The sequence below is a fragment of the Talpa europaea genome (assembly GCF_964194135.1).
Source record: "Talpa europaea genome assembly, chromosome: 11".
In the NCBI taxonomy this organism is placed as follows: domain Eukaryota; kingdom Metazoa; phylum Chordata; class Mammalia; order Eulipotyphla; family Talpidae; genus Talpa; species Talpa europaea.
Genome location: NC_140078.1, coordinates 78,966,881 through 79,111,059, shown reverse-complemented (window position 1 = coordinate 79,111,059; position 144,179 = coordinate 78,966,881). Strand labels below are relative to the sequence as shown.

Below are 144,179 nucleotides of genomic sequence, written 5' to 3'. Positions count from 1 at the left end.
ATGAACAGGTGATCTGGCCATTTCCTGATTCTCAGCTGCCCCCCAGGTCTTTCCAGGCTGCCTTACCTTGACCTCTGGGAAGAAGTAGTGTGCTCACAACTTCCTCGCTGCCTCCACAATCCCAAGTTACATTTACCTTCCATTTTACGTGAAGAAGACTAAGAAGACACAGAACATAGTACAAGATCCAAGTATGTAGTTATATGGCAGAGGTGGTCAAAGTGTACAAACTTCCAACTATAAGAATAGTAAGTTCTGGGAACAATACTTTCCTGCATATAGGAAAGATGCTAAGAGAACAGATATTAAAATTTCTCACCATTACTGGTCCAAGCACTATGGAGAGTTGTGTGGAGATTTTTTGACCTACTAAAAACAGAGCTTCCATATGATCCAGCAATTCCACTCCTAGGTATTTACCCAAATGACGCAGAAATATTCATTCCAAAGGGCATCTGCACCCCTGTGTTTAGAGCAGCACTATTTACAATAGCTATGCTATGGAAACAACCCAAATGCCCAAAAATAGATGACTGGATCAAGAAGATGTGGTTCATATACACCATGGAATATTACTCAGCAATCAAAAAAGATAAACACATGCAGTTTGCAGCAACATGGATGGAGCTAGAAGGGACCATGCTCAGCGAAATAAGTCAGAAAGAAAAAGAAAAATACTGGATGGTCTCACTCATAGTGTTAGGGGGAAAAGGATGTCCCAAAGCTAATTCCATATAGGCTTTGTGGACTCCACCCCCACCCTAGGTCAAAGTCAAAGACACTGGGAACTCCAAATCCCATCATCACCAAAGGAAGGTGGCTGGGACCTGAGGGTGGGGTTAAGCAGCCAGGTGGATATAAAAGGCAGACACGTGGGCTTTGGGGGCCCCCATTTTGGCTCTCCGCCAGCTCGCAGCGTCCGGCCAGCTCTGAGAGTGACTTTGGGTTTCCAGGTCGTCGGATCAGGTAGGACGCATTAAAGACTTATTTCCCTATTTTTTCCCTGAGTTGTACATTTTCCTTATTTCCTTTTCTCTTGTAAATAAACCTTTTATTAACCTTTTGTGTGTGTGTAGTAGAGTTTTCATAAGTCCCTTTAAAGCGCGCGGGTGAGGACCCACAGCCAGGAACCCGTTTTAATATCGGGGTTGCTCTATAACAATAGCAGGAATTTAGAAAACCTAAATAAGGGACTAGGAAAAAGACTAATTAATACAAAGTAAAAATCAAAATCAACAAGCAACTATAAACCAGAGACACACTAGGAGGGGGAGGAGGGAAGGGAAGAGGAAGGACTAGGGTCAAAATAAGGAGGGGGGGTGCAATTGTATGGGGAATATAACCAAAATGAAAATGCATACATTGTGCAAAAATGAAAAATGATGTAAGAATTATATAAAATAAAATATTAATTAAAAAAGTGAGAACTTTATGAAGAAAAGTGATGAATGTCTTAAATACTCCTATGTGGTAATCATTTCACAATATACATTTATCAAATCATCACATTGTATACCTATACTTAATACAATGTTAAATACCAACTATATCTCAATAAATACAAACTAAATAAATTTTTTTTAAGAATGAGACTTTTTAGTAAAATTGATAGTAAGTATATATCTCCTTAGTGTCAGGAGTAAAAGAAACTAGAAATTAATTTTACAGTATTTGCAGTATTTTCATAGGGAATGTCCCTATGCATAGTAGGCACCTAGAAGGAGAGAGTTACACTCCACCTCCTTGAGGGGTTGAGGGGCAAGTGTCTACATAAATTACTTTGGCATTCTTCTGAAGGGGAGATTATCTAGTCACTCTATTTATTATTTATTCATTTATGATTCTTTACTCATAGGTATTTATGTTGTATTTTGGATATGATGCAATGTTACTTTATTTTGTTGCTTAAATTATTTGAACTTTGGTCATTGGGAGTTCTCCCAGATGGCATCACAGTAGATCTTTCTTTTCTTTTTCTTTCTTTGAGTATTTGTTTAGTTTTTTTATTTTTTTGTGGGTTTTTTGTTTTTTGCTTTTTTTTGAATAATACTATCACAAGGATAGCATTAGCATTACCTGGCCTGAGGCCTCAGGCATACAATAACTCTCTTATCAGGCAGAATATCCCAAGGCTCAAAACACTTATTCCCAGGAGCCAGCCAAGGGTCAGTCCTGAAAACAGGACTTTTTTAGGAATATACTGAATATTGTGCCCCAGGACTGCTTACCTTTCTTTACCCTTTCCTGGGTAAATAAATAAAATACAAGAAATGGGAAAGAATTCAAAAGCTTCAAAACCTAAAAATTAGAAAAACTAAGTGGTAAATGTAAGAAAAAATTAGCATATATCTCCATAATTAAATCAATGCCTAGATTCATTGAATTGAAATAATAACACAGGGAAACAAAAAAAGAGGAGGGAAATCAGGTGTAGGGAAGCAAACAGACACCTCCAAGATGAGAGACTGACTTTGGGCAACAGAGATTTAGGGGCCTCCCTGGTGGCGCAGCGGTTGAGCGCTGGGTTGTGAAGCTGCTCACAGCCTCTGCAGCACCAGTTTGATCCCCACTGCCGGGTAAGGGTCCCACATGGCACGCAGACCTCTCCTGCCACCCGCTGCTCCCCTCAGCAGTATATCGTCAATCTGCCTGTACTGTTTCCCGCTCTGGCTCTGGTGAATTCTCTCACCCTCCCGTGCTGCTGACCATACCCATTGCTTGTATAAACAAACAAACAAACAAACAAATAAATAAATAAATAAATAAAATCTTATAAAAAAAAAAAGAGAGAGAGAGAGGTTTAGGGAGACTCTTGCCTCCAGCTGCCCTAATTTCATATAGCATCTATCACAATGGCCTCTACCTGCTCAGACAAGCCAGCCACTTCAGAGGCCTCACCCTACAATCAACAATCCAGGCCCTGCAGGCCTTTCATAGGATCAGGTGTCCACCTTTTGCGAGGAAGTTTGCTGTTCTGTAATGCTTGTAAATTATGTGCACACGCACATAGCACCCTGGATTGCAAGTGTATTGCTTGCTGCTTCACTAACCACCTTAGTTACATCTCAGCATCTTCTCATGGTGCATCAGCTATTCTGGGATTCTGACCTCTCTCCAACCTTACACATCTGCATATTACAGGAACAGAAATTGTCCACTGAGGGCAACAAAAAATCCTAATGAACATCATGTCGCTGCAAACAGCAAGTGTCTAAAAGCTTCCATGTTAACCTTTAAGAACAGGGACAAAGAAGACAAAGAAAAGAAGCACCACGGGCTTCAGAGAGCATGTTCTTCTCCACGGCAAAGAGAAAAAGGCATCTGCTGAAAACAAGCTGCCACCACTTATGAAAAGCTATAGGGCTCCGAGTCCAATTAGGGAGGGGGGAAAATCAATAGTGATTCACTTCCTTGTTAGAGGAATTGATTTTCCCGATAAAGTTCACAATATTCGGAGAGTTTGTCTTAATCATTTTCTGGCAAAATGGCTCAGCTCCAACTCTCCCAAATTGTATAGTTAAATTGAGATCAGTGGTTTAGTCATGCATGGAGTTACAAATTAGTCTCATCAAAGAGAGCCACACATCCCTCAGCCAGAAGGTGAACAAAAATACCAGGCAGTCATCCCACCAAACACACCAATGTTGGTGTTCTCTCTTTAAAAATATCTAAGTAAGCACCATGATCTTCCCGTTGTCACTCAGGCCTTCATATCAAAGCAGATATCTGGCTTCAGTTTTCTTTCATTGATAAATAAAATTGTGCTCTTGAGTTTGGAAGGCTTAAATCTACATTCCAGCTCTCAGATTTACTGGTTGCAATACCTTGAGAAAATCAGCTCACTTCCCTGAATTGTTTCTCATCTTTGAAATGAGACAGAATTTGCCAGTGTGCATTTGATATAAACATATATGTATATATGGCTATAAAATAATTATGCATCATTCAGCAATTCCACACTATTAAACAATCACATGTAGCAGACACTAAGTGCACCAACTCTCTGAAGTCCCACAACCACCCTGTGAACAAACTACTATTATATTTTATAGACAAGGACACAGGAACTTTGGGTTTTAGGTACTGCCCATCCTTTTTTTTTTTATAGAGGCAAGTTTATTTCTTTATTTATTTGTTTTGTTTGTTTGTTCTGTTTACACATGCACTGGGTACAGTTAGAAGTGCGGGAGGGTGAGAGAATTCACCAGAGCCAGAGCGGGGAGCAGAGCAGGCAGAAGGACCGAAGTACACTGCTGAGGGGAGCAGCGGGCAGCAGGAGAGGTCTGTGCGCCATGTGGGACCCTCCTCCAGTGGCCGGGGAGCAGCCGGGGATCGAACCGGCGCCGCAGAGGCCGCGGGCAGCTTCGTAACCCAGCGCTCAACCGCTGCGCCACCGGGGAGGCCCGCACTGCCCATCCTTAATTCTTATCTAGGACTATGTAAAATACAGCTCTTGACCATTATATTCCTCGAAGGGGTTATAAAACCAAATGAATTTGAGAAATATTGCATCTTACATTCTCCTTTTGGCAATTTAGAGTTCTAAGGCAAAGAGACAAGCTCATCCCAACATTTCTCATAGTTTGGTTATAGAACGTATAGCAACATCCCAAAGTACAGGGACCAAAGGGCCTCCCTAGTGGTGCAAGGGGTTAAGCACAGCTCTCTGAAACAATCCGCAGGCTCTGCAGCACGAGTTCAATACTCGGCAAGCCAGAGAGCTAACCACGTGGCACAGCAGACCTCTCCTGTCTCGCCCACTGCTCCCCTCAGCAGTGTATTTCAGTCAGTCTGCCTGTTCTGTTCCCTTCTATCTCTGGCGAATCCTCTCACCCACCCACCCCACTCCTCTGGCCTGTACCCCAGTTCTTTTATACATAAATAAATAAATCTTTAAAAAAACAGTACAGGGAAAAGAATAGAGGATCAACAGTCAAAAAAATATTTAGCCCATTCCTAAAGATAACTTATGAAATGTGTCACTTCCGAGTCACTTGACCCTCATAAACTTTCATTATTAAATTGGTGAAATATCTACCTTAGTAAAGCCATGCATGAATTAAATAAATTATATAGGGGAGGTTTTTTTGGTAAATAACGAGATATTGCACAAACACTTATTGTTATTATCATTAATTCAGTTTTTTTTAACATGAAATACAAGAAATGCTTTCCCATAGGTAACACATGTCATTCAGCCATTCCTAAAACATTTTTTTTTTGGTGGGACCCTCGCTGGTGGCCAGGGATCAAACTGGCGCTGCAGAGGCCGCGGGCAGCCTCGCAACCCAGCGCTCAACCACTGCACCACTAGGGGAGGCCCTCATAAAACATTTTTTTAAGATTTATTTATTTATGCATACAAGAACTGGGGTATAGGCCAGAGGTGAGGGGGGTGAAGGGATTCACCAGAGACAGAGTGGGGAATGGAACAGGCAAATTGACAGAAATACACTGCTGAGGGAAGCAGCGGGCAAGTCAGGAAAAGTCTGCTGCACCATGTGGGTAGCTCCCTGGTCGGGGATCGAACTTGTGCTACAGTGGCTGTGGATTGCTCCATAGGTTCCATTTTAACCCCTTGTGCCACCAGGGAGGCCCCCATAAAACATTTTTTATAAGATTCACTCCTTTTACTTTTTCTACTATCTTGTCCACTCCAATAAACTATCCAAACAGCAAAATAACTGATTCCCATTAAAGTTATTTTTTTCTTACACTTGTTCAACATGAATCTCTACTCAGCCTTGACATTTCAAATGATTGCCCCTGAAAAATTAATTTTATAACATCCACAAGTGTAATCAAGACCGTTTTAAGTCAAACATGTGCAGAATTCTGTGATTGTTCCAGCAAATTGATATACACATGTGCCTGCATATAACAAACTGTGTTCTAGAAGACCAGCATATCTCGTTTTTCATTCCTGTCACTCACTATTTTTCTCCTACTGTTGCTACCACATTTTATATCTCCTATACATGCTATTTCATGACTGTGTGATCCTTGGAGTTTGAAAATTCAGTCCGAGAAAGATTTCTCTTTAGATTCAAGTATAATGTCCAATACATTCTCATCTCGCCTCCGTGTGTGTGCGTGTGTGCATGTGTGTGTGTAAACTCCGGTCTATGGGCCAAATCAAATCCTGCCCTCCTCCTGTTTCTATACAACTTGGGAGCTACATGCTTTAACAGTTCAAGGAGACTATTACATACTGAATATGTAATTCATATTCCAGTGCCCTTAAGTTCCATTGGAACACAGCCACATTCTTTGTATACATTTTGTCTGCAATATGGCTGTTTTGTGCTGCAAAAGCAGAGTTGAGAAACTGGGGGAAGAGACCATAAGGTTCGTTAAGCCTAAAATATTTACTATTTGGTCCTTTACAAAAAAATTTTTTTGCCTATCGCTGCCTTATGTGTATGCGTATCAGACAATGTGTTTCTGCTAGGAAGACAGAGTTTCTCCACTGAATAGACATCTGGGAACAGAATTTAGAGAGTAAACTTTGTTAATTTTTAACTTTTCTAAATTTATAATAGAAGGATGTATATGGTATAGTACAAATCTCAGGGCTTTGAGTCTGGTTATGAACTCAAATCTAGTTTTCTCAGCTGTCTGTGCTTCGATTTAGCCCTTTGAACATTCTCATTCTTGGATTCATTATCTATAGAATCAGACTCCCACAAATTTAGTGCAGCTCTTACCACAAAGCAGTCTTCTGATAATAATATGCTCCTTTCCTCTCTCAGCGTCCCACCAAGGACCATGGGGAATGAATTCCAAATGGACTCCAGCCATTCATTTTACAGTCTAGGCCACAAAACAATCAAAAGTAAGGAACGGGCCAGCCCCCAGCCTGATTCCTGCAGCTTATTCACAGCCCTTTCAGGTCTAGCTGAGAAAGAATTCATTTCAGGGCCTCCCTGGTGGTGCAAAGGGTTAAGTCTCAGCACTATGAAGTTATCGGTAGCCACTGCAACATGAGTTCGATCCCTGGCCAGGGAGCTGAACCACATGGCGCAGCAGATTTCTCCTGCCACACCTGCTGCTCCCCTCAGCAGTGTATTTCAGTCAGTCAGCCTGTTCTGTTCCCCACTCTGTCTCTGGGGAGTCCTCTCACCCCCCCCACACACACCCCTCTGTCCTACACCCCAGTTCTTGTATGCATAAATAAATCTTTAAAAAAATAAAGAATACATTTCAGACAGATCATTTGGTTTAGCCTTCCCTTCCTGTAAAAATGACATAGCTTCATGGTCTTGTCACTGTAAGGATGCGTAGATGCTAGACCTCCAGCAGCATTTCCAATAGCCACAGGAAGAACCCTGAGAACTAGCAGCAGCGGCATCTATCCAAGGGGAGTGGGGGGTGCGGAGGCAGGAGGGCCCTTCTGGAGAGCTGGCCTGCAGCAAGCAAGTCAGATGATGAGATGAGCAGTCAGCCTCTGCCCGACCGCCTCAGTGCTGAGAACGCCGAGAACATAAGCAGGCAGGCTTTGCCTGGTCACTGTGCTAGAGTATTCTTTACATTTTCATTTTTGCACAATGTATGCATTTTCATCTTGGTTATAGTCCCCGTACAATTCCCACCACACTTGTTTTGATCCTAATCCCTTCTCCACCTCCCCACCCCACCGCTCCACCGCCGTGTAGTGTGTCTCTGGTTTATAGTGCTTGTTGATTTTGATTTTTTCTTTATTATAATTAGTCTTTTTCCTGGTCCCTTATTTAGGTCTTCTAAATTCCTGCTATGAGTGAGACCATCTGGTATTTTTCTTTTTCTTTCTGTCTTATTTCGCTGAGTATGATCCCTTCCAGCTCCATCCATGTTGCTATATATACACAATGGAATATTACTCAGCAATCAAAAAAGAGAAACTCATGCAATTTGTGCTAGAGTATTCTTATGAGTTAGCCAGGCACATTATGTAGGGCTGTGTTCTTGCAGGGTTAGAACATTTAAGTGGGGTGGATGCTCCCCCAGATCCTCTGTGCCAGGCTGACATACCCATCCCCAAACTTGGGTGAGTAGTGGTTGTCTCTAGGGCCATGGATATGCAGGCTCAGGAGAATTAACCTTGACCAAAACCTTGCAATTCTAGGTCCTGCTCTCTGAACCCAAGAACCACTCAGCACCAATGAACAAATGTTACAGGTTCAAAAGACTGTCTCCACCCCTAGGCAGGACAACCCTGCACATTCCTTATGCTCCAGGGTCTCCTCCTGCAATGGTGTGATATCCATAGGAAGGGGAGTTTCCAGGTTTCCTGCTCCACCCTAAGGATGGGTGGAGCTGAGCAGCCAGAAGCAAGAAAGAAAGTGGGGAAAGAAAAGAAAGAGACCAAGAAGATTTGGAGGAGGTACCTGGAGCACAGAGACGTATGAAGAAGAAACAGCACTTGTTTGATTTGTAGCAGGACTTGGGGGACATGGAAGGAGACACATGAACGAGACAAAGATGTGGGTGAGAGACCCGTGGGAGGCTGACAATGGCAGCCCTTATCTCAACTTATATTTTGATTTTGCTCCTTTCCTTCCAGACTTGACTGGCCCCTTCTGCCCCTTTCCTCTGGGTCCCCACCAGAAGGTGCCTTAGACTTGTGGCAGGCTTTGGTGCCTCAGGGCCCCTGCTTTGGGCCAACCCTGTTTGGCTGGGCATTTACCCACAAGGGGATGGGTAACTTTGGATTGTTTAATTGGAAACTATTTTAACTATATTCTTTCTCTTCTGCCAGTTGCACACTAATTGCACTAAAGTTCTTTTCTACTGAAGGTCTTACACACTCGAGCATGTTTTGTCTTGATGCTGCAAATGACAGAACCCATCTAGAGCAGGCAGGTTGGGGGTCTCGGAAGTTCCTCACCCTGGCCTGTAACAATCCCATCACCCCCATGAATCAAGGCTAGATTCTTCCTGACACCACAACACTGCTCAGTCCCTTCTTTCTTGTCTGGCTGCTTTCATCTCTCCCTTCCAGGTGTTTTGTTTTGTCTTTTTCCTGAAAAGCAGCCTCTTATATAAATCACAAATCTGTCTTGGTCTCTTCTTCTTAGAAGGTCTACACAAGACACCTCAAGTCACCCAAAGAGCACAGAACTCACCAGGTCTGCAGGGGTCATGTTCTTCCCGCATCAGATTAAACATGGCCGCCAATTGCCCTAAAGGAGGCAGCAGATTGTGCTTAACCTATGACTGACCTGTGATGTGGTTTGACCTGAAGTGTAGCACTAATCTGTGCAAGTCCCTGAGGAGCTGAGAGGACGGACTAGAGGCAGTCTCCTAACCTCTCCCTTCAGGGGGAAGGCTGACGTGCAATAGCGTGGGGACCACCGAGATGACTGTGAGGTAGGCGCCACATCTTACCTCCATGTGTCAGTGCCACATGGGTTCAGTCGCCAGCCTTGTCAGGCTCAGAGTCCAGAAAGGCAGCAGTCACCAGGTCCACAAAGGTAATTCAGAAGCCTGGAGTTTCCACTCTCTGCCAGATTAAGTGGGCTTTGCTTCAATGGTTTAAGGCTGATCAAGCAGTCAGGGAATGAGGAAGTTTAAAAAGGATAAAAGGGAAGCTGAGGAGATAATCTGTCATAGTAGTAGGCATTATGCCTTCAAAGGCAAGTAGGAGATATTTCCATTAAACATAAGAGAACTATATATAGCAGTGGAATCTGGAACCCATGACAGAGGGTTTCATGGGAGAAGGAAACAAGTAAATTAAAGGCGTCCTCTGACTCACCGAGAGTAGAAACTGAGACGGGAGCTTAAGAGAAAAGTTGTAGATTTTGGTGTGGTATTGGGTATTATGTTGATTACCCTTTAAATTTTGTAAAAGTAATTCCATGTAACAAATTTAACTCAAAGGGGCATGTACTTTCTGGGGAGTTGAAGATAATCTGTATCTCAGTTGCAGTGCTAGCTACATAAAGTTAACATTTGTCAAAAGTCATCAACCTGTACATTTGAATGTATGTGAATTTTACTGCATACAAATTATAGCTCCATAAAGTTGAATTGTTTTGACACCAAAAACCTATGTCCAGACATTACCAAATTCCCCCTTTGGGACAATATCACCTCTGGTTGAGAACCACTGCTGCCATTGTCCTCACCAACCAGTCTAATTCAATGAAGATAATGTAGTTTCTTGTCCAAATTTTCTACCTGTAACACTATTGGCATTTTAGGCAAAGAAACATCTTTGTGAAAGAAACAAATGTAGTGCTCCTGATGACAAGTTCAAGTGGCATTTGGGTCAGAGTAAGCAGAGCAATCTGATATGAGGTGGTTGTTTTCTCTTTCCTTGTTACATAATAGGGTCCATCCAGCATGGAAGAGGTAGGGAGAATAGAACAAAAAGTCAAATGAGGATAAATTTATGTAACCTCATCTTGCCTCACTCTTACTTACTTGAGGCAAGTTACAGAAATACAAACAATAGGATAAAAATAAACAAATAAGGGCAATGGAAAATAAAATATAGTCATACATCATCTGTAATCAACTCAACGCCATAAAGTCATTTGCTCTTGCTAGAAGTAGGTGGAATGCAGATTTGGTGTTAAACTTCTTAGTGTTGATGAAAAAGAAAGAATGATCAACTACAAGACATACTGTGTTCATTATGTTTAAGGAAAGAAAATGAAGTACCCACAAGAAGATGATAGTGAAAGCCGAGAATAATCTCTTCCACAGTTCTCAGAACAGAAATAAAGCATGATGTATTAGACACTACTCCAAACAAGATAACTGTAATTTCCATACCCATCCTGATCATAATCAATTAATATGGATATCATATTTAATCCAATAAGTATAGGACAAAACTGTTTTCAACTCATGAGTAAATCCAACAATGCATTGAGTCATAAAAGCAATAATAATAATTCCCTACATTTCCATCTCAGAAGCATTTCAAAGAAATCTGTACTTGAATGGCTTAAACAATAGGAAATTTATTACCTCACAACTGGAGTCCAGAGGATCTAGACCGCTGATATGGTAAGAACACAGAAATGCAATATCCTGAAGAACCACTGATCTTTGTCTCTGTCTGACCATCCAGAGTGACAACTTCATCCCCAGACTGAGAACTGCTCCAAAATGATTAATTAGGCCCAAGTATCAAGTTAAATATGACACAGTGAGGAGGGAAATGGACTGTTTCTTCTTTTTTGAAACAATGCTATAGGTGTATTTCACATACTTAATTGATTTCCTAGTTGTTCTATTTGTTATAAAAATGAAATACTGAAATATTTGCTCTTACTGAGTTGTCCATTTTGGGTTCCTGTATTTTAATGCTCTACTGTTCAACCCCAATTCTAATATGTTTAGAGTTGTTATATCTTTGATGGATTGACCGTTTTGTCTTTCTAAAATGTCCCTCTTTTTCTCTTAGTAACATCCTTCATCTCAAAATCTATTGTGGCTGGCCTCCCTGATGGTGCAAGGGGTTAGGATGCAACCTGTGAAGCTAGCCCCAGTCACTGCAGCACTAGTTTGATCCATGGCCGGCCCAGGGAGCAACCCACGTGCCACAGCAGACCTCACCTGACTTGCCCGCTGCTCCCCTCAAAAGTGTATTTCAGTAGATCTGCCTGTTCTGTTCCCTACTCTGTCTCTGGTGAATCCTCTCACTCCCGATGCCTCTGGCCTGTACCCCAGTTCTTATATGCATAAATAAATAAAATCTTTTTTAAAAATCTATTGTGGCTGATATATTAATACAGCCACTCCAACTTTCTTTGTGATTGTTTGATGTGTTTTTTGCCTTTTACTTTCAATCTATCTGTATCTTTGAATTTAAAACAAACTACACATAGTTGGTTATCCAAACAAATCCCTGCCATTTGATTGAGATGTTTAATCCACTCACATTTAATATTACTACTGTTGGATATACCTGGATTTAGCACTTCCATCTTGCTTTTGTTTTTTAGATGTCTCATGCATTTTTTTTTCTGTATTCCTCCCTTACTGATTTCGTTTGCAGTAAATATATATATATTTTAATGTAGTGTTATATATTATTAACGACTAGCTATTTTTGAGATATTTTCTGTGTTACTCTAGAGCATACCCCATATATATAGAGATAGATATATATTAAGATAGTACAAATCTGAAGCTGAAGTTAGACATATATCTTAATTTAGAATCTGCTTCAGATTTATACTATTATAATTCTAATTATATAGAGAAGTATATATAATTAGATATAGAAATATACTCCCATATGGTGCTATTGCTTTCCCTCCTTCTTATGATAATTTATAACCTAATATATATATATATAGTTATAATTATTACTCTTTATAGCTTTATGATTTTGAAAGAGGCTGAGATAAGAAAAACAAGGTCTATATTTGCAGCTTTTGTTATATTAATTTTATTACTTATCCGTTTTAGTTCCTTTCATTTGTTTCTGTAGATTTGAGTTGCGATCTACAGTCACTACTTTGTCCAATACAGCTTTGTCCCAACCCACCTCATTTGCACTATTATTGGTAAATATTTGACATTATATACATATTGTTTTATATAATTAAGCCTTAAATATATTAATAGAATACAAGAGAAAATATATATTAATACTACCTTTTATAACTACATAGTTACCTTGATCAGTGATCTTTTTTTTTCATGTAGACTTGATTTACATATGAGGTCACTTGCTTTTAAGTTAGAATTTCCTAAGATATTTCTTGAAGTTGAGACTTTCTTGAAGATGAGTCTGCTAGAAACAAATTCTCTCACTTTTGCATTTTTCTGGGACTGTTTATATTTCACCTTCATTTTTAAAATATAGCTGTGTTAGATATAAGATACTTGATTGACTGATATTTTTCCTTCCAGCACTTTGAATATGTTATTTCACTTCCTTCTGGATTCCATTATTTCTGCAGCTAATGTCTGGTGCTGTTCTTACTGGGGGTCCCCTTGCTAATGACAAGTCATTATTCTCTTGTTTTCCAAGTTTTGCCTTAACTTTGGCTTTCAGCATTTTTTGCTATGGTGTATCTATTTGTAGTTTTCTTTGCACATTTATTCTACTTAATGTTTGTGAGGCTTCCTGGACTCTTCTGACTCTAAATTTAGGGTAAATCTAGCTGCTGTAATAAATAGACTTCAACACACACACACAATGGATCAAATTCAATAAAAGTGTTTTTCTCAGTCATGTAATAGTGGAAGGGAGGATATTTCAAGGACATAGATTCACATGGTCTCCAATTACTTCAACACATTGCTTCCAAGATCACCATGGTCACCTTCATACGAGTCAACAGGACCAGACTAAGATCATGAAAGAGTACTTACGGGAGTCTTCTCAGCCAAACCCCAAATTGACACACATCACATCTTATCCCATCCCATCCTCTAGATGTCACTCAGATGGATATGACAACCCCCAAGGGAGACTAGGAAATGTATTCCAGCTGTATGGCATACCCAGGAAGAAGATGAGGATTTGGATTTGGGCTCAAAAAGTAGCAGAGTCTGTCACAAGCTTCTCTTCTCCTCCCCTTCTGTTATCTATTTTCATGGCATCTAATATGTTCCTGTCACAAAACTAAGTGCACTGTTATATGTAAAATTTGAGGACAAGAACTGGCTCTGCCTATGCCCCACTATATCCCTTGCAAGTCTGGCACATAGTACGTTCTTGGTGAATATTGTATTGAATTATACGAAATTGCTATGGTGTTTGTCATAAAATGTCTAATATCAGCAACTTTGAAGAACAGCTTTGAAGTCATACCTTTGACAAATGTGTTGTTCATCAGAGCATCAGCCAAATGTTAGCAGAAAGCTATTTCCTCTTTCTACTCATCTTAAATCTTGTTAGTAATTTAACCCCTTGCTGAGAAACATTTGTAGAACAAATGTTTGGCAGACTAACTGCAAAGTAATACAGTCAGTGGAAATTTTGGGGATGGAGACATTCACATGCAGACCTCCACTTAGAATTAGGAGAAAACTTGGTCATGCACATTAATGAATGGCAGAATTTTGTCCCCATCCCACTGAGCAAACATTTATTCAGCATCTACTGTGTACCAGGAACTGGGTCTAGACCCAAGCACATAAAGATGATTGCTTGTTTTGAGGAGCTTATAGATTTGCAAGGGACTCTGTTTATTTTGGAAATATCCCTTCAGGGATTTTCAGAAAAATGGGCAGGACAAGTGAAAGAAAAAGCATCTGGGAGCTAACTATGATAGTCCAGGCAAGAGATTCTATATTGTTTCCCTTCACATAGGAGAGGTAGAAATGGGAAGGGTACAGGGACTGGAGAGGCACAACTATTCAAAGAGGAAAGTGGTTGTCTGTCACCTGCTCACAAGGAAAGCATGTAGAAAGGGGCAGCTGGTATGTAGATACAATTCAGTGGGTTGGTTTGCTGGTTTTAGATGGTGCTTCAGCTAAGAAGGCCCCCACTCCCTTCTAATCCCTTAACATAGAAAAATCTGCCATTGGAATTAAAAAAAAAAAAATAGAATCACAAGTACATCAGAGACAAACTTTCCAGTTCTTCCAGGCATACTTAATCCTGAGCCCCTACCTTAATCCTTAGGAGTGTGTTGCTGGAGAAATGAAGAAAAGTCCCCTTCAGCCTGTATGCATTCCATCATCTGTCAAACCAAAGCAGTCTTTTTGCTGGGTCTTTGTTTCTCTCAGGCTGTGAGCTAAAAATAGACTTTCCAAAGAAAGCTCCCTTTAGGTGGTCCTACCAAGGCGATTTACATTATCAGCTCCAAGCTTCAAGACTAATTTGGGACACTCCTGCATTTGATGTGCTGCATCTTTTTTTTTTTCAGGAGTGGTTGCTTTTTCACAACAGACTCCAAGCAAGTGCTCACTACAGCAATCTCAAATCTCGAGTCGGTAATCAGGATAGGAGGAGGAGGTGGGCATGATTTTGGTGTCAGGCATACTCCAATAGGAGTTGCTCCAACTCTCTGCACAAAGCAATCAAATTCTTATGCCCATTTTTGTCCCCTGTATAAAGGTTAAAAATATCTGCCCATATAATTAAGCTACTCTAAACTTTCTACTAACCCAGTAACTTTGTGTGGTGAAGAGTTGGCTGGAGAGTATTCTTCAATTGTCACTATTGAGGCTAAAAGAGCACCAAGACCCTCTAGGCAGCCCTCAAACTGAGTGGCATGTAATATTCAGGTTATTCCTAACAGTGCAAAGAGCCTGGCCCTGAATCGTGACCAGTTAAGTAAGCAAGTAAGTGGTGGTTTTCTGTATACTAGTTAGCAATGAAAAACCAACTTTTTTTTTTTTTGTATCAATTCGGAAAACAATGTAATAGTGATTTACTAAATCTCAAATTCTAAATTTTAGAATGGAATTCACAGTGTCTGGATTCCAGAATTTGGGGTGAGTTTATAGATAAAGAATACATAGTAACTAGCACATGTTTGAAGCATAAAATAATTGCTTATTAGTGATATTAAAGAGGTCTCACCTAACAATGAATAATTTCAATATATTATGTTCTCGTTCTATAACAGTTATACCATGTGTATTTCCTTCAAATTAATTGGCTTTAGAAGTCTGAACAATTTAGTAGCATAGTCCGTCTTGATCACATGACTCTTGCAAACAAAAGATAAATTCTAAAATTACCTCCAAGGATCATAAAGTAAGGATGACAAGGTCAAATACTTGATAGTATTTTGGTGTCAGTTTTAGAAGTTATGTCTACTTTCTGAATTTGTGCTATTTTGCATATGTTTCTCTAGACATTAGTCATTGTGCCTATAATTTTAGCAATTCTAATATTTCATTTGTGTGTTCAGTGAATGAATAACACAATTCAGGCACCCACACAGAAAAAGTCTGAAGAACTTCAATAGCACTTTAATGTTGTCATATTAACAGGAAAACAGGCACATGGGATGCTGACATGGGAATGTCTTTGCAATAATACTTTGGATTATTTTAAAATTTCAACTAGATAATTAACAAAGTAGGTAGTTGTGGGTGGGTGAACGCAACTGAGAAACAGGAATAGAATTACAGTGCAGAAAAGATGCAAGCAGAATAGTAAAGAACATCTTATTGAAGTGTCTCCAATTTGACCAAAAAAGGGAATCAAGAACTGAGGCAGTGAATAGATTTGCCATATTACTTTTGCCATATTATTTCAATTATCTTTGGATGTATGTTAATGGCTATCACTGCTTAAAATACCTATCTAGAAACTTCATTTAATTGTATTTTTTTATTGAGGTAATGTTGGTTTATATCACTGCATATAACCTGGGGTTATGGGTCACTCCTCTTCAGATGTATGTTACCAATGATCCCCACCACCAGAGCACCCATAATCCTCGGCCACAGTCCATTGGGCCCTTACCCCTTTAGCTCCCCTCCAGGCAGGCTCAATTCCACATTCAGATTATAAGGGTTTGTTTTGGTTTAGTTTTGTCAGTTCCTTTGTCTTGTTTCTTTATAGTCTACAGATGAGTGAGATCATCCAATAGTTGTCCTTCCCCTTCTGCCAGCTTAGAAACTTTTAAAGGAGGGTGATAAGTGTTCTAGCTAGAGAGGTTTTACCCATACCAGAGGAAAAGACAGAATATAAAAGAACGCCTGACTTGGCAACACTTAGACTTAATGCGTCCAGGAAAAAAGAAAAATGTACTTACAGAAATAACACCAATTGAGAGAACATTCATCTTTAAAATGAAGAGAAGATTCTTCTAAGATTTCCTGCTGACATGCTTGATTTTTCTGCTCTTGAATTAATTACAGGGGTCATGCTTGCATGGAAGATTCAGGACAATAAATGCCTACAGGTTACACCAAGTTCTTCCGCTGAGATAAAAACCCGTGCCCAAGACATGTGGCCAAAGCAAATTATAAAAGCATGCAAGCAAATAAGTGAAATAGAATAGCACAAAATAATACCCCTGTGCCCAATGGAGTGTACACCCCAAAGAAACTAGAACCACCTCGTTGTGGTATTCTGGAAGGGGTTAATAAATCAGAAAGAAGGCTCAAGCAATAGCTGGAAGATCTGGATTTTTATACTCATTTAATCTTTTCATAGAAACCCCTAACCTATAGAAACATGTTTTTTTTTTCATTTCTTGTATTTTAATTTATTCTTCCAATTAAGATAGTTCTAATTTAAAAATAATAAGATACAGGAAGTTAAGAATTGAAATTTACATTGGGACAATATAAGTGTTCCGTATAGAATTAATAATGGTAGTAGTTGTATTTCATTTTATTGAGAGCTGCCCATGGGCTACACACTTCCCATGGGTGCTGAGTGCTCCACATACTTAGAGCTGGCTAATCTTTCCAATGATACTTGAGCCACAGGATACACATGAGGAAGCTGGAGCTCATAGACCTGCTCACCAAGGACCCCAGCTGGCAAGTATAGAATTCCAAAGTACTTTGTATATAACAGTTCAGGATGAATATGGTCCATTTAATCTGGGGCTTATAAATGGGTTAGCACTCTAGCAACTTTTGTGTGGTATTGGGAACATTAAAGAAAATGTTAACTCTCTTGACTGAGTATTTCTCACTAAGGACTTATCAACGCTGCCCTACTGTCAATTGCACCTATTCCCCATTGTTCTGTGCTTGCCTGTATTGCTCTGTTGCCTGTTCACACATAGAGTGTGCCAAGATGACTCAAACAGCAGACTACAGATGAAGAGAAGGTTCTGGGAAGACAAGGAGGAAGTCACCAATTGGGGGGTTGAAAAGAACTGAAATGGCCATGGGAACATCCTGGAGACCACGTTTATTACTGAAAAGAAGACAAACATAAACTAATGCTTCCAAACTTAGCCATGGGGTCCTCCAGGCAGTATTTCACAAAGACACTGCTAAATTTTCAGGAAAGAAGGAGGGGACTTCTGAGAATGGTTCTCTTGGGGGTGCTGAAATTGCCCTTTTTAGACTACACTGACATGCTGAGGGACCTCAGCTGCACCCCATCCTTGATGTTACTAAACTGGTTGTGAACTCAGTTCTAAAGCCCTATCTAGCTCTGTGCATGTAATTTTCATTTTTTATAAAATATTGTTGTTGCTGATATTATAGGAGAAACCTAAAATAACAAAGAACTGGAGTACTTGTCTGAAACCTGGAGATCAAAAAGGCAAAATGTTTCTTGTCTCTGTTCTCAAGGGATTTGGGCATATTTAACTGAAGATGTTAGCAGGCAGCATTGCTATCTAGGCAATGACCTTGTCAGTTATAAGACTGAAGTAGATGATTTCAAGCTGGCAAATTATCATGACTTTCTTCACAAGGCATTTTAAGCATAAACCCTCCAGCTGAGACTGGACCAAGCATTCTTATCAGAGGTATGAATAATAACTAAGACATAATCCTTGTCTAGTCTGAGAGTGAACACAATTTTATGATAAATGCTTCATTAGAATGTGATAAAAACACTGGTAGAATAAATGCACCAAGCAAGGGTATACAGAGAGTGATGCTTGATGGGAGTTAGGTGCTGATGAAATAAAGAGAAGAAAAAGTTCCGTTCCAAAGATGTTGTATGGTTGAAAACTAGGAAGGGGTCTGTTTTAGCACTGTAGGATCAGGATTTGAACATCAATATTCAAAGCCTGACTTCGTTGCTTATTAACTGACGGATGGACTTCAAAAAGTAGCCCAATTCCTTCTATTTCCCTTATTGATGTGACTTTACAGCTTCTCCAGTCAAGAGATAGAGTCTGTTTCTTTAGACTCTATCTGACTTTGCCATTGACTTGTTTTGTGACACAAGCAGAAGCTCCCTTAGCACTTGGGCACTGGCGACTGCCCTCTCTGGGTTCTTGGAGCAGTGAGGACAACTTGCACATGGGCTATGCTTGCCTGTTGCAGGTGACCTGGCAGGTGCCCCCAGGTGTGTGAGTGAACCCAGAGATTACAGAGGAACTGCCCAGGAAAGCCACCCCTGTTGCTTACTCACAGGCTTAGAAGCTGAAGAAATGATTCCTGTACTAAGCATTAATAAGTAAAGGAAAATCGTTTGTCATAAAATAAAAGCTACTTGGTACCTTAGTGACTTTGCATAATTTACTTCACCTCTTTAAACCTGGGAATCATAGTAGTAATTGACTTCTAGATTGTTGAGAAGTTTATGCAAGATAATGCAGATAAAGTTCCTACAGTGCCTAACACAATATAAGTAGCAACTAAAAAAATAGTATGATTATAAAAATAAAAAAAAAGAAATCAAAAAAGATATATATGAAGAAAATTTTTTTTAAAAAAATCTGTAAGAAAAAGAAAATACATGGAGATTTATGGCATAAATAGTCAAAATGCCCCTAAGTTAAACAAGAAAAAGTAAGTCATATAAAAAGTGGTTTAAAGTAGGAACCAACTGGGCCTCCCTGGTGGTGCAGGCCATTGAGCACAGTGCTGTGAAGCTGTCCGCAGCCTGTGCAGCGCGGGTTTGATCCCTGCCAGCCAGCGAGATATCCACATGGCACGGCAGACTGCTCCTGTCTCACTTGCTGCTCCCCTCAGCAGTGTATTTCAGTCAGTCTGCCTGTTCTGTTCCCCACTCTGTCTCTGGTGAATCCTCTCACCCCACCCCCGCACCTCTGGCCTGTACCCCAGTTCTTGTTTGCATGAATAAATATATATTTAAAAAAATTTAAAAAAAGAAAATAATATAATTATATATGCATACCCAGAATTTAAATTTCCCAGATCAGGAGTAGCCCGATAGGATGTTGTACGTTCTGTAACTACTCAAATCATAACATTTCCTGGGGCAGGTTTTAAAAGTAAACAATGGGGATTTTTTTGTTGTTGTTGGATTTTTTGATTTGTTTGGGTGTTTCATTATCAGTTAATGGATTTTAAGATTCTATTTGGTGAAGTGTGATGTTTTTGTGGATTTTCCCCAAAATTCAACTTAAAACTATTTTTAACCATTGTGTCTGCATAGCAAAATCTGAACCAACGAATATTCTGCTTTCTGTGACTTCCATGGCACAAAGCATTTTCTGGCTCCGCTCTCATGAGGGAGTGTGGGGAAAATAATACTTAACTACATCCCAGGAAGAATCTGTGGGTTTGCTAATGGCCTCCTGAAAAATTAAGTCCTAAGTGGCTTGATTCTTTCCACTTCTCTATCTTAAACATCAAGTCTAATAGAATTAATTTTCTAAATATTAAAATTCTGTACTAATGGAATACAATTAGGAAAAACATGTGAAGTCTTTTTCAACAGTGACGATTTAATTTCTTTTAAGTAACTTCGAGTTATATCTAATAGCCATGAGTATTTATATTCCATCAGAACTCATACATTGACATAAATTTAAGCTAGATGCAATTACTGTCTAATACTGACATTTTGAACTTTTTCCTTTTTAGTTCATATTTTACAAGTATCTTTGAACTGAGTCTCACCTGACCCTTTGTGCTCCCTCATCTGTAGTAATTTTGAAATGTAAAATCTTGTTCAAGGTACATGTTTGTTTGCCACAATAGCGCTATCAAAAGATACTTCAGTGACACTTTACAAATGGCTATTTCCTTGTAAGCAACAGTGTTGTTACATCTCCAGCCTCAGTTCCATATAAATCTAAAACATAAATGCCTGCTTGCTTGTCAGAACTTGTATAAAGACCCAAACTCCAACTTCCCAGCCACAAAGACAATTAATGAGAAATGAGAGTCTTTTTATGTTCAAAGCAGCAGTTCCTCCAATTTGTTTGAATTAATTTATACTACAGGCTCTAATAACATGTGTTTGTAAATGAAAGATAAGGTGCTTCTGTCAAAAGAATATGTCTGAATTTCTCACTGGTATTTTGAATCTTAGCAGAGTGCTCCATTTGGAAGGAGTGTGGCATACAAGACCATGCTCAGAAGTCTTCGCTCACAGTGCTGCACTGGACAAATGGTGGCACCTCTGTGAGCCACAGAGTTCTCATTTGCAAAGTGGAAATAATATTACATCCCTGACTTATGTAAAGTAATACATGGAAAAGTACTTAAAGCAGTGGCAAACACACAATCAACACTCAGTACATGCTTGATATTGTTGGGTAGGGCAAATGACGCTTGCTGAATGCTCACTGTGATGGAAATAGGAGGACTCAGGTCATTACCACTGTAGTAGGAGCCTCAGGCAGGCTGGCAGGGCCTCCCTGGTAGCACAGGCAGTTGAACGCAGCTCTGTGAAGCTGCCCGCAGCCTCTGCAGTGCAGGTTCGATCCCCGCCAGCCTCGGAGCAACCCACGTGGGGAGCAGGCCTCTCCTGTTGCACCAGCTGCTCCCCTCAGCAGTGTATTTTGTCTGTCTGCTTGTTCTGTTCCCTGCTCTGCCTCTGGTGAATCCTCTCATCCTCCCGTGCATCTGGCCTGTACTCTGGTTCTTGCATAAAAAAAAAAATCTTAAAAAAAAAAAAAAAGACAAGCTGGCAGCTCTGAGGGATCTCATGTCAGGTTGTTTAGTACCAAATGCTGAGTTTATATAATCTGGGTTTGTGGGCTATGGAATCAAGGGGAAGAAAGTCCCAGAAAGGAAAGAGAAAGTGAGATGCAGCCTGGATTGGAGTACAATTGCCAGGGACAAGTGATTCATTCAAGGCCCTGAATACATCTGCAAGGGCAATGTGCAGTCATCAATCTAGAGCCAAGTACAGAACTAGTTCCTTTGCCTGGGCTCCTCCCCCCACATCTGATTACCAATGGAAACAAATAAGCATGACTGATGATCGAGGCAACAATGAAGATGTATAGACCAGAGCAGATAGTACCCACCAAGAGCCTGTGACTCTGCATATCCAGATAAGAATTGTGGTGGGGCATACTTTACCTGATCCGTTACTTCTCAGACCATGTTATAGGGAATGTTGGGTTTCTATTTACCTAACTTTCTAAATAATCTTTATTTTAGAATTTTTAGGATTCTCATAGTCTGTGTAATTTTATAATTATGTCACCACAATACTATGAACTGTGAGGGTAGGCATAGAGTCTAATTTCATCATCCTGTATCCCCGCATTTCCAGTCCAGTGTGAAAGTAATAGTGAGCGCTCTAAAAATATCTGTTGCTTTCAGGGATCTTATGATTAGGTCTGTTTTTCAGTAGGTCTGGGCCTCTGGGCTGTGACCTTCCCAAGGATTTCTCTGCTTTTCCCCTCTCAGGTGAGACAACACTGGAGGGATTGGGGATTTTTCTGTTATCTTCCCTGTGAAAATCTGGTGAATTTCCTAAGTTAGCCCAGGAAAATGCAGGACACCCTTGGGCGCAAGATCCCAGGAGTTCCTCGTTCTCTGACTGATCTACCCTTGGTATTTCTGTGAATGTTTCTAGCAGGTTCTGGTTCCAGGGCTTTGGCTCCAAATAAGCTGGTCTCAGCTGTGCTTCTCTGTATTCACCTTCCTTTCCAGATTCTGGGGTGGTGACCTCAATTTTCAGGTGGGTCTAAGAAAGTTGTTGTTTAGTCTTTTTCTTGAACTAAGGGCAGACGTGGTGACTTCCTAGCTCTTTGCATGTTGGAGCTGAATCCAGAAATCACATCTCTCTTTGCCTTTCTCATATTTATTTTCCATGCTTCAGTATCAGGAAGCATCCGTCACCGGCAGCGTATCCATAAAAAGATAGAGGGAAAAAATCAATACTCTAATTCTTAGCCTCTCCTCACTCCCTTTCCTACGTACTACAGTTTTGATTTCTCTGTGCTCACTCCCTAGAAATGCTGTTGCAGATACGGCTGAATTATTCATCTGAGAGGCTATTATATGATTTAATTTTCCAGAAGGCTGGGAAAATTACCATGTGAGTGTGGATTTCCTCACTGCCTCCCTAGAGATAAATGTTATTTCTTTTATGTCTATGGAACTAATGGGTGAAAGTGCATACATTATTTGCTTTGATTTTTATTTTTCTGACCAAAAGAAAATTAGGCAGAGTTGGATATTGAAGAAATCCAAGAAAACTTGATATTGAGCAGAGTTTAATACTGTAACTTTAGCATTTTCTTTAATGAATTTCTCTAGTCTTATGTTTTTATTCTTTTTAATGATTATTTACTATACACTTTTTATATACAGCTGTAAGAAATAACACACAGAGGACCTCCCTGGTGGCACAGCGGTTGAGCGCTGGGTTGCGAAGCTGCCCGCAGCCTCTGGAGCGCTGGTTCGATTCCCAGCTGGTTCGATTCCCGGCTGCTCCCCGGCCACCAGAGGAGGGTCCCACATGGCGCGCAGACCTCTCCTGCCTCCCGCTGCTCCCCTCAGCAGTGTACTTCGTCATTCTGCCTGCTCTGCTCTCCCCTCTGACTCTGGTGAATTCTCTCACCCTCCCGTGCTTCTGACTGTACCCAGTGCTTGTATAAATAAATAAATAAATCTTTAAAAAAAAAAAAAAAGAAATCACACACAGAGATCCTCCCAATGGAACAACTTGCAGAAATATATAATACATATCACAAGCAATATCAGTGATACTGACATTGAAACAATCAAAATACAGGACATTTCTATCACTACAAGCATCACTTGTGTTGGCCATTTATACCCATTCTGACTTCTCTCCAACTACCCCCGCTTAACTGACAATCACGAATCAATTCCCCATAGGTGTATGTGTGTGTGTATATATATTTTATATGTATTTATATGTGTTTATATATATTTATATTCATATATATATATATTCTAGAGGAGACGAATTAGGTGGAACTCACACTACCTAGAAAAGGCAATTGTAAAAACCTAAGGCAGTGGACATAAATAGAATTTCTGAAGATATATATATTTATATATATATAGTTCATTGTATTGTGGTGAGATATATATATATATCTCCAGAAATTCTATTTATGTCCACTGCCTTAGGTTTTCATAACTGTCTTTTCTAGTGCAGTGTGAGTTCCCCCTAACTGGTCTCCTCTAGAACTGCTGCTACTCCACATGACTAGCAAAAATTTTGCTCTAGAACACAAGTTTGGTCCCAAGGCTCTTACTTTATAAACTGTGTTATTTTACAAGCTTCTTACTCTGACCTACACAGCCTGGCCTCTGTGTACTTTCCAAATTAATTTCACTCATGAGTCCCTTTATGTCCATTAGTCTCACACTTAAAATGCCTTGTTTCTCCCTTCCCTCGCCTTGAATTACTCCTGTTTATGCATCAGGATCCAGGTTAAATGACACCTCTTAGCCCCACCTTGGTCTGCTCTTCAGTGGCATATGACACTAGACATTATTTTAACACTGATAATTATATTATACTTGTTTGTTTATATGTTGCATTATTCATTGACTCAATCCACTAAACAAGCCAATGATAACACAGGGCAGATTTTATTCAAAACCTGGACATTTACCTCATTTCCTACCTTAGCAGTTCTCACTGCATTCTAACGACTCAGTAACCCCCCACAACACAGTAGGTTGAGCTTCCTCAAGGTCCCGGGCCATTTGCTTGGTAGACTCGCACTTGGCAGCTTGTACATCAGGAGGGAAGCAGGCCTGAGATGCCATTGACAACCACCTCAGAGGGTCTGTCTGAGTAACAACCCTTGGGAATTGCTCTCCCACTGTCCCCTCTGTCAGAGAAGTTATCATTATTAACCGAGAACCCTGACAGCTCTGATTAGCTCTGTCAGAATAAAGACAGAAAAACATAGGTATGCTTCTTAAGTCCAGGCTTTATGGGTAAGTTCACCTCAACTATAGAGAAAAGAAAGTGGCATTTCAGGCTTGAGGCCTGAGTCATCTTTTCCAGGCCAGTTGTCAAGTACCTGATGGATGGTGCATGGCTGCCAAATGTGTTATTGGAGGAACACAGAGGGTCACAGAAGCAGGAGGACAGGCGGCAGTAAGACCCCTCTCCCCAGAAAACACTGTAAACAGGATTGTTAAGATTCATCCACCACTGACTCTACAAGCTTTTGGAAAGTATTTCAAAGTAAGTGCAAAAAATGGATGGATAAGAAGCAGGAATTATTATCTCTTTATCCCCCCCCCCCCCCCGGAGATCTTGTTCTTCATTTTGGAAAACAGTCCGATGGCTTATTTCTAGGGATGTCATTTCAGACACATAACAATGAACAGAGCAAAGTTGAATATTCACAGTTCTTTAGAGGTTGAGAGTGAGCATATTACACACACGTCTGAACTTTAGGTCCCTGAAGGGGCTGGGTTTCATCCTCAGAGGGAACCAGAAATGAAGATTCTCTGTCTCTCAGAACTCTGCTGGCCCTTTCTTACTCTGTGACCCATTTAATCCTCCAGAAATCCTTTTAATGCTTTTTCTCCTCCCCTCTTAGAAACTAATACAGTTCCTCCCAGGCTGATTAAAATCTAACTTTTCCCATGGGTTGTTTGTGAAAGTATTTAAAATTATTGATCAAACAGTTTCTCCAGCTCCAGCCTTTCCTTTCTTTCTTTTTTTAAAATCATTTTCCATGTGACCAGTAAATGTTACAAAGAAAAGAAACAGTGGCTTTCTAAGAATCCAACCTGAACAGCCTCTGAACCAGCACACTTCCATGGCTGCACTGGCCGTGATTCCTTCCAGAAAAAATTGTAGCCACCTTTCGAATTCACTGGAAGCTTCCCTAACATCCTTTCCACTTGACAGAGCTCACCCTTCCCCCACATATGCTCTCAAGTCATGTCGTGAGGGCTCATAGGCCACACACACTGTTTTATTATTTGTCTACGTGTTGTAAGGAGCTTGAGCTTTAGAGTCTGAAGATGCAGTTGGAATCCATTGTCCACAGTTACCATTTCCCATCAGAGAAGTCACAGTCTCTCTGACTTCTGATTATCTCATCTACAAAATGGGACTAATAGTATCTTCCTTGCCAGATTGACATTTAGTAATAAAAGAGATAATAAGCTTTGAATTGCCTTCTAACAATTCCTCGCAAAAAGCATAAACAATCTCTCATAAATAAATTATGGTGCATCTGTACAATGTAATACACAAAGAATAGTATATACTTATATTTACTGACAGAACTATCTCTGACATATTTTTAAAGAGAAATGGTGTTTCAAAAATACTGAATGTTCTAATATTTTTATGTAAATATATGTAAATGTAAATTTAAAATATAGCTACATAGGCATGTGCTACTAGAAGGAACCTTACCAAAATGCTCAGTTATTATCAAAGCGCAGAGGGATTTTGAAAGATTTTTAATTTCTTCAGTATTCTTTTTGAACGCTGTTTCAATAATGATATGCTATTGTTTGGGGGGGAAGTATTTAGAAATACTATGAATTATATCATAATAAATTTGGAAAAGAAATTTGTGCAACAAGTAGTTTGGTCATATATTTATTCCAAAGTTAAATCAAACCATGAGCCTTGGGAATGGTGAGCAAATAAATGGACATTGGCTCACAGTGCCCCATAACTGACTTTTCGTAAGTACCTAACCTATACAAGGTTTAATATTCCCCTCTACAAAATAGTTTTTTATTAGAATTGTAAGTTTCTCTCTAGCACTGACATTGATCTTTCATTCATTTCGCAGATGTTCAGTTAGCTCCCATTACGTGAGCACAAGCAGCAGAGATATTTGAAGACAGGGAGAGAGGAGGCCCGTGACCTCAGGAAGCTGACATTCTCAAGGACACCGAGTAAGAAATGAAAGAAACAGGATCTTTTCTGATGCTAGGTGCTGAGGTTCCAAATGCAAGGAGAACTAGCCATCGGCAATCTTAGTGGGTGATTCTCAGAGGCAAGGAACAGTGACAAACACGAGAGCTGGGGGAGGGCATTTTTGAGGAGTATAAAGACTAGTTTGGGCTGGATCATGTGTCATTCTACATTACCCTAGCCTCATAAAAGAGGATATCTGAAGGTAAATGCTAATCACTCGTCAAAGAACCAAAAACCTACAAGAAATTTTAAATATTTGCTGCTTCTGGATTCTCTAGATAAAAGCTACTAACAACTTCAGAACCTTAGAAGAGATCCACTTCTAATATTGTATTTGCATTTGATCGCACTGAACAAAAAAATAAACAAAAACAATTCAAACCAAATATATTCTATCAAAAGCACAATGCTAATGATAACAGCATTAGATCCATTTTGCCCAGGCATTTGGTCCTCTAATTTTTATAGAAACTCTATGAAGTAGGAATTATTATCACATTTTTTGACTTGAGGAAATCAAGGCCAAGTGAGATCAAATCAATTGTCTCAGACCTCATATTTTAGTGGGAGGGCTGGGATATTTGGAGTTTTGGTTTATGGCTGTTCAACTAAATGGAGAATAAATATTCAAGTCTCCCCATCCCTTGGCCCAACATCACTGAGATTATCGCCAGCTATGACAGCCCATGAGGTCTTAAGACTCAGATCTTAACCAGCAAGCAGTTATTTGAGGTCCTTGCTGCCTTTCCTAGACTCCAGGGGCCTATCACGCCAACACAGCTAGTGCTGTTCAAATACAATCTCCTATTGTCGTTGCTGTTATTCTTATTAACATTCTCATTACTGGCACTCAGAAAAACAAGTTAAGAATACTTAAGCCAGATCTCAGGCTCCCTGACAATATGAATCTTGAAAGTATTGACTTTGATGCTAAAAAGAAACCAATCATGAGTTTGCTGTGAGGGCTGCAGCCTGACCTTTGCAGTTGCTCAAAGTAGAGGCTGATGTTGTTAGCTGCAAGACTTTGTGTCAAGCATTTGGTGTTTTGGACTTGAATGCAGGTTCCCCAGGCAAGGTAATGAGCGGGTGACAACAGTTGCTGGAATTCCCACTGCGCCTTTACAGATCCACTGGCAACAGCTGTGCCCCCTACTTTGTCTTGAATCTTGGGCTGTCTCCTTCAAAGTGTAGATCTGATCATCATTCACTTTCAAGGGGAAAAAAATGGAGCGTGCAAATCTTCATTCTTTGAGGACTCTCCCAGTGTCTTCTCTCATGCCTCTGACTCTCAATGTACATTTATTCTTTGAGGGCTGCTGCCTCCTCACCAGGTACAGGCTCTGCCATTGTCTAGAGAGCAGCAGAGCGGAGTGGCCAAAATTTGGTCCAGGAGGGTATAGCTGAGTTTGAGTTCTGGCTCCCATATTCTCTGTGAAACTTAGGATAATTTTCTTTATCTTGTTCAGATAGCAATTTACAGCAATTAAATGAAATAACACATAGGAAATATCCATGACTTAGCCAAAGTAGAAGCCCAATACACGTTAGTTCTTATTATCATCAACAATCCAATTGCTAGACTCTAGGCCCTTCTGTATCTTATTACCCAGATGACAGACATAACAGACATTGAGACCCAGCCCTCTATTGAGACCCTCTCACATTTCTCCTTGTCAGTTCTCTATCCCCTGGACATACTGATTCCTTTTCCTCCTCCTTTCCTTTCCCTTATTGTACTACCCTTCATAATATGGCTGCTTTATTTAAGCAGTATCTTTTTACCAAATGGCTGTAGAAGTCCAAGTCAACAAATTAAAAGCCCAGTCTCCTTATTGAAACTTGTAACAGAGCAATGGGAGGATAGCGAAAGCAGCTCAGCAGTGGTACTGCAAAAGGCCATTGCATAAGATTAGGAGGAGGGCTTGCCCTCTTGACAAATTAATGAATGAGTAAATGAGCCAGCACTTCAAGTGTGTGGAGGTAAATTTCTGCATACCTCACCTATCCTCTGACTTGATATTTAACCAGCAGCCAGGGTGCAATAGACCATGAAGGGAATCTGCCAAAATCACAGAACCCTTCTACTGACTCGAGACAGGATAATTATCGGCAACCTAATTTCTGCGGGCTTCACCAGTCTACAGCAGGTCTCAACAACCATCATAGTTAAGATGGCACTGCAGCTCCTAACTCAGGATCTCTGGTCTGTGAGGCTTCGAATCTGTGAATCAAGTACCAAAGAGTTTATCTCACAAGGGACATGAAAAAGTACACTTCAGCTCAGAGATAGCAACACTTAATCAGATGTCCTCTAAGAATCACCATATATCATCCATTGACCTCCAGTATACTTTCCTCTGGGCATCACTATCAATATATCAATTTTCCTTCAGTACTAGGTCAGGGCTGGCTTGCATGATAATATGGGAGGACTCTTACCACTCCAGAACTTGAATCAGGCAAATCCCTAAGCAGCAGTGCCTAAAATCCAAGTCCTACACAAATACAGTGCGATCAATTTCTGCCAGCTGCTCTTACCCCACAAGTTCAGGCAAAGGGCACTCTGTCTAGCTCCATCCAGTTCCCAGAGATGAACTGTGCATCTAATTTCCTTTTTGCAGACCCCTTACCTTCCCTCAAACCAATGATCTCCACATTCAGAGAGTCATGTCTCTCATATTTAAGATCCTCTCTTAAACCAATAAGTACAAAGTCCTCAATATCAAAAGATTGGTTGATTTTAAATCTATTTAAAATCTATTTAAATCTATTTTCTAGAAGCATCCAGGGTCTTTCTATCCAGTAGATGGAGAGCACTTGGAGTAACTAATGCCAAGTTCATCTGAAAGATCAGGGAGCAATAATGTAACCTTCTTTTACCGTCTTGTTAACAAACAGTGTGCCAGGGGCTGAGAAAACAAGACGAACACAATATGGTACCAGCCTTCATGGAGCTCATTGTCCATGGTCACTTAAAGAAGGATGCAGTGATAAGAGACACTGGCTTGGGACTCTAAATCACACTAGAGCAACCAAGGAAGAAAATTTCAAGAAGGACATATCGAGAGAAATAAATGTTAAGAGTGCATTTTTGAAGAACAAAAGAAATTATCTAGCCAATAAAAGAAATTATCTAGCCAAAAAAAATAAGATGGAAAAACAAGTATGGGAAAGAAATAAGTGAACAAATACTTGATTCGTTAGGGAAACTACAGATAACTCCACAACTTCGTAGGAAAGGTAGTCGTTATGTATCACACCCAGGATTTCTGTTACCAGGACAGGACTGGAGCAGGAGGAAGGCTGCTCAAAAGTTCCTTCAGCAGGACAACAATTAAAATTGTTATTGGCTAATGATTATCATTGATAAGTGCTAAGCATTCACTAAAATGGAGGGTAACATTTTAAAATTGTTCTCTAATTCTTAAAAAAATAAAATAAAATCCAAAGATGAAAAATTCTGTTGTAAACCTGTACTTTTCCTTTTTTTCTCCATGCAAAATGTGTGAATGTGTGTGTGTGTGTGTGTGTGATGTTTAATTAATCTTGGTCTCTCTCATCAAGCTCTAAATTCCAGGAGAACAGACTTATCTATGTTTTCTCTCTGCTGCATCATCAGTAATGTCTGGCACAGACTAGACAGCTGATAAAGACTATTCCGGCTCCTGTGCTGACTCTATTAGAACTTAGTCTCCATCACGCAATTAGTATTTTTTGTGTGTCCATCTGGGTTGGCCATTCTGGCCTGGGTAAATGAGCAGTAAAGAGTCACAGGGTATTGGGAGCACGCTGAGAAGAGGCTGTCATTTAAAACTGCAACTTTCAACTGATGTCCAGAATGAACAGAGTGATAAGTTCTTTCCAAAGGACTTGAGCTAGGGCGAACCTGCAGGAACAGAGACATAATTCACAGGATTTGGTACAAAACGAAAATGCAGGACCCCTGGTTCAGAGCCCTGGGTGACTGAATAAGTAGCATACCCATGAAGTTGACCTTGCAAATATTTACAGTTAAACATCAGGTAACAATTTTCTACTAGAAAACTAAAGAGAGAGTCATGTATTCTTGAAAAAAAAAAAAGGCATTTAAATATCCCAATGTATTTCCTTTCTCTTCCCATGAGGCTGCATCTTCAAAACATACTGGATACTTGGCCCATTTTATCCAACATCCCTCCTCTCTTATGTTTCCAAATGACCCACTAAAGCCACCGGAACTCCTTGCTGCAGAGCAACGCCCACTTGTTCTTCAACTCGAAAGATCTGGCCTAGATTTGAGGCTCCCAAAAGCCTGAATTTGGAAGCCAGAATGGGTTTCCATCCCAGCTCCACCATTTGTAGCTCATGACGCAAAGCATATTATTTAGCCTCCCCAAAGCTTCAGTTTCCCCATCTATAAAATGGATGCAATTAAATAAGTGTAAAGTGCTTAGCGCACAAAAGCACCACAAAATGAGGGCAGATAGACAGTCCACTCACTATCTCTTTGGTCCAAAGCTGAACGCCCTCAAATCCAAGGACCCCAGCTCTGGACGCTGCTTTCCATCATGAACCCTATAAATAACTTAGCCAAGTCGCCTTTCCATGTTTCTGCGGAATGGGGGAGTTAGAGCAGGTGGACCCCCCAGGCTGAATCCTACCTGGGTTGCCCACTCATTCGAGTTGGGGTCTGAAGGTTCACTATCCCTCCTAGGGCATCCCCCCCTGAGCCCGAGCGGTGCGCGCCCGGCCTCCAGCCCAAGGCTTTGCGGGCGCGGCCCCCGGCCTCTGCCCACGCTACTCCCAGCGCGGGCCGCGCAGCCCCGCCCCGGAGCCGCCTCCCCGCCTCCCCCCTGCTCAGGCGGGCGAGCCCGCTGCCGGGTGGTTGTCACGACTGTGCGGTGGCCGGCGAGGTGGCCGCGGGCACGGCGGGCGCGGCGGGGCGGGGCGCGCTCTCCCGCTGCCCGCGGGAGTGGCGGGGCGGTGGGCAGGGCCCGGCGGGGGCGAGGCCGGGGGAGGGCGCCTGGGCGCCTGGGTGCAGATGGGAATCCCCGGGACCCGGAGCTGAGCGACCAGCGCGCGGCGGGGAGGGCGCGCCCGAGGAAGGCGAGCCTCGCTGTTCCTCCGGGAGCCCAACACCGTTCCCGCGCCGCCAAGATGATCCCTCCGAGCGGCGCCCGCGAGGACGGCGTGGACGGGCTGCCCAAGGAGGCGGCGAGCGCCGAGCAGCCGCCCTCTCCTGCATCCACCGGCAGCCAGGAATCCAAGGTACCGCGCGCACTTGCCCCGAGAGAACACAAACTCACTGTCCTTCTCTTCCTTTCTCCGTCCACCTTTGTCTCCTCTGACCTGGCGCTGGCGCGAGAGCCCGAGACGTGTCTCTGGTTCCACCAGGCTCAAGGACTCGCTCTCCCTTGAGACGTGAGTGTTCGTGATGCCAGACCACGGCCCCGGGGCCCCAGCCTCCTGTCCACACAGACCCGAGGCTTCGCTGGGCTTCTAGCCTGCGAGCACACGCTGTCCACACTGACTCCGGGTTCAGAGATAGCTTTCTGGGGTGATGGTGGTTTGGTGGTTCTGTGCTTTGAACCTGCTTGTGCCCAGAGGCGCAGGAAGCGCTTGCTGAAGGCGAGGGCGAGGCAGCCGGGGCTAATCCTCCAGAAAAGCAAGGGAACTCACTTGCGGGCCACAGAGGGTTGTGTCTATCCAGGGGTCTCAGAGAGCCTTTGCTTATTAGGGTTCATGCCTAACTTCGGGGGCCGCTCATTTCCAAAAAGAAAAAAAAAACTAAGCAAAAGGAAAAGGCACGTTCGCAGGGAAAGTTGATGTTCCTTTTGTGGAAGTTAATACTCAAAGAACTTACACTTGCTTTTATGAGAGTTCCACTCGCTCACATACGCCAAACCAACCCCGCAGCACTTCTGTCACTGTTACACTTCCTCTGAAACTCTCGTGGGTGCCAGGCACATGTTTGGAAATCTTGGAAGAGGATCAAGTCAAACGCGGCAGCTAGCAGTGTGGTGCCAAATGGCATCTCAGCCAGGAGTGGAAACCATAAGATGGAGTTTGTAGTTGTATGGATTTGTTAAAATGCGGACTCGTGGCTCTTTCTATAGATCTCCTTGTGCGTTCCCCAGGCATCTTTGGAATGTGGGGCAGTCCTTGTGTGGGACTGGAAGAAGGGGGGATACCAGTTTGGAAGAGGAGGGAATGGGCCAGCAGAAGTTCAGTCCTGTCTCCCTTCTTTCACATCCCTAGAAGCCACTGAGAAATCAGCAGGATCAAAATCACAGCTAAAATGACTCTCAGTTTAAGTGAATTTAGGCACTATGCATTTCGCAGCCTTTGAAGGTCAACCTCAACGATGGCCATCTAAGGCAGGAAGATTTGCATTATTTTTTTATCTCGTTTTTCTGATAATTATCTGACCTGGAGCACATGTATCAACTTTCCCAAAACTCAGTAGGGAGGGCGGGCAAAAGCACCACCTTCCAGATGTACCGTGAGGAGCTGTGCAAGATGACCTAATCTACCTGGCGCAGTGTAGGGACACCATCAATGTCCATCCTTTTCCTTCCGTGCTTGGGGAAGGCTCCATCTCACCACAAATGGTCTGTTTCCAAGCAATCTCACAACCCATAGGTATCTGACCAGAAGTTTCTAGATGTCTCTTCATTGTCCATCATTAACCATCAGTCAACTGAGTCATACACATGATGGCCACTTCAGGGGTGACCTGGAATACTGTAAATGAATGTAGCTAAATTCCAGAGTGAATCAGGTATTGAACTTTTTGAATTGAGCAAGTTGCTCCGCACTGGGTGTGTTCTGACAGAGTGTAGCATTTGAGTAGAAAGCAGTGTGGTTTGAAAACACTATGGGTTTGCTGTTCATAGAGATACTAATGTCAGTTCCCTGACAAAGCAGAATCTTCAAACGTAGTATCCATAATGTTGCATGGAATCATCTGGCTTATAAAGGTTTTGGTTTTGTATATATCCATTTTCTTAAATTGGTCTACACAACTGAAGTGGGTCTGTACACTCATAAATTTGTTGTCATGGCTTAGATATTCTTGATCAGTAGAAATTTCCATGGGAAGGGGCCATGAATCCCAGAAAACTGAATGCAAAACAGTGTGCCTTGACAAGGCATTTGTAGTTCTCACAGGGGCGGGCCCCATAGAAAGGTTAACTGCTGGTACGGAGGGGTGTGTGGCAAGGGGGCAGGATGGCTTGAAGCAGAACAGAGGGAGGCTGTAGCCAGTCTGCACCCAAAACACCGCATTTGAAAGTTCTTCTTCAAACTCATGAGACCTAGTGAGGAAAATGTGAATAAGACCGTAGTAGTCAGCCCGCCTTACACGCCTCTGAAGTTGTTGGTTTGACAAAATGGGATAGACATGCATCAGACCCCTTTGGCATGACACCCTCAAAAAAGATTTTCAAAATTGCTTTTTAACACACACCTTTTCCCTAATTATAAAAGTAGCAAATATTCTTTTTTTCCCAAGAACTGGGGTACAGGCCAGAGGTGCAGGAGTGAGAGGATTCACCAGAAACAGAGTGGGGAGCAGAACAGGCGGATCTACTGAAACACACTACTGAGGGGAGCAGTGGGCGAGACAGGAGAGGTCTGCTGTGCCATGTGGGTCAGCTCCCTGGCTGGGGATCAAACTCATGCTTCACAGTGCTGTGCTTAACACCTTGTACCACCAGGGAGGCCCATAGCAAATATTCTTAGTAAAAATTGAAAAGTCCAGTATTGATTTAAAAAAAAAAGAAATTGAAAAGTCCAAAGAAAAATAAGGAAAAAAAAATCACACATTGCTCATAATCCAGACACAATTGCTGATAATATTTTGATCTAGCTCATATGTCTTTTTCAATCTATTTATATATTTACTTAGTTGAGCAAACAATGATGAATATCCACTAAGTGCTTATGATATGTGAGACATAATGATACTTTTAACAATAACCCTATAAGGGAGACTGCACTCTGTTTTCCATTTCATGGATCAGGAAGCAGAAACTCAGCAAGGAAAGGCAACTCACCCAAGGTCAAGTAACAAGGTGAGTGACAGCCAGGACAGAGAGCCTGGGGTGTGGCTCAGGAAAGCAAGCTCTCAACACCCACATGGAACCATCATGCTTGTGTACTGTTTTCCATCCTCCCATTTTGCTTAACATCCTAGCCAAGTATTTTACATGCCACTAAAAGTCATTTGCAGTAGTATTTTGGTCTTCTCATATGAAGAATTCTTTTAAAATACATTTTCACGTGAAATGATTAAAGTTCCAATGTACAGCCAGAACTGGCATTCACAGTTGTGGTTCTATGTGTAATCATCCTGGGAAAGGATCCAAAGCGTATGCTAGATCAATAAAATATCTAGATATCTAAAATATCTAAATTTAAATTTAGTTAAATGCCCTGTTTATTGAGACCCAGCGAGAGGCGATGACTTGCCTTGAGCTCACACCGACAGCTCTTGGCAACAGCCCGTCAAAGAACCTTGCCTTGGACCTTGGATACCCCGGTACAATTTCCTCATTGAAAATTCCTGTAAACATAAGTGCTAATGTAGTTATGTGTGGTTTTCTTTTTCATGAAATTAGTTGACTTAAAAGCATTTAAAAGCCACTAATGAACCTCTCCCGTCTATCTTTCCACTAACTATTCCAGAAAGACCACAATCTAATTTATTTTCCAAATGCTTGACAGAGACCATCAAATATTAAAAAATTTCCTGTTTCAGCACCCCTTATTTCAATGAATGTCTTTTCTCCACTCACTTGTTGACAATATAGAAATCTTACTAGAGCATAAAAGGAAATCTGGGTACAAATACCCTTTACTATCATTTATATGACCTAACGTCACATTTTGAAGATGTGGAGGGTTTACAGATACTAAGGTCAAATAGACAAGAGTTCAAACTTCTTCTCATCAATTGCTACCTGTCTAGATGCAAGTTGCCAAACTCTCTGAACCTCAGCTTCTTAATCTATAGGATGGGGGTACTAATACTTAGCATTATGTTGTGAGATTCATCTTCACCATTGCAAGCACAAATAGTTTTCATTCATTTTTGCAAGGTCTGAGAATATACAAAACACCTAATATGTTATAAATATTTATTGGCATAAAATACTGCTTTTCCTTCTGCTTCAAATTCAATGACTTTGGTCACTTAGCCAATCCCAAATGCTGTTATTGGAACAGCTTAAATAATCAGCACTGACACTATAGTGAGATTTTACCCTAACTAGTTTGTCCCTAAGAAGATAAGCCATAGATTCACCAGTGAGTGACTTCAGTTTTGAAAGGTTGATAGAGGTACTCAGTGCCCCCAGGGAAGCCATGGACTGAGGGCCCCCTCATTCCTGGCTGGTGCCTTCTGAAACTGAATCACCCTCTGACCTAAGGAGAAGATTTCTTTAAGAAGATTTCTTCTGTGAGGGCATGCACTGCAGCTCCTAGAAAGATGTCTATGTCCATCAATCAGTAACTGTTTATTGAGGTCCTACTATGTGCCCAGTGTTTCCCATACGTATATATGAAGCTATTACAGATAAGGAATTTAACTTCTCAAGGAATACAGTAAAAAGGAATGGAAACACCTTTCATTCAAATCACCTGGACAATTCAGGTAAGCTACTGAATTGTAATCTCCAAGTGAGGGTCCCCTGCACCGGTATTATTTTTAAGCTTCTTTTGTGATTTTATTGTGCAGCCAAGCTTGATAAACACTGGTCTACACTAGAAGGATTGTAGAATGTCAAAGAAAGCAAGCCTCTTGCTCCCCCAACCAAAGTACTTGAAGGAATAATTTGTATTTACTCCCTCTTCTTCCCTTCGCATTTATATTTCAATTCACAGAAATGGCTCCGACAAAGGTAACCTGCTGTTGCCAAAGAATCTTAAGCATTACTCAGATGCAGCTGGATTTACAAGATTGACTATGTCGTTATGAAGTTATTTTCACTATCCTAAAAGAAATAATTATTCAGTGTAGAAAATGGAAAACTCTAATCCACCTGGTGTGCTTTACTGGGTAGAATTTAATTTTTTTTTTCTGTAGTTGTATCTGTCTATCTTTCCCTTAATTGCATCTGGAGTTTATATCTCATTTAATGTTACATTTACAAATGCATTTTCCGTATTATCTTCCCCCAAACTGGAAAACACAGAAAAATATACAGGAGAAAAAGAGCCATTCACCTCATTACCACCTAGAGATAAGAAATGTTGAAGTATTTGCTTCACTTCTATTATGTACATTTTCTTTTACATACACACACACACACACACACACGAAAATCAGAATAGTATGTACACTACTGTGCTTTTTCTCCTACCTGTGTTATACAGAAAGTGTTCCCAAGCTCCTAATCAATAACTTGAATACTAAAGATGATATAATAGTCTGTTTCATCTATCATATAATACATCTAACTCTGACTCTTTTCTGATGACATGTTGAGGTTCTTTCTAGCTTTCACACTTTTAAAAACATTAAAATGTACATCCTGATTGATTTACAAACATTTGCATATATTTCTGTTTAATTTCATGGGAAGTAGAATTTCTAGCTCTGGACAGAAACACTTCTAAGGTCATTTGTAAGTTCTCATTAACACAGTGCCCTAAAGAAAGGTTATATTGTAGGGTTTTTTCCTTAGTAAACTAGTGGAAAATTGCAGAAATGAGAGCTTAATAAATATTCAAAAAATAAACTCTTGATATGTGTATGGCCACCATGTTATAGAATGTGTCCATTACCCCCAGAATACCCTCCCTAGAGTAAGTAACATCCTGAATTCCAGCAACATAAATTAATTAGCTTTACTTTTAACCTCCTTATAAATGGAATCATATTGTATGTCCTCTTTTGTATCTGACTTCTATCATTTAGCATTATATTATGAGATTAATCTATGCCATTGCATGTAGAAATAGTTTTCATTTTCATTTTATATGGCATTCCACTGTGTGGATAGACCACCCTTTATCTACTTCACTGATGTTGGACATTTTGTGTGGTTTCTTGCTTTGGGCTTCTGCAAGTAGTACTGCATGAACATTTTTGTACATATTCTTTATGGTGCATGCAAAGTACTTATGTTGGCTACATACCTAGTAGCAACACTGTCAGCTTACAGAGTACACGTGTTCCGCTTTAGTCAACTGTCAACCTTCCAAAGTATTAATAGTTCTGCCAATTCAAATCCCATCAGCAGTGTATACAAGTTCCTTCTGCTGCTCATCCCCCAACACTCAGTGCTGACTGCCTTTCTTATTTCAGTTGTCATTTGAATACCCTTTTTTGTGAAGCAGATGGTTGAGTTTTTGTCTATTTTTCTATTACCTATATATCTTTTCAATTTGTAGGAATTCTTTACCTATTTTAGAACAAGTACTTTGAGAGCTAAATGTATTAGATTAGATATGTTTGCTACTCTCTGGCTTACTTTTTCTCTTAACAGAAGTGACTTTATTTATTTTTTACTTATGCTTGTTAGAGCTTATTGTGTTTTGCTTATGAAAGCCTTGCCTACCTCAAAGGCATAAAGTTATGCCCCTATATTACATCCTAGAAATGTAACTGATTTACCTTTCACATACAGGCCTATAATCCATTTGGAGTTGCTAGTTGGTATGGTGTGAGGCAGGGTCAAGATTCATGATTGCACTGCACTGCTTCCTGTGCCATAAATCAAGTGGCTTTATTTCCAGTTTATTTGGAGGTTTCTGTTCTGCCCCACTGGTCTATTTGTCCTCGTAAAAGTACATCACTCTTAGTGGAATGGCATGGTTTAAAAGGGCTTATGTATGCCAGAATAAGTCTTCTGTGTTCCTTACTTTTCAAAACTGTTTACGTTATTTTTGACTCTTGGTATTTCCATATGCATTTTCAAATCAACTCATCAGTTTCCACCAAAGCAAGTGCTAGGATTTTTATTATTACATTAAATCTATAAATCTATAAATCTATTTACACTATTTACACTATTTACACTATAATCTATTTACACTATAAACAGATTTGCACTATTAGGTTTTCCAGAAATTTATCCCACTCCAGGGTATTTGCTTCTCCCAAGTCACCCAGAGCGTCATATCTGGAACCAAATTTCGTGTTACTGTTTTCAGTTTGGGGGTTCCCCAAATCTATGTGAAAGTGAATCTGTGATTATGAATTCTGAGGGAAATATTGATTCTTTGATTGTCCCCCTCATGTCCATGCTAAAATTCCTTTATCTTCAATCTGAATTGGTGAGAATTTTTTTTCTAGTTTATTCTTTTCTTTAGATTACCCCTCCATGTAGTCATCAAAACCCAGTCCCCCTGTTTTATTTTTAATTTGTCTTTAAATATACATATTTAAAATTTATCATTTTGCCTATTTGTGGCATTAAATATATACACTTTGTTGTGGAGTCATATCCCAAACTTTTTCATGTTCCCAAACTGACACTCCACAACCACTGGACACTAATTCCCCACCCACTCATCTCCTTCCAGTCCCCAGCCCGCCATGATCCTTTTCTGTACTTAAGAGGATCCTATAATATTTGTGCTTTTGTGACTGGCTTATTTCACTCAACATTAATCTTCAAGGTCCATCCACTTTGTGGTATGTGCTAGAATTTCCTTCTTTATAATTTTCCTTCTTTATAAAGGCTGAATAATATTCCTTTGTATGCAGATAACACATTCTGTTTGCTCATTCATCTACTGATGGACACTTGACTTGCTTCCACCTTTTGGCAATCATGCATAATGCTGCTGTGAACTTGGGCATACAAATATTTTTAAGCCCTTGTTTTCATTTCTTTTGGTTATATAAGCAGAAGTGGGCTTGCTGGGTTGTATGGTAATTCTATGTTTAAGTTTTTGAGGAATCACTACATTACTTTTCACATCATTATGGAATATCATCAGACTGTACCATGATCCCACATTCTCACCAACACTTGTTATTTTCTGATCTTTTTTACCCCAATAGTAAGATATGGCATGTCATTGTAGTTTTGATTTGCATTTGCCTAATAATTAGTGATGGTGAACATCATTTCATGTACTTACTCAGCACTTGTACATCTTTATAGAAATGTCTGTTTAAGATTTTGCCTATTTTTTAAACATGTTATTTGTTTTTTGTTGTTGAGTTGTAATTGAAAGACCAAATGTGTTCTTATTGTTTTAATCACATTTGTTCAATGTGGAGGCTATATTCATTTTTTTATTATTTGTCTTTCTCTTTTGTGAGTTATCTATTCATGCTTTTGTTCATTTTAATAGAGATTCATCCATTTGCTATTTATTTTTTAAAAGTCTCCAAAATTTATAAAACCACGAACTAACATTTCCCCAGATTGAAATTTGTTTTTCAATTTTAGTACATTTTCAATGTGGAAGATATCTTTTTGTGTGTGTGTGTGCTGTTAAGTATCTCAAACGTAACAGTTTCTTCTTTTGATATATATTTAGAAAGGTCTTCCCTAACCTGGGAGTACATAAATATTAACCTACATGTTTCTCTGGAGAGTTCATATATATTTTTCACTTTTAGCATTTTAATCCATTTGGAACTGATGATGTTATGTGCTATGGAAAAATATGGTTTTTTCCAAATGGTTAATGAATATTTCTAAAACCAGTTGTTGAATAATTCATTCTTTTCTCACTGATTTGAAATGTTACATTTATTATGCAATAAATGATAATATGTTCTAGGTTCTCCTTTAGAGTCATCTGTTAAATTCTAACAATTTTGCATTTTTTACTGTACTGTAATTGAGCATTACTAGTATAATGTTTTAATTATTGTAGCTTTAAATACATTGATAATTAGTAATATGATTCCTGTGAATTTTACTTTTCCATCAAGTTAAAAAAATATTTTGAAAGTAATTGCATGAAAATTTAAAAATCTTTTTGGTAAAATCCTTACAGATAAGGAGATTTCTCATTGAGAAACATAATATTTGTCTTTAATTACTGATACATCTTTTCTGCCACTCACTGATGCTTGGGAATATTTCAAACACTTCTTGTCCAATTCTCTGTCAGCTATTCCCTGTGTATTTTATGATCTAGGTTTTTATTATGAACCATCACTTTTATATTTTCTAACCGGTAATAGCTAGCCTATTGGAAAATTTTTTCATATTAATGTTTTAATCCAAGATCTTTTAGAGTCCATGTCTCATTCATTAATAAAGACATACAGTGTTGTTTACTGCTTCAGAGCATGGAGTCTGAAGTCAGACACAACTGTGTTCAAATACCCTGTGCCACTTTCTGATGCCACTTCACAAGCTTCCTTGTCTTTCACTTTCCTGAGTGTCACTGTTCTTTCTGTAAAGCGAGCATCAGGGTATCCTTCCACAACATTGCCATTATGACTAATTAGTGTATGCTAAGTTTCTTAGACTGTAATGTCTACTATCAAAATGTTGCCTCCCCAACTATAATTCATTTATTTTGGGGGATTGGATGATGGAGTAGGGTAAGTAAAGACAGGAGTTATTCCATGAAAACTCCTAAATATGGTAAATGCTAGTGGAGGCATTGCATGAGTACTTGACTTCCTTTAAATGCCACCAGCATTTTGCTAGGTGATCCTGTACATCGGTGCTAAGAGATGACCTCAGCTCTTTTGTTTCTTCAGCCACTCTGGAAGTCACCACAAATTCACCTTCGTCCTGAGAAACATAGGATAGTGCTTTGCAAATTCAACTTCAACATATCCATTTCTAACTAAATTTTCCTTGAGACTTCCTTCTATAAAAATTCCAGACTTCCTACTCACGGTCACAAAGAGAGACTATCTTTCTTGTGTTAAAGATGGGTAATGTTCTTAGCTTACTGAGAATTTCCATTAGTAATGGATATAGAATTGTTTCCAATGAGTTTTTGGCATGTATCAAGGTAATCATGTGATTTCTTTCTGGATTTTTTTTTGGTCCTTTGGCCTCTTTATGAGCTGTATTATATTAATAGATAGCCTAATATTAAACTCTTCCATTCTTGGAAAAGGTCCTACTTGGCCAAGAATATTTTCTTTTAATAAACTGCTGGGTTTTGATTGCCAATACTTTATTTTTACATGTATATCCATAGGGGAGATTGTTTTATAACTGTTACTTAATGTACTTGGTCAGATTTTAGTTTTGAAAAATAATTTGGGAAGATGTATTGTTGCTTTGTTTGTTCCCTCTTGTATGACAGCTTATAGAATTGTCCTTTGGATGTTTGGGGAAAAAAACAGTATCTGAACCTTACGTCTATTTTAAAATAAATCTGAAAACAATTTTTCCACTTTTTAACTCTATTTTTTCTAAAATAGCTTGTGTCAGTGTGGTTAATTTGTTTTGCTAGAAAATTATCCATTTCATTTAAATCTACGTGACATCTTGGAAAGTTATTTATTGTAGAACAGTCCTAGAACCTGCCTTCAATCTGTCATTCTTCACTTTCTCTGGCAAGATGTTTATGAGCTTCTATCCTGTGAACACCCCTTTTTGTAGCTCACTATGTGAATATAACGTTCATCCTTAGATCTGGATTTGGAATTGGGAGACATAAGCACGGTGTTCTCATTTCCACATTACCAAGAGGAAGCAGTCACTGCTTTCTCCTTAAATCCCTCACAATCCTTTAATTCCTAACCTGTGCTACAATAGTTCTTCTCCTGTCCTCGTGGCTCCTTCCTCTCCCCTTCATCCAGTTGTCAGTCTTCCCCAGTCTGTTCTCAGCCCTCACCCCTTCGCACATTTCATAATTTCTCTGGGTCCTTATTGCACATCTTTAGCTGCTCTTTCTGTTTCAACCACCAGCTGATAACTCCCAAATCTAAGTCCACTCAGACCTCTCTCTTCTGGTCTCCAGTCCAATATACTCAGTTGCTTTTGAACAACCTGTGTCAATGCCTCCAGGCATTAGAACTTCAACATGCTTTCAACAGAACTCATCATTCTCACATCAGTTGCCAGCCCATTCTGTGTGCTCTTCTTCCTTCGTTCTCATCCAAAGATAAAGCATCACCCATGAAGTCAACCAAGCCAGAAATCCAGGAGTTAGCCTCAATGACTGCTGGGAGAACTGAGCCAAAGGTTTTTACGCAGCAGGTGGGCAGGAGACAAGATGTTTGCTGGCTTCCAGAGGCTGCTTCATTTTTCTGAAAATGAAACCTGTACCTGTTGCCTATTCCTAACAGCCACATAGCAGAAGACTTAGTCAGCATCTTCCCCTCAGGGCTGGGAGCAGTAGTGACTATAACATAAAGGACTGAGATCACACCCAAGAGAAAGAGTAATGATAAAGAATCCAGAACACCCCAAGCTCTCAAGAATACCACTGTTCCTCTGCCCTTCAAACTGACATGAGGGGGAGTCATGAAAAGAGGCACTAGATTTCCATGTAGCCCTGACCAGTCCCTCACACTCACTCCCTCCACCTCCAACACTGTATGTTTTATCAGAACAACATAACTTTGAGACCTTAGAAAAGGACCTCATCATACCCTTTCTCCCAAGGATGCCAGTCACTGGAAGCAACACAAGTCTGGAGAACCCCCTTCTCTCACAATTTCATCTTCATCAGGCCTGCACTTCCATGAACCCAACCCCATCTGCCTCCTTTCCAAGAGGCCAGTAGCCTGCATTCTATGCTCTGGAATCTTCAGCAACATCATTTCACCCCCTACCTTCTCTGGTGGGTCCTCCACTTCCTACTGTGACACCCAGGCCTCCCCCCTTCAGTTTCCAAGTAGTGGCTTATTTCTGCTTCATCAGGCCTGGCTGTTGGGAAGGCACCTCACCGTTGCTTCCAGAGTCTTGTTTCTCATCTCCTAAAACGTGTGACTTTAAAATCCATGAGCTCAGACTCCTCTGCCCACATCTGCCTTCAACAGGCACCTACTAAGCAGGCACCTTCTAAAGCACCTACTAAGCACAGTAACAGACCTTGCATTGGAATAATCTCCGTCAGGCAGGGAGTCTTTCTGATGAATAATTGTTGTTATTTCTATCAGAGAAGAATCTATCTGTTTCCTCCTCATCTAATTGATCTTATTCTAAAAACTTAATGAGGCCTGCAGACTGATACTGTAGCTATATAATTTAGCAGCTATTAAGCCAAACTTTCATCATGTGGTATACATGACTTGGATATACATACAGAAAGTCACTTATAGAGTGGATCTCTGTCCATTGAATGATATTTTCCGCCTGAGTTTCATTAAGAAATGTGAGGTAAAGTAGAAAAGTAACAATAAAAATTACATGGTTAGATACATTAAATCCTTGACTATAAATTTATGATTGAAAAATGGGGATAATTTTCTGATAACCCACTATGACAAAATTAGTTACTACATTTTTCGAAAAACATTTTCTGAGTACTCCATAAGGGGGTGGGGGGGAGTCAGGGAGACAGAGAATGACCTATTTCCATATCAGTGGAGTGTAGGGAAATCTTATCAGACAAGGAAGCCCAGGAAAGAGATTCAGCCTTCTTGATAGCAGGGAAAGTGTTCTTTTATGTTCCAAGAATTTCCCTGTTGAGAAATATGTTTGTAAATCTTTCTATACTCTCATTCACATTTCCCTACTTTCAGAAGCAGAATGTGCTACCTAGAATCTCATTCACATAATAGTGTTGCAAATGTTTTGTAAATTTCAAAGCAGTTACAGTATATTGTTTTTATAATTCCCTTTTCTGAATTACTCAAGATGGCCATCCTCAATAGCAGTAATTGAACTTTTGTGTGCAGGAGTGTTGTTCCCTTGCGCTCATGAGTCCACATGGTTGTGTTCTTCATGTTCTTGTGTCTGATTCTAAGATTTTTCCATCTCCTCCCACATAAAGAACATCCTTTTCTCCAGGCTACTTTAAGAATCCTAACTTGCATCTTCCAATTTGCTTTTGTATTAAAAAATAAATGATCAAACTAGTTGGGAATTCATGTTCCTTAAAACAAAACAGACAATGAACCCGCAGGACTATCAAATAAGTTAATAGGAGATTTTTGCTTTTAATTGTCTTTGTTTTCTGCTTTGGCTTTGTACTTAGTGATAGGCCTGGTAGGCTTTTTGCTTGTGTTGCTTAATTCTTGGCTACATTTTCTTTTCATGGAAAAACTTGTTTATTATCCTTTTTATTATTTATATATATTTTACATCATTGTTCAATTTTTTTAAAGATTTATTTATTTACATAACAACTGGGGTACAGGCCAGATGTGCAGGAGGGTGAAAGGATTCACCAGAGACAGAGTGGGGAACAAACAGGCAGACTGACTGAAATACACTGCTGAGGGGAGCAGCGGGCGACACAGGAGAGGTCTGCTGCGCCATGTGGGCATCTTGCTGGCCAGCCGGGATCGAACCCGCACTGCAGAGGCTGTGGACAGCTTCACAGCACTGCACTCAACCGCCTGAACCACCAGGGAGGCCCCATCATTGTTCATTTTTTTTTTAAACAATGTTTGCTCCTCGCTCCCCCTCAGGTTGAGTCTCCATAGAATTCCTTTCACCAATTCACCCATGCACCATCACCTCAGTCCCCTGTGCTCTTGGCTACATTGTCTATAAGTCAATTGCTGAGTTCCTTATAAGTTTGATATTTCTTAATTCTATTCAAAAGGCAAATTGATTAAGCTGAAGTTGCTGGTATCCATTTGTTTAATTAATATGTTTTAACCAGATGCTTAATGTGTTGATCATTTTGCCGGTGTTCATCCCAATAGACCTGACCTTCCAATTAACATTTGAAAAGATGGATTCTTAAGCCTAAGGTTTCATTATTGTCAAATGCTATGGATTGGATTTTTTTTCCTAACTGATAGATTGAACTGTATTTCTTCTACTCAATTTATAGCCTTTAAGTTAAAATGATTAAAATAAATGTTCCATGAATAAATTGCATGAGGCAAAAAAGAGCAAAAGAAAAAAAAAAGCTTACAAATTAAAACCTACGGCTTATGGTTCTTCCCATGAATATAAGAAAGAGCACAACATAAAATTAAGAGACTTCATGCCAGACCACAACTCAACCCACTCAACCTCTCAGACTTAAAGATTCTTAATTGCTGTGTATGGTCTTTCTCCAAGAATGAATAACTTCAATCTGGTTCTCAAAGCCCAACTGCTCTAGAATTCCTTGGATTTTATGAATTTATGTGAGAAAGCAATGCTTATTGTTTTCTATGTTATTTGTTTGTTCTTGTGTTGGAATGATTTTGGCACAGTTCTTTATATAGACTGCCTTATTCGGTCACTGTAGTGGACAGTAGGCAGTAACAGAAAAAGTCACTGATGCTCAGATTTGTAATACAGCACTGAGTTAAAGATGGGAGATATTTTGAACTTGTATATCAGGACACAAGAGCAAAATGCCAGGCCTTCCAGTGTCATAGCAGGAATCTTCCTGCTTTGTCATTGGACCTTCACTTTTCAGGCTGTCTGCAGTCTGCATGGACAGCTGTTCGGAGAGCCAATCGTAGTGCTGGGAGCCCTGGCAGCTGGTTCTCTGGCTCTGAACAGCAGCTGTGAGACTTAACAGATGCCATGAGAAGAGCGAAAGGTTGACCTCATCGCCAATGGTCAAACTAAATGTCACCTGCTGACTTGTGAGCTTTGTAATAAGACTATCCTAGTATCATCTATGAAGTATTTGAAAGGAAAGGGAGGAAGGGAGAGAAGATGAGAAGCAGGAGGAAGGATAGACTAGAAGAAGAAAGGAAAGAAGAAATAAGGAGGAAGGGAAAGAAGAAAGAAGAGCTAAAAAAAAAAAACAAAAAACAAAAAAACACAGTCGCACTCCTCAAGTCATACAGGACTAATTTTAAGGAAACCTACTTTCAACATATAAGTAGTTGCAGAAGTTAATGGGCTTATCATTTTTTATTATTCCGTTATCCTTCATTTTAAGTTCTAGAAGTAGAACCTCAAGTTCAAAGGGATAAAATTTATTGAGGGTTTATTACCAGAAAAAAAGCGAGCAGGACAGGACAGGAGAAGGAGCTGAACAAGATGGCACCCCAGGGAAAGTCTTGGCTTAGAGCCCACATTGTCCCTGCTAAGGCAACATGGCAGCACTGCTTCACTCTGTACCAGTCAGACTGGCCTCAGAGGTGGGGGGCTGGGAGTTGCGTGATCTCCCAGGAAAGACAGTACCCATTAGCTGAAGCTGGGTGATGCTTACGAGGGCCCCAATAGAAATGATGGGCGTGGGGCACCAGCTGTACCCATTGTCTGCCACAAGAGTTATTCCCATTTTCATGCTCTACTCTTAGAATTTTTTTGTGTGTGTGGGACCCTCGCCGGTGGCCAGGGAGCGAACCGACGCTGCAGAGGCTATGGGCAGCCTCGCAGCCCAGCGTTCAACCGCTGCACCATCAGGGGAGGCCCTACTCTTAGAATTTTTGCTAAAATTTTTGGCCAAGAAAAGAGTGCTACATTTGAAAAAGAAGAAAAAAGTTTGAAAGACACCTGATGAAAGAGTGAGAGACATCAGTCATGGGAACCGAGTGCTTGGCCCCGACGCAACTCAGTGTCCTAAAGCAGGAGAATGAACTGGGGATCTTTGTTGGGGGGAGCACTTATGGCACCTTCTATATCCTAGGGCCCCCAAAAAATACTTTACAGAGATGGACAGCACAGGCAGAAATAAGTGGAGGACAGGAGACTCAGCTGTTCTGCTTCTTCAAGACAGCCTCGTTGACCTTGTCCTCTAGGGTGACCAGCCCTCAGCCCTAGAATCTTTGGACCCTTGAGAAACCTGAAAGTCTGGGGTAACTAACTCAGGACCCTCACAAATAATTTAGCTAAACTGATTCACATACATTCATAGGTTTTTTTAAGTTCCCCCAACTGTCTTTACTTTTTTTTAAGATTTATTCATTTATGCATACAAGAGCTGGGGTACAGGCCAGAGGTGTGGAGGGTGAGAGGATTCACCAGAGACAGAGTGGGGAACAGAACAGGCAGATTGACTGAAGTACACTGTGGAGGGGCATGGTGGGCCAGTCAGGAAAGGTCTGCTGTGCCATGTGGGTTGCTTCCTGGCCGGCCGGGGATTGAACTCGTGCTGTAGAGGCTGTGAATTTCTTCATAGTGCGGTGCTTAAACCCCTTGCACCACCCGGGAGGCCCCCCAACTGTCTTTACAGTCATGGACAAGCCAAAGCTCAGACTTGCAGTCAGCCTGGATTGTGCCAACAGGTTCGATGGACTTTGAGCAGCCTTGGGCAGCTCTGTGTCTCATACGGTGCCTCACATTTCATGCTGAAATGCTTTGGAAGGAATGCCTGGTTGGGGGAATTGGATAAGGGAAAGGAAATGAGCCATGTGTTTAAAGGTGGGGTGAGGATAATGTTCAAGTTCAAGGGGGTAAAGCAGCAAAGTAATAGTCACTGCCATGGGAAATAGTCATATTCCAGATTTGGCACTAAACAGGTTCATGGTCTCTTCCCCTGCAAGATAGTTTCTCACTTTGACAAGTAATTAGTTGATAAGTGCCAAATTTAAGTCATCTGACTCTAGACTTTGGGCTATTCTATGCTATGGATGGATGGATAGATAGATAGATAGATAGATAGATAGATAGATAGATAGATAGAAGAAGGTAGGTAGGTAGGTAAGTATGTTATAAATACATGGCAATAGTTGCCCATCTACTGCTGGGTCATTATTTGTCCATGTGTTATGTAATTATTTGAGAGTTCTATGGATCATCTTGAATCCTAGTGCACAGAAAATATGATGTGGAAGGGACATCTGAGATCATCACTGACAAGCCCACGACTCTATGGTTCAGGAAATTCAGGCCCAGAGACATTCAGTTCTTCTCCCAATTACACAACCAGTGCTACAACGCAGAGCCTCAGGACAGATCTGTGGCATTTGTGTTGGGTTGCAGTGTCTTCTGATGGCCTTCAAAGAACGTCATAAAGGAGTTGGTTGCAAACTTGGGTGCATATCAGAATTCTCTGGGGGCCTGATAACACACAAATTGCTAGGCCCACCCCTAGTAATTTCTGACCAGGAAGGTCTGGGGTAAGGCCTGAGATTTGCAGTTCTACCAAGTTTCAGATGACAATGACTCTTATGGTACAGAGCCCACACTTTGAGAAGCATTGCCAGGGATGTAACTGTCTATATTTCATGCTTGTGATAGCCAGTCTCTTCCTGTACTGCATTGGCTTTGCTTACCTGAGTGTGTTCTCTTAACTCTAGATGGCCTGCAGATATGTTTTTTTTAAGGATTTATTTATTTATTTATACAAGCACTGGGTATAGTCAGAAGTGCGGGAGGATGAGAGAATTCACCAGAGCCAGAACGGGGAGCAGAGCAGGCAGACCGACGAAGTACACTGCTGAGGGGAGCAGCGGTCAGCAGGAGAGGTCTATGCACCATTGGGACCTTTGCCCGGAGGCCGGGGATCGAACCTGCGCTGCAGAGGCTGCGGGCAGCTTCGCAACCCAGCGCTCAACCGCTGCGCCACCAGGGAGGCCCTGCCTGCAGATATTTAAGGGCTCTGACCAGGGCTGCGGTCACCCCACAAATGAGCAGAACTAACTCCTCTGGTCAGGAGGAAAGCATCAGCCTCTCTCCCTCCTCACACCACCTGCCTCCTTCTCCAGCTGAGAACTTAGAAATGGTAAAGGAGGTCTGTTTCATCTGGCTGAGATTACCTTGCTATTTTCTAGCAAGCAACCTTTTATATTCATTCTGAAACAACCAGGAAATCAAGCCTCTAAAAAAGCACTGTGCTTACATTCTGGAGTTCTACTGGCTGGTGAAACCCTGTTTTGTCCCCACTGAAAATAAAGGAACAGATGGCCAACCAGAGGCTCATGAAGGAGGCAAGGAGAATCTCTAAGCTATATGATTCCTTGGCAAGGATTTCACATTTGAGGACAGACTTCAGTCCATGCATGCACAGCATGAGCCTACCTTTTCCAGCATATTCCTAGAGGTTTTCTTATACTCAGAAAATGCTCATTCCTGTCAAAGTGATTCACAAAATCCCAATGATTGCATTACTTCCAAAACCTTGCTGAGAGCTGCCTTTAGGATCTGAGTAGAAAATAGCAAGCGTGGGGACATCAACCCGGTGGCACAAGGGGTTAATACGCAGCACTGTGAAGCTATCTACAGCCACTGCAGCATGAGTTCAATTCCCAGTAAGGGAGCTACCCACATGGTGCAGCAGACCTCTCCTCCCTCACCTGCTGCTCCCCTCAGCAGTATATTTCAGTCAGCCTGCCTGTTCTGTTCCCCATTCTGTCACTGGTGAATCCTCTCACCCCCTCCACCTCTGGCCTGTATCCCAGTTCTTTTATGCATAAATAAATATTTTTTTAAAAAAAGAAAGGAAAGAAAACAGCAGGTGTGCTATAGGGGACTTGTAGTTAGAGTTCTTCGGGAGAGCCCAGGGAAGCCTGCCTTGGCTGCTGCAGGAACGCGCGTGGCCATGCGGCTGGGAGAGCTGCTGCTCAGGGCAGCAGACCCTTGTGTGTCTGCAGGCACCTGGGAACCTGCTTCTTCTCTGCCTACTGGGCAGACAGAATACAGATTTTTCCATGAATTGTGTCACAGCGAGCAAAGCCAGTTACATCACTTGTGGTGTCTAGTGCAAAATGAAAACAGGAGTGCCTTGTTCAAACATTACTAAAAATTACAAGATAACAACATCAGAGGATTGACCCAAACTTACATTCCTTCTAAGCGCCAATCCCATGCTCCACACTCGGACCCCACAGGGCCACCCCAACTGTCAAGTCTTGGCAGAGCAAGGGAAGGGACAAGAGGGGCCAGACTTGGGGAGAACACACAAATTACACAGTGACACCAGCTGGGAATAGATGTTTTTTCTCATATGTATTATAATATAACCCTGTTGAACAAAATGGTGTTATTCGAGGACCTACTATATTACATTTCCCTCCAGTAAGGCATGGTAAACTCAATGCAGTGCAGATAGTAAAAGTCAGCACCATTTACTGAGGTTGTTGACTGCCTACTGTTAGATTTCCAGGTTTTCATTCTTACAGTCCCTTCGCTGTAGGCAAACACGCCCCAGACACCAGGAGAGGAGACTGAGGCTGCCGAACAGCTCTGCAAGGTCAGTCCTACTTGAGAGATCATTAAAGCCTCATTCAGAAACCAGGCCAGGTATATGTATTTAACTATTAAAAGATAACACCATGGGGAAATAAAAGACACATATTGTCAGCAGGCTGTGATTCCTGAGGAGAAGGGAAGATTGGAAGCAGAGAGCATTGAAGTGATGGGGAAACCAGAGGAGAGAAAATTGGTGGCCAGACCAGGTTCTGAAGTTGGTGATCACACATGAGAGAACAGGTTCCCAGTGAAGCTGAGGGACTCAAGCTAAGGGTCAGAAAATGCATAGAGCTGGTTTGGGGGAAGAGGAGGTTAGGAGGAGGTTAAAGGTCAAGGCAGGTCCCCAGATAAGAAATTAAGAGAAATTAAGTTTCTCCTCAAGCCAAAAGGAAATGCCTCAGGATTTCTGTCTAAACAACCTAAAGCGTTCACCTGGGAAGTTACTTGGGTTCACAAACCAGACAGAGGAGCAGAGCCTAAGGTCATTTCAGACTTTGAAAATTGTGATGTCAGTAAGATAATAAAATTCAGTTGTATTCAGGAATAAGATGCAGTAAAGCAATCACATCTTAAGTCGGACCCTCAGGTTGGCATCTGTAGGGATCTCCATCCCGCCTGCTTGGCCATCACCCATATTTCCTAAAGCAGACTGCCCGCCAGCCCTCCCAGCCTGATGGATCCCGGGAGAGATCTACTCAGCACTTGAATTGCAGAGGAAACTCACTCACCTACCTATCTGATCAAGCTAGTGCTTCACCCATAAATCTGAATAGACACGACAGTCAGCACGCCAAGTCCACCCTTCTGCCTGCTTTTGTAAATCAACTTTTACCAAAATAGTCCTGCTTATTTATTTATATATTATTTGTGGCCATCTTCCTATCATAACACAGAACTGAGTAGTTGTGACAGATCATATAACCTTGAAAACTTAAAATACTTACTGAGACTTTACAGAGAAACATTTACCAACCCCTGCTCTGACACATTTTTGTAGCATCCCATGACTGGTGCCTGGAAATGGAATTTTGGATGAATGACAATGAATTCACAGACAGATGAATGAGCCAAATGGACTTGGGTTTGACTCTTGGCTCTGCCATTCAAAAGCTGTGATCTTAGACACATCATTTAACCTCTCTAAGCCTCAATTTTCTCATCAATAAAATAGGATTAACATTACTTCCTCTGCAGGCTTGTGCCAAACATTAAATGAAAAGCATATGTCAATGGTTGGCCAGACCCAGGTATAGATGGTATGCTCACTTGAATGGGAGCCACTGGTGTAGACACAGAGTTCCATGATGTTTTAAGGCTGGAAAAAACTGGACTCCTACTTTCCTGTTTAGGTAGACTGCATGTTAGTGTGCATGTTTTATTTTAAAACAGCAAAAGCAAGAGCAAAAGCAGGTGTATTTAGCACCTGCCAGAAATACAAAGCCTTTCCGGTTGCATAAATGTGACAGCCATTCCTGATGGTTCTCAGAGGCATCATGCTTTATGTATCTGGCCCAGAATCTAATTAATTGGAACATGCCAGATCCCAATTAATTGGAACAAACTAGATCCCACAAATGAAAAGTGCTATCCTTTAGGGGTGACAATTAATATGTCATAGCTGTTCAGAATTCCCTTTCATGAGCAGGTATAACCATTTTGTGGGGCAGCCCCCAGAGACCATCTCTATGACAAGATTTTCAAAGGAGAGAGTCCCTGCACATTGGATGGGGCTTTTAGTGCCTTTTTGTGGGTAACCTTGTTCATTCCATTGCATTTATCAATAGTTAAGGTAACACTAACTGCTATGACCTGCCAAAGTTCAATGGTTTAATACAAAGTATCAGTTACTTCTCATCCAACAATCCAAATTAGATGTATTAGTTTCTATTACTGCATCACAAAATACCACAAAATTAGCAGTTTAAAACAACACATACTTATTATCTCAGTTTCTGTGGACTGGGCGTCCAGGTACAGGCCACTGGGCTCCTCTGCTTAACATCTTACTAAGATGAAACTGAAGTGGGCCCTCTTCCCAGATCACTGGTTGTTGGGCGAATTCAGTCCCTTGCAGCTGTATGGCTGAGGTCCAGTTTTCTTGCTAGCTGTGAGCCAAGAATGCTCTCAGTAGCTAGCAGCTACCTCAGGGCCTTGTCACATGACCCCTCCTCTCACAACATGCCACATATGCCTTCAAGGCTAACAAGGCAGTCTCATCTACTATAGCACAGTAATCACTGGAGTAAGAGTCCCATCCCCTTTGTCATACAATGAATCCTAACAAGAGAGTGATTATCTCATTCTATCACAGGTCCTGCCCACACCATAGGTGATGGAATTAAGTTCTCCTGCTCCTCGAAGCTCCTCTTGCCTTCTTCCATGACTCTTCTCTTCCTCCTGACGTTTTAAGGCTGGAGGTTGCCCACCCTAAAGCCTTTTGTTCCTTTCTAAAACAATGCTAATATTGCTTTGGTACCCACCCTTTTCAGCAATACTATGTCTTTAGGAAACACTATCCTCAGGCCATACACCAAAGAGGCAAATCCTGATTGGTCCAGGCCAATAATGGTAGTCTCATGCTCCTAACCAGTGATTGGTTTAGGAAGCACATGGCTTACAGTTCTGGCCAATGAGAGGAGGCAAGTCTGATGGTGAGCTTCTGGGAAGGGTTTTCCCAGCTGATAAGAAGAGATAGAAGGAAAGATGCCATTACTCGTCTGCTGCTGACTATTTGCAAAAAGGAAGATATTTTTTGACCATGAGGGACGCCATCTTTAAGATTAGGAGGAGGAAGGTAAACTGAAATGATGGAAAGGATCCAAATCTTTTGTGATGTTGTTCAGCTGGTGCATTAACCTCCCCTATTGTCTCTCTGCACTAACCGACATCCTATTGTTTAAACAAGGTTGAATCTGGGTCTCCTGATACTTGCAACTGTAGGTAGCTAAAGATTGTGTGTCTGTGTGTCTCTGTGTGCATGCATATGTGTATCATTCTTAAATTGTGGCACTCACCATAAATTGATTCACTCATAGTAAATCAGTGAAAAATAACCCGAGTCCCTTACTTGCCATACTATAATTGGAAATGGAAATACTGACGATGATAATGACGAAGACAGTAATATAATGAAAATAACAATAGTAACATAGAAAGCAGATACCTATGTCCAGGGAATCTTATCAAAGTCTCTGACAAGAAACTTGCAGAATCCATTGCTCCCCGTTTTACTGAATGCCATTTAAAAGGATATAAATATAAGATTTGACATATATACTGTAGTCTTCCAAGTTCAGTGCTCCAGTTGGAAAATCCACATTAAGTGTGCCAATATAGACTTTGGAGGAGCTGTTAATGATTTGGTGTTAAGCTCTAAATCGAATACCTCTTTTCAATCTAAACCAGGGGAGCAGGGTGGTCCAAATCAGAATTTAGTTGGTTTATACATATTAATGATGTCAAGAGATAGATCTTGCTCAGGCTGCACGAGGGTGTAGGTTGTTGATTTTTCCAGTATGAAATGTATTCTAGGTGTTTTATTTTGATTTGTTTTCGTTTTGCATAAACATCCCTCTAAGCATATGGGTAATGTGAACTGAGTAGTCTTTGACACTGTAAACCAAGTGGGGAATCATTTCCATCAAAAGTCTGATTTATAGTGCTGAGAGCAGCTCATCTCTTTACACAGAGGCTGTGACTTGAAGGTATTTTGTATCCACTGAAACCATTCACATGCATCTGAGAAGGAAATAGATACGACAAGTCTCACATAAAAGATCTAGGGAAAATACTCCAGGTAGCTGTCCATAAAACCAACAGAATGAACCCCTGACTGGCAGAATATGGATAAATCAGTCAGCCTTACATTTATATATTATGTAAATCCAATAAACAGGATGCAAAACTAGGGCACTTTGCAAAACCTGAGAGAAGATTTGTTCATTTTCATCCAGTCACAATGGTTGAGAGAGATTAGCAGTAAGTCTCTTTAAAAAAGGGAATTTTTCTTTCCAGGTTATATGGAAATGAAAATTGAAGCTAAAGATCATCCGGGGTGGTCTATTTTTAGAGAAAGTGATTTGCTGAGGGTATTTGTCATTCATTCAGGAGGACAGCCAGCCGTAAGGCATGGCAGCCACTGTAGTCATAGCTAGCTTTTGGAAGAAAAGGAAAATAATCTTTCTATTCTTGAAAAGCATTGAAAAGGAATGTTATCAAGTCAAAGGCAGGCAAGCTAGGCAGTGAAGTATTGAGAAAATGTAAGCCATTTTTCTGTGTGTGTGCAAGTTCTATAGTGTAGATTTACTAATGTGTGTAACTGCATGAGATGAATATATGGGTTGTGCACATGTGTTATTTACTCCCGTGAATGTAAGTAATAATAAATATACTTATTGGGTTGATATAAGGTCCCCAACTTAGTGCTAAGAGCCTTATGGGGATTATCTCTTGGAATTATCTGAATAGACAATGATTTCCATTCATGAAAAGTTAATAGAGCTTTTAGGAATCAAACCAGAGTTCAGACCCAGGCGCCCTGACCATTTGGGGTGATCAGTTTCCCATAGTAGTTTGCCACTGGTTACATCATCACACTGCACAGTGGCATGTTTACATGTGTGTTTGTATATTGTTTGTTTTGAAAAATTCTTAATTGGATTAAGATTGTCGTCTTAACAATTGTTGTTGTCTGTTTTAAAATAAAACTAGTACATTTCTCAGGCTGAGACAATTAGCCAAACATAAACACACCCCCATCTTCTTTATAACATATGGATGAATTTAGCAGCCAATGGAGATTGAAAATCTAAAGTCTCAAGGAGTGTGTAATTCCCGGCTGCTCTTTCTTTTCATCTTCCAACTACCTCATGACCTAGACAGTTCACTCTGGTGCCTTGCTATCTGGCCTCTGGCTTATGGAATCAGCTTGGTGTGATGTTTGGGAAGTAAATGTAGGGGATTTGAACCCTCTTTAGACCACATCTTCCCACGATGGCTAGTAGTCATCTCAATACTGACTCATCAAAAACAAATTTTCCGATATGCATCCTCTCTCTCCATCAGTCACCCTTCCCATTGTCCATGCTCACCGTAATGGCAGCTTCTCCAACTACTAATGCTCGGGGGAAACCTTGGGTTCGTCTTTGGCTACTCTCCTTTCTTCAGACCCCATAGTTAACCCATTAGGAAATCCTATCAACTCAACTTCATACTATGTCCAGAACACACCAATTCTAACATTTCCAGTGCTACATCCTTGGCTCAGACCATCATCTGATTAAAAAAAAATACTAGACCTTTCTCCAAAGAGGAGGCAAAACCACCATTTATGAACATGCAGATCACTCAAAGTCAGGCAATGTAATAGATTTAATGTAATGTAATCCATCAATGTAATCCATCACAGTGAGGATAAATGCATACTCCTCGCCAAGGTCTGTAGGGTGTTGGTGGAATCACATTGGTTTCTTACAGTTACTTGGAATAAATTTGTGAAAAGATGTTAGGTCATGCCATGGCTTGCCTTTCTATTTGTTCATGCTTTTATATGTGTTTTAATAAAGTATTTCAATTGTTTATACCACAGTATCTTTACTGCTATTCCATCCCGCTCTTGATTTCTTTATAGCAACCCATACTTTTTACACTTAACTTGTCTGGTTTGTTCTCTCTGGTAGCTTACATGAATGAATACGTATTCATTCATCTAAAATAGTAATGCATTGATCTAAAATTGCTATTCCTGGACCTCCCTGGTGGCCTAGGGGTTAAGTCTCAGCGCTACCACCATGACGACCCTCTGCAGTGGCCTAAGTTCTATCCCCAGCCAGGGAGCTAACCCACATGGTACAGGAGACCTCTTCTGTCTTGCCTGCTGCTCCCCTTGGCAGTGTATTTCAGTAGATCTGCCTGATCTGCTCCCCACTCTGTCTCTTGTGAATCCTCTCACTGCCCCCTGCACCTCTGGCCTACGCCCCAGTTCTATGCAAAAATAAAAATCTTTAAAAATAAATAAAATTACCATTCTTGCTTCTAACATCCCATCATTTTTAAAGATATTTATTACACTTATATTAAATGCATATTCCATTCTGGTCCATTGTCTTTTCCGCACTTCTTTGGCCTGTCCCTGATATACCTATTTTCCATGCTACCAGGCATCCAGAGATGCCCTGTGGCCTCCAGCTTGTTGTAGAGTGGCGGTGCTGCTTAGATGCTCTCCAAGGACACGACTATGGGGGCAAAGAGCTTCCTAACCCCATGTTGTACCCCATGTTGTTCCACGAGCTCCTAAAATTAAGCTGTTCTGTCCAGTACAGTGAGCCCAAAGATTTACTGGTTTTTCTATTTTCCTCTGGTGCAGAGGCCTTCAGCCTTCCTCCCCTAGGTGCATATCCAAGGATTGATTGAGAAGGTCTGTTAGCACAGGCTCTGTTTGTCTTCATTAGTTCAGTACTTCTATACTTCTCTTCCCCCCCCCCACACACACACACATATGTAAATTTTCCCACTGTTGCTTTACTATTCGTGGTCAGAATTTTCAGAATAATGTCATTATTTTTGTTTCTAGAGCAAGCCCATATGACCACAGAATATAATTCTTTAATACACAGATTTTATCCCCTTGCATTCTATTTAGAATATTTCCCTCTATTTTCAGAAATGAAATTGCTTTGTAGAACGTGGATGTTTGCACAGTTTCAGGTGCATTCCTTTCATCAAGTTCTAACAATGGTATTTATATATTTTTTTAAAAAATGAACTGGAAGGTCAACCATATATATCTATGCTATGAAACATCTTATACATTATAGAATTTATATGTTCTTTTTAAGGAGTGGGGAGGAATTTGCCCATAAAACATTGGGTCCAACCCCTTTTTGCAGATAATTATTTAGAAATCATTTCCATATTTTCTGTGGTAATTGAGTTGATGAGTTATTCCAACAGCACTAAATTAGCCTTAGTAATTTATATTTCCTTAGAAAGTTATCTTTTTAAGCAAAATTTTAAAGTATTTTAGTAGAGGATTTCAAATCACATATTTTCTTGATTATACTTCCTTTCTCATTTTAAATTGCAGGTATTTAGTGAGATATTTCTTCTTTATCAAAGATCTTTTCCCTTTTAAAGTTTGTTCAAAATCTATTACATGATTTTTCTTTAATTTCTGCTTTTATTTATTCACTGTCTCCTGATTTCCTTTATTCACCTTGTTGTTCTTTTCATAATTTTTTTAGTTACATTCCTAGTTCACCAATTTTCATTCTTTCTTTTGACTTTGGAGTCACTCCAGAATACATCTTTGATTCTATCTCTTAAATTTTTATAATTATTCTCAACACTACTTTCGGAACACTAAAACAGAAGCAGGTGTGTAAATACACATGCAAAATAATGAGAAGCTAGAGATTTACTTCCAATTGCTTCTAAATAATTAGGTGCTTTTAATTTGTTATTTATCTCCTGACTTATTGTTCTCTAGCTCTGTACTCATAGTGTGTGGCTTCCTTAATCATTTATTTTAAGAAATTTATTGAGGATTTCTTTGTAAGGTAAACTTTTGTGGCTCTTGAAAAGAAAACGAATTTATTGCAGCATAAGAAGCTGAACGCTTTTTATTAAGTTGACATCGTAAGTCCAACTGTTCATATACTTTCTTTTACAATATTAGATTTATCATGGATTGAAGGATTTCACTTAACTACTTCATTACTGATTCTTCCTGTTTCTTTTTACAGGTTAAAATTTATCTAAAAAATTATAATAGTATCTAACAGAGTAGCTAACACTTGTTTAAACTTCTTTATAGACTGCACCATGTATCACTAATGTTTCACTAACTTAAATTCTATTCTGTGGAATATTAATACTACGAAGTCCTTTTTTGCCAACATTTATAATTCTCTGCGATCATTCTCTTATTTAATCTCTAGGAGTTATTTTGGTTTTAGTGGGGCTCTTCTAACTAATTTTAAATTTATTCATGAGTAATAATCTATTAACATTCATTGTCATATGTTTGATTTTAAGTCTGTCTTTATATTCTGTTTCTGAAGGTTGCCCTCTTCCTATTTTTTCTAACTATTCTTTGCTAGATGAAATTTTTTTCCTAATAAATTGAAGACAATCCAATTTTTAAAATATACTAATGGCTACTTATGAAATTTCAATAACATTTAGTGCAACAATGTCCTTCTAATTGTTGAGAATGGACATCAGTCTCCAGTCATGTCATAACTGAGGATAATAATGGGACCTTCCTGATAGGGTGGAGGAGACTGTTAAACAGCAGGCCCTTAAACTCTGGAAACAGAATGGTGGTTACCCAAGGGGGAAGAGGAAGGAGGGAACAGGTGGTGAATGGTGACTGGACAGCTGGTGGTGACGGTGTGAAATATGGTTTCTGAGGTGAGCAATGCTACACTTGAAACCTATACAGTATTGGCAACTAATGTTACCTCAATAAAATGAATAAAACATCTTTTTACTCTAGGAAAAAAAAGAGCTGACACATGTAAAGTACTACACATGGTATCTAACACATAGTAAGGACTCAGCCATCCCCTGCAACTAAAACCGCTGTAGTTGTTAGTCACTTTTCCTCCTACAAAATGAAGAAATTGACACACCCAACTTCTTCCATCCACACCCCCGACACATACTTTTTTGTGTTTTGTTACTCCACGTTGTGGTATTTTTATTACCATTAAAATACTTCTAAATTATTATTACCGTTAAAACACTTCTAAATTATGTACCATTTGTTTCATCAAGTATTTCTAACAGGTGAATTTTCTTTGTGAACTGTGTTTACACCAGTCATTTTAACTTAACCATGTTTAATTATTTCAAGAATGTGTTCTTTTATGTCTCATGCTTTTCATATTTCCCAATGTTTTTGTTTTCTCTCTCACAAATGGTGACTTGTCTGGGTTAAGAATTCGTGGATTGTAGTTTTGTCTCACATTGCTTCATATTGTAGAAGAAAAATAAGAAGTGAGTTTAAGGTTTCTTCAGAGATGCCTGCTTTCCTGCTATGTGCTTGCATATCCGTCTTCGCCTTGGGCGCCTTGACGTTCTGACAGGACACTTAACGTTCTGATAGGAAAAGAGATCGCTTTTCACTAGGCCAGCCCAGCACCTGGTGATCCCCTCATTGACAGCAGTGGGGTTTCTTCCCTCATTAACCCAGGAACTCTCTTATCTTTGAATAATGCTCCAGCTCCAACCATTTTGAAATCTTCAGAATCCAATTATTTCTTTATATCTTCTCGAATGATTTTTAACTTACTGTATCTTTACTTCACATTTTGTGGAAACTCCTCAAACATACTCCCAACTTCACTGAAGCCCCTATAAGCTAGTCTTCCTTGCTATTACCTACCGATTGTTTTAAATTTCACTGTGCTACTACAGGTAAACCCTTTCCTTAATTCTTGCATATGTAATCTAGTTTGATCATCTCAGCTTTCATAGGTTTTATTTTCAGAGGTTAATTTTCCTCAAATTTATTCAAAGCACAAAGTTGAACAATCAAAAGATTCACTCTTTATTCCAGCCGTAAGCAGTTTCATAATTGTGGTCTTCTGATACTACCTGGATGTTACAGTCTCCACTCATTTTATGTGCTAGAAGTTTTCACAGATACGAATTACTGCCTTTCCTGTGTTTTATGTCTTATCATTTATAAATGAAGAGAGTTTTTAAAGATCTGTAATTTGTGCATATAAATAGTGAGAAAGTCTCTTTTGATCACTTTAATATTTATGTGGATGCCATTGGAATCCTATTATTAGATCTTAAGCATAAAGAGAAGTCACTGTGAGTGTCATTAGTTGAGTGGTAAAACCACCTCAGGTATCATATAGAATAAGCAATCAGTCTCATCAGCAGTAGCATCTTTAATAAATTTGACTGAGTAAAAATTTGAAATGTATCCACTGTAAACATATTTAGTGAATAAAGCAAAAATTGAATGACAAGCTGAGAAAAATATTTGCCGCACAAATGGCAATGTTTTTAGAAAGCTATAAAATATTTCCATATCAATAAAAGAGCATAATCAACTGGAAAAAAAAAAAGAATTGATTTGACCAGTTACTTTTTGCCCATGTAAGCCATATAAATTGGCTTATAACCGTGTATAAATGCATTTGTTCCTACCTATGGATAATTAAGAACTAGAAAGTTTAAAAAATGGGTATGCCATTTTTTACCTGAGGAAATTGACAAGAATCTTCAAAATTAATTATAACAATTTGTGTACAATATGTAGAGGAAAAGATACTCTTGTATACAAACCAACAGGGTTTTGAATTTAAAAGAATATATTTGGTCAAGCAAGTCACATTTAGCACGTAACTCAAAGTATGCAAAGATGTATTTACAAAATGCTCATAATAGTATTGTTTGTAATAAAAGATTTACTAGTAAGGATAAAAAATAGGCTGCTATAACAAAGAAGCCCAAAAGTATTCAGTGGCTCAAAGACATGGGTATTTGTTTCTCTCTCACTTAGGTTGCAAGGAAACCTAAGGAAAGTTCCTTTCTGTTTAGATTCCCTGTCACCCTCTTATGCCTTAAACTTGAAACTCTCTTTGGATACTGTTCCTCATTTTCCTTCCTTTGCTCAAAAGTAGTCTATTGCTCTAAAATACTTCTCCAAAGCCCTACTACCATGCTTTTTCCTTTATTTGCTTTATTCCTCATTTTTTGCCTCACAAGAGACTGATTTTAGTGACATAAAATGAACATCATGGATGTCTTTGTGCAAACTACATGAAAACTCGAGGGCCTCCCTGGTGGCCTACAGCTTGAATCTCAGCGCTGCCACTCCTGCAGCCTGAGTTTGATCCCTGGCCAGGGAGCTGACCCACATACGGCACAGCAGACCTCTCCTTTCTCACCCGCTGCTCCCCTTGGCAGTGTGTTTCTGTAAATCGTCTGCTCCCAAATCTGTGTCTGGTGAATCCTCACACCTTCTGCATCTCTGGCCTATACCCTAGTTCTTCTATGCAAAAATAAATAAGCAAAATCTTTAAATTAAAATAAGTGACATGAAAACTTGAGGACAAAGGTCATATCATTGCCCCTCCTCGACTCTACAAGAACAAATGAAAACTAGCAGGTAGTCAATAAATATTTGTTAAAATGAAGAGGTTCCCCATACCCAGTTAACTTTTAAACAAAATATATTAAGTGACTGCATTGCTTACATGATTCCTTTCTGAAGTAACTTTGCTTCTTAAAATTTTCCCAATTTCTCTCTTTTGTACTGAGTATTTTTCTCCCAACTGATTTCTGCCCACCACCCCCCCTCCTGTTGTGTAGAGTAAAGGACTCTAGTTTTAGGCTCCAACAATGCACATATTTGCCAGGGAACAATGAAACTTATTTTAATAAATAAGGGATTGCATCAGTATAAATCCATGTGATTTAACAGTTATGTGTATAGATCGACATGAAAATAAATATAGATATGTACTTATGAGTATATGAATACTGATTAATATATTTCCTGGTTCTGTCCACAGAGAAAACCTTTATGATACCCCAGTAGCAATAAGTACATGAGTATCCAGATCTCAGATCCTAAGAACCATTTCCTATTAAAACTAACCAGGTCATGGGCCTCCCTGGTGGCACAGGCAGTTGAGCGCGGTGCTGTGAAGCTGTCCACAGCCTCTGCAGCACGGGTTGGATTCCTGGCAGACCAGGGATATTCCCACATGGCATGGCAGACCTCTCCGGTCATGCCTGCTGCTCCCCTCAGCAGTGTATTTCATCAGTCTGCCTGTTCTGTTCCCCGCTCTGTCTCTAATGAATCCTCTCACCCTCCTGCACATCTGGCCTGTACCCCAGTTCGTGTATGAATAAAATAAATCTTTAAAAATAAAAAAACTAACCAGGTCTCCTTGGGGAAACGGCATGTCAAAAAGGACACGATGCCATTGCAAAGGAGCTTCCAATGACAAACTGAGGACAATTTGAGTAATCATAAATGGCAGTAAAGCAATCCATCAGTTACTTTCCACCAGTCTGTACTAATAGAGATAAATAGTTGAATGAGTAAGTAAATAAGTGGAGGAAAATTCTACAGTAGAGCACTAATTATTGCTTATAGAAAGATTAATGGAAATAGAGAATCACCATAAGGCAAACAGCAAGTATTCAGTTTTGCAGGCAAGGCTTTTCGGTGGATATTGAGACTAGAGGGCATATGTATGATGAAAAGCAGGATATTTGCAGTCGAGGTATTTCCTCTACATGAAATGCATTCGTTACAAAGGGAAGAGACTGCATCAGTTTTGTCCTATTTTTACCAAAAATAAATAAATAAATAACCTTAATGTTTAATAAGAAAACATTATCCAAGCCCAAATTGAAGGACATTCTAAAAATACTGGTTACTAGTCCTCAAAAGGATCGAGGTTATGAGAGATTAAGAAGAGTAGAGAGACAAAACTAAATATAATATGGAATCCAGCATTGGATCCTGGGCTAGAGGATAGAAGGCCAAGATACAATGGAACAAATAGAAAAATTCTAGCAGGGTTTTTAGATTCACCAATAGTTTCATATCAGTATTAATTTCCTAGTTGCAAACAGTTTGTATGTTAACATTTGGGAAAGCCAAGAGTGAAATATATGTGGAAACTATTTAATTTTGCAGCTTCCCCAATAACTAAAATTACTTTAAAAGAAGTAGTTGAAAAAAAAAAGAAGTGATACAATCTGTCACTGTGTTTCTCTTTCGTAGATAAGAGAAACCAGAAGCTGCTGAATTGGAAGTTCAGAATAATTCTCCAACACCTGTTAGCTGATGTTTGAAATCAGTAGTTTTTTTCCTCATTTGGTATAATCTAACTCTGGGGTTTTTCTTCTTAATTATCAGGAAGAAGCAAAGTCTTTGTGGCTCATTTGGCAAAGGAAACTGCCCTTATCTTATCTTTAGCTAGATAGCTTGTTAAAACCAGAAAAAGCACCAGATGAGGCTCTAAACAGAGTTGGGATTATACTTGCTGCTCTGATTCTCCAAGCCACCTTTAAAGCTGCAAACTGTTTAATGGAAAACCATTTACTCAGTTCCTGTAAATCTAAAGTGCAGCCTTAGCAGTATTCTGCAGTAGTCAGAAAATGAAGAGTCAAGGATTATCCACAGAGCAGGAGATACACAAAGGATTCAGCAGATGCATTGACTTAATCCATTAGCCACTATTTTCAAGACTCACTATTTTCAAGGTTGCTTTTTCTTGAGTTCATACAATACAAAACAGCAGAGCTAGGCAATGGGGATGGTCTCCCGATGTGGACTGAGAGCTTGGGTTCAAATTCTGATCCTGCACTGCCTACAGAGTGAATATAAATATAAGTCTTAAATAGAAATAGAGAAAATGGTGGCCATAGCCTCAGAATGACCCAGAACCAGCCAGTCTCCATGCCTCCTTGCCAGGCAGAACCTATCTCCCACAGAATTCCAAGGTGAGAAGTGAGTTCTGAAATAGGCCATACACCAATAATCCATAGCGGGCCAGGGGCTAACTCCCCAAGCCCACCTCTAAGCCTTTCGTGAGCAATATAGACTTCCCCCAAAGATTTAGAGCATGCACACAGCATGCACTCCATTCAATAATTCTCTTACTCAAATCGTTCCTCCACACCATGCCTAAATTTGCTTTCTCTGTCCTTTCCCACACAGCTCCCTCGGGGCAGGCTGCCCCACCCTCCAATCACCCCTGCCATGCACTGCAGAGCAGCGCTGTCCCTCCATCTGCCACCTCACTCTACTCAGCACTCCCCAGAGCACAGTGTTGCATTTGTCATTGTTGCTGAATTTGAGACCATCTCACCAGATGACGTCTCAAAGTATGACTTCAGCATGCACAGCTTGCTTCCCGGGAGGGATCCTGACCCATCTCTGAAAATAGTTGGATGTCATGATCCATGGGTATTCACGCTGAGGAGGGCATCCCAGCAATGCTGTCCAATCTCGTGCTAACCAGAAGTGGCAGTGGGGTTGTGGAGATCCAGGCGCTAAGAGTTACAGGGGACCCCTGAGTGGCAGACTCTGTGCCAGGGATTTTAGATGGGTTATCTTACTTCATTCTCAAAACAAATCTACAAGGGAAGTGCTTTTGTCCCCACTTCATAGAAACGGGGACGTTGGGGCTGAGAGAAGTTCCATAACTTTCCTATGTCCACACTGATGGAGACCAGCAAGCTTGGAAGGGCAATGAAACTAGGCTGACACAGTGTCTCATCCTTGGGTTGGAAAAGCATCTCCGTCCCTGCACATATGATGACCCCCCAGAACTTCTCCTCCATGGCGAGCATCTCATCTGTGGGTCTTGGGCACGGCACTTCATGATTTTCTGGCCCATATTCTTTATCAGTAAAACAGGGATATTTTCCCAGCTACACTCATAAGGTTGTTTCATGGACAGGAATATTAAATAAAATTGTGTGTGGATATGGATTGTATGTGGATATGGTTGGTGCTGCACCGAAACAATATCTTCTTGCTATTTGCCATTGAATGAGATCTAACTCATGTCACCCCCTGGGTTTAAACATCATAGGCAAGGACAGTTTTGGGGATGAGACAAAAATTCTACAACATTTAGGAATTTCAGAAAGGAAGTTGATGACCCGAGGAAAATGGAGATCTTGAATTTCTCTAGCAGAGAGAAGTAGGTGAGCAGTAATCAAGACTTTTGCAGTCTTCCTGCTCCAGCAACTGTGAACTTGGGAGCAATAGAAACTTCTTTGGAAAATATGGTGGCCAACCTCAGAGCATGGCTAATTTATCCTTCCTAGCATTTCTCTGATGGTGCTCTCATTTTCCTCTAAGGTACCCAGACTCTACCCCAATTAGATCTTCCTTTTGCTTTGCTTTCATGAAGGTTTTCCTCTGCTTTATAGAAAACCTGCAGTGAGTCTGTGATTTGCCATGCTGTCTTTCCACCTGTATGCCATCATTCCCAGGAACACCCACCCATGCTTGTCCATACACCTTTCCTTCACCACCACTGTTTCCCACTCTTGTCACCACACCCAGGGGAGCAATCACCAGGTCTTGCAGCAGGGTCCACTGTACAACCCATGTGTTTGCAGCCCTATTGTAAGATCAGCTTACATCCTGTGGGGCCCCTAGGACACCTGCTCCTGGCAGATGCGTTCATTCCTCCTTTCTTTTCTAAGTTTCTGATCTGGCTATTTCCTTTCTGTTTATCCAGTCCATTCACTAGTCTGTGAGTCAGTCATTTAACCTATGTGTATAGAGTTTAAGAGCTTGGATTCTGAGGTTAAATGGCTTCTTGGTTCTAAGACTCACTCTACCACATTTTCTGGGTATATTTGGACATTTTACTTGATTTGTCTCTGTCTCCATTCCCTTATGCATAAAATATAGGTAGCAATAGTACAGCAATAATCAAGCTTGTCCCTAAGGCTAGTGTGAAGATCAAAACATACCCCAGGTAAAACCCTTCGGTGGACCTGGTGTATAATAAGAGTTCACTCATTTCTTGCTGATAATCGTGCTGTCACTACTAGGTGTCAGGCTCTGTGCTCACATTGGAAGTAGCCTCAAAGTCTGGAGAGGAGCTCAGAACAGAAAGTGACACAGGAGGATGCACACAGGAGTCACATGGGACAGAAGACCTAGATCCCCCTGCCAGGAAAGTCAAGGAAGACCCTGGGAACAAGTTAAGCATCAAGGAAAATCAGGCATTTTCTACCTAGATTGGAATGAACCTGCCAGGCAGAACAAAGGCACTGAAGGCTTGTACAGCCTTAAAAATCCTGTTGCTGCTCTTAGTGGGTCAGAGGTGCCTAGAGGTAATGCCAGGCTGGCAGATGGCCCCACCCACAGGAAGGGGCTGGTATCCCACGGTGAATACAACCTGGATATAACCTAGAGCTGGGAAGGGAGTGACAAAGCACTTAAGCAATTGCATTATATGTTTTAAAGTTGACTCATTTCTTTCAAGGTTTGAAAGAAATGTCTCTGACGATTCCAGCCCCCGTTGATAGCTCCTTTTCCTGATATATTAGAGTAGGCAGTGATCAAAACACTCTACTTAGCACTTGATAATATAAATATAGGGTCTTGTGTCACCCTCGGGGAGTATTAAACATTGCTACTTGTCTTCAGAATTAGATCTTAGGCTTCCTGTAATCAGAGACTGTTTGAGGTTTTTGGTATTCCCTCCCTGTGCTGAATTGTCAGAGCTGGAAGAAAACGTAGCTGTCACTGAGCTCACCCTCTCCGCTTACTGATAGAATCTAAGCCACGGGGCTTGAGGGATCCCCCCCCCCACACACACACACACAAGCTGCACAGTTCATTGGTGGCAGAGCAGGCAATGGATCATATTCAATTCCTGTTACTCTGTCAATATATTAGCTGCTAGTTTTTGCAGCTGGTTGTGACAGAACCAGGTATATATAAGAAGATTATTGATTTCTAGCTTTGGAGTCACCATCCAAACCAAAGCCAATCAGGACCCAGTATTTACTGCGCTTGCCTTTAAAGAAATCACACTGTGCGGGGGTGACAATGTGGGAGAGAAAGTTAATTGTTGTCACAGGCATCACATTTTTCAAGACCCCAAAACTCATTCTCTGCCTGTAGTTGCTGGAAATATGTTAGGGGCAGGTGTGGGAAGAGCTCTGACAAACCATGGCATCAGCAAAACTTGGAAGAGATGAAGAAAATCTGCTTGGTTGATGGAGTGTGAAGGGAGCGGGTCTCAGGCACTGCGTGGGGGCAGCTACCCCACAGCATGACAAATAACTTATTTCCTTGATTCTTAGATGTCATCAGTTGGTTTCATAATACCTTTTCTGGAAGGAAAAAGAACAATCCTTTAAACTGAAGACATTTCCCTATTTTAGAAAAGGTAAAATGTGAAAAGGAAAAAATACTCATCTTAAAATCAAAGATGTAGATCACGTATGGGCGTCAGAAATAGAATGTTTGGGCCTCCCTGGTGGCGCAGCACTATCAAGCTATCTGCAGCCACTGCAGTACGGGTTCGTTACACTCCCTGGCCCACAAGGCGCAGCAGACCTCTCCTGTCTCACCCACTGCTCCCCTTGCAATGTATTTCAGTAAAGCCACCTGTTCTGCTCCCCACTCTCTGGTGAATTCTCTGATCTTCCGCACCTCTGGCCTATACCCCAGCTCTTGTATGCATAAATAAAAAAATAAATCTTTTTAAAAAAAGAATAGAATGCTTACTTTTGATGACCTCACTTCAATAGAGAAGCAAAAGCCAGGGCATCATTGGTGTGCTCTTAAGTAGGGAAGGAGCTGTCTGGAGGAGAGCCTTTATGGTGAAACATGGACAGACAAGAAACTGGACTGACATTTTGACTGTGCCCCCTGATTTATGTCTGTGTGGGCCGAGACTCATTTACCTCAACACCATCCTTCCCCACAGAGTGAGGGCTTCACATCCTGGATGAAATGATCAAGCACATACTGGTTAATTAACTTTATGTGCCACTGCAGAACAGACTGATAAATCAATATACACACCACTACGGTCACCTTCAGGCTGTAATTCCGTGTTCGATTGCTCTAATGATGCCAATTTCTGCATCCACCAATTAATTGCCTTAAAATGTTGCTCAACATGGCAAACACATGGATTATTGCTGAATTTCTAGCTAGCACGAGGAAGATAAGGCACACTAATTAAGGAATTTTCCAAAGAGGAGGTCAAGGTTGGGAAATCTCATGAAAGTCTGTTTGGGTTAAGGGACTTTGGAGTTAACACCTGTATGTGGGTCTTCATTGTACTACCCACTGGCTGTTAATTTTGGGTTTCAGTTGTCTTAATTGTCAACCGAGATAATAACCTGACGCTGAGCCTCTGCTGCCCTCCTGGCCTTCCAGTGCTCTCGTCCATCCACTCTGCACTCCCTGAAATGCTGCTCCACATCTCTCTCTTCCAACAACTCCTCCCTTCACCTTCTTTTTCTGCTCACTCAGGAGATACCTTGTTTATTTTTCATTGAGAAAACAGAAGCAGTGAGAAGATCTCCATCCAACCAGCACCAACTCCACCAAACTTTCTGAGGCTCTCTCCTTATGGGTAAACTACCTCATTCAATTCTCAAGTCAATCCTTCTTCTAGCTCACTGCATCTCACCTCCTTCATCTACTCAAGGAACTCCAGCATTTCTACCTCACTCGGTCCTGCACCATCAGATTAAAAACATGCTGATACAAGCTCCTGTATTTAAAAAAAGCAAAACAAAGCACTCACTCACTGGATACTCTAGTCTCCTCTAGCTAATTCTCTTCACTGAGCCTCTCAAATAAAAATAATCCCCTAACTTGCTCACCACCTCCTCCACTCCCCCTCCAGCATTCTGTTATGAAGTCTTGGCAGTTAAGTTTTCATTCACCACCACTTCACTAATCTGCTCCTGTTAAGGTCCCCCAAAGGTATCCCCTTTGCTAAATGCAGTGGCCAAACCTGAAACCTCACATTGCTTGACATATACGCTTCATCTCTTGCTGCTGGTTATTCTCTCTTCCTTCAATCATTGCCTTCCCTCAGCTTGTAAAACAGTCTCTTGAGTTCTTCTCTTCCCTCATCAGCCTCTCCTTCTCAGTTACTTTGCTTGTCCTTGCTAATCTTCTTGACCTCAAAATATTAGAGCGCTCCAGCCTCAGTTTACTTCTCTATATAGTGATCTCGTCTAGTCTCATGGCTTGAAATAGCATCTACGTGCTTATGACTCCTGAGCGTATTACTCCAGCCTGGACCTCTCCCCTGAATCCCAGAATCATGTATCCAAACACCCTCTTGGCAGCTCCACTTGAATTCCAAATAAGCATTGTAAACTTAACTTTTCCAAAACTGAACTCTGGATCCCCACCCCCTCCCTGACACCAACATGATTTCTTTGAGTAAACAGCCCCTCCATTCACCCAGATGCTCAGACTAAAAACTGTCAGGTCATTCTTGACTCGCTTCTCTCCTTCATACTCTGCACCCAATCCCTGAGCAAACCTAAGTGGTTCCACCTTCAAAATGGAGCACACATTCAACCACATCTTACCAAAACTTACGAGAACATCTTAAGTTACTGCTTACCAGGGTAACTGCAAGAGTCTCCCAACTGGTCTCCCTGCTTCCATCTAGCCCTTCTAGAGTCTACTTTCCACATAGCCACCAGGATGACCCTTTTAAAATAAGTGTCAGAATCTGTCACTTCCCTGCTCAAAACCATCACCCTTAGAATGAGTGCCAAGCCCCGCCATGACTACGAGACCTGGCATGAAGCCTGCCTCTCTGCCTTTGTCTTCCCTGTCACTGTACTCCAGACACATCAGCTACCTGGCATTCTCCAAATACCCACCTGATTCCCTTGTCAGGGCCTTTGCCCTTGGTTTTCCAACTATCCAGAATGTTTATCTCCAAAAGAGCTCACATTGCACTTCCTTCACATCTCTGTTATAACACTGCCTGTAGAGAAGTTTTCCTTGACACTTTCTAAAACCTGGCTCTGCCTCTCTCCTTCAGAGCCCTCATCCCTGCCCTCACTTATAATACATCTTTGTTTATTTCTCTATTCATCCATTAGATCTTAAAACCTTAGGGATAAGGGGTTTGCTTTCTTCGCTGCTATTTCCCTGAAGCAAAAGACAATGGTGGCTCATGGTGGCTGCCCGATAAATGAATTACTGAATGAGTGAATGAATGAATGACCTCTCACTTCTAGGGTTGCTAAGATTAGTACATGAACTTAAGCATACAGGGCAGCTTCTAGCCCATCATCAAGAACTGAAGAATATCTACTCCTTCTACCACTATTATAAATATAATGGAGTGGGGCCATGGCAGGGCCTGTCATTTTGTGCCATCTGCTATTATGGGAGCTTGCTTCTATTTCTCTGTTTCCTATGTTCTCTTCTGACCTCTGCTCTTTAGGAACAATTGGAGAAAAATGTGTTCCTTTGAACTCACTGCTGGGACTTTGTTTAACTTGTAGGCATTTCTTTTAAACTGTCCACTTGAGTAAACAATGTCCCATTGACTTCCCAGCAAATTCTCCAGCTGTAAAGACAGGCAGGCTCTGAAAGTCTGATACAATTTCTAGCCATATTGCCCACAGCAAGGAAAATGCTGCAAGTTTCTTGGCAACATACTAAACTGCAAAACATGTATGATGGGAGAGTGTGCAGAGGGAAATAAAGAACATGAGCACAGGAGAGACCAGATTGGATGTATGCAGGCATCGCCCAGCCATTCCCTGCACTGGCAGCTGAGGTCACACCCTAACATCTGATATGCCCCCCTTGATAAACACACATGCATCTTTATTATTTTTAAGTAATTTGAAATATAAAAGATATATATAATATATATAAATATCATATATACTTCCTAAAATGTAGACACCTTCTCACACCACGCCCCTTCCCATCCTCACTGACCACCATAAGTATTTCCATGCCCCAGGTGGGCAGAAGGGATAACTCTCTCCTCGCACCCCCCATTCAGCTCCTATCAACTCACTCACAGTGAAAAGAATGTGGGGTTTAGGGGAAAGCAGATGTAATTTTGAACCCTGTTCTTGACTCACATAACCTGTGTGAGCTTGGGCAAATTCTTTAAAGTCTCTGAGCCTCCTTTACTCCAGGAGTGACAGAGCAATGTTGAATGGTTGAGAAGATAAAGGATCATCTGTGAAGCACTTAGCCCAGCCTCATATTCCATCTCCTTGCTCCCCTGTAAGTTTCCTGATAAAGAGTGCCAGCTTCACATGCCAGAGCTAACTTCAAGTAGACAAATAAGTCCAATCACACCACATGCCAGGAAGGTGAAGAGACCAACTAGGCATCATTGTGTACATACACTAGAAATACAAATAGTTTAAAAACCATCCTTCACTTTACTTGAATCCGTGCGTTGACAATTTGAGTGGGATTCATTAGACACTTCTTCCTGTCTCATCTAGTCATGTTGTTCCCTACAGAGAAGGAGGGTGGTGTCCTTTCTGGGGTCTCACTTGAGTGATGGGGGATGACTGGAATGTGTGTTTCTCGTCATCCTTCAGGTGATGTTGGGTTTGCTTATATGGCAATTTTGGCAGGTTTCCAAGAGGGGGGACAGAGACAAGCAAGGCTTCTTGAGGTTTAGGCTTGGAACTGGCTTAACATTGCTTCTACTACTGTCTACTGGTCAAAATCCCAATGAGTGGGAATTCATGCTCTGCCTTTGATGGAAGGAGCTGCAAAGTCACATCACAAAGGGCAATGGTGAAGGGGAGGCGGTAGAGAATGATCTACCCCAAGCACAATGACTACCACATCTTCTTGGTCTTTTGAGGGAGAAGGTCTGGAATTGATGAGAGCACTATATTTGACAAGACCAGATCAACACGTGTCACATGCCCTAGAGTCTTTGACCACACCTGATGGAGGCCGTTATTAGACTGCCAACCTTAGCACCTTTTTGTCTACATCTTTGGATCATATGCATTAATTCCAGTCAAATGGCAGAGCCCCCTTTATAAAAGGAAACTAGCTCAAAGGTGAAATACCTTATGGCAGCTAATGAGTGCCCTAAGTGGTTCATCAGGAAAACTGCACACTAAAGGCTGGTCATGAAAAGGGATAGTGATTATAAAAGAGTTTTTAAAAGCCTCTGTGGCTGAAATGGACAGAGCAGGAGGGATGGTGGTGCCTGTTGTCATGGGGATCCAGAGTCTGCCAGTCCCTGGAACCCATTACTATGAGCTTTCTTTAAACCCAAGAACAAAGGAAATTCCCTGAAGGATTTAAAACATGCTCACAATTGTGTTTCCAAAAGACCCATCCAGCTCATGTGTGAAGCCTGGATGAGGTACAGACTGGACCCAGGCCAGATCTTTCAGAAGTCAGTCCTTTGCCAAAACCATTTTGGTGCCTCTTCACAAATCCCGAAGGCAAAGGAGAAATGGTGTAGCTGCCAAGGCCAATAGCAAGTGGCACTACAAGGGAAAGAGCAGAGAAAGTCAACTGGACAATTCTACATTGTGTCCTACACACACATACACACACACACACACATACACACACACTGGAGAGTTTAGCCAAATTGATTCCAAGTCACACAGAGGCCTCTTACTTTGCTGTGTATGGAGATGAGTGACTGCTAAGTGACCAGCAGAGTCCCAGGCTCTGCAACTGGTTCTTTGAGCCAAGGGTCCATACAACCAATATTTCCAGCTATTCACATTCAAAAGGCAAACAGTATTAAAAACTGAGTATCGTGAGTCCATCAGCTGGACATCAAGGAGGGAGGCAAAAGGAGCAGAAGCAAAGGCAAGGAGGGGTCTCTGTGTGGTCTGCATGGCAGGGGGTGGATTGGGGGCTGCGAATCCCTCTAGATTGGGGGCTGCAAATCCCACTGACATCCTTCACCCACACAGGGACATATGTGAGCCTCTTGCAGGGTTGAGGGTGTCAATGGGAACAGAGCTGCGCCTGGAGCAGACCTCACCCCCACAGTGTGAGCGAGCATGATCGAGTAAGAGAGTCTGTTCTGTCATTGCATTGCAGCTCCAGAAACTAAAACGATCACTTTCTTTCAAGACCAAGAGTTTACGGAGCAAAAGTGCTGACAACTTCTTCCAGCGAACCAACAGCGACGCGAAGTTGCAAGCAGACATGCTGGCTGAGGTCAGCCCCAGCTCCAGCCCGCTCCCCACCTCCGGAAGCCTGACCTCCACACCCACCAGGACTGGCCTGCACCCAGGCAGCAGCGGCAAGGCCCATGCCTTCCAGGAACACATCTTCAAGAAGCCCACCTTCTGTGATGTCTGCAACCACATGATCGTAGGTAAGGTCTTCCCGGCCCCTCCCTTTGCCCCTTTCTCAAGGTGCCAGGGCCCCTGAAAGCCAGTTGACAATGGTGAACAAGTCTGGGTCCCCACCCACAGACTCCCAACCTCAGAGATTTGCATGCAGAAGGATTACCCACGAGTGTTTTGGGAATGACATTTGTGAAAAGATAAAAGAAGCAGGATTGGGCAGAGGGAGAAACTGGTTGTGATCTAGTTGTGACAAAGCCATCCCTCTTCCCCAGGGAGCTCCAAAGCCCCCTCCAGTTAACTGGCATCAAGGCTGGAGGTCTGGGTCTTTATACTCCCGCATCTACTGTCTTTGTATCTGGGCAGCCCCAAGAGAGTGGGGCAGGATCTTGAACAAAGCAGGTCATTTCCGGGAAGGGCACTAGCAAAGAGGGAATCAGTGGGAGGCAACCGAGATGCTGGGCATGTGGGAACTGAAGGCTCAGTTGTGCAGGGGGATCCGCAGTGTGCACTGCGGGTGTCTGCAGGGGAGCAGGTCTGTCACTTGATGAGTTAAAGGGGAATGATGGAGGCAGGTGTGGGAGGGATGATTCTGGGGCTGAGGGCCCTTGTGGAGATGCACTGAATCAGGCAGGAAAGGAATAACGTTTCTTCTGTGTGCGGGCTCACAGTGAAGCATATGTGGGCAGGGCATCTGCAGTCTCCACTATGACCATATTAGTAAACCTCATTTGAGGACCTGAGGACGATAATGCCAATCATGTGATTATAATCCACTAATGGCTTAGTGGCATCAGGTGGTGAGAGACCATTTTGCTTCAGAGGGGGTGGAGAGGTCCTTTTCTGTTTGGGACACAGCATGGAAGAATGTTGACTCAAATTTTGCTCCTGGCTAGTCCTATGACATAATTAGCCCTTTCCTGTTCCTGATAGAATGGGAGAAGGGAATGAGGATGGTTGAGAGGAATCAAATGACCTGGATTTGAGTTCTGGGCAGCTTTGTGACCTACAGCCAGTGACTCACCTTCTCTGGACCTGTGTCATCATTTTACGTAGAGATGATAATACCACGCACAGGTCCTGTGTGGATTAATGAACTGGCTGAGGGGAAGTAGGATCTCAGTTAAGGGAATCATTGGTGTTGGTGTTATCATCATGAGTATTAAAGGAAAAAGTAATCATCACTCTCCTGAGGCAGAGAAAGATATTCAGAGGATAAACCAATTAGTTTAAAAAGGAAAAAATATATAACTGACAAAGCATAAATAACTGAAAACATAATGTCCCGGCAGCAAGAAGTAATTAGCCCCTCAAATACACAGAGATGCTTTGCATACACCTTAAGGATTCTCTCTCATTCTGCATGTCATATTCTAAGAAGGATATGGATAAGCTTGCAGGTCTAAAGAGGGTGTGATCAGAATAAGGGGTGTATCTAGATAAAATTGTGAGGAAGCTCTGGGAGTCTGGCATGGAAAAGACAGGATTTGCAAGTGTGTTTAAAATGCCGTGTTGGAAGAGTCAAGAGATTTGTCATATGTGGCTTCTGAGGGAAGGGTTGAAGTGCACGGGCAAACTTCAGTAAGAATCTAACCTATTTAGCTGATACACTTGACCTGCATTTGAATGGATCGCTTTGTGAGTAGCAAGTAGTTTAACTTCTGTGAGGCAGAATGATTTATGGCTCTTTTTGAGCAATGGGATGAAGTCAGAATAGGTTAGGAAATAATTAATGATCAAACAAGAACATGGCAGAAAGGTCCTTTCTAATTAAATTATCTCTTATTTTTTTGAAGTGAGTCTTGGAATGTTTGTTGCTTCTCAAAGAGGACAATGTGTGTCACCATTGAATTTGGACATTCCATGGTTTCCAGTATGTCCAGGAAGGCAGGGTTCTGTAGCCCCTACCTCTCTTGGCCAAGACCCAGTTAAGAGTGGAATATTCAAAATGGGGATCCATGTCACCCCTCTTGTGACCATATAACAAAGCCTGTCCTCATCTTCAGGAAACCATAATCTCCTCACACTCCCATTTTTAAGTCACTATTTTCATGTTCTTCCTTCAAATAGGCCACCTTTCAGAATAGTGCTCATGTCCATCAAGAATTTCAACAATAATGTGGTGCAACTATTCTAAAATTCCAGTGCTTAAAGAACTTTATTTTACACTAACTCAGGCATCTTCAGATTTGCTGCAGTTTGGCTGATGCAGACTCAGCTCAGTTATTGCATCTTCTCTCTCTTCCTTACCACCTTCCCTGGGCCAGTGGGCTCCCCATGTCATGTTCTTATGATGGGGACAAGAGAACGTCTACAAAGTGTCTTAGGTCCTTGGTTGGAGGTGGCACTACGTCACGTCCACTAGCATTGCACCAGCTAAATCGAGTTATGTGGCCAAGCTCACATTATGGGGTGGAGAAGTGCCTCCCCACCAGCAGCAGGGACTGCAAAGCCACCCGACAAATGGCAGGGGTACAGGGGAAGAGAATGGCATCAATAATCCATCTACCACAGTGCTTAGGATGGCCTCTGGATGGCTGAGCCTTTTCCTTTTTTTTTTTTTTTTTTTAAAGATTCATTTATTTATGCATACAAGAACTGAGGTGCAGGCCAGAGGTGCAGGAGGTGAGAAGAAGATTCACCGGAGACAGAGTGGGGAACAGAACAGGCAGACTGACTGAAGTACACTGCTGAGGGGAGCAGTGGGTGAGACAGGAGAGGTCTGCTGCCCCTTGTGGGTAGCTCCCTGGCCGGCTGGGGATTAATCTCATGCTGCAGAGGCTGTAGGCAGCTTCACAGTGCTGTGCTTAACCCCTTGCACCACCAGGGAGACCCCAGATGAGCCTTTTTCTTTAGGTAGATTCTGCAAAGCTTGGAGCTTCCACTCCATGTCCTCCCTGGAGGTGACTGATATCCACCCTCAGAACGTTAGCACGCAGCAGGGGCATCTCATTGTGCTGCGTGATCACAAAACTTAGGTAATTTGGCCTCCACCTTAAGTTGTGCAGCCTTTGTGTCTGCCTGACAACTTCTGGATGTGATGCGTCACTTTAAATTTCTACCCAAATTTCCACCAGGCCTTTTCAAGGCAGTGCTATTCATAACCCTTAAATAAGTGAGATGAGTCTCTATTTTAAATCTCATTGTGACGCGTGTGAAAAGACAAACGAAACATGTGCTTTTTAAATGAGTAACAGAAATGAGTTCACCTCCAAGGGACGTCACCATCATTATCCTAAACAGATACCCCTCAAGTATCGCACCAATTTTGCGAGACTCTATTTTGAAATTCACAAAAAAGCATGCCCTGTGCAAAAGGGAATTGCACTATATTTTTCCTTTGTCGAATTGCATTATATTGTGGCTGCCTTTTAATCTTAAGAAAGGAAGAAGGGAAAAGTCACGAAGGCCTGCTGCTCTTTTCAAAGATGAAAACAAATTAAACCAAATAGTAGGCTCCTTCTAGGAAAGGAAAAAAGAGATTAGAGGCAGGCTATGCGGGGCTGGAAGGAAAGAGGAAAGAATAACTTGGCAGGAGAAAGGAGAGCAGAGGAAGAGAAGTTAGGGGGAAGGAGAGGCTGACAAATGTTTCACTTCCAGTAACAGTGCCTAGAGCTTTTAAATCTGTGATAACGGAGGACAATTCATCTGCCTCTTTGTGTTTCTTCCTCAAACCTAGACTCCTGGTTCCATACATGTTACTGGAAGATTGGTTTCCTTAAGCCACAGATCACATTCATATTTCAAATTCTAGGAAAAAACCTCCTGCTGGTATCCTCGTAGAATGACATTTCAGAAAATATATTAAAGCAGTTTTCTTCTTCCTTTCAAATGGGAATCAAAGGTTAGTAATGGCCAAGAAAAATCTAACTTCATTTGTGCAGTTTCTAGCTGATGGATATTTGTTTAGAAATAAAAGTAATCTGGCATCCTTACTGCATGAGATTTCTAAGTTGGGATGGATCCTGGAGTTAGCTTTGCACGGCCTTACCTGGTGCCCTGCCTGCCTGTCCTTAGAGCTAGAAAGACTCCACATCAGCCATAACAAAGTGGCTGATAAAAGTAGCCCAGGACCCCAGCATCATCCCCTGTCCACCTGGTTCTAATTTCCTTAACCTCTTCACTCTGTAGCTCATACTTTCTTGTCAGCTTTGCCCTTGCACTTGACACCTGAAGCTGCTCCTCCCTCGTGACCAGGTCCCAGGTCCCTAGGTGAAGTGGTCATCGTGGCAGGTTTTAATTTCTTCTTCTGACTCGCTTATCATAATAGCTGGTTCTCTTAAGTTTATTGTCAACTCCAAGCACATTGGCTATCTGTAGGTGTCTTTTGTTTAATATAGTATAATCCCTTGAAATATATTTTTCCTTACAGCATGGCTGAGCTGGGGGAGGGAGACAGATTAGAGAATGCCATTACTTAGACTAGGCAAAAGGCAAATGTGACTGCATCAACTCCAGAGGACAGAGCTGTGCTGTGGCACGTTCATGGTCGTGACCTTGACACTAAGCCTGACACCCATCCTGGAATGGCCGTTCAAGATGAGTGTGTCTAGTGAGTGAGTAAGTAGACAAATGAGAAATGTCACTACCAGAATTATGCTTATGATGATTTTTTTATTATATACAAAGCAAGATACTCAGAATTAAGTTAGAACTACCGATAATCTCAATGACCATTGATCAAACAATCAGACATTGAAGACCCACTGTGTGCTTGGCCCATGGTGTGGCTATCTGGGGAAACAAAATCTATTATCTTTGTAAATGTGAGTGAGGACACTGAGAGGTAGCAAAGGCAAAGGGCAGAGAGTTGTTCAGAAACTGGGAGAAGTGAGGAGCCCCTGCTGCTTTAAGCTGGAGGCCTGTTGGGCCTTCCTCCATGACAGACGTGCTGTTCCGGGATTCATTGGGTTTAATAGGTCTCCATGTGCTCCCGCTGGCCCTCCAAGGTGAGCCCCTCCCCTTCCTCCACCCAGGTGATCAGGCTGGAATGTCTTAAAACCAAAATCACAGGTAACAGGCTATCTGAACACCATTTGGGTCCAGTTAGGGGAAGTCAGGAGGCCAAATGGAGTCTTAGAATCTAGTTCTCGATGGCGTTGGACATACTTCACCACATGTTCCCAAATCTGCCTGTCCTGATGTCCGTATAGAGGAAGACATGCCACCCCCTCGATCCCGTTTTAAACATCTCATGAGTATTAAGATTAAGAAAGGGACCAAATGGTGAAGAGAGTCTTCATATGCATACATCTGTCCAGGAAATATGTTTCCCCAGTTGCCAGTGTCTTATTAATATGAAGGGAGGAAATGTAGAATTTCATTTTATTTTATAGTAATTCATGAAAATTTTAAATGACCATATTTGGGAAGGAAGAGTAATAGTGAAAAAAATAAGTTAAAAGAAAGAGAGTGTCTCTCTTAAGTTATCCATCTTGATGTTTGTTAGTGCTTTTGATGATTTCTTGAATCACTGCACAGATTTTTCAGAAAAATAACATTCCTTCTGCCCAAAGAAGAGATTTGTATTATAGAGCCCTTTTAAGATCCTACCTTACAAGAAAGAAATGACAATATCGGAAGGTATTTTCACTACATAAATAACAGAACAAAGAAGGAAGAATATTTGGTCATTAAGGTGCTCTTTTGTTAAATTACTTATTCCACATTTGTGCCCAACTATAGGCAGCTCAGTAACATTTTATCAAATATATTCTGAATGTGTGTATTTCCATATTCTTCCATATTCTATGAGCAACTGTGCTTCATGTATTTTCCCCTTGTCCCATCCAGGAAGAAATAAAATAGGTCCCCAGGGCAGAAGAAACATTTAAGGCAGAGTTTGGGTGGGTGGACAGAAAGTAGATACTACTGTGAATCCTGGATACATGCTGAAAGTTTTCTAAACTTGCAAATGCAGAACCTTTCCCTGACTGTGCTATTGCTGATTCATGCCTTCCTGCTTAGGATTCAGGCGTGGCCATGACAAATATTGAAGGGCTGCTGCCTTTGGACCCAGGCTTAGATCATGTTTGGAGATGAGGGATCTAAGGAAAAGGCTATCACCACTAATAAAGCTGGGGAGACAGAGACCTGTTGGAAAATGTATATCCTGCATTTCTATTCAGCTGCCATATCAGGGAATGTTCCACTGACCTACTTTAGAATGGTCCCCTTGGTTATGCAGCCACAAAGGGTACCACATCATAAAATGACAGAACTAGGCCAAACATAAAAAATAGGACAGCTCTGTGTCTGTGGCTCAGAGCATCAAGTAAGTGTGTGTGTGTGTGTGTGTGTGTGTGTGTGTGTGTGTCAGAGATACCTGTATATTGTGACCCAGCTAAAGTATAATGTACAATGTACATTAAGTACACTGTGTTGGGGAATGCTACTAAAACATTTTCTTTGTAGTTTACCAAACACTGCCAGATAAACAAAGCTTAGATTATTCTACCACATGCCAAGCTTACCTGGAAAGAAAATCCAGAAGCCTGTAGGTACCTGAACTCCCTGTGCAAATACGACCATGAACAGACACATGTGCACACACTTAATGTGCACAAATGGCGCAGCACACACATACACTCCTGCCTGCAGTCAGGAACACGTGCTTCCATTGACACAGCAAGAGTGTGGCTTAAAGGCTCCCCATTCATCACCAGCTACCTGATTCCTTACAGCTAAGATCCAACACATCGCCGTCCTATTTGCCATGCCATGTAGGAAAGTAACAAGGGTCACATATCATCAGAACTGAGGAGGGACAATGACTTTGGCTATCTCTGTTTGGCCCAGAAGGACTGTATGACTTTGTAGGAGATCAGCCCAAAATTCTTATTTGAAAAGGACATTTCAGAGAACATTTTCTGAGCATCTGTCTTCTCATTTTAAAAACAGAAATAAAAATTACCTGATAGATTTGCTATAAAGATTAAATGAGACGGTTCCAAAAAGCAACAGTGCTCAGGTAGGCTTATTTTGGGGGCATTTTGCTTCTCCCTTATCTTCCTGTTCTGGGCTGCATCTACTCTCCTGAGGACCAGTCTCTCGCTTCAACCTGCCAGAACCGGCTGCCCAGATGCCTTGTTGATGCCAAAATGCTTAAATATGTCACAGTGGAACAAAGCATCTCCTTCCCCTGTGAAACCGTCCAAGTCACTAATGTCCTCTCTCCTGATTGGGCAGATGGCACCTGCACGCTCTCAGCTCCCGGCCAGAATCTCAAGGCCATCTCTGACCCCTCTGCGGCCCTTTACCAAGAGATTCCATCCCTGAACACACTCTGTGCATTCTGCTTGCAGGACTTCTCTGTAGTCAGAGTCCTTTTCTCTCCCCTCTGGCTCTCCCTTCCAGTCTCAACACAGCTCACATGAGCTGTTTCAAGAACTTCCTAAGGTATATCCTTTCTTTCCATCCCTGTTGCCTCATCCCTTTGCACACTGCTGCCAAACTGCTCCTGCAAGCAAACTGACAGTGAATTACTGCCTTTCTCAGGAATGCTTATGTTACCTCACTGCTGAAAGAATTGCCACACTCCCTCACTTGACTTGCTTATTCTAAAAACTTCAGCCACTAACAAAGTCCAAGTCCTGGCTTTGTCCCATGAGATTTATAGAAAAGTAACCTTTGTTCCATCATCAGTGGAACTAGTGAATATCTCTAAGTGGATTATTACAAACAATCTCCAAATACTGATCTGTAAAAGAGAGGCAGGAGGAGCCAGGGGTCTGGTGGTGGGTGTTTCTTTCTGGCTTGCATCTAGTAGATCTAGTGTCTTTGGACAACTGACATACCTTCCCAGCATCTCATTGTCTTTCAGATGGGGTTGAAAATAACGATACCTACTTCATGGAGTTGACTGACAACTAAATCGAGCCATATATGTGAATATACAAAATAGTCAACAAATATGTCCTCTATTATTAAAACTTTTTTTCACATGTGAAACGTTGATAATAACAATATGCCATATTCCTAAAAAAGCACTTTGGGGAAACTTTGAAGGGGGTGAGCATAGATTTCCAATCCATTCTTTGCACACCTACCTGTAAATACAAATTCTCCAGGCTTAAGCTGGTATAACTCTGAGACAGTAAATGGGATTGTGAAAACTGCAGACCTCAGAGACGAGGAGAAGCCAGAGTAGCAGAAATTATTAACACTGGGGTCAGAGGTGTCAAGTCCAGATATTTCCCAGATGGTCATGAGAAAGTGATCATTCAGGAGGACAGCTCTCAACACTTTAAGCCAAGCACATATAATAGCAGACAAGATGGCGACCTTTCATTACCATGTGAACCGCTGACCCGCAGGGCAAAGGCTGTGGACTCCAAACACAAGGCCCTGAGCCAACTCGAATGCATTACTATTTTTAAAACCCAGTGCGGGTGAGGAGTGGGGGGAAGTTGGGAGAGTTTTTCCACTAGTAGTCAGGAACCGAAATAGGAAAGATCAACAGAGGCATTTATAAACAATGAATGCCATTAATTTTTTTAAGCTAAGAAGGGGATGGAAAAGATATACTGTAGCAAGGAGTGGAGAATATAGGCTTGGAAAGATGGCCCAGGGGTCTTCACATTCAATACTTGCTAGTACTGAATTTCCTGGAAAACATGGAAACCATCTTGTTCACTTGACTTCAGAGTAGGAGAGAGAGGGGTGAGTTATTTTTAATCAAGGCCCCATGACTAGAATTCAGTTGGCATAGAAAATATATTCTCTTTTTTCCCATTTAACAGAAGATTAAGCGATAGCTAAAGTCTGAGCATAGTCTTGCTCTAATTTCAAAGCTCTTTGTAACACACGCCACTCTGAAGACAAAGATAGGTGATTTAGAACTCCTTAGGGGTGGTGGAAAAGAAGTCTTTGCAAGCCCTTTCTTTCCACAGATATTTAATAAATATAATAGATCATACACACAATATATGTGAACAAAAGAACATACAAAGTTCTAGGGAAACCATGAAAGAAAACAGTTTTCCTGAGAAGCAAGATGTTAATGAGACTTCCATTAAAAACATGGCTTTTGAGCTAAGTTTTGAGGATTGAACAATAGGACTTCACTCTAAGAAACACCTTCTTGTTGTGCACACAGAACCAAAATACACTGTATTATCTTTAAAAGAAAAATGTGACAGAGTCAGCTCAATTTTTAAGAACTGATGATGTAGCCTACAGATTCACCCAGGGCAACCACCGCATCTCTATTCTTCTGGAAACGCCTCACTTGTGACACACCATGTTCTAAAGGCACTTCAGGTAACTACCCTACTTGGCTTCGGTCAGACATGGTATTTAAAAAGAATTATTTCCAAATGTGATAGAATCAAGATCTGGCATCTTGATGCAACCAAAAAATATAGCTAAACTGTTTCAGTCAAACCTCATTGATTGAAATGGAGAAACAAACAAGACACCAGCCAGAGATGCAATGTCAGTGTGTGTATTTAGTCGAGCCCGCTTTAGGAATAGAGCCCCACCACTTACTAGCTAAATCATTGAGTAAGTTCTTTCATCCTCAATTTTCCATCTGTTATTTGTAGAATAGTGACTAACTTCCAAATCATGACTGCAACCTCTTGTTTCAAGAGAACGTAGGGAAGTTCCAAATTCTTGGAAAACCTAAGTAGATAAAGTGACCCTCATCCCAGTAGTCTCTCATTTTTCAACTGAGGGATAAAGATGTGTAGTTTGTCAGTGCAGAAGAAGGAGGAGGGAATTTGTCATCAGGATACTGGGTTCAGATATCATCATGCGGCCTTGGACCAAGGAATTTCCTTCCAAAGCCTCTGTGTCCTCAGCTATAAAAAGGGGCTGAAAATAATTGTTGTTCTTCATCTGTAGTTCACAACTGAGGATGATTGTGCCTGCCAGATAGGGCTTCAAGACTTAGCAAATAAATGGCCAGAATACCCAGTTAAAGTTGAATTTCAGAAAACAATAAATGAGTTTTTAGTGTAGGTTTGCCACTGGCAATATTTGGAACACAATTCTCCCAAGTAGAATTTGAGACATACTAAAAAGATAATTGGTCACCTAAATTAAATTTTAACCGGAATTTCTGTATTTTACCTGGGATACACTACCTTTCACTTTCTAACTTTTTTCACTTAGCACAATCATCTCAAGATCCATCCATTTTGCCCCAAAGGGACTATTTCATCTTTTTTAAACAGCTGAATAATATTCCAATGAGTATATATGCCACCATTTCTTTCTCCAGTTTCCAGTCAATGCCATGTAGGTTGGTTCCATGACTTTGTTATTGTGTGTAATGATCCTGTGAGCCTGGGAGGGTGTAAGTCTTTCATATCAGTGTTTTCATATTCTTTAGGTAAATACCTAGAAGTGCTATTGCTGAATCATGTGCTATTTCCTTTTTTTTTTTTTTTTGAGGGCTATCCATACTGCACCCGTTTAAGACTCCACCAATAGTGTACAAGAGTTCCTTTGTCTCCAAGTCCTTGCCAACACTTACTGCTTCTGGTTTTATCATTAAAGGCCATTCTCACAGGTGTGAGATAGCATCTCATTGCAGTTGAGATTGCATTTCCCTGATTGTAAGTGATGTTCAGTATTTTTTTCACATGCGTGTAGGCCATCTGAATGTCTTCTTTAGAGACATGTCTATTAAGGTCTTCTGCTCATTTTCCATTTATTAAATGCTTAATCTTGCAATGCCTATTTCTTTTAAAATCTTTCAGTTAGTGTCCTTGTGCCATAAAACTATAGTTCATTTATCTTTTCCTTTTAATTTGTAAGAAATGCTCTAAATTTGCAAGAACAAATGAAATGTTTACAAATCCCAATAATACAATAACCTAAATATATATTGCAAATATTTTCCACAATATTTTGATCTGCCTTTCATTTTGCACTAGTGCATAATTGTATATCAATCTTTTATCAATATTTTGTTATATTGTTTTCTCTCATAAAATCTCCCCTATGCAACAATAAATAAGCTAGTACATTTATTATCTTCAATTAATATAAAACTTTAACTTATACATAAGTTTTCCAACCCATATAAACTATTTCAGAATATGCCACCAATCATATACCTGGCATTTCCCCAAAGTAATTTAACAAATGATTCACCAACATTTGTTGAATAATTCATTTTTTACTGCTAATTTGAAAGTTGCTTTTATAAAACATTAAATTCTTTTAATTTTTTTAAATTAAAATAACACTGATTGACAACACTGTACATGATTTTGAGGTATAGGGTCACACCCTTCAGGTGTATGTTAGCACACCACACCTACCACCATGGCACCCCTGCCCTCAACCATAGTCTACTGTGCTCCTTCCCCATTCTGCTCCTTTCCCTCCCTCCCTCTCTGGTAGCCTCAATTTTACAGATTTATAGGGCTTATTATTGGCTTGGTCTTATTTGGCTTTATATTTTGTTTCTCTATATTCCACATATAGATGAAGCCATCTGGTATTTGTCTTTTTCCTCCTGAGTTACTTATCTTGCTTAGCATAATCCCCTCCAGTTCCATCCAGGTTGCCATAAAATCTTAAAGATACTTAAGCATATTTTTATGTTTTCAATTCACTTTATTGGTTATTTTAATTGCCTAGCATCAATAACCCCATGGTTTAATTTTATTTTGGGTTGTAATATATTCTTTTTCCAAATTGTTTTGTTATTCTCAAGCATTTACTCTCAAGATTAATTTTAGAATCATTTTGTGAAGTCCCCCACCCAAGTCCCATTAAGATTTGAACTGGAATTCTGGTAAATTTGCAGAACTATTTGAAGAAAATTGGCATTATTTCAACACATATTTTTCTTTTCTTATTTAATAAGAGCATGCTGGGTATTAGTAACATCAGCCATCCTTATCTTCTTTCAAACTCAAGTAGGGATTCAGTCAAAATTATTCATGTGTTCTGAGGACTTGGGGATGCATCTATGTGCAAGGCAGGCAAAGATCTTTGCCCTTGTGGAGGTGATATTTTAGTTGGGAAGATGGATGGATGGATGGATGGATGGATGGATGGATGGATGGATGGATGGACAGATGGATGGATTTTCTATGATTATTGATAGGGAAATATAAACAATGGAATCAAAAAGAAAGAAATGAATACAGAAGCAATGCGTAGGTTGCAGTTTCACTTGAGGTGCTAAGAGTAAGCAATGCTGAGAGATGAGATCTGAGCAGGGCTTAGATACAGTGAGAGAACCGTATGCTGGGGAAAGAGCAATCCAAGTGAAGAGAACAACTAGAGCAGAACCTATGGAAGGAGCAGGACTGGTGTGCAGGAATAACCAGGTAGCCAATGCAGAGTTGATCAGAGTGAATGAGGAGCAAAGAGCCCAAAATATTTACTCTCTTGCTCTGCACAGAAAACTTTCTCTGGCCCTGGTCTAATTTCATGCACATTAACAGTTAACCCATGTTTCAGAAAATTAGTCTACCTCTCTTTATTTGGCCATGACTCAAAACTTTCAGCAATTTGGTTTGCCTTAGGTTGTTAGTGGTCCTTAAACAGCTAACTCATCACCTTAATATGTAAATAAAATGTAATCATTATACATTATTCTATGTAAATATTTAAATATTAATTAAAATATCTATAGATATCTATAGAAGAACTAAGGAATGAATTCTAGAAATGATACATTCCTTTCATGTTTTATGCCATATTTGTGTTCAAAAAGAGAATATTATTTGTTTGTAAATTGAGAAGCAAGAGAGGGACCTGGGTGTGGTACATGCAGGAGAATAAAATAATACAAGCAGACTGTGCTCTGTGTTATGCCTTATCCATTCCTCAGTTTGGAATGACCAGATCAACATAAAGAAATCTGGAAATCTTGACCTCAGGGAAAGTCACTATTCAGAGCTGCAGATTATGCTCTGCCTGGCCATGTCACTGCACATTTCGCATGTTGAATTACACTTACCAAGGAAAGAGCCCCTTGCTTTTCCCACTTTGTGCTCATGACACCTTTTCTCAGATGGGAAGACTGAGGCTCCAAGATCAAGTGTCTTGTCCAAGGTCTTAGAGCTAAGGACTCATGTCTGAACCTTTTGATGCCCCAGCATCAACTTTTTCTACTCTGCCATGATGTCTTTATGGGATACATGCATGTACATAAAAACATATCCAGATGTGAACATACAAATATAATACAATATATGCATGAAAGTTTTAATAAGTTATAAAACAGCTGTCCTGCTTCTATGCTCTCATATCCATACCTTTGTACTTCTCTACCCTGGCTCTATTCTTCCTTTAAAAAGAATCAACCAATATGAGAACACCAATTTTATTAAAGTCATTTATGACATCAATGTTACTTTCAAAACAAAACAAAAAAGTCCCCGAATAAGTACATATCAAAAATAGAACAGCAGTGTATGCTTATGTTGGCTAATGCACTTGCAGCCTTGACTGCTAATGCATTATTGATCGTGTGAGTAATCACCAGCTTGAAGGTCTTGGCAACAGACTCTGCAGTGGGAAGATTCCCCACTTCCCACACTTTCTTTCCACAAGTTTTCAAGGGCCGCACAAGGGCTACAGCAGCAGAGCCTGTAATCCCTTACACGTGTGTGTTATTTCACCTGTATCTCCACACTGGCAAACTCCTCCTAAAAATTCCTGCTCACATTGTCAACTCTGAAAACCCATGTGTACCACATCACACATGTGATCAGAATGCATCTTCCAAAGAGGGTGTAGGAACAGTCACAGACCCAGAGTCTTTCAGGAAAACATGTGATGCCTAGAAATTTCTTGCTCCTTCCCAACTCTCCAACCCCATCTTCACTGACTGTGGGTACATACCTCTACTTCTATGTGATCATGATCATAGACAGCCAAATCTGAGCAGACCATGAATAATACCTTTCTAATTTTACCCTTTCATTTTCATTGGAAGAAATCTAAACCACACTGGAGTAGAGATTTGCCAGTGTGCCAATGGCTGGCAGACGGCAAGAAGGGCAAGGGAAGAGAGCTGGCTTCCAAGTCTTGAAGACCTGGTCCCCAGCCCTGCTTCTGTCCTCACCAGCTGCACACCCCTAGACCTCAGTTCAATATTTGCAAAATGGATGAAACAAAAGTTCCCACCTCACATGGCCATAGAAATACAAACAGGAGAAAAAACATCCCAGTATTGAGCTCCCACTGCTTAATGGGTTACTTACTTACCCCAGCTCAACATTTGCACATTCTTTTCCAGTGAAGTTACCAGTTAACCCTGCCTCCTCCAGTTAAAATAATGTTTTGCATCTAACAGGTAACATTAATAAAATGAAGAACATCTAGGAAATGTTATAACATGGTACATAAGAGCCCAGTAATTTTTAATTCATTCCCGCTTCCTTTCTTTCCCATAGAATCAGGGGATGGATTCAAGTTTCTGGCTTTGGCGTGTTTCTGTATGTATCTGTGTGTTTGTATATCCACTGACAATCTCCTTCAATATTAGTTCTACTCATTTTTCCTTCCATTTGTTTTTCTTTCAAATCATTCTTTTTTTTTTTTTTATTTTTTTTTTTTTTTTTTATAAATTTTATTGTTATATTCCCCATACAATTGCAGCCCCCCATTCTGACCCCAATCCCTCCCCTCCCGCCCCCGCCCCCCTAAAAGTGTCTCTGGTTCATAGTTTTTTGTTGATTTTGATTTTCACTTTCTTATAGTTATTCATTTTCCTGGTCCCTTATTTAAGTTTTCTAGATTCCTGCTATGAGTGAGACCATCCGGTATTTTTCTTTTTCTTTTTGGCTTATTTCGCTGAGCATGATCCCTTCCAGCGCCATCCATGTTGCAGCAAATTGCATGTGTTTATCTTTTTTGAATGCTGAGTAATATTCCATGGTATATATGTACCACATCTTCTTGATCCAGTCATCTATTTTTGGGCATTTGGGTTGTTTCCAAAGCTTAGCTATTGTAAACAGTGCTGCTATAAACATAGGGGTGCAGGTGTTCTTTGGAATTGATGTTTCTGTGTCCTTTGGGTAAATACCTAGGAGTGGAATTGCTGGATCATATGGAAGCTCTATGTTTAGTAGGTCCAGAAATCTCCACACAGCTTTCCACAGTGGTTGGACCAGTTTGCACTCCCACCAACAGTGCAGAAGAGTTCCTTTTTCTCCACACCCTCGCCAACATTTGTTGTTGCTAGTTTTTTTAATATGTGCCATTCTCACTGGTGTAAGATGGTATCTCATGGTAGTTTTGATTTGCATTTCCCTGATGACAAGTGATGTTGAACATTTTTTCATATGCCTGTTGGCCATTTGCATTTCCTCTTCAGAGAATTTTCTTTTAAGCTCTTCTGCCCATTTTTTGACTGGATTATTTTCTTTGTTGTTGTTGAGACTCATCAGCTCTTTGCAGATTTTTGTGATCAGTCCTTTATCATTAGTGTTGGGTGCAAAAATGTTCTCCCAGTTGGTGGGGTTTCTCTTTGTTTTTGTTATTGTCTCTTTTGCTGTGCAAAAGCTCTTTAATTTGATATAGTCCCAGCTGTTTATCTTTGCCTTCACTATCACAGCTTTGGGTGATGTGTCTGTAAAGATGTCTTTGATGTGCAAATCACGTAGTGTTTCGCCTATATTTCCTTCTATATATTTTATGGTTTCAGGTCTTATGTCTAGTTCTTTAATCCATTTTGAGTTGATTTTTGTGTATGGTGTGAGGTGGTGGTCAAGCTTCATTCTTTTGCATGTAGCGACCCAGTTTTCCCAGCACCATTTATTGAACAAACTTTCTTTGCTCCAATGCATAGTCTTTGCTCCTTTGTCAAAGATTAGTTGACCATAAACCTGTGGGTTTATTTCTGGATTTTCTATTCGATTCCATTGGTCTGTATGTCTGTTCTTGTTCCAATACCATGCGGTTTTGATGATTATGGCTTTGTAGTATAGTTTGAAGTCTGGGAGTCTGATGCCTCCATTCCCTTCTTTTTTTTTCAGGAGAGCTTTGGCTATTCGGGGTTTTTTGTGATTCCATATGAATTTCATCAATAATTGTTCTATTTCTTTGAAGAATGACATTGAAATTTTGATTGGAATAGCATTGAATCTGTATATTGCTTTTGGAAGGATGGCCATTTTAATAATGTTTATTCTTCCAATCCATGAGCAGGGGATGTCTCTCCATTTCTTTGTGTCTTCTTCTATTTCTTTTAACAGTGTTTTATAGTTTTCTTTGTATAGGTCCTTTACCTCTTTTGTTAGATTTATTCCCAAATATTTGATTTTTTTTGTTTCAATAACAAAAGGGATGGTCTTTTTGATTTCTTCTTCTTCAGATTTATTGTTTGTGTATAGGAAGGCTACTGACTTTTGCGTGTTGATTTTGTATCCTGCCACTTTACTGAACTGATTGATGAGTTGAATTAGCTTTTCTGTGGAGTTTTTGGGGTTCTCTATGTATAATATCATATCGTCTGCAAATAGTGATAGTTTGACTTCTTCTTTTCCTATTTGGATTCCTTGGATGTCTTTCTCTTGTCTTATTGCCCTGGCTAGGACTTCCAGTATTATATTGAAAAGCAATGGTGAGAGTGGACATCCTTGTCTTGTTCCAGATCTTAATGGAATTGCTTTCAGCTTTTCACCATTGAGAATGATACTGGCTGTTGGCTTGTTATAGATGGCCTTTATGATGTTGAGGTATGTTCCTTGTATCCCAAGAATTTCAAGGGCTTTTATCATGAATGGGTGTTGCACTTTGTCGAAAGCTTTCTCAGCATCTATTGATATTATCATATGGTTTTTATATTTCTTTTTGTTGATGTGTTGGATAACGTTGATTGATTTTCGGATGTTAATCCATCCTTGTGCCCCTGGAATGAATCCAACTTGGTCGTGGTGAATTATCTTATGGATACATTGTTGGATTCTGATAGCTAAAATTTTATTCAGGATTTTTGCATCAGTGTTCATTAGGGAGATTGGCCTGTAGTTTTCCTTTTTTGTGTTGTCCTTGTTCGGTTTTGGTATTAGTGTAATGTTGGCTTCATAGAACGTGTTTGGTATTGTCCCTTCCTTCTCAATTTTTTGGAAGAGTTTGTGAAGGATAGGCACTAATTCGTCTCTGAATGTTTGGTAGAATTCATTTGTAAATCCATCAGGTCCTGGGCTTTTGTTTTTGGGGAGGTTTTTGATTACCATTTCAATTTCGCTAATTGTAATTGGTCTGTTTAGGTGTTCTATTTCTTCTTTATCTAGCTTTGGGTGATGGTAGAGTTGTAGGAATTTGTCCATCTCCTCTAGATTGTTAAACTTGTTTCCATATAACTGTTCATAGTAGTTACTGATTATTCTTTTGATTTCTGCTGTGTCCGTTGTGATTTCTCCTCTTTCATTGATGATCCTGTTTATTTGTGCTTTCTCCCTTTTTTCCTTTGTGAGCCTGGCTAGGGGTTTGTCTATTTTATTGATTTTTTCAAAGAACCAGCTCTTGGTTTCATTGATCTTTTGGATTGTTTTTTTAGTTTCAATTTCATTTATTTCTGCTTTGGTTTTTATTATTTCTTTTCTTCTACTGGTTTTGGGGTTTTTTTGTTGTTCTTTTTCTAGATCTTTGAGCTTCGAGATTAGGTTGTTTCTTTGCGTTCTTTCTTGTTTCTTGATGTGAGCTTCTATTGCTATATATTTTCCTCTTATTACTGCTTTTGCTGCATCCCATACATTTAGGATATTGGTGTCCTCCTTGTCGTTCAATTCAAAAAATTTTTTAATTTCTTCTTTGATCTCCTCATTAGTCCAATGGTCTTCCAGTAGTGTGGTTTTTAATCTCCATGAGGTAGGAAAGTTCCTTGCCTTCTTTTTATGGTTTATTTCTAGTTTGATGCCTTCATGGTCAGAAAAGATGGTTGATATGATTTCAATCTTGGTGTATCTGTTGATGTTTGTCTTGTGCCCCAGTATGTGATCGATCCTGGAGAATGATCCGTGTGCGCTTGAGAAAAATGTGTACTCCATTTTTTTGGGGTTTAGTGTTCTATAGATGTCTGTTAAGCCCAATTGCTCTAGGTCTTTATTTAGAGCTTTGGTTTCTTTACTTATTTTTTGTCTTGTTGATCTATCCATTGTTGATAGTGGTGTGTTGAAGTCTCCCACTACGTATGTGTTTTCTCTGATGTCTGTTTTCAGAGAGGACAACAGTTGTCTGATATATTTTGGTGCTCCTTCGTTTGGTGAGTATATGTTAATGAGTGTTATTTCTTCTTGAAGTATTGTCCCCTTGATCATAATGTAGTGACCATTGGGGTCTCTTTTTATCTTTTTGAGTTTGAAATCTGTTTTATCTGATATAAGTATAGCTGTTCCTGCTTTCTTTTTTGGTCCATTTGCTTGTAGGATTGTTTTCCATCCTTTAACTTTGAGCCTATTTTTATCTTTTGTAGCTAAATGTGTTTCCTGGAGACAGCAAAAGGTTGGGTTTTGTTTCTTAATCCAGGCTGCAACTCTGTGTCTTTTTATTGAAGAGTTTAGTCCATTTACATTTAGAGTTAATATTGATATGTTAACATCTGTATTTGCCATTGTGTTTGTCTTTCCTTTGATTTTATTTATTTATTCTTTTAATAACTTTTTTTTTTTTTTTGGCCTTCTTTCATTGTTATTCGTCGCTCTGAGGTTCTGGCTTTAGGACTCCTTGTAGTATTTTTTGGAGTGGGGGTTTAGTTGCAATGAAATTCCGGAGTTTCTGTTTGTCTGGGAAGGTCCATATTCTTTCTTCAAAGAGGAAGGAGAGCTTTGCGGGATAGAGTATTCTTGGTTGGCATCTGTTTTCTTGGAGTCTGTTGACTATGTCCCTCCACTCTCTCCTTGCCCGTAGTGTTTCTTCGGAGAAGTCTGATGTCAGCCTGATTGGTTTTCCTTTGAATGTTATCTGTTTCTTCCCTCTTGCCAGCTTCATTATTTTTTCCTTGTCCTGGATTCTTGGGAGCTTTACTATTATGTGTCTTGCTGTATTTTTCCTTTCGTCATGGAAGTTTGGTGTTCTTCTTGCTTCTTGTATATCAATTTTCAGCTCCTTCTTCACATTTGGGAAGTTCTCTTCAATTATCTCTTTGAATATTTTCTCTGTTCCTACATCTCTCTCCTCTCCTTCTGGTATTCCTATAACTCTTATATTTCCTTTCCTCATGGAGTCAGATAGTTCCCGAAGTCTTTCTTCGTTCTTTTTCCTTCGTACTTCTCTTTCCTTTTCTGTTTTGGTTCTTTTTATTTCTGTGTCTTCAAGATTACTTATTCGTTCTTCCATTTCACCTATTCTGCTTTCATTGCTTTTCCCAGAATTCTTTAGTTCTTCCATTAATTCTTTGATCTCCTGCATTTCTTTTACTTCCCTCTTTAGGGACTCAATTTCTTTCTTCTGACCATTGTTTTCCCTTTCTAGGGACTCAATTGCATTCTTCTGATCGTTGATTATTTTTCCCTTATCATTGTTTTCCTTTATGACTTCTGTCAGTTTTTTAATCACGGCAATTTTAAATTCTCTTTCTGGAAGGCTCAGAAATTCTTCCAAGTTATTGTCGTTGCAATCTGGGGGCTGGCTTTCTTTTTGTGGTGTGCTTTTTCTCTGGAGAGTTGCTAGGTTGCGTGTGGTTCTTCTCCTCCCTACTGTCTGTTTTCTAATTTGCCGTATGCGTTGGGACACTGTGTTGTTGGGACTGGCCGGCATCTTGGGTGGGCTTCTCTGTTCCCCTCTGGTTCTTCCAGGAGTCATCTGTCAGTTTCAAGCAGCCTTTACTGGAGAAAGGTCCCTGTTCTAAAATGCCGATGTGGGGACACACTCCCCTGTGTGCCTGGTCTGCCCCGGCGGTGGGTTCCTGCTTCCCTCTGGGCTTGGACTGCAGGCCAGAGGGGGTCTGGCGTGGGCGAACTTCCCCCGCTCACCTCTGGCTCCTGAGGAAGCCTTCTGCAGGTAGTCTTTACTGAAGAAATGTCCCTGTTCTAAAATGGTGATGTGGGACACACTCCCTGCGCTTCTGGTCTCAGGCACACTCTTCTGCGCGCCTGGTCTGCCCCGGCTGTGGGTGCTCGCTCTCCCTGTGGGCTCAGACTACTTGTTCAGAAGGGGCCCGGTGTGGGCTAACTCCCCAGCTGGCCACTAGCTCCTTCAGTAGCCTGTGCTGGGGTCAAGTCGCTAGGTGGCACCAGAGATCTCTCCTAGAGCCCTTGGGGAGCTGATTTTCCACCCCGTGGGACAGGGAGCAGAGCGGGGATGGTAGGGTACACCTCAACAGCTTTGGGGTGCTGTGTCTGCCTTGTGCCCCACCGTCGTGGGGAACCCACGCCCCTAATTTCGTGCCCCGGGTCTCAGTTCCAAAGCCCTCAGTTCCAGGACGCGGGCTGTAGCCCAGATCAGTGGCGCGGGAATGGCGCCTTTTGAATCCCGCTCCCCTGCCTGGGCGCCTTGTTCCTGCTCACTCAGGGAGGGCCTCCGCCCGGGTCTCAGTTCCAAAGCCCTCAGTTCCAGGACGCGGGCTGTAGCCCAGATCAGTGGCGCGGGAATGGCGCCTTTTGAATCCCGCTCCCCTGCCTGGGCGCTTTGTTCCTGCTCACTCAGGGAGGGCCTCGCCCGGGTCTCAGTTCCAAAGCCCTCAGTTCCAGGACGCGGGCTGTAGCCCAGATCAGTGGCGCGGGAATGGCGCCTTTTGAATCCCGCTCCCCTGCCTGGGCGCCTTGTTCCTGCTCACTCAGGGAGGGCCTCGCCCGGGTCTCAGTTCCAAAGCCCTCAGTTCCAGGACGCGGGCTGTAGCCCAGATCAGTGGCGCGGGAATGGCGCCTTTTGAATCCCGCTCCCCTGCCTGGGCGCCTTGTTCCTGCTCACTCAGGGAGGGCCTCCGCCGTCTCCCCGCAAGCCTAGGTCGCAGGCACAGGGGCCTGGGCAGCTGCAATCCGAGCGCCGCTTTCGCGCAAGCTTACCGGGCGGCCGGGGCTGTGTGCTGGTGCTGGTCTCCTCCTGGTGGGCGGGGCTCTCTTTTTAATGGCGCGTGGAGCTCACCTCCGTGGCGGATCCTGCAGGGTTCGCCTCAGCTCCCGTTCACGGGGTGTGGTGGCTGAAATAGTTCCTTTCCACTCACAGTCCCGCTTGCTGCATCCGTTTTTCTTGTTGGGCGTTTTGGTTTGTTGTTTCCCTGGTCTCTGCCGGTCGGAGAGTGCCGCCTCTGTGGGCGGGGGAGGGGAGCAGGGTTCTGCGCTTCCCTCCCTTCTGGTCCTCTTTTATGGCCACTTTCTTCTTCGGGCAGTTTGCTGGAGTCGTCCGTTTATCTTCCGTGTCCCAGTTCTCACTGGGACCTGCCGCTTTTCCTCCCTATTAACTTTTTTTAATGGGAGATCTTACTCGCAGCGTCTCCTCGCCGCCATGATGCTCCGCCCCTTTCAAATCATTCTTTATTCACATAAGAAGGGGACAAAATCATCCTATAATGCCATTTGGTTTGGCTGACTTCATGTGGCTTCAGAATCTTAGAAATTGTCTCCACATCATTACTTGGCACCAAAGGGAAGAAGTGTATAAAAGTGATGGATTATAGTTGCTTGTTGATTTTGATTTTTACTTTATTATAATTAGTCTTTTTCCTGGTCCCTTATTTAGGTTTTCTAAATTCCTGCTATGAATAAGACCATCCGGTATTTTTCTTTTTCTTTCTGGTAAAATCAACAAGCCAGAGTCACATACTGGGGGGAGGGGGAGGAGAGAAGGAGGGATTAGGGCCAAAATAAGGGGGGTGGGAATTGTGGGGAATATAACCAAGATGAAAATGCATGTATCATTCAAAAATGAAAAATGATGTAAAAAAAATAAAATTAAAAAAATAAACTATATATATATAGTTTATTTTTTTAATTTAATTTTATTTTTAAAAAAAAATAAACTATATATATATATATATATATATATATATATATATAAAGAAAAGAAATACATCCCAACCCCCAAAAAATAAATCCAAACAATTTTTGGAAACAACTTTAAAAAAAGTGATGGAAATACATTCTGTGTTCTATATGTATTATTTTTAATTCCATTATGGAATGTCACTGACTTCTGTAAATTATTCTGATTGCTTAGGTTTTAAAGCCACAGGTTTTTAATAAGGGACTGAAGATACGGAATTTATGCATTCCTTTCCCAGAAATCAAATTCCACGTGTAATCATTCAGGTCATCATTTATATGTATGAAGTCAGTTGTTTTTTTTCATTGCATCAGTACATGAAATCATGGATAAATGTTATTCTTATGCACTCCTATAATTAGGTATGTTTAGGTATTGTGTGGCAGGCACTTCTGAGTTATATATATGAGGTAAATGCAATAATGGAAATTCAAGGCATCTGTCAGTGTGCAGCTCAGAATAAACAGAAGCTGTAATAGCTCATCGGGGGAGACATGATGGGGACTCATAAGGAGGAGGAAGCAGAGGCCAGTGTAAGATATTGGCTGTGAGGAGTCCGCAAGCAAAATCACAATAGTTAAGGGGCACTGTAAACTTGATTCTGATCCAGATGTAAACATCTGCTTTAAGAAGGGTATGAAGAGCCAGTCAGAGACTGAGAGACTGATTTCCACAATCAGCTTTCCCATGGCTTCCTAGGATAGGCAGACATTTCTTGGGATAATATCTGGCCTAGCTATAGGGTCACTCAGAAATTTGAAGAGTTCTGGGCCCCACTAGACAAGGATGCAGTGACATTGGAACACTGGTATGAAAAGAAAGACCTGTAAAGTGGGAGCCCATTTACAAAAGATCAGCAGGCAAGCTAGGGCCCAGTTATCACATAAGCCCCCAGGCGTGAGAAGGCACAAGGAGAAAACTAGCTCTTTTCACAGCATTAGTGGAGTAGACCACAGCACTCTTTGCACTTCTCCAGGCCAGGTTTGTGCCAGCTGATCATTCCAGAGACAGTAATGTACTTTGTGTTACTTTGTATTAAGCACTTTCCTAGCTGTACAGGTTCCAAGTCAAATAAACTACCGTGCATTTCAAAGGCCTGTTTGGAAAGGTCTTCTGGGAACAATGAGGGAATACTGGAAAGTGGCAGGTCCCATCATTGTGAAAGGAAGGAGGATGTGTGTACAGGGACCTTTGAAAAAGGCTTTTAAAGGCTTCAAGAAGATGAACAAGAAAGACAGAGGAGGCAGTGTTTGCAACTTCCCTCAGCTATGATTCAACCAACATTGCCAGGTACCACAAATGACCTGGAATGCTAAGGAGACAGCAAGCTGGTGCAAGGTGAAAATGAAGCAAGGAAAGTAGGCAGGGGTCCTATCATGTAGGGCTTCTTAACTGATTCCCACGTAATTCTGCTTTATTCATTATGTTGGTGTATATCCAAGGGTAAAGGGCTCATGAATAATGCTAGCTGCATTATAATGCCTGAGTTTATTATCCAGCAGAGGTTTTGTTACAGCCTTTAGTTTAAAACTCTGTAATCCTTACAGATTACATATTTTAATTTAGATTGCATAGTTTCTAGCCCCTAAATGATTGTGGTCTGCCCAGACATTGAAAAATTCCCTTTGTTTTGCTTTCATCTTTCTGGTTTTGAGTCCTTTCTGTGACAAGGGCTTTTCACCCTCTCTAGGCTCTCTCTCTTTTTGATGCAGATGTGACCTGTTCAGGTGGAGGTTGAGACCAGTCTAGTAGCTAAACCAATAAAAATAGTCTGAAAAGTCTTTGAGTCTCTTACCTGTATTTACCTTTGAATCATTTATAGATCTTGTATGTGTTCCAAGAAATACTTACAGTTCTAGAATTTTTTAAGTTTTTGCACAAGTCATAGTAAGCAGTCTTTTAGCATCTAATTTATGTTAATGTTAATCAAAATAAATTGTAAATAATTCTATGGTTGTACAAATCTGGAAGCAAACTAATTATTAGTAACAATTATAAATCATTGTTCATTGCTGGTTTAAATATTATGATTGTAGATTTTGTCTTATACAAGTATATTTTTACTCACTCTCCATGTTATTTCTATAGGTAACTGACCTCAATTGTAAACCATTGCTTTATTCTGTCTTATTTTTAACTTTGATATTACATGAATTTGGATAAGCAATGTCATGATGGCAAAATCCTATCAAAATGAGTCTGGTTTGTTATTTTATGGATATATGATATCAAATTCATTTTAAAATAAAAAAGGAGCCTGTCACCCAATGTAGTTGATTTGGCTACCTAGACAGAGAAAAACCTTTTAATATATTCTCTCAACATCAATACAGACTTCCTCATTCACTGGGGTTTCAATACTTGGTTTTCTATAGATGGTTCACCTATCCATAGTGGTAAATGATATATGTATCATGTATATAAAATAGTCCACTGTAAGACAGTTAAACAGTGTTATGTGGGCTTGTAATGATCCATTCCAAACTTCATTTAAATATCATAATATCCTAATAATTTTCACCTGTAACTAATAAAACTATCCTAGATTTATCCCAGAATTTCAAATCCCAGGCATGAATGGAAGGCTTATGTGATGAGTTGACCCCATGTTTTCCCAATATCTTCATACATCAAGGAACACATCATTCCAAGGAGCTAACTTAATGCAGTTTCTAACTTCCTTTTTTAATTTGTTTTCATCACAGTAGAATTGAGAACGGTTTGAAGATGGTACTGATAGCATTGAAAATAATACAATGAAATCTATCTCATCCTGTACCCCAGACTCACTTCTGAAATGCAACCACCTTTATCTTGTTTCTTCAGACATTTATTTCAATATTTCTAAATTCTGTGCTTCTGCCACAATTTGAGCAACCAAACATCTATTGGCTTCCTGCTATAGGAAATGAGGATTCAGCTCTAACTCCTCCAGCACCCCTCCCTGTTCCCTTCTTCCTTGCCCTCACCTTCCTCAGAGAGTTCTATAATTATATTTACTCCCTTCCTCTTGTTTTCTCAAGTAGTTATAAATTGTGTTCACTAGATGACCAATTTATAGACAAGTTTGACTAATGCTAACTTCTAACTCAAGTATTGTGTTATCATTACATTTCTTTCCTTATACAAATTTTTTATTTTCTCAAATTAGAAACTGCCTTTTTTTCACTTTCTTAACTTTTTAATGTACCTATCGTTACTTTTTCATACTCTCCCATATATCTGTCAAATGTCATATCTATTTTAATATCCAAATCTCAAAAGCACCACTGAACTTTTAAGGTTTATTTTCTTTACAAGTCTTCTGCCTTACTTTAGCTTATAGCTCCAGTCTGGGACTATTGCAGACTTGTGATATGTGCAATCATTTACTTTTCCTCTCTGTTGTCCTGTTATACATTGGATCTACTAATTTCTCTTTCTTGATTTATTTCCTTATCTTTCAAACATACATTCTTCAGGAGATTTCTAAGGGTATATGGAAAGTAATCATTGTAAAACCTTGAAAATATGAATATGTGTTTATGAATATGTGTTTATAAATACTTGTAGTAATGTGTTTATTAATACTTGTATTAATTTGGCTGGATATAAAATTCTGGGTTGGAAATTATTTTCTGTCAGAATTTTGAAATATAACAGTTTTTGAAATGCTCTAGCCTTTTAGTTTCCAAAATGATATTGGGAAATCAATCTTTATTAAATTTCTTACAATACCTGTAGTGATTTTCTATCTTCAAAAAGAATATTAGTGTATCCCTTCTTGATCCTCCCAGTAACCTTCTTATTTGGGGTTTATATATTTTTTCATTCTTAGACTATAATTTTAGTTGGGCTTTGGGATTAAGTGGGAGACTAGCCGTATTTATTCAAATTCTCTGAAACATCTTTATGTTTCCAAGAACGCAAACACAAAACTGGTTCAACCACTATGGAAAGCTGTGTGGAGGTTCCCAAGCTACTAAAAATGGAGCTTCCATATGACCCAGCAATTCCACTCCTGGGAATCTACCCAAAGGACACAAAAACATTAATTCAAAAGGATATCTGCACCCCTATGCTTATTGCAGCACTGTTTACAATGGATAAGATGTGGAAACAACCCAACTACCTAAAAATAGATGACTGGATTAAGAAGATGTGGGATATATACACAATGGAATACTATTCAGCAATCAAAAAAGATAAACTCATGCTATTTGCAGCAACATGGGTGGAGCTGGAAGGGATTATGCTCAGTAAAATAAGCCAGATGGAAAATGAAAAATATCAGATGGTTTCACTTATAGGAGGAATGCAGAGAAACCAAATAAGGCACCGGGAAGAAAATAATTATAATAAATTAAAAAACAAAATTAATAGACAACTATTAATCAGAGACACTGCAGGGGGGGTAAGAGCGATTAAAACAAGAAGGGAATGTGTTCTTACAAAAGGGACCATGGTGATGGTGCACAGGTGAATTGGTGGTGGAAATTTTATGGGGACTACACCTGAGAGGAGAAAGCATGCATTGTACAAAAAGGAAGAATGATGTAAAATACATATTAAATTTTTTAAAAATGAAAAGACATGAAAGCGTTTTTGCACATTATGACATTATTATTATTGCAGAGTAGGTAAAACTATTCCAAAAGATGATGAAACAACTGAGATTCCTAGCAATGTTAGTAATTTTCTTGTTTAAACAGCCAGCATTTGACCAAATTGAATTTCAAACCATGCTTTTCCATTCTACTGAGACATAAAATTATATTCATCAATGCCTTTGTGATAGAGGTTACTAGTAGTATAACAAGTGGGGCCATAGCATCTACATACCATGCTACAGTAAACTAATGCCACTACTGTGATGTGAATTATTCCTTTGAGCTATTCTCTAAGCCTTAGAATATAAGTTTTCCTCTTCAATCACTTTTGTTATTCCACAGCAGAAATTGGAACACCTAAAACCAAATAATTGCCGGTGGTTTGACTCATACAATATAGTGAAGTATATTAGAAAAGACAAGGAAAAATCAAAGTTATGGTATTCGGGTCTGAAGGAAAACATACCTTAAAATCTAATGCTGCTATTTTAGAGTCCAGTACACAATGAAATAGCTTTCTTCTTTGAAGCTTTGCTTACGTTCTCACTGAGGGTACAAAGAGCATACTCTAATTTGAAAATGAAAAATAAGTGATTGCTTTCAAGCTCCAGTCTTTTGAAAGCATTGTAGTCTTTCAGCTAAGTGGTTATTTTCCAAAAGAAATAGACTTTCTAACTAGCATTTATGATCCAGCACACATAGCCAATAATTTATGGTGTGTTTATATGTCACTTTGACTTTCTGTAGTTATAACAACAAACATACTTTGTGTTAAATAATGCCTTCTTGGAGGAGATTTTTAAGTAATACCTCCTGAAAGGTTTTCAGGTCTTTGACCAGTCAAAAGTTTAGCTATTGCTTTTTCCAACTGAATGTCAGATTCTTGTACTCCTACTTTTCATCATTTAATTATCTCCAACTGCATCTTCATGTAAGTTGAACAATCCAAATAATGAAGAAGAAAAAAAATGATTGGGTAAAGCAGTTGAAAGAGTGAAACTAGGTAAGACCTCCTCTGACTTTTACCCATCATCCTCCCTACTCACACACAGAATGTGATGTCCCTCCTTTATTGGTCACTCCCCTGAGAGTTTTTCCAACAGTTCAGACTGTGATTACAAGTCAGGTAACAATGGGCAAAACCCAGGACTTGTACTCAGTAAGACATCACAGGCAGATATACAGAAGCACATGCAGGAAATAAAGGACAAAGAAAAAGAATTTACTGCCTTGAATTGAGAGAACAAAGAAAGGAAAGAAGTTTGAGGTTATTCTTGGAGTAATGAATAAGACTGAGAGAAACCAGAGCTCATATCTTAGGTAGAAAATAATGGGAATATGTGAGGGAATCTACCATAACATTTTGTCCATTTTGAAAATATCATGCAGGGGCCTCCCTGGTGGCACAGCGGTTAAATCTCGGTGTTATCAAGCCATCTCCAGCCACTGCAGCATGAGTTCGATCCCCAGCAGGGAGCTGACCCATATGACACAGCAGACCTCTCCTGTCTCACCTGCTGCTCCCCTCAGCAGTGTATTTCAGTAGATCCACCTGTTCTGCTCCCCACTCTGTCTCTGGTGAATCCTCTCACCCCCCCACACCTCTGGCATACACTCCAAATTTTGCATGCATAAATAAATAAAATAAATATTTTTTTAATCATAGAAAAAAATTACCCAAGTTATGGAAGCAATTACATCTTCAGTGATTTCATACTGGTCACTAGAAAGTAATAGGTTTTATTTTAACCAAAACTTACTCTGTGTCTGTCAGGAACAACTGCTAAGCATGGACTGCGCTGCAAAGCCTGTAAGATGAGCATCCACCACAAGTGCATGGATGGCCTGGCACCCCAGCGGTGCATGGGCAAACTGGTAAGGGCTGATACCAGGAGAGGTCCCAGAGCCCCTGCACAGGACATTTGCTTAGCTCAGATGCAATAACTCCATCAACTCTCCCTCCTTACAGCATCCTGAGAACTGGACTCCAGGAAGGTAGTCCTGGAATCCCTGGCCAGTAAACTTGACTTTCTCATCAATAATAATATGATGGAGCAGAGGAGAAGCTTTGTCAATCTAAGAGATGAATGTCCCACATAGGAAAATCATTCAGTGACTTTATTAGGATGACCATTTTCTCCTGGGTTCAGCTTTCTCAGTTTCACAGTGGAAGGCCCCTATACAGGGAACTGTCCATCCCAGAAACCCCTCAGCCCCAGAAAAATAAGAGTGGTTGGTCACCCTAATGCTTAATTGGTTGGCAGTTTCAGCAGGTAGCAATAATGGCAGAGAGATTAACCACTTTCCCAAAAGTGAAGGAAATAATAAAAATCTACACCACTTTAACAGATCATGGTGGTCAAGGCAAGAAACATAGGGTGGCCCTTGACCCTTCGTGCTGATCATACCATCTCAAGAGTGTGAGCTTCATTATTGGTATCATACCTTGATGAAAAGCAACCCAGAGCACTTTTGAGGACAGGTGAAACCAGGACAGCAAAAGATTTGTAGTTTGGTCAGGAACCAAGAATTCTACCATAGAAATATTTAGGGGCCTCCCCTGGTGGCAAAGTGGTTGAGTGCTGGGCTGCGAAGCTGCGCGCAGCCTCAGCAGCGCCAGTTCGATCCCCAGCCACTGGGCGAGGGTCTCACATGGTGCGCAGACCTCTCCTGCCACCCGCTGCTCCCCTCAGCAGTGTACTTCGTCACTCTGCCTGTTCTGCTCTCTGCTGTGGCTCTGGTGAATTCTCTCACCCTCCCACGCTTCTGACTGTACCCAGTGCTTGTATGAATAAATAATCTTTAAAAAAAAAAAGAAAAGATTAACACATAATAAAAGTTTAAAAGAAGAAATATTTAGGGCGTGACAGCTATCTTCAAAAAACTTAAGCTCTGTCCTACAAAAGAGGGGTTCTATCCACTCTGTGGCTCTAGGCACAAGACCAGGATCAGTAGGTCTTCATTAGGCACAAACCTAACAGAGATAATGTAGCCAAAGACCTGCCCCCAGGATTAGGGAGAGTTTCTCCTCCCACCCCGCATCACTATCAGTGTTCAAGGGATGATAGCATCTGCTGGGAATGCTGGCATGGATTCTGGAATTCTAGTAGGGGCCAGGCCATTAAGTTCCCTTCCAATACTGGGATAAATGTAAGTGGAGTTTCTTAGAGAATTCATGTCCTTGCTCTGATTAACAATGTCCCATTCTCTCAAACCTCTGACTTACCTGTTCTGCACCAAGGCTGACTACCACAAGCCAGAGCAAAGACCATGAGTGAGAGGTCAGAAAAACAGAGCAGATACTAGAACACAAAGCAAAGGATTCTGGAATAGAGCTCATCAGAAATACAAGAATCTTTAGGCCTGCCTCTGAGGTCTCTTTTCCCTTGGCCAGACCTGTCATGATTTTAATAAGCCACAATATTAAACTGATAAAATAATGTATACCAGTTCTGGGAGATAGTCCTGGGAGGTAATGAAGATCACTGCGGTCTGCAGAAGGAGAAGCAGGACAGAAAAGGGTAGGGCCCCAGGGCTAAATTATGGGACATGTTAGCATATTAAAAAAGAGACAAGGAAGTGTCTCTGGAGAAAGCAGTGGGTTTCATTTTCAGAGCTCTTCTGTGGTTCTTTCCATCACATCAGTGACATTAAGCTCTTTTCTTATTCTCTTTCCAGCCAAAAGGGTTTCGGCGTTACTACAGCTCCCCCTTGCTAATTCATGAACAGTTTGGATGCATTAAAGAAGTTATGCCCATTGGTGAGTAGGGACATTGATGGGTTGAGAAGGATTTTGAGCAACAATGTCAGCATTAGTGGTGACTGTTTACCCAGGGTTGCAAAACCAGTAGGGTGCATTTAAGCATCTGTGTGGTAGCTGCTTGATTATGATTATTTGTCTATTTTACTGGAAGGGAAATATAAGCTAGATCAAATTCTCCAGGAATTTTTTCATCCTCTCACTGATGAAGCTTGAAAAACACCCAACTTCCAAAGGCTGCTGATATCCAGCCACCCTTGAGCTGCTTGGTAGATTGGAAAGAGCTTGCAATACAACATTCTACAGTTCTGGCTCAAAGCCCAGCTTTCCCATCTACCTACTGTGTGTCTGAATGTGTTACTTGACCTGTCAGATCCTATAAAATGAGAACAGCAGTGGCTGCTTTTCATAATTGTTGTCAGAAGTCAATATGAATTATAGACCAGTATTTGACAGGAACTCTGTGAATATCAGTTATTCTTTAAAGAGGACCAAAAAAATACTACCTGATAGATATTTCTGACTTGAATTTCTTCTTTGACAATATCTTCTATTTTTTTTCTCTCTCTCTCTGAAAATTTGTACATCTGTTTTTTGCTTTTGAGGAGGGCAGTTTTAAACTAGAAATTTATAAACCAGAAAGCTTTCCATTGGAAGTTCATGAGGCCTGATAATGTCAGATTTTTTTCAAAAACACTGAATCCTACTGCAAATGCTTTGCCTCCAGCAGGGATACCTTAGCAAGCAGGTACTCAGCCTCGTACTGGGGGAAGGAAAGCTGGTCTGGGAAAGAACCTTGGTCTTGCATTCCCAGGCTGATTGACAAGAGAGGAAAACGAATTAATCAGGAAGCATTTGGGAGCAAATGGTTTAAGTGCTGGGGGCCTTGGGTGTACCTGGTAAATGGGAGCATGTCATAGGGGACACATCTGGGAGAAAAGTGTGACCACAAAAAGCTCCATTTCCCTGGGGATCACGGGACTGCTGTGCAGAACCTGTTTCTTGGGGCTTGTCAACTAGAAGCTGTGTTGGGTGGTTGGCTGCATTCCTGACAGGAGTTGAGGAAACCTCTCTCTCAGATGAGCTTTTTCTTCTGTTGCAGCCTGTGGCAATAAGGTGGACCCTGTCTACGAGACCCTCCGCTTCGGCACCTCCCTGGCCCAGAGAACAAAGAAAGGCAGCTCTGGCAGTGGCTCTGATTCGCCTCACAGAACCTCTGTAATTGTCCTCTTCCTCCCTTGTTTCACCCACGGTAGATTCTGGGCAGGGCAGGTCTTAGGCACTGGAGTTTGAAGGGCTCCCCGATCATGAGAAAGGCAGCTCACATGGGGAAAACCCAACTCTTTGGGCCTATAAAGCTTAACTTTCTGTTGCCACCCAGGGACTACTTCCTTCCCTCCTCAGAGTTTGTGCTGTTGGTCTCCTGCTCCTTGACTCTCCCCCCTATGCTCCATCCCTTGTCTTCCCAACAAGATCCCACAAAAATATCAGTCAGTCAACACAGAGAAGGTTCTCGCAGCAGGGAAGACCCAGCTGTGTCCAGTTCTCCCTCCAGCTACATCCCATTTCAAGAGTACAGTTCATTCTCACATTTTCCCAACCCTTTCTAAGACAAGGTACACCTCTTTGGATTCACAGAAAAACTCCCCTTCCCAGAGGCACTTGAGCTGAGACTTGGGCCTTTCTCCATGGACACTCAGCCTCCCAAGCACCTCTCCTATGTCGTACCTGATTAAAAATGACTGTTTTATGCATCTCTAATCTTCTACCCCCATCTGTCTCACGCTGACCTAACCAGAATTTCTATGAATGCCCCTAGATCCACACAACTCTGTAGCTCATGCTGAAGACCACCCTCCCTCCTGCAAACAGATGAGGACTTTACAGTTGATGTTGCCCATTGTGGTAGCTGGCACCCCGTTACTAGGTACTGCCACAGCTTTTGCTGGACTGGGAACTTCTAAACAAGTCACAGATGAGCATCCAAATGGTCTTCCCTACTGAGTGCTGTCAACATCACATGATTTGGGTAGATTGTGGGTGAAAAGAATGGGGCATACCCCTGGGAGGAGCCCTCAGGGGCTGAGCTCCAGCAGCTCCTTCACTGGGTATGCGTGAGTGCATGAGATAAATGTGATGGGAGTCTGAGTAAGTTCTTAGGCCACATAGGTGAGTAGGTAGGCTCATGGGTCTTCTGATTATTGCCACATGGTTATCCCAGAAGCCATCTTTAAATTCACAGCAAGTCCTCTTCTTCATGTGTCCCACTAATTTCTAAGAGCAAAGAAATGAAAGTTAATTTTATATTCTTTTTCCTTGCTGAGCAAAAATTTGATGTCTGTTAGTTCTTTCTCTTTTCAGTTAACAGACATGAATTAAGTGCCTACAGTTTACTAACACTGTGGGAGACACAGAAGACTTGCCTCCTTTTTCTTAGAATATACAACTTATTTCTCAAGGCCAAGCCCATGGAGAATAAAGATACTGATGGTGGCACTGTTCAGCATTTTTATAAAGAATACACTTTTATATTGCATATGCTATTTATATTAAGAACATATATATGTATTAAGGGTATTATAATAGCTGTGTCATATGAGTGCTGAAGGCTTCACAGGATTGAAAATATTTGGCTTTAGTAGACATTGCTTCATAGCAATGAGGGTGTCATTTGTGACATTTGATACCTGCTCCTGATAAACTCCCTAAGGAGGGTACAGCTCAGATGGTCTGTTCCAGTGATAACATTAATTCATTTACTGAAAAGGATAGAAATGCTACTAATTGTGATGAAAATGCAAAGTGCACGTGGATAGGATTTATAGCATATGCAAATACGTTATGGCTGTATGGACTGGAGAGTATAATTTTCATTTTCAGGAAATGAAAGTCATCAGTGTCATATTTTCATTAAACATCTTGGCCTTAAATGGGTTTCTTTGAACTCCAGCTGTTACGAAGTTAAACAAAGGTGCACGCCATTAGGCAGGCAATTGTGTTATCTGAGCCATGCATTTCCCAGAGCCACCCTTAACCAAGGCCCTCTCTCAGGGGCTGAGTCTTACAGGCTCTGCAGGAAACCCCCTACTCACTCAAGAGTTTCATTCCATTATGTCAACCTGTTGCCCTGATGTGTTCTCCACATCCCTCCCTAAGCTGGGGTGTTCCCAAGGCTCTGCTTTGGCTTTGTCTTCTTGTTCTCCATTCTCTCCCTGGTTACCTCTACCACATTCCTCTTGTTAAAGCACCGTCTCATCTCTAAGCTGATAACTCTCTTGATATATCCAGTCCTAACCTCTAGAAGACCAGTAGACAGCGCAAAATCAAAATATGCAAACTAAACTTCACTGGTGATGAGGTCCTTTAATTCAGAACCCAGAATGTATCAATAGTACCCTTCCTCTCTCTCACCCAGATTATAAAGGAATGATAGTGTTGCCCATTTCCTTTTGAGTCTCCTCTTAACAATACCTCCAGGCTAGTCCTGAGCTTCGGAACACAGATTCAAGAATGCTAACCGTGTTCCTATTCCCACATACCCAGTTACATCTCCTTCCTCCAGAGAGTGAGGATGGCCATTGGTGCTTTCTCCAGAATTGCTTCTCCCAAAGCCTGCAGCCATCCCCACAGACAGGCAAGGCTTTTTGTGGATGGCACCCAGAAATCCAAAAGAAAAACACAAATACAGAGTGACCTTTGTCATCCTTGACCTGTATACTGAATGGACATTTCTCACGTCTCTGGTGAGAGCCAAGAGATCTTCATTCTACATCAGCACAAGCATCTCATGTGCCTGTCTAAGACCAGCATTGGTGGAAGGGCAGGTGGAAGTTAGCTCAGAGAGGCAAAAGCAAAGAGGAGGCTCCTGGGAGGTGGCTCTGACCTGTCTGTATCTCACTCAATCGCTGCTCCTCAGTTACTGAGCTCTTACTGAGCTCCCTGAACTCATGACAGGAGACATTCAGAAATCTTCCACTGTAGGCAATGAATGTTTTGGCCTCCACAATTTTGACTGATGCAAAGAAGCAGCAAGACAAATTAAGGATGCCCCGTTTGTCTTCATGTCTAAAGCAGCTTTGCTTCTAGCAAAGTTGGGACCCTACAGACTGCTTTCAGGGCTAAAAAAGCATTGTTTTGTTGTCAAGAAGGTGTGCACATTCTATGCATCCTAACACTGACACTGGTCTATCAGTATTTCTTGGACTCTTCTTACAATTTTGCTCTCTAAAGATGTTGTTCTGAGAGTTGCAGGAAGACAAAGGCAAATCAAATTGCACTTAAGTATCTGTCACTTTACTCTTTCCCCAGAGTCCAACTTGAGGAAAATAGAAACAATTCGTGTTTGAACATGATTTTGCTTCCTTCCTGTAGGGTCAAGGGGTAATGAACTCTAGCTGTGTGCCATTCTTTCAGTATCGTTATGTCCTAAAATGAAAGCTACCACCTCTCCCCTCAGCAAAGCTCTGTCCTACAGGTTTATTTTCTTTCAGGGCTGCAGACACATTTGCTTTACAATGCCAGAAAGTGGCTGCACTACTTCCAAATCATTTTGTCTCCTTTAATGTGCTTTTAGCTGTTCTAGAACATGGAAGACTTGCTTTGGGGAGGTCAGTGGATCCAAATTCAAAAAATCTTTCTGGGAGTTGGTTGGCTAGTTTATGAATATTCTTCAATTTCATAAAATTAAATTAACATAGTAATAGCAACTTTTGTTCAGAAAGAGCAAGCTTGAAAGAAGCAGGCTATGAATTACTTAGAGACATTTTTTTTTCTTTCTGATCTGCCCTGAAAATAAGAAAAACTGAAAAACATCTTAAAGCTTAAATTGTTTGTAACTAAAATCAGTCCCTGGAGGATGGTGCTAAGGTGCCCTGGAACTGACTAGGAGATTCAAGAAAGCTAATCTGTTCCTCTCGGATAAGATATAAATTAATTGTTTGAAAAATGTGACTTTCCCCAGAGGGCCCCCAAATTCCAGAGACTGGAACCAGACAGATAGAAGCATCTGGTCCTTTGAAAGAGGCTTTTTGAAATCAATGGTGAACTGGTAAATGTTTAACCACCAGCTGGGGCTGAACCCTGATTTTGGTGGTGTCAATATTCCCACCTGGGGCACTCTCAAGCTGCCCATGTGATGCTCAGAGGCCCTCACTGCCCCTGTGAGCCCCCACCGCACCCCTAAAAGCAGCACAGTGCTGCCAAGCATGAGACAGCATCTGGGAGGGGACCCCAGCTCTACCACCCACGGTGGGACCTAGAGTAGAGTCACTGTTCTCTCTGGACTTCAGATTGTTGTGAAGGAGAAAGGCAAGCTGCTTGGAGAGTGGTTATTATTGCTCTAACCTGGCTGTGACTCTCTTAGCTAAAATTTTAAGTCAGAATAAGCATAACAAAGACAACTGATGTTTGTAGCAACAGGAACAGTGTTCAAGTCACACATCTCTCAGCAGCGCATCTTGTTCTGTGGTTCATATTTAAAACTCGCCTATAGAAAGAGCTGCCATTTTACTGAAAATGTTAGGTGACTAGGCAGGAATTCTGATTGCTGTCTGATGTTTCTTCTGGAAAGAAGCCTCCCTGGGAGCTGTGCATCTAGGCATGCATTCAACACTCACTGAGCATCTGTCCTGTTCCAAGTCCCGAGCCTCCACAGACTCCTGGGGGGGGGGGGGGGGCGGTGACCCAGAGGGAACAGACCGCTTCTCTGAAGTTAGCCAAACAGACCAGTCAGAAATGACTGGATTCTTCAGACAGTGCCATGCAATGCCACCTCAGTTCTGCTGACATCAAAATCTCCCTTCAGTTGCTCCCCTGAAAGGACACTTCTCACCCCACGCTGTCCTCTCTTTTCTCTAAGACGTCAGATCTGGTGGAGGTTCCTGAAGAAACAGATGGGCCGGGAGGCGGGTACGACCTACGGAAACGCAGCAACAGCGGTAAGTGAGGGAGCGGGAAAGCGTGCATTGCCCGGCACAAATGCAAACCACACTGGTCACTGGCCATCCCGGTGAGCAGGCAGGGAAGGTCATCTGCAGCTCCTCTCTTTCTCTGCCAGCTCTGGAATTCAGTCTGGCCATGTGCTCAACATTCTGGAGGAAAACTGGGCATCAGGACTGGGCTTAAATGACTCACATGTAACATTCCCTGAGTTCTGTCTCCTGAGTTCTCATACCTTACAGACTCACCTATATTGGGGTCTGTGAGGAGTCACTTCCAGGCCTTTCTGGTTTTTGTTTGTCTGTTTGCGTTAAAGATTTATTTATTTATTTAAGCAAGCACTGGGTACAGTAAGAAGCGCTGGAGGGTGAGAGAATTCACCAAAGCCAGAGCAGAGAGCAGAACAGGCAGACTGACGAAGTACACTGCTGAGGGGAGCAGCGGGCGGCAGGAGAGGTCTGTCGCGCCATGTGGGACCCTCACCAGTGGCCGGGGATCGAACCAGTGCTGCAGAGGCTGCGGGCAGCTTCGCAGCCCAGCTCTCAACCGCTGTGCCACCAGGGGAGGCCCTCCAGACCTTTCTGTTAATGCATCACACACACCCCCAACACACACACACACACACCACCACCACCAGCAACAACAACAAACTACATTAGATTAGCAAACCGTACCACAGAGAAGCTACTCCAGGTTACCTCTGAAACCAGGGAGGTGGTGATGCCAGGGAAGGGTGTGGCTCCTTCCTGGGCAACAATAACTGAGGCTCAAAAAGCACTATGCACAACCTCGCCACACATTTTTTATTGATACAATTTTCTAACACCTTTATCCCTCATTACAGTCATATCTAAGATATCCATCAAATGCTAACCACATGCTGCTTCTGGCTAACTTTAGGAAAGAATTGCCTTTTAACCTAGACCTTAAGAAAACATAACCAGCCCCTTATAGGAGATGTCCCATTGCCAAGCCTCTTGGATGTCAACAAGTACTTAATCAACACTAGTTTATTCAAAAAATACCTAGGAAGCATCCACTATCAACAGCAAAAGTACAAAGGTCGTAAAACTGTCCTCAGGTCACTTATCATCTGTGACTGTGTCATTCTTTTGGGCGGAATGAATCCTCAAGCTAGAAGTTACCCCTGCAGGTTCTGACGTGAAGCTCCAGGAGATGCCGCCTCATATAGATTTTCCACTTGACAACTTGTCCCTGCCTTTCCCAGAATGGAAGCAGAAGTTCTGCATTCAATACCCCGTAGCTGCTTGTCGACAGCTGTCTCATGAAGTGTCACTTCCTTCCCCCCTTCGCTCCAGGAATTCATTTATGTCTCTTCTCAAGGTAGGGCTGCACCATGCATCCGTGTATCCCACCAGGCAGCGTGTGTCAGCCTCCCCCGTGACTCTGCTTCCTACAGAAACCTCAGCAGAGCCCCCCTTGACAAGCCCGCACATATCTGCTAAAGTCTGTGGCCAAGGTAGACTCTTCAGCCTCACATGGAAAGCTGGGCATTTAGATGAACACGAGCATTCATGGGCCACTCTGCAATGCAGTGCCCATCCAGAGAGCAGCTAGGGGGCCTCGCTGTGCAGCAGTAATGCAGCCAGCCCAGCCCACACCTCCAGCCTTGCAGGTCTGGCAAGTGATTTTGGTCCCAACCCTAGAGTTCTTCAGCATCTGAGGAATGAACTCTCCAGAGACGAGTATATAAACCAAACCTTTAATACTTCAAGTCTGGGCAGCCGCTGTGTCCCTCAGTCTGACTCCTGCCTGCATCCTTCTCTTGACACTTAACACCACCATTTCTGGTAGCCTCATTATCACTAACTTCAATGGACACATCTGGTCCTCGGCCCCTCCTTTCTCTGGAGACAGAGAGCCGGATGTCCATTGGCGATCATGTGACCTTGAAGCAGTGAGCTAGCCTCTTTCCACCCAATTGCTTCATCCCTAAAATGAAGATAATAAAATAACAACATGCCATAATCTTTAAACAAGAGAATAAATGTAATGAATTAAACACTATCCATTCACTATACTCTGAAACTTCATTTCCAGCATTAGGCTCCTTGCTACCTCCAGACACCTACAACCTACAGGACATGGTCATCTGAACATGTAAAGGGCATCTTCATGTCAGCATGCTTATCTCTTGACCTCACTCCCACCCACCCCAAGTACCCAAACCAGCTCCTGCCCAGTTGTCCCTGCTCAGTAAACAGGATTAAGCCAAAACTTTTGCCATCAGCCTCCTTCTCACATCTCATACCCAATTATCAGCAAGTCTCATCTACTGTTCTCCAAAATCATGCCCACTGCTTGCCTCTTTGCCTCAGCCACCCCGCTCTAGCTTTATTGATGCCACTGCTCACCCAGTCTTTAGTGGCTAAGGTGTCTATTGGAGATTTCTTTATCAAAAAGTGCCCCTAGTAGGACTTTATATTGTGAGTAGCAATATTTAGGGTTCATCACTATAATGCTTGGTTATATTAATAAAATCATCCTAAGGTTATAACGTTTCAGAGTTGTAGCAAACAGCCTCCCTACTCCAGAGGTGGCTCACGGCCAGCAACGTGGGCATCCCTTGAGAGCTTTTAGATATGTAGAATCTCAGGCTGCCTCAGATGTGCAGAGTAAGAATTTGAATATAAATCTGTGAATCATATGCTTGTTAAAGTTTGAGATGCAGGATTAGAGGTCATTTAGCCCAACCCTGACCCTTCACAGTACATATACACACACTCAACATAGCCTAAAGAAGAAAGGAAACTAGGGCACAAAGTAATACACTCAAAGACACACAGTTGATTATTTGCTGGCTCTTGCATGCTAAAGGGCATTTTCACAGCCTTAGTCAAAGAAATTAGTTGAAAGAAGTTAGCAAGCAATAAACCTCTAAAGAGCTTTGGAGATCTATTAACTATTCCTTTCATCAGCAATAGCTTTCTTTACAATGTACCCTTAGAAGCTGGGAGGATTAATTATGCAGCACTTTGCTTCAAAACATTTTCCTCTGACAGGATTTCGTCCCTTGTCCATGCACTTTGAGAAACAGTATAGAGAAAACAAAGCCCTTGCTAATGTGGTCCAAGCTGTCCATGGTCTCCTCACAGCCATGGCAAGGAGGCTGCTGGCTTTTCAGAAGCAGTGTCTGGGCTTCCAGCCCCAGCCAACTGTGTGTCACGTGTTTCATTCATGTTCTAAAACCTACACAGTGCACAGAGGTATTGTCTTTACCAGCCAGATGTTATGTCACATTCCTTGAGGAATATTTTCAAGGTCACCTTAGAGGAAGGTAGAATTCATACTTATTTTTGTACTCTTTCGAGTGCAATCTCCGCTTTCTCTCTTATAAAAGAGCTTCGGTAGATCTGAGTGTTGCTGGCTGTTGTTTCAACACCGCTCTTGAAAGAATCAGAACTATTGAGGGATAGACGTTTTGGTCTTCATCTTTGGCTTAACTGCTAGAAACATCACTTGAAGGAAAGTAATGAATAAAGGGTGAAGTAAAACCTAGGCTACTAATTTCAACTCAAAAGGTCAACTAAAGAGATTACTGGTGACTTTCAATAATTGTATTATAATATGAGTGTATGTAATTACAACTTTTCTAAAAGAGAATAGGACATCATCAAGACAACTTCTTAGAAATATTCTTCAAAAACAACTGGGTTAAGTGGTTAAAACACTTGAGGATAAGACAAGGCCCAATATTATCTGACTTTGCATCAAAACAATGAAACTCTCTGAGAAAGAAAGACAGTCTCAGACTTGGACAATTTAACATGCTCTGGTTCTGAATCTATAATATTAAATTTTAAGTTGTCACCCAAAAAAGGAAAAAAAAAATATTTTAATGGCTCTTTTGGCAGATGCCCTTGGTTCGGGTCCCCCTCCAGTGGACAATTCCCAAATTGCAAAAGCAAATATTGATAATGACCATGAAGCATGAATCCAGAGGCACCAATCTTACTCTGCATCTCCCTGAGCCTTGGGAGTGGAGAATAATAGGCCCCATTCATAGACAATAGAGGACAAAACCTGGGGACTGGGCAGGGTCAGAGGTTACATTAGAAACCCTTTAGGAAAATGCGGATACCCCAAACGCATCTTTACTGGCACTAGGAAAAAAGAAAATCCTGCAGAACAATTTAGTAAAGGAAAATGCTATCTGGCCTTAACTCAGGTGAGGAAAAGATAGACATGGGAGTAAGTGGGAGGAAAGTCATCTTACTTGGGTTTAGGGTCTAAATTCCTACTACCTATATGGACAAAGTAAAATAAACTGAAATTTTAGTTTAATTTATTTTATAGGGGGCCCAGATGTGATAAAATCACCAGGCATTGGGCAGAAGCAAATGCAAACCCTCTCTGGAGGAAGATAATTTAAACTCAGACCTCAAGAATTTCCACAAATGAACCTGAGCTGAGAATTAAAATTCAGCAAACACCTAAGAAAATGAGCCACCATGCATGAGTTAGTTGAAATAATTGCTTTTATAATCAGACTCTCAGAGACTGTATATGTTGGAATTATCAAATAAAAACTATAAACTTGTGGGGCCTCCCCTGGTGGCACAGCGGTTGAGCGCTGGGCTGCGAGGCTGCCCGCAGCCTCTGCAGTGTCAGTTCGTTCTCCAGCTGCCGGCGAGGGTCCCCCCCACCACCAAAAAAAACTATAAAGTTGTATATGTATATATTAAAGTTTTTTTTAAGGACATAAAATATAACAAAAGAACAAGAGACTATCAAAATGGAACAGGGGATTTGTTAATAAAATCCAAATAGAACTTCCAGAATTTAAAAAAGTAATTTGATTGGTAGATTTAATAGCCTATTAGATATAGTTGAAGAAAGAATTAGTACCCTGAAATATATAGCCAAAGAAATTGCAAGAAGAAAAAGCAAGGAGGCTCATGATAGTAAAAAGACACAAAAATTAAATGAGAGTTCAAGGTATAGCTAACTGACATTTCAGAAGCACATAAAGAAGTACATGATAAGAAACTATTCAAAAGGATATTAAGAATTTTTCAGTTGATTAAAGACACTAATCCTCAAGCTGAATCCTCATCTTAGCAAAACTTCAAAATTTCCAATACATTACATATAGACTGACAGATTACCTATAAAGAAATGAAAATAGACTGAGGACACATTTAATAAGTTACAGTAGGAGCCAAATAACAGAAGATCATTATCTTCGATTTTCTGAAGGAATAGGATAAGAAAGTTTCCAGATTATATAAGCTCTTTCAGGAAAACAAAAAGTGACAAGAAGGAAGAGCAGCAGCATTCTCTAACTTAATTAATGAGGCTGGTATAATACTGATCTCAAAACCAAACAAGCACAGCACAAAAAAAGGAAAAATATGCTGGCTAGTCTCCATCCTGAAAATGGATGTAGAAATTGCAAACAAAATCTTAGTAAATGGAATCCAGTAGTGTATTTTTTAAACTAATGCATAATCACTGAACTGCATTTATTCCAGTGATGCAAATTTATGTCAGTGTTAAGCTAGCAATGTAGCTTGCTGCATTACCAGGTTAAAGGGGAAAAACCAAATAATCATCTCTTTAAAAAACACAATAGTGGACCTCACCTCATGGACCTCACCGGACTGCAAAGTACAAAAGAAAAGACAGACTATGGAAAAGGAGAAGATGAAAGTTCTTTGGAGATGTGGTAAAAACTAAGGATTCCATTTGCATCTGTAACTTTAGAAAAATAGTGGCTACATAATGGACATATTCTTTGAATACTTATCATGGGCAAAATAAGTAACAGATTGTGTTTGGTAAAGAGGTAAAGCACCGAACATAAAAGGTATGATATATTTTTGGTAAAATAGTTATCTTTCTTGATGCCTTTCCTCACCAATCAAAGTCTTAGAAATAGCCAGTGAAATGGACTTTTTAATCATTTTTTGCACTATTCCAGTTCTTTCAACCATATAGCTGGGGTCACTTCAAATAATGTTCAGCATCATTCACAAAAGTGGTGTACATTTCAAGCCAGATGGCTAAAGGATGTTCAATAAAAAGCTAAAATAATATGAAATGACAAAATTGTAAAATCAATTCAAACTGAACATTGCATATGCACATGCACTGGATGTAGTCCCCCTTTTTTATTCAATTCAGTCAAGAATTTTCTAGGAAGATAGATACTCTTTATATGTTTTTTTTTTAATATTCTGTTAGAAGTATCCAGTTTCATACTTAAAGAATCAAGTGTTTACAGCCAGGATTTCAAATAATCACATAATGCCAGAGAAAAGTATTGCTGGTCTCTATTCTCTTTAAGCTGGTAAGTGGAGTGGTCAAACATTGAGACAGATAAGGTCCGTAGAATAGGACCTTCATTTTCCACTTAACCACAAACAGGAGCTCTTGTGATGAGTGCATGTTGTCTTCCCTGGGGTGATGAAATTGCATCCACAGGATTTGGAACTGCAAACTGTGCTTAGATGTTTCCTAAGCAGCGGTCCATTTACAGGAGCTCTTACTCACAGTGTGTTTTCAACATCACCATTATTCAGTCCATTTTTAAGGACAGTGGAAATTGTCAAAGCACTAACTAAAACAGGTTATAGAATTTTTCATAATGTGCTTTTCTTCCTCTACTGATATTTCCTTAATAATCTGAAAGGAGACCAAAGGGTAGAATAAAGCAGCAATGTGTTATTTTTGAATGTCAAGACATCTGAATAGTAGGTTAATTGAGATATCACAACCCTATTATATAGGCTTGGATTTGCCACATTTTTTTTGTTTAAGGAAGATACCCATGATAAGAATAAAACTGTGATGCTGGTCACCAAGTCAGAGTTAACTGACTGAACTAGCTAAGGCAGCACCCCCACACCTATCAGGGACCTCCCAGAGCTGTGTATGTGGACAGTGAAAACTGCCCATTTGGAGAAGCCTTGTTCTTTATCAAAAACCACACTGTAGCTGCTTAAACGCAAAAGAAAAAAATTATACATTCCAAGAAGGAACTAAATGAGAAACCACTCTTTTATTTTTTTATTCTGAATAATAGCCCCTTTGCACTGATAATGAGCTCAAGAAAATATTTGCAAGTTGAAATCCCAAGTGTAAATCTGAAAAATAGAATATAAATGTCATTAGGAGACTAGAATCAATACATTGAATACAGATAAATCTGGTATAGAGAAAAGGTATTTTAATCAATACAATTAAGCTGGGCCATGCCTCACCCACCACCCCATTCACAAATAATTTGATAAAATTCAAGACGAGAGATGGTTTCTGCTCCTGGGAAGATCACAGCCAATGAGACTGAGCTTGAGCACACAATCACCGGGAATGTGAGAGGTTGAGTACTGGTCTGGAGCAGGTGCAGGGGTGTGGGTGCAGAGAAGGTGGAGCAGAATGCTGTATGGGGAGGCAGGGGAGCCTTCGTGGTAGACGATGTGAAAGTGGGTCACTAAAGATGAGGAAATGGCAGTGAGAAGTAGAAAGAAGCTGTAGTACAGAGAGCCACTGTTAGGGGGAAATGATGTCCTGAGCTAATTCCAGACAGGCTGTGTGGACCCCACCCCCACTTCAGACTAAAGCCATCAAGACATTGGAAAAGACAAATCCTGTTACCACCAAAGGGAAGGTGGCTGGGACCTGAGGGTGGAGTTGGGCAGCCATGTTGGATATAAAAACCAAACACGTGGGCCTTGGGGTGGCTCGCTATTGCTCGCCTCCTGGCTTTACGGCTCCTGGCTTGCAGTCAGCTCTCAGAGTGCCATTTGGGATTCCAAATCGGCGGATCGGGTAGGACTTATTTAAAACTTTGTCTCCCACTTTTTTTTCCTGAGCTGTACATTTTTTCATTTTCCCTTTCCTTGTAAATAAACCTTTTATTAACCTTTCTTGTGTGCCTACAGTAGAGCATTGATAAGTCCTTTTAAGCGTGCAGGTGAGGACCCACAGTCAGGCACCCCGTTTTGTATCAGGGTTGCTCTACAACAACACCACTATCAAGCTTGTTTCTGGAACGTGGTGACTGCATTTATAAACCCCCTGCTTTCTCTTGTCTCCTCCAGTGTTTACGTATCCAGAAAATGGAACAGACGACTTCAGAGACCAAGCAAAGAACATAAATCACCAGGTATTTTTGGATGTCCCAGAAGACAGACCAGATGGGGTTCTTGAGTCCTACTGCAGGTCACCACCCAAGTGGGTCATGAAATCCATTTAGTTTTAGAGAATAGAATGAAGTAGCATAGGGTACCATAGCATGGGTAGTAAAACAAATATAGTGCATCAAAGAAGGGGGTGAGTTTTGTGTTGTACACTTTTGGTACCTTAATGTATGCTCCATACATTCTATAATGTGTAAAATATAATTTTAAATTATATTATGACTGTTTTTCATATTGTAAAAGTTTTAAATTTTTGTATGAATTTATATATAATTAGAATATAGAATCAACTAATATATACAATAAGCTACTTAAGTTTGGAATAGCAGAATGAGTCATTGGTATAAGGGATACGGTTCTGTACAACTTTTATTGTTTTCTATGCATAGCATGTATTTATGTCTTATATTATCTAATTGTATACTATTATATCTAAATGTATAATTGTATTATATAGTTGTATATTATATGTAATTGGATTCTATTTATATTTAATATATACACATAATTGCATTTATCGTGCAGTTATATGTATGTTTTATATATTTTAATTTATTATATATTATAAAGCAAACATATTTATAAAGCATTACCATTTATTTGGTTAATAATAGTAGCTAATATTTATATAACGCTAGTAAGACTCCTATAGTGTCTATATATTTGGGACAACAATAGAATCTACTTCACAGGACTGCTGTGAGTTTCAAGTTTATCAGTCAGTGCCTGTAAAATAATGCCCAGCACACAGTAATCTACCAAAAAGGATACTGCTATCATCATGATTGCAAGGTTTCATAGCCAGTAGAAGCTGTTGCTATGACAGAAACCATATCAATCTGATGTCAAATCTACACTTTTTCCACAACGAGAATGAACTAATTGCCAGATGAATATACCTGGTACCTTTGATTTACGTTACCAAATTTTAGGCTAACTGATAAAAAGTAAATTTTGGGAAGTGGAAGTTCTCTAGAGAGAGAACATTCCTACTCCTGGGACCAAGGCTGTGTCAGCTTTCATGAACAACTATATCAAAGAAAAAAAGCACTTGAAGAAAATTGTAGTATTTCTTACAGTTTCTCCCATAATTCTCAAGTGGTTTGTAATGAAATACACTAAGCTAAGAAATTAAATATAAGTCGATGGTTGAAGCAAAATCTTTAATAATAGTGAGACACTTTAACATGTAAGATCCATACAGAGAATATACACTGGAATTACATGGCATTGACTTCTCCGTGTCCTATATCCTTTATTCTATTTCTTCTTCTTTCTTTCTTCATTTTTTTCTGTATTTCTCTTTCAGGGATCTCTTTCCAAAGACCCATTACAAATGAACACCTATGTTGCCTTGTACAAATTTGTACCACAAGAGAATGAAGATTTGGAAATGAGGTAAACTATTTATTTTTTTTAAATGGAGGTAACATTGGTTTACAACACTCGATATGATTTAGAGGAATAGGACCCACCCCCACCCCATAATAGGACACCACACCCACCACTGAGATACCTACAATCATTTTTTAAAGAAAAGATTTATTTCAATGTTTAAAGGAAAGATTTAGTTCAAAATAAATCATTTGTGTCACTTCTCAATGTTTTAGAGCAGTGATCTAGAGCTTCAGTGTTCATCCAGCAGCCTGAAGAGCTGGTTAACACAGAGAGGGCTGGGCCCTGTCCCTGGAAGTTCTGATTCAGCAAGTCTGGGGAGGGCTTGGAGAATTTGCATTTCTATCAGACTGTCAGGCGGTGCTGATGCCCCTCATCCTGGCACCACACTTGAGGAAGTAATGACGGGCTTTAGTCCATCCTCAACAGAACTCTAAGGGGATTTTTCACAAAGGTTGAGCCTCAAATGCAACTGGCATACTGTGGAGCCTAACAGCAAATAAAAACTGTATTTAGTCCCCAAATTAACATTGACAGAAGAATCAAACTAAAGCCATTCATTTATATTGCCAGAAGCTGGCAACCCCCTGATCACTCCCTGATGGCTTCAGAAACCGTCCCCTTCCTGGTAACTGAAACACTGGGGAGGGTAAGGTGAGCTTGGCTCCTCATGAAATCTGCAGCTTTCCTTGACCAGTTTAAGGGTCCTCATTTTGGGGGGCAGCTGAGCTAAAGTCAGTCCTATGTTTACATCCTCCTTACGGAGTGACCTTGAGCAATTGATAAACATCTCATGCCTCTGATTTCCTTACTCATAAAAGAATAATAATGATCTCCTCCCCTTAAGAGATGTTTCAAACTCCTTAGATTTGTTGAGACAATTAAGCTCTTGCACATCTGAGAATGGAAGAAGAATCTCCATAAAGCATATGCTGCAGTGCCTTGTTGTTGTAAACACTCAGTAACTGGTTGTTACTATAGTTTTTATAATGTGGTGTTCACTGGCCTAGCTCACAGAACAGGCTTCACTTCTCTCCTGGCCTCAGCACAGTGATCTCAGGGAAAGAATTTGGAATTTTCCAGTCCTAGAGTAGGACAGAGAGCTGCTTTTCCAGTCTGAGGGTCCTAAGAGCTTGATTCTTTCTTGTACTGAAGAGCATGGGAGGCTAGAGCCTCACTGAAGACTGCTGAATGTCAGAGCCTGAGGAAGGCAGCCCCTCTGGGTCTGGGCTCCACTTGTCTGAATGTCATGTGGCCACACTGCCAGCCGCCCGTCATTCCCTGCACTCTGCTGCCAGGCAGGCTTGTGTCTCCACTCTGCAGTGTCTTGGGCTTCTCCACACCTTCAAGCAATGCCACTTCCCAGGTCGGGTCCCTCTTGCACTGGTCTGAGTGTGGTTCCCTGAGTGAAATCAGCTTTCCCTTCTTCCGCTTTCCTCAATGCCCTTTAAAAGGAGAGCACTACCAGAAGGCCCCCGTTAGACTCCATCACCCAGGTTCTGTGCCTTGGGGTCAAGCTCAGCACCTCAGTTGCTCCCCAGGGGGCAACAGCCAGCAAGACCCCACACCTAATGTGTCTCCTGCCAGCATCTGGCAGCCCGCTGGCTTACTCCCAAGCTCAGCTTTGTCTCAGGTTCATCTGCCCTTGGCTTCCAAGTGTTTCTTGGGCTGTTCCAGGGCCAAGCTCAGGGCCCAGATCCTGGCTCCTGGAATTTGCTCAGACAGTTAAACTCTCGTGTATCCGCAGGTTCTCCACCACTGAGAAAGACTCACCATGCTGGCGTCACTGGCTGGGGCTGTAAACAGTCCTGAACAGCCTGGCATTGGTGCAGGAGGGAAGAGGGAAATCAAGGGGAGCCCTTGTCTAGCAGAGATATAACAGGTCCCACAGCTCAGAGCCTGCCTAAGATTCATTGCTGGTGCCGTGCCTTAACTTCCACTGATGGGTCACAATTACTGTCTGCTGCTGAGGATAGAGATGACACGTTTACTTTGCGACAAATACAGTGTATTGGGTCCTTCTTGATATTGTTGTGGGACACCAAGAATTTAACAACTTCCTTTTGTCCAAGTCCCAGAGTTTATTTATTAGAAGATTATTCTAAAGTCATCAAGTGAAAAGAAAACAATTCCAGAGAAATCGAGGATATTATTGGGGGAGTGAGGAATGAGCTCTAGCTGCCTGGTCATGGTGTAACTTTTGTGCTTATTTTAGTTGGTTGCAGGCCATTAAAAATCCAGTTGTCTGGTCACGAATCCACCGTTTACAGTCTGCTTCGAGGCAAACAGCTCTATTCATTCCCAGGAATGAAATGCCTGCATTACATATACTGCAAGATTAGAGCGATAAATCATCCTTACTTTTTTTTTTTTTTCCCCAGAGAGTGTAGGTTCCCATTTTAAAAGCCAGGCACTTGATTTAGAATGTGTAAGGCAATGCTTTTGGGATTTGGTATAATTCCTTGAATGAACTGGGCCTTTGTGAATTATCTTTTTCTCCTTAAACCATGAGGAAGGAAAAAAATCCTTTTAAAAAAGCTTTTCTTATCCAGCTACATTCTGATCCAGGGGAACACACTGGGTATTGTCCTCTGGAAAGAGAACAGAGTTGGTCTAGGTACAGGCAATGCCAGGAGGATGAACTTGAGGACAAATAAGGCCAATAGGCAAAGCCAACAGCCATAGAAGAGAGCAGATGAATCATTGCACTTGTTACATATATGCTCAATAAGGGAAGCTTTTCTGGCAGCAGCCAATAGTCCAGACCCCAGGGCAGACCTCCGAAGTCACATCCCTACTTGCTACACTAGGAGTGAATGGCACCCAGTAGCTCCTACAAACCTGCTCCTTAGGTTCAGTGATGTTGCCATATGCCCATGCGTCGAGGCAGTCACCAAACCATACTTCAGTGTTCAACTCCTACTGATCCTCTTGGCCTGAAATCTACTCTGTCCTTCCCCTTCAGCTCTGCCCTGGACTGTCAAGAGCCCTCCTACTCTCTGCTTCTAACCTTTCCCCTACTCCTCTCTTACCATCCATTCCAAGAGTGGAAGGGACATTAATATGACAGCAGAGTGTACTGGGGTTGGCTAAACTTGTGAGTCAAATAGAATGGATTCACAGCCCATCTCCTCTATTTTCTAACACTAGGGTATAGTATGTAACTTTCTGAACCTCTGCTTTGTTGTCTTGAAAATATAAGGTCCTATAAGATGACTATGATTAAATAAGATAACACTATCTGGTCCAGAGGAGGATCTTAATAATGTTAGTTCCACTCAGTTCTATTCATGCTCCAAAAGCAAATACTTCCCTTTCAGTTGTAAGAAATAAGACAGAGACAAAGAGCATATAAACATGGATTCACTGAATGGAATTTTATTTTATTTTAAAATAAAAATTGTGATCATCTCTCAACATTGGTTTAAGTCCTGGCCAAGCCACTCACTAGTTGTGTGACCCCCATGAAGTCTACAAAAGGCTCATACATAAGTCATTGGAGTCTCTGTTTCTTCCCTTGTAAAAGGAGATAAAATGTCATGCCTGCCTTACGTCTACTAAAATACACAAAGTTCTCCCATCACTTTTGGGTAAAGATCAGAATATTTATGGGGACCTCATCCTTGGTGACCTCTCTATTCTGTCTTGCATGGCTGTCCTAACTCTCTGCTCCATCACTGTTGTCCTTCTCTCCTTCCCTAAAAGGATGACACTAGCACCAGCCAAGGGATTTTTTTTTCCTGCAGTCTGCTCCTGTCCCCCCATTCTCCTGTCCATCCACCACCACCGTCTCACAAACACACACACGTGCACTACTGTTCCAGTTGATTATTATGCACCCACTACATCTCAGTTTAGATTCCCTTCCTTGATACAGCCTTTCCTGATACCCTCAATCTAATTGAGAATCCTATACTTTCATGATGCTGTTTCTTTCCTTCCAAGCATTGATCAACTATATATGTGTGTGTCTATATATATATAATGCATTTAGTATATACTTATATATCCTATATAATGTATACAGTTATATATTATATATAATTATATAATTATTTGGTTAATGTATAATTATATATATAATATATAGTTATTTAGTTAACTTCTAACCCCCTGGTAAACTCATGAGAACAAATCTGTAATTTCTAATCCTTATATGCCTGTAATGAAGTACAGTTTTTGAAATATAGATGCTTAATAAATATTTGGTGAATAAATGAGTATTGTGGATATTAAGTATTGTGGATATTAACTAATGATGAACTAATGCTGTGTCTGGCATATACAATTCGCAGTCCATGATAATAATACAATGGACACTAGAACAAAAGAATGGAAACTAGAAAAGCAAGCTCGGAGGGGTTAGCCAGGGCCAGTTTCCTGGAGGAGATAAACCTTGAGCCCATAATGAATATTATTTGTCAAGTAGAAATTATAGAAAAGAGGACCAAAGTTGCCATTGGTTGCATTCACAAGACAATTTGGAAGAAGCCCTGCTAATCCCTTACCCATGGGCTCACAATTGAGGTATGGAGGAGCAAGCTTCAGAGAGGAGGAGCCTGGGTGCTCCCCAGTATTCTTAGGGTACTGAATACTCCTCTTAAGCAGTATGGTCCCATCATCCATCCCCAGACACAGTCTCTAGGCTGAGGTTTCAGATAATCTGCTTGGCTACAGTTTTGTTGCCAAATCAACACCCTTCATAAATTCATCCATCATTACTTTCCCAAATCTCTTGAGTCAACATACCGTGATAATTCTCTCTCTTCCCACCATTGCTGGCAGAGAATAGGAGCGAACAAGCTGGCAAGGTAGAAAAGAACTTATCTGGGAATCCGCCCCCAGGTGCCTTCAGGCTCTAACCCTCACTAGCTGCATCAATTTGAGCCAATGATTTTATCTCTTGGAGCCTCAGTTTTCTCCTTTCTAGGGAGATTGAGTATTTAAATGACTGATAGAAATAAAATATGGAATTTCTTGCCTAGCGCAGAGATGGTGAACACTATATTCTAGTACCTTCTCTTCATAATTTTCTTTCCACAGTAAACAACCTCATGGACGCCATCCTAAGAATACATAGTGAGGAAACACAGGTAAAGACTCGCTCTGGCCTCTGAGTGCAACAGTTAGAGTTTATTGAATTGGCCCAGTGATAAGGAGGCTGGAATACCCTGTGCCTCATCTTCTGAGTAGGTTTTGGGGTTGCGGAGGTGACTTGTGGACTTTCACAGCTGACATGCAGGATGTGGTGCCATCAGCCACGGGCTCTCCGGGCCACTGCTGACAATTTGAGTCTGATAACATCAAAGGCCCACCCAGACTCCTGTCACAGGTTAATGAGCTTTGTACAGCAACTTTCTGTAATTAAAGGTCATAGACAATTACCATCAATAACCCTTACTTTTTCTTTTGAAGAGCCCTGCAAATTACACATTATGGAGTGCCAGCTTATTTCATGAGCTCTTTCAAATACTACTTGAAATACATGCTGGAGAACTCACTATCATCAGCGCTGGCAGCGAGAGCCTCACACACTGCCTTCTGAATTCATACAGGCCGTGTGTCAAAGCACGGCAAGTGGGTGAATAGCTGGGTGAGACACTCACTGGCACATATACACTCCCACACAGTCAGGTAAACACAAACTCACACACTCAAATAAAGATTCATTCACAGGCACACACAACACAGACACATCATTAGCAAAGGCTTGATAATAGCTGCGTGACTTTTTGGTGAAAGTAAATCCTGCCTTCTACATTTACGGTGTAATCTAGCCCACGACCCTCACTGCTTTTGGGTTCAGAATTTGCAAAAACAGAATCTCAGACTCATGGCTTATTATTCACACCAACACACCATTTTAAAATCAATAACTTTTACAGCTTTGCCAAGCTGATAGGTAAATAATCGGCAGATGCAAATAACTCTAAGTAACCACAAATCCCTAGAACATCTTAGGGACTTTGAAATAAAGGATGGAGAATAAATTCAAGGCATATTTTAGTGACCAAATAATGCCTATTCCAAAGAATCCATTTTGACTTCCTACATCTAAGTCATTTTCATTTTTATTAGTTCTCCCCAAACAGATTTATATGATAATGGCCATGTTTCATAAGGGGAAAAATAGTTCATAAGCTAAGAGAGAAAGAAGGAACTGCTTTTTCAATACTAGTAAATTTTAAGAGAGAGAGAAATTATTTTCCACTTCAGCGTATGAGTATCTAGATCTAGGGACTTCAAAGAAAAGCATATCTTACTTTGTATTTTGTAACCCCAAATAGGGATTTAGATTCTTGAATTGCTAGAATATTTCTTAGACGCGGGAGTCTCAGATTTTTCCAGGGTGTCTGAATGACACCAGGCAACCACTGGTCTCGTTAGCTAATATCCACAAGAACCTCTGGAGAGAAGATGGCTTGAAGTCATAGCTTTCTGCCCTTTTCAGAGCACCATTTGAAATTGAGTAAAATTTATTTCAACTCTAGTATGACTATTTGCAGGATCTGTGTCATTTACCTCATGTTGAGTAGATGAAGCATGTGGTGAATGAGCTTGTGCTCTCTGCTGGGTGAACAATGCACAGACCTGTCCTCAAAGAACTCAAGTGGTCATAGGCCTGGGGGGAAGGGAGGGTGACCGAAGAGTAGATGGGCAGGTAAAATACAGTATCACTCTTGTGGGTAGGGAGGTTGCCCAGGATGCTTTCACAGTACCTGAAAGAGAGGGCAGTGCAGGTTTTGCCAGGAGGTGGTTTCACAGCCAAGACAAGACTTCCAAAAAGAGGGGATAGGTACTTGGGCAGCTTGGTTCGTGAGCAGTTATTAACGCTTTCCACTGACGAAAGGCTAAGGGAAGAATAGATTAAGTAGCAAAACCAGAGGATTTCTTAGAGAGGTACCAAAATGGGGGAGGAGGAAGAAATGCAATGGCCAAGACAAACAGAAGTGGTGGAAATCCATAGCAGGAGTCTCAGGCACTACCTTCATTCCTGTCTTCATTCTGGAGAGGCTCTCTTAAAACTCAGTAAAGCAATGAATGGACACCCGTGTAGTTCATATTCTAGTGAGACAATTTGGTTTTTTTATATCCCTTTTTGAAGGGGAGGGAGAACCAAGTCCAAGAATTCACAGGTGGAAAGTGGAGGCTCAAGGTTGGAACCTGGGAGGTGGACACCTGATTAACTGATCTCTTTCCTACTCCAAACTTCCCAGCTTCTGTTGACTATGGTAGATTTCCTCTCCGACAAGGTTGACAATTTTAATTTATACATCAGATTCAGGGAATGTATTAACTGATCCCATATTAACAACTCACATCATTCTTACAAGTCTATCAGGATGGTAAAGTCTGGTGCATAAGACCAGGAAGCTTGTGATCTGTAGAATGTGCTCATGAAAGGCCATTCCTGCTCACTAACAATTTTTAAAAATTAAAATCATGCTCGATGCAAACATAAAATGAATACATCAAAAATTAGTATTTGACTCATTTCTTAATGAGCGGACCAGGAGAATTCACACATCCCACATATATAGTCAATCAGGCGGTGAATTTATATGTAGATGCAAAACTGGCCTGTTGTCTAGAGTGATAACTGACTACATTCCACCAGACACAACTCACTTGCATCTACAAGAATCATTTGCATTTCTATTAATTCTCTATAATTTGCAGAGGTGTAAAAAACAGCTCAAAGACTTTAAAGGCGAGAGATGACCTGGGGGACTGTGCTAGACTGGGTACCCAAATCGGTGATTTTTTTTTTTTTGCTCATTTCAAAGTCTTTAACAATTTTCCCCGACATCCCCTTGAGTTCTTTTAGCAAGGCTGTGAGGTTACCCAAGCAAGTAGCAATTTACAGAGGAGAAAACTATGATTAGGATGATTAAATCACTTGTTAACAAGCCATTGAATTTTCTGAAGAATATTATTAAAATGGAGATTGCTGAGTTCTGCTCAGACCTAGAGTCCAATCCCACTTGGAAACCCCTATGGTTCGATGTGTCTCTGGATTCTGATAATCCACTAGATTTGAGCACAACTGTAACTTATTCAAAAATATACAGTGGGCCAGTGGTAGACCAAAACTAGAATGCAGATTTCCTGGTTTTCAGTCAGTGCGCAGTATGCTGTCGACACTGGGTTTTTGGCATGTGGCTTCTGTTGCAATGTCCTTCACTCTGCAAGGCTTTATAAACCCTCCATAAAATAAGAAAAGGAGAATGCTTGAGAGAGAATAAAACTCCCTTGGTGTCTCGTTTCCATTCTCTAAGTACATTACCACTTGGCAAATGCATCAACTTAATTAAAACTAAATGTAATTCTAATGCACCAATTTGATTTAAAAATAATCTTCACAGTCACCAGGACATCAAAATGCAATTAAGGCTATTTGAGGAAAGTCTCTGATGCATATTATGTTCTGATGCTGCACTATGTCAAGAAACCCAGCTCTTCCCAAATGTCAGTAATGTGTTTAGCAACCTCCCTCTCACTCAGATGCCTCTTTCAGTTAGGTTCTAGAGAGCGTGATCCATAACAGCTCAGGAACACTTACGAAATCCCATCCAAATGGCCCGTTAGTGGAACGTTTCTTCTCGGAGCTGGCCTATGGCCTTGGGAAAGTGCAAGCAGCCTTACAGATGCCAGGCTTTAGGGCAAAGTCAAACTGCAAAGTTCAGGACCTCCTTGTTACCTGCCTGTGACTCAGACTGTAAAAGTCTGTAGCCCAGGATGAGAGAAATGGAGAAACAGATCTAGCGAAAAATTAAGCTGTGGATCTAAAACTATTGGAGCAGTTTTGCTGGCTCCGTTTTCTGGTCCCTGCAGCTTGGTTTTTCTAGGACATCTGTTTTGGCTGAGTAAGTTTAGTTGCTGCAAGCCTGATTTGGTTTCCTTTTTACTAATGAATGGAAAGTGTAAGAAATACAAAATTATCCCAAAATACTTCCAGAGTAAAATGAGCAATACTAATGAGTTTTTACAATGTTTGTAAAAACTTGTGCTAGTAGTGTATTTAAACCCTGTCACTAAGTGGTGAAGTCTCTCTGAACCTTCTTATTTGTGTGAAAATGAAATTGATCATACCCTCTTCATTTAATGGATATTGATGTCCCCTTCCAGGCGATGGACAGGCCTGCCTGTCCTCCTCAAACTTTCAAGCATCTTCATTGCAAACAGCCCTCTGAATGGTGACATAGCAGCATAGCAGCTCCCAGACTTGCCACACCTTTGTGGTCACTGCCCGGGGTTGGGGGAGGGAATGATGTTATAAAGAGAAGGAAAAGCTTTTTTCCAAAACTCTGAATAACAACAAAGATCACAAGGTCAGAGACTATTTCATAACAATTTCTGCCAAAGCTTAAGAAACACTCACCTAGAAAGTACCGATCACTAGATCTTTGAATTTCCAAGTGAATAATTACATATATAGGAGGAGATTTGAATTTTAGGCCCTTGTTGTGCCACCTTGTCAAAGACTTCCACATATGTCTTCTCCTTCAGTCCACATGGCAACTTTGCAAAGTAAATTTAGTTCCTTAAATATTTGTTATGATAGCATGTAATTTATAAATATAATTGAGATAGCTGAGTCTTGAAGAGACATATGTTTGGGATTTTTGGAGTCAATTCCATGCTTGTTTCTGCCCCTCTAGCGTATTTCTCCTCATTTGTTGATGACACTATAAAAAACCAACTTCCAAGTGTTTCCCCTTTCAGATTACCAACATCTTGAGGGTAGTAACTATGTCTTAGCAACAATAATAGCCACCATTTATTTGGGCTTATATAAAACTGTTTTACAAGCATTACCTCATTTAATCCTTGGAAATGTTGATGGAGTAGATACTATTAATATCCTCACTTTACAGACAAAAACAGTGATGTTTAGAAGAAGCTTTTCAGCTTTGTATCCTCAGTGCACACCCAAGACTTTTTTGAATGTTGTAAAACATTCAAAGAAGACTTGATTGTCATGTAATCTCCTTCTACTCAATACCAAAGAGAGAGACAAAGACAAAGCTCCTTTGTATTCCAAAATGTTCATTATATCCCAAATATTACGAAAGCAAAGAAGACCCAAAGCATCCTGCCTTGTCCACATGCTTCCGAGGTGGGTAGGCCCTCAGGTTGTCTCAGACTATGAAGAAGGTGTTTCTCAGAATCAGTGATCCTATAAGGAGGACGCCAGTGCCTCCTCTCCTAGCGTCTGAGTTCCACAGAAGAACGGAAAGAGGCTGGCAGAGAAGGGCCTCTGGATAATTCATAGTCCACTCCCCAAGACCCTCGCCCATAGAAGACTAAACTCTCTTTGAAACATCTTGCAGAATAGTTCCTTGTAGCTGACTGGGCTCAATTTACCTCCCTCCTACACTCTGCCCACTGCTCTCCAAGTACCTGAGCCATTTTACCTGCTACTAGAAGACGTGCAGGTGCTATGTTCAAGTGGGAAATTGAGAAATGAGAGAGACAGAAGACATAGGTCATCCCATAGAGCAACCATCAGCCAGACATCAGCCACACATACTCACAAATAAACTGTCCCCTGCACCATTATGCCAGATACTCTACTTAGCTTTTGTTACTTTTTCCTACTCTTGTTGATGGCCAACAGTTGCCTCATCATTTCAAGTCTTGCATAGATCATGCTCTCACCAACCTGAAAATCTTCCCCTGGACCTAAGACAAAGTTCACCAAGCAAACAAAAATGAAGAGTGTGGTTGAGCTTCTCTGAGCTCTGCTCCAAGTAGGACACTCTGCTCTCCCTGTTAATTGCATTCCGTGTTGTGTTGTGTCATGGTATGTAAGTGGGGTTTACAGTGCAACCAGAGTACTTACCTGAACTCAGGATGCTCTGGTGGGATTAAGCAAAAGGATCTTAAGTATTTGGACACCTGACAGGTTTACCCCCAAGAATTTGGAAAGAAAGACAGAGTTATATTATAAACTCTACCACAGTAGACTGGGAACAGAGAGTCACCTAAGAGAGAGAATAGCTGTTAGACCAGAGCAGGACTTTTCTTTGAACCTGCTTGAAGTGTTTAAACTGAACAAAACAAAAATAGTTTCATGGAAAGGGACCTGTCAGACACAGAAGCAGGAAGTAACTAGAAACAGAATCATGTACTGGCAGAGTCCCAGGGCCAATCACGGAAAGGAGAATTTTAGGCATTAAGCCTCCTTCCCTTGGGGACCAATGGCAAGGTTGTCCCTATATAGAGCAGGTGGGAAGGATGTTTGAATTTAGTTCTTCGATGGAGGACAGACCACAATACACCAACACCAAGGAGTAGCAGAGAGAACAAAGTCGACAATGAGAACTCAGTGGAGAGAGAAGGGCTGCCCAGAGGGCCAAACTGGGCTGCACCTGGAGTCAGGATGGTACCAGCCTCAGCCCTAATGACACAACTAGGGGCATGCCTATGGCCCAGCAGGCTCCAAGGAAGCTTCACTGGAATGAGGGAATCGTGAGTTCTTGGGTGCTGGGCATAGGCACTGCCCCTAGTTGTGTCATTAGGGCTGAGGCTGGTACATCCTGACCCAGAAGGACAAGGGCCCAGTAAGAGAAGTGGTTAGAGGTGTTTTCCTAACCCATTGCTTAAGAAGGGAAATAACCAACTTTTAAAACTGGGTCAAGGGCCTCCCCAGTGATGTAGCAGGTTGAGCGCAGCACTGTGAAGCTGTCTGCAGCCTCTGCAGTGCTGGTTCGATACCCAGCCAGCCAGGGAGATTCCCACATGGCGCAGCAGACCTCGCCAGTCCCACCCCTCACCAGTGTATTTTTGCTGCTCCCCTCAGCAATGTATTCTGGTCCTCCTGCCTATTCTGCTCCCTGCTCTGTCTCTGGTGAGTTCTCTCACCCTCCTGTGCCTCTAGCTTGTACCTCAGTGCTCGTATAACTCAATAAATCTTAAAAAAAAATAACAAATCAAATTAACGTCACATTGGCAAACAAAGACAGAAGAGGAATAAAGGAGGCTCACTTTAAAAAAACAACTGGGTCAAAACACATTTTAAAAAAATAAACAATTATAAACAGAGTGGTTTTATCTTGCATGCCCAACTCAAGGCCCAGTGTTGACAAGAGTTCTAAATCTGAATCCAGGCTCATTGGGAAAAATTGCTGAGACTGATAGTTGATGCCTGATGGAGGCATGGGGGGGGCAGTACAAACCCCACACCAGGGGCTGGCTGGCCAGATGTTACAGTTGCCATCTAAATTCCAAGTGCTATTCTGAGCAGGATCCTCCCTACAGTGAAAAAGAGGCATAAACTGTCTCTGCCAGATGGTTAGAGTATTTGTCTAATTCCAGTAGGTGTCTACTCTTATTCTTTATGACTACATCCTGCTTATTCCCTTCCTAGCCCTTAAGATGTTTGCAATTCTGTTTTATGATTTAATTATGTTATATATACATATGTTTGTAATTATGTAACATATTATCTTTATATTATTTATGGCATATGTTCTATAATTAGGTTATACAAACACATTATATAATGATCATTTTATATATTTATTTAAATGTTTCATTATGTATTATCCATCTCTATCACTAGATTTTTAGCTCCAGTGAGGACTTTATTCACTAAAGTATACCTAATGCCCAGTAAAATGGTTTTCTCAGAGTCAGCATTCTGGAATATTTCTTGAAAATGGGTAAACTCTTGAGAGAGTTGTTGAAAAGAACAAAGAATAAATGGATGACTATAACTCGTCTCACCAGGCAGAGTCTGGCAGAGCTCTTTATAGAAAAAGAGAGTGCTGTCAGGAATATGTCTGGTATTTCTCCTAAAATTATAGCTTGGATTCCAGTGACTGCCTTGTTCTAAAGTGTGGTTTGCTTCCGTGGGTCATGTGCTCAGGGACAGTCCACCTCTGGACTGGGAAAAAGTGAGCATCTATCGAGACGCTAAAATAGAGTTTACATTCTGCCAGCATCATTTCTCGCCCTTAGGAAAAGGTGCCTCCCCCAATTTCAAGCTTTATTCCCTACTTACTATTTCCACACACCCATCAGCAAAGTCATTGTATTTGACACTAACACATGGTTTCTTAGGTTATTAGGTTAAATAAAATATGCTGGAGCCAAGAAGATTTTTCTACATGACTTTCATCCTGCCTGCTTAATTAAATCCTTCACCTGGGAAAAGAGTGATTTTCAGCCATTTCGCTTTCTGTGGCATCAGCATGAAACTGTGACTGTTGAAATATCAAAATGCCAGTTGTGTTTAATGCTTCAGGTGCAACAAGCCCGTTATATTTGGAATCCCCTACGAAGATAGATATTAACTGAGAATTGAAAGTGACAGCAGAGGAGATTGAATCAGAATAGCAAAATAAGCACACAAATCTACTACTTCTCTGGCTCCAGTCCCTTCAAATTGTCAGAAAAGACATATTTATAGGAATCATCCAGAACAGTACCGGAAAATAATAAATAATGCTATCAGAGAACCCAAAATCTAGGGAGGTTCCTGGCAGACTACAACAAATGGAATTGGATAGCAAACAATGGGGATGACCAGAGGCCTAAGGATACTCACAAAAAGACAATTTTAGATGGAGGAGCACAAGGAGACACTGAACTCACAGCACACATGTTATAAAGCATGAGGGTGACTCCAATGACTTAGTTGCATTGGTGACCCAAACTCTTCACCCCTCCCTACATCTGTACCCTTTGCCTTGAGACTTTGCAGTTCCTCTCACTGAAAAGGAGGGGCCAGTTACCCCATCTCTTGTGACCTTGTGACATATTTTACCCAATAAGGCAGATGAGACAATCAGTCAGTTCTAAACTGAGAACTTAGAGGTCTTCTATATTTGGCATGTTTCCATTTGCTGTTTTAGAACCTCTGGCATCCAACCATGATGTTCAGACTAGCCTTCTGAAGCATGAGACACGTGGAGTAGGGGAAAGTCACCACAGACCTCTGATGTTGTGTTTGTTATGAAGCATTGTCATGGCAATATACCATTGGTCCAGAGTCCCAATTGTGTTTACAACACACATTACTGCTTATAATGAGCAATGGTGGTGGTAATGGTGTTTGACTGCAGAATGAGGCTAATGCCTGTATTCTAAGGAAGGGAATCATACCCAAGGTGGTCTCTGTGTGGGCTGAGTAATCTGAAAATGAAAAAAGGATTGTGGTGAGATAACTGTGTACTTCCAGACCATTTAGAATGCAAAGGCAAAGGGAAAGGTCACTCTACTTAGGTGGATCATAAACTCACATACTCCCTCACCGCAGCTAAGAAAGTCCTCGTTTTTGTCGGCCATAATAGTGGTAGGAGGCCCCAGACTGCTGGCTTACTCTACTTTCAGGCATCCAAAAATGATATGGATCAACTGGCTCACTGCTTCTCTTAAAAAGAGCCTGAAATTACCTTGAACTTGGGAGAGATACATTGCAGATATATGCATGCAGATAGATGAGAGAGCTATGCATACAATGTATGTCATAGCAGAGAAACTCACCCTGCTAAGTCCATCGACCTTTATTTTCAGTCATTAATATAGAGAAATGACCAACACACAGATAATGAAGAAAATCCCATGATGTTGAGAAGTGAGAAAAACACAGGCCAACTAATTCTAAAGGAAACAATTCAAGAAAAGGAGATAGAATGATAGTCTCAGAAAGAGCCATTATAATATTGTATCTGCAACAGACAGCAAAAAATATGAATGAAAATAATAATGAGCCCTTGGAAGGTAATTTTTTTCTTAAAACATTTCAGAATTATAATAAACAGTAGCAAAGATAAGCGCAAAACACAAATAAGCAATTAGGAAGATAAAACTAAAAAAATGTAAGGACATTGATGGGGGAAAAGATGGGAAATGTCTAAGGAAGGTGAAAGATATGGATCTCTGATCCAGAAATTCCAATATAAGGTGACTATAAGTTTCAGGGGGGAAGGAGAAAATGAGTGAACAAAACTGAAAAAAAAAAAAGCAAACAGAAGATTTTTCCAAGATGATGACTATATAATGCAAGTATGTTCACCTATGCATAAAAGTAAAGCTAAAGATTTTTTTAAAAAAATAAATTACAAATTATACTTGTTTTTGATGTCTGACAGCTATTTTTATGGATGGAAAGAACTCAAAGTCATGTTTATTTTATCTTTATTTATTTTAGGATTATTTTTACAAGTGAAAAACTATTACTTTCAACTTTAAAATTCCATATTTTTCTTGTTTTCCTCCTCTACTTCCCCACCCAACCATATACTCTTTGTTTTAGCCCAGGAGACATGATTACTCTTTTAGAGGACTCCAATGAAGACTGGTGGAAAGTAGGTATTTCTCCTTCTATAAAAAATAGTCATTTGGTAACTAATTATAATGAATGCTACCATCGTGATTACATGCCTCCTTTTTCCTTTCAGGGGAAGATTCAAGACAGGATTGGTTTCTTTCCAGCCAACTTTGTTCAGAGAGTACAAGAAAATGAGAAGATTTTTAGATGTGTTAGAACCTTCGTTGGATGTAAAGAACAAGGGCAGATAACAATGAAAGAGAATCAGGTGAGTAATACACGGAAACACAGACCAGGGATGACCAATATAGAATTTTAACAGTTGAAAACAAACTGCAGTACACAAAGAATCTGAAGGAGTAGGGTTACATTCAAAATATTCACTTTGAGCAAAGGTATCCTTACTCTAATTTTAATAGTGCAGTGGAGTCTATACATACAAAAGCAAAATATTAAGAAGCTCACCTGGTCATATTGTTCACAAGAGGAAATGTTCGGCCCACAATGGTTGCTGGGGGAGACTATCAGTTTCCTGTGCTTTTTCCCTGAGACCCACTGATCTCTGAACTAGGCAACTTCAATTTAGGTTCTATGCTGGTCTCCACCAGTGGATGGTTAATCCTTCATGGTTTCTTGGGAATTGCCTATTATCTGCTGCTGTGTTCCATAGTTCATTGCATTTATCACCATCACAAAGACACCCTCCACTTCCTTCATAAATCCTAGTGGACATGAATCCACTCATTTTGGATAGTGATTTGGTGACATGTATTAAGAGCCACAGAATTGCTTCACCTCAGAATACATTAATTCCATTTTCTATAATATACACAAGAAAATAATGTTTAATAAATTGGGGAGAAGCTATACCAAAAAACTAATCATCACAGTGGTTTTCATAATGGTGAAAATTGGAGGTTAGCGCAGTTGTACAGCCTTTGACTGCATAATGGTGAAAATTGGGAACAATGAGGTGTCTGACCAAAGGTGATTCTTTGGGAGCTAGTATTAGGAACCAGGACAGTTGCAATAGCATTATGATAATGTTATGGACAAAATACTGGAATCCAGACCCAGATCCCACTCACCACTCTCCCAAGGTAAACACAAAGGAAGAGGGAAAAATAGGCCTGCCCTCCTTGTTTTTATTACTGGAAACATAGTGAACCAGACAAGATCACAGGCACCATCACCACCACCACAGGCCTGTCTAACTCTCAGCATCCTGCAGCCCCAGATGGCCCACGGGGAGCAATAGCTCAGAAAGAGTGCAGCAAAACTGGTGTAGGAGACAGGAAGCCCTCCTATGAGGATCCAGAAAGGAGAAAGCAGCTGAACAGATGATGATATACCCCTGGGACATGGGTTCTAATCCAGCCTCCTCCCAGGGAGAACTAAAGACAGACCTAGACCAGGAAAGAGAAGAATGATCTTCAAATATTGCATTTCCATCTTAAATGCTGGTTTTATAGATAGAGACAGAATAAGTTAAATATTAATGATACAAAGGTAGGGAAAATTAATTTAAAGATGGGGAAAATTGGAAAGTGTCTTTAAGGATTTTTTCTTTTTCCATTTAAGTTACTTTCATAGTGTAAATTTTTTGATTAAATTTATAAAGAAGCAAAATTAAAAATACTCAGTCTTATCTTTTATACCTAACAATATAACAATACAGTGTTGCTGTGATCTTCTGGGGTTTCTGTCTTACACAGACCCACACATACTCCATACACCCCTCACACACAACCACAACCCACCAGTACTATATCTAATTGTAGTATCGGCTTTTTATTTAAATGCAAGACCCCCACAGGGGTGTATGTTATCTAATGATTGTGGGTTATTAAAATCTTTACTACCCTTAGGAAATTAGGTCACTGGGCTCTTGGTTCCACCCTGGTTTTACAGTTTTACTAGAAATGGGAATTCTTCCTATTTACAAAAATTGCTTACAAGGTGAGATTGCATTTTGAAAATTACACAGCTTCTCCTTTACCTGGTCCATTACGAACAAAATATATCTTTATGGAGATCAAAAGTTATCACTAAACTGTCATGAAATATATTTCATTTAATATCTCCTACTCCTTTTTGCCCAAAGTTTCTCCTTTTCCCTGGAACTGGTGTCCCCCCACGATACAGAAGCCATCTTCTGTCTATAAATTGCAGTGGCATCTGAGGGACTCGCCTCTAAACAGACTCTCTGGGCACCACCATCACCCAAACCTCTCGCAGTTATCTTTTTGGGGATTGTGCTGGCTGTTTCGGTGTCTACTTTTTCAGGAAGAATCTTTTATCTCCAGCCCTTAGTTTTATAAAGAAGGAAAGAACAAATTAATACTGTCTGTCCCCCACTTTGTCATGACAATAATTGTTATAAGTATCATGATTACTATATGTCATTATTGAATAAAATCATACATATTTATATTATTTAATAATAATAAAGCTTGCCTACCTATAACTTATTTGAGGATCCACACCAGCCCTATGAAATTCATGATTATTCACTGTTTACATTTTATAAATGAGGAAACAAAGACTCATAGAAGTTATGTGCCTTGCTCAAGGGGGAAAAAACCTGGCTTGTGGACAGACCAGAACTTTACATAGGTTTGCATGCTCCGAGTCAATGCCTTCTCCCAAGCCAAGTGCCCTAGACAGCGAACAAACTCTCCATAGTGAAGCACCATTCACATAGCCTGGCCCCCAGGAAGGGCAAGGGTCATAGAAGCAAATGTCTTTAGACCAGAGGGCTCCTTGAAAACAAACTCTTGCTCCTGCAGCACCCTACTGAGTCATTCTTATTTCCAGGCAATGGAATCATTCTCATCAGATCTAGACCCGTCTCCAGTGTCACAATAACCCCACCACCCCATGAAGCAAATGGGCCCTTTTCCCAGCTGGATTCCGTGCCAACACTCCAAACTTCTCTGTTTACCCAACAACATCCTGCCTGTTCCAAATATTTGCTAAGTTTTTTGAAAAGTAAATTAGGGTAGGATGTTCCTCTTTATTGACACGGCATTATTAAATAGCTTTGCCAGCACATTTGATTGTTTTTCTCAGAATAATCTTGTTTCCCATTTGAGATTAAGCATTGCTTTTATGTTATTAAAATACACATCAGTGGAACCAGAAAGCAAATTAAAATGTGTTCAAGCTGATCAGTTTCCAGAAGTAGAACATCTGTTCATTGACTCCACCAATTCCATGGTCTTATTCCCCAAAACATATCTTTCCCAAGACTGGGCCTCATACCTATATTCTCCAACCTCAAGGTTGAACAATTTACTGGGGTGAAGGCAGAGGTGAAGCAAACAACCCCAGTGTCTCCAGCTAGACATGTTCAAGATACAACAGAGTATTTCAGCCTGAACCTGGGAGCAAGTGGATCTGCCCATCTACTTTATAGCCAAGGGCTGTAAATGCCAATATTTGTCCAGCCCAGTGTTTCTTACTGTGTATCTTTCAACCACCTGAATCAGGATCACCTGGCACCTTATTAAAAAATACATTTCCCCCTAAAACTATTGAGGTGGAAACTTTCAGCTTAAAGATGGGGGATCAGGTTCTTTTACAAACTCTCCAGGTGTTCAGATCAAAGGTAAAGTTTGAGAATGACTTTAATTTCCATTATGTCACTTTTAAGCTCCATTGTAGTCCTATAACAGTTGAAGACACTTTTATTTCCAATTACATACAGCTCAACAAAAGGCACTGAGTTCTCTTGATCCCCATGCAAGTTCTCTATTTTTCAGTCTTTGTCATCAACATGGCAACCCATTTTTTTTTTGAAAATGTCAGTCACTTGAAAGAAAATTTGCACTTTAAAAATCTATTAAGACAAAAAAATTGAAATTTGTCTCCACATTAGGGTACTAAATTGTTTTACTAAATTGTGCAAGAACATAGCTTCTAGTGTCATACAGACATGCATCCATAGCCTATGTGCTTTTTGCAAGGTCACTGCTGAATGTCAAGTTCTCACCTATAAAATCATCATGACTCTCCCTCTTGATGTAGGTGTGAAGGTTAAGTGGGATCAGCTGTGCCAATCCCCACCCCAGTACCTCGCCACAATGGTGCAGATCAAGATCATCGCCTTGGCACCATCACCATTCAGAGGAAAGCCTAAATGGGAAATTCATCTGCAGTGCCCAATGCCACCTAAAGTTACCTGATAAGCCACCCAAAATTGCCAGAATGTTATTTATGATTCAAAAAATATAAAGAGACAAATGGCCATTAGCAGGGAAACAGAAGAAATTTGATTTTGAAAATTTTGAAAATAAATGCAATGTATCTCTTTGATTAAATCAAATTTCTGCCTCTGGGGTTGATTTGTCCCATAATTATTATATTAGTTTTCCACAGAGCTCTTGTTTCCAAATAGAATTAAGTTATCCTTTTGTTGTGAACACAACTAGAGTTGCATTGACACAAGAGTATGTTTGCTTCATTTTTGAAATTTAAAAAATATCCTTATTAAATCAACTTTAAATATATGAAAGCATTTTTTAAATTCATCCATATTCCAGCCATTGCTATAGAACTATCTTCAATCATACTTTGTGTTCTGTCAAAGCTGTTAAGAAAATGGATAGACTATTTTTAGATTATAAAACTATAATACTTATTGAAATAAAATGAGAAAATGTGGGGAAAAACAAAAAATATATATAAAGAAGAAAATAAATATCATAGAAAATTGACCCATCAAGGTATGATCAAAATAGGCTTTTTGATGTATTTTCTACCAAACCTTGCTTTTAATTCATCCTTTGATCTCATAGTAATTTATTTTCCCAACATATTTTTTAACTTAGTCACTAAAAGGCCATCCAAACAAAATTTTTAACAATTATGTAACATTTCACTGTGTAGAACAGGGGTTGACAAATTATGGCCCATGCATCAAATCTGGCTCTGTTTTCACAATAAGTTTATCAGAACATTACTACACTCATTACGTATGATTTAGCTTATGTCTGCTTCCATGCTACAAAGGCTCAGTTGAGTCACTGCAACAGAGATCATGTGGTCTGCAAAACCTAAAATATTTAATATTTCGTCCTTTACAGAGAAAGTTTGCCAAACCCTAGTCTCCATGTAAAAGAATGTTTTTAAGTATTCCCCTATCACTGGATAAATTCAGCGTTTTTTAATGTTTAAACTATTGTTAATAACTGCAATGAGCAACTTTAAACCTAAATCTTTCCCCCTAAGCCTGATTACTTCCTTAGGATGTAATTTAGAATGTATCAGAAAGGAGATCAAAGATTTTTTAGTTTTTGATACAGACAGGCAGTTGTCTTCCAAAAGGCTGTACCAATACATACCCATAGCAGCGGTTTATGAGACTGTTCAGCTCTCCACATCCTTGCCCAAACTGAACATTACTCATTTTCATATCTGTCATTTTGGTAGAGGAATAAATTTCATGTTTCTATGCTTTTCCTGCATGGTTGGGAAGACTGAGATTTTATCATCTATGTATTGGGCATTTGTGCATTGCCTCTTACACTGTTGAAAAAGTTTCCTTTTAAAAATATTAACACCTGGGGCCTCCCCGGTGGCGCAGAGGCTGAGTGCTGGGTTGCGAAGCTGCCTGCAGCCTCTGCAGCGCTGGTTGGATCCCCGGCTGCCCCCCGGCCACCAGAGGAAGGTCCCACATGGCGCGCAGACCTCTCCTGCCGCCCGCTGCTCCCCTCAGCAGTGTCCTTCGGTCCTTCTGCCTGCTCTGCTCCCCGCTCTGGCTCTGGTGAATTCTCTCACCCTCCCGCGCTTCTGACTGTACCCAGTGCTTGTATAAATAAATAAATAAATCTTTAAAAAAATAAATAAAAATAAATCCTAAAAATAAACAAACAAATAAATAAATAAATAAAAATATTCACGCCTGTTCTGCCTGCTGGGTGGACAGATCAAGATTTGTTGAAGTGAGGGGAAAACTGGACTAGCCTCAGATGTCTTCTGGCTGGAAAGGGAGAAGGAGGGAAGAGGAGGAGAAAGGAATGGAAGGAGAGAAGGAGAGAGAGAGGAGACAGCAAAGGAGGGGAAGGGAGAAGCAAAAGAGCTGCTTTGAATAAACATGCCCATCTCCTTCCTCCTTAAAGTCCTTTAACATCTAACTTTTGGTTTATACCAAGTCATTTTTGCCCTTTCCCGTGCTGCAGAGCCCTGATAATCTGTTCTCTGGTCTGTCTTTATCACCCATGACTCAGGTCATCGTAACTGAACTGATTGAATTGACCCAGTTCTCCTTGCTGGAGATTATTCTGGCGGTAGCTCGTGACCCACTTCCAGTCCATGAGAAGGTTGGGTCAGCTGAGGGACTTAGAGTGCGTAGCATGGCTTGAGTTTCCTGCACATTCTTGCCTTTGCCAGCCCTTCTGGATTCATCTCACCCCCCTCCCACCCCCACCACCCCCCATATTTTGTCCTAGCTGCACTGGTCTAGGCAGGCAAAGTGCCTCCACCTGTTGATACCTATTCTTTGCCCTCAAATACTTGGGGAAGTATTTCTTACCTGCTGAGCTAGATCACATCATGCCAATAGCTTCAAAACTCCCTTCTTTACATCTGGCCACACCAACCCTTATATGCCCCGCAGTGGCCTATAAATGACGCATACCAAGGTCACCCAAATGGATTTTTTTTTTTTTTTTATAGAGGCATGCTTTATTTATTTGTTTGCTGGTTTGTTTGTTTTGTTTATACATGCACTAGGTACAGTCAGAAGCGCGGGAGGGTGAGAGAATTCACCAGAGCCAGAGCGGGGAGCAGAGCAGGCAGAAGGACCGAAGTACACTGCTGAGGGGAGCAGCGGGCGGCAGGAGAGGTCTGCACGCCATGTGGGACCCTCCTCTGGTGGCCGGGGAGCAGCCGGGGATCGAACCGGCGCCGCAGAGGCCGCGCGCAGTTTCGCAACCCAGCGCTCAACCGCTGCGCCACCGGGGAGGCCCCACCCAAATGGATTTTAACCACCTCTTTTTTCAGTCCAGTGTAGGTGATCTTACTCTGGAATATGGGAGATGTTGGCATCAATTTGCTTGGGGCCAGAAATGAAATCATTCCTTTTGACTTTTCACGTGCAGAAACTTCCGAGCACATTACTGGGGTGTGCTGAATGGTGGTCATTATTTTGGATCTTTAAAATAATGCATTGAGGGCACATCATGTGCAGAGTACCAGACTCGGTGAGCGCATTATCCCATCTGTCCTCATGGTGGCCCTTCAGGGAAACACTCATTATTAATTCCACTTTATTGATCCTTATTTAGAATACCAGAATTCATATCTGGAGAATTTCAACCCTAGCATTCTGCCTAGTTTTTTGTCAAAACTTTTTTTCACAGAGCCATGATTTACCAACCTGCCACGACTCTCCCTTTTCCAATGGGGTGTCCTCTGGCCTCCTGCAGCCAGGGGTCCAGCTTCTTCTCATTGACTCATTTGATTTTTCTTTCCTTGGCATTCAGATCTGCGTGACTTCTGAAGAAGAACAAGACGGCTTTATCAGGGTCCTCAGTGGAAAGAAGCGAGGCCTCGTGCCCCTGGACGTCCTACAGAACGTCTGATTGCTGCCCTGCCCCCTTCGCAGCAGCCTCGCTCTGCCACAGCGCCTCATCTCACAGTGTTGGCCCAGAGGGCTGCCCGCTGCCCGGGCCGCCGGGGGGAGCAGGGAGACAGAACTCGGGAGCTGAGACTGCAGGGCAGCCGCCAACTGGAGGGTCCGCCACTCAGCACACCCAGCTGCCCCGGGGTGGGGATGAGGCTGACAGTCAGCTGAGGGAACCGAGCACTGTACCTGGCCCCCGACTCAACTCTCTTCCCTGCCACCTGGTCCAAGTTACCCCGCTGGAATGTGCTCCAGCTGGCGGTGTGACCCCAGTGTGAGGCTCAGATCCACGTAGCCACATGTGGGTCTGGTTCCAAATCTTTGTCCCCAGTGCTGACAAACCAGCATCATCACGTCTGAGATTCCCAGTCTCTCTGCAGAGCACGGGGCAGAGGTGCCTACTTCCTAGTCCCCAATACACCAGGACTCCCCAAAAGCCCTCCTCACTTTGGGACTGTGCTGTCTGTCCTGGCCCCCGAGAAAGGCCAGCAAGTGTGTGTTAGATTCGAGGGCTACATCAGTGTGGCGCCCACTGCAAAGACCTAATCTGCCCAAAGATTGCTGACAAGGCAGTCCCTCCTGCTATACTAGTCACCAACAGAGGTGACAGAACAGGCCAAGATACAAAGGGCAAAGTTGGGTAGGGTGAGGTAGAGAGCTCTGATTTATTGAAGATCATGCAGCCCTTTCCATTATGAAGTCCTGTCCCCAAGGAGATAGAGCTGGGGAAGAGAATGTGGCCACAAGGCGCAGTGATGTGCTTCATTTTCATTTCACATCCTCTAAATGGGGGGGCAGCCTTTTTCCCATACCATATCTTGTAGGACCCTTTTGGAGGTTGATACCACCTTGCAGGTAACCAACAACTGCATCTTAGGAAAAATGTAGCCAAATTGGAATCCATTCTTCTTTAGTGCAGTCTGTTAAACCCAGCAGATATAAAATGGAAGAGAATCCTTAATGCTTCATCCCTCTGAAAGGAGAGGAACTCGGGGTCTGTTTAGCAACTAGAGAGGTCTCTATACTCTGTACATGTACTAATGTTTACAAGAATGCAATATACTGTGATGCCTTCCTCTGCAAGACGCCTCCTAGCATTCAAACGTGCATCCTCTTAGTCATTAATATGGTTCAATGTCAATTCACAATGACCTTGGAATCAATGCCAGTTTGATTTGTTTTCATACAGAGCAATAAAATCATTAGAACAATTGGTTTTTAAAAGAATTAAGTGGCTGCATCCTGTGCATGTAAGCATTATTTCCCAAACCAAAGTATTAGTCTCCATTCATTTCTTTTGCTACTGCTCAGCCTGAAGTTGGGAGCAGAGATGGGATGGTTGCTGGTTCACAATAGTTTGGATGCCTTACTCTCATTTTAATGCCAGCATCCAGAAGTTCAACGTGCATAACTGAGTGTACAGAGTCAAGATGAATTCTTTGAGCACCAAGGTGGATGATATGACTGCCGTCTGTATAATGGAATGCTGGAGTACAAATGCTCTTTGTCTCTAATTCAATATTCCATTTAATAAAGACAACACAGTGGCTGGAAAGAGCGTAGAAGAGTATGTGTCTTGAGCTCTTACTGAAGTTTTCTGGTACAGTGGTATCATATCCATGCAAATTTAATTTGCATTAAAAAATAGGTTTGCCTTTTGAAGTTGAACAAAAGGAGGCTGTAGGAGCCAGCCTCCAAAGAGGTCCCCCAGTGATCCTGCCTCCTGATAATCTTGCCCCACTACACCCTGATAGCCCCTCTCTGTTTACATCTCACTAAGATATCTATAAAATATTGAAAAGGACATAAGTGCACCATCATAGTTAAACTGACAGCTGGAAGACAGTCTATTCTAGAATCCCAGTCTGCAGGACAATAGGAGTAAGTGGGATCTGTGTCAGAGGGGTGAAAAAGTCAGGAGGAAGAGTAGCTG

The 144,179-nt window shown here is 41.0% G+C and overlaps 1 protein-coding gene across 1 annotated transcript; it reads left to right on the top strand.

Annotated features, from left to right (window-relative positions):
* Window positions 1–31,783: 31,783 nt before the first annotated feature.
* Window positions 31,784–142,205, top strand: STAC (SH3 and cysteine rich domain; the record flags this gene model as incomplete). The annotated part of the gene is made up of 11 exons (XM_084247007.1): window positions 31,784–31,894; window positions 73,340–73,619; window positions 101,857–101,957; window positions 103,761–103,842; window positions 104,945–105,060; window positions 109,700–109,778; window positions 117,846–117,910; window positions 119,254–119,342; window positions 134,605–134,656; window positions 134,750–134,887; window positions 142,107–142,205. 11 exons carry the CDS (start codon window positions 31,784–31,786, stop codon window positions 142,203–142,205), a joined length of 1,212 nt encoding a protein of 403 aa, XP_084103133.1.
* Window positions 142,206–144,179: the final 1,974 nt, after the last annotated feature.